The following is a 144,179-nucleotide window of genomic DNA, read 5'->3' as shown; positions in this document are numbered from 1 at the left end:
ATGTTCATCAGGGATATTGGTTTAAAATTCTCTTTTTTTGTTGTGTCTCTGCCAGGCTTTGGTATCAGGATGATGTTGGCCTCATAAAATGAGTTAGGGAGGATTCCCTCTTTTTCTATTGATTGGAATAGTTTCAGAAGGAATGGTACCAGCTCCTCCTTGTACCTCTGGTAGAATTCAGCTGTGAATCCATCTGGTCCTGGACTTTTTTGGTGGGTAGGCTATTAATTATTGCCTCAATTTCAGAGCCAGCTATTGGTCTATTTAGGGATTCAACTTCTTCCTGGTTTAGTCTTGGAAGAGTGTAAGTGTCCAGGAAATTATCCATTTCTTCTAGATTTTCTAGTTGATTTGCGTAGAGGTGTTTATAGTATTCTCTGATGGTAGTTTGTATTTCTGTGGGGTCGGTGGTGATATCCCCTTTATCATTTTTTATTGCGTCTATTTGATTCTTCTCTCTTTTCTATTAGTCTTGCTAGTGGTCTGTCAATTTTGTTGATCTTTTCAAAAAACCAACTTCTGGATTCATTGATTTTTTGGAGGGTTTTTTGTGTCTCTATCTCCTTCAGTTCTGCTCTGATCTTAGTTATTTCTTGCCTTCTGCTAGCTTTTGAATGTGTTTGCTCTTGCCTCTCTAGTTCTTTTAATTGTAATGTTAGAGTGTCAATTTTAGATCTTTCCAGCTTTCTCTTGTGGGCATTTAGTGCTATAAATTTCCCTCTACACACTGCTTTAAATGTGTCCCAGAGATTCTGGTATGTTGTATCTTTGTTCTCATTGGTTTCAAAGAACATCTTTATTTCTGCCTTCATTTCGTTATGTACCCAGTAGTCATTCAGGAGCAGGTTGTTCAGTTTCCATGTAGTTGAGTGGTTTTCTTAGTCCTGAGTTCTAGTTTGATTGCACTGTGGTCTGAGAGAGAGTTTGTTATAATTTCTGTTCTTTTACATTTGCTGAGGAGTGCTTTACTTCCAATTATGTGGTCAATTTTGGAATAAGTGCAATGTGGTGCTGAAAAGAATGTATATTCTGTTGATTTGGGGTGGAGAGTTCTATAGATGTCTATTAGGTCCACTTGGTGCAGAGATGAGTTCAATTCCTGGATATCCTTGTTAACTTTCTGTCTCGTTGATCTGTCTAATGTTGACAGTGGAGTGTTGAATTCTCCCATTATTATTGTATGGGAGTCTAAGTCTCTTTGTAAGTCTCTAAGGACTTGCTTTATGAATCTGGGTGCTCCTGTATTGGGTGCATATATATTTAGGATAGTTAGCTCTTCCTGTTGAATTGATCCCTTTACCATTATGTAATGGCCTTCTTTGTCTCTTTTGATCTTTGATGGTTTAAAGTCTGTTTTATCAGAGACTAGGATTGCAACCCCTGCTTTTTTTTTTGTTCTCCATTTGCTTGGTAGATCTTCCTCCATCCCTTTATTTTGAGCCTATGTATGTCTCTGCATGTGAGATGGGTCTCCTGAATACAGCAGACTGATGGGTCTTGACTCTTTATCCAGTTTGCCAGTCTGTGTCTTTTAATTGGAGCATTTAGTCCATTAACATTTAAGGTTAATATTGTTATGTGTGAACTTGATCCTGTCATTATGATATTAACTGGTTATTTTGCTCGTTAGTTGATGCAGTTTCTTCCTACCCTCGATGGTCTTTACATTTTGGCATGTTTTTGCAATGGCTGGTACCGGTTGTTCCTTTCCATGTTTAGGGCTTCCTTCAGGGTCTCTTGTAAGGGAGGCCTGGTGGTGACAAAATCTCTAAGCATTTGCTTATCTGTAAAGGATTTTATTTCTCCTTCACTTATGAAACTTAATTTGGCTGGATATGAAATTCTGGGTTTAAAATTCTTTTCTTTAAGAACGTTGAATATTGGCCCCCACTCTCTTCTGGCTTGTAGAGTTTCTGCTGAGAGATCTGCTGTTAGTCTGATGGGCTTCCCTTTGTGGGTAACCCGACCTTTCTCTCTGGCTGCCCTTAAGATTTTTTCCTTCATTTCAACTTTGGTGAATCTGGCAATTATGTGTCTTGGAGTTGCTCTTCTGGAGGAGTATCTTTGTGGCGTTCTCTGTATTTCCTGAATTTGAATGTTGGCCTGCCCTACTAGGTTGGGGAAGTTCTCCTGGATGATATCCTGAAGAGTGTTTTCCAACTTGGTTCCATTTTCCCCCTCACTTTCAGGCACCCCAATCAGACGTAGATTTGGTCTTTTTACATAATCCCATACTTCTTGCAGGCTTTGTTCATTTCTTTTTCTTCTTTTTTCTTTTTTTTTTTTTTTTTTTGAGACCGAGTCTCACTCTGTCGCCCAGGCTGGAGTGCAGTGGCCGGATCTCAGCTCACTGCAAGCTCCGCCTCCTGGGTTTACGCGATTCTCCTGCCTCAGCCTCCCGAGTAGCTGGGACTACAGGCGCCCGCCACCACGCCCGGCTAGTTTTTTTTTTGTATTTTTTTAGTAGAGACGGGGTTTCACTGTGTTAGCCAGGATGGTCTCGATCTCCTGACCTCGTGATCCACCCGTCTCGGCCTCCCAAAGTGCTGGGATTACAGGCTTGAGCCACCATGCCCGGCCTTTTTCTTCTTTTTTCTTTTGGTTTCTCTTCTCCCTTCATTTCATTCATTTGATCCTCAATCGCTGATACTCTTTCTTCCAGTTGATCGAGTCGGTTACTGAAGCTTGTGCATTTGTCACGTATTTCTCGTGTCATGGTTTTCATCTCTGTCATTTCGTTTATGACCTTCTCTGCATTAATTAGTCTAGCTGTCAATTCTTCCACTCTTTTTTCAAGATTTTTAGTTTCTTTGCGCTGGGTACGTAATTCCTCCTTTAGCTCTGAGAAGTTTGATGGACTGAAGCCTTCTTCTCTCATCTCGTCAAAGTCATTCTCTGACCAGCTTTGATCCGTTGCTGGTGATGGGCTGCGCTCCTTTGCAGGGGGAGACGCACTCTTATTTTTTGAATTTCCAGCTTTTCTGCCCTGCTTTTTCCCCATCTTTGTGGTTTTATCTGTCTCTGGTCTTTGATGATGGTGACGTACTGATGGGGTTTTGGTATAGGTGTCCTTCCTGTTTGATAGTTTTCCTTCTGACAGTCAGGACCCTCAGCTGTAGGTCTGTTGGAGATTGCTTGAGGTCCCCTCCAGACCCTGTTTGCCTGGGTATCAGCAGCAGAGGTTGCAGAAGATAGAATATTGCTGAACAGCGAGTGTACCTGTCTGATTCTTACTTTGGAAGCTTCCTCTCAGGGGTGTACCCCACCGTGTGAGGTGTGGGGTGTCAGACTGCCCCTAGTGGGGGATGTCTCCCAGTCAGGCTACTCAGGGGTCAGGGACCCACTTGAGCAGGCAGTCTGTCCGTTCTCAGATCTCAGCCTCTGTGTTGGGAGATCCACTGCTCTCTTCAAAGCTGTCAGACAGAGTCGTTTGCGTCTGCAGAGGTTCTGCTGCCTTTTTGTTGTTGTTGTTTTTTAAGCGGTGCCCTGTCCCCAGAGGTGGAGTCTACAGAGACAGGCAGGTTTCCTTGAGCTGCTGTGAGCTCCACCCAGTTCGAGCTTCCCAGTGGCTTTGTTTACCTACTTAAGCCTCAGCAATGGTGGGCGCCCCTCCCCCCCGCCTCGCTGCTGCCTTGTGGTTAGATCTCTGCAGACTGCTGTGTTAGCAATGAGGGAGGCTCCGTGGCCGTGGGACCCTCCCGGCCAGGTGTGGGATATATTCTCCTGGTGTGCCCATTTGCTTAAAGCGCAATATTGGGGTGGGAGTTACCCGATTTTCCAGGTGTTGTGTGTCTCAGTTCCCCTGGCTAGGAAAAGGGATTCCCTTCCCCCTTGCGCTTTCCAGGTGAGGCGATGCCTCGCCCTGCTTCAGCTCTCGCTGGTCGGGCTGCACCAGCTGACCAGCACCGATTGTCCGGCACTCCCTAGTGAGATGACCCCAGTACCTCAGTTGAAAATGCAGAAATCACCAGTCTTCTGTGTCGCTCGTGCTGGGAGTTGGAGACTGGAGCTGTTCCTATTCGGCCATCTTGCTCCGCTCCCCCCCGCCATTACTTTTCATTTGCAGTTACTTTTAATGGCAAAAATCGTGATTAGTTTTTCACCACCCTAATAACTTATCTGGGAGAGATCTACTGATTTCCTTGGGAACTCTCTTAGGGCCTTGTCTTGCTTTGCTAATAAGCCTGAAAGGAGCTGAGTTTTACTAAACATCCTTGTGCTTAGGTCACTCGTCAAAGTTCACCTTCAGTAAGTCAAACAAATAATCAGAATTATGTAACTCTTACTTAGCATGGAGAGAGGTGAAACAAAAGGTGTTGATTATTTCAAAGTGGATCTGTTTGATGAGATAAAGGAATTCTGGGTAAATGTCGACAACATACTTAATGCTTGGGCCACTTTGACTTCAACCCCAGATGTTTACATCCCCACGGCACTCTTGATTTCCATGGACGGCCTCTCTATCATTTACTTTTTTCCTAGTTTGCTCCTGTAAAAACTTCTAATATTTATCCAATGTGATTATCTACTGATATGTGTTATTAATTTATCATTTGGCTTAAGGATCTGAGGTTCCTTTCAGCAAACATTTGATAACCTCTTACATCATAGGCATTTAGCGTGGTACAGTGAAGGACACAATAGTGAACGAGAAAGACGTATCCCCTCCTTTGATGAATTCACAGTCAGGCAGAGAGACAAACATTAAATACACACAGTTAAGAAATAATGCTGCAAAAATTAATTGCTATTCTCATAAGTGCCCCAAACGAAAGTACAGAGTGTCAAGAGAGTGGCTAACAAATGGCCAGAAAGTACTGGTTCTCAGAGATCACATTTCAAGTCTGGAGTTTTATTTGAAATGCAGGAGGTCAGGAGTTCGAGACCAGCCTGGTCAACATGGCGAAACCCCGTCTCTACTAAAAATACAAAATTAGCCGGATGTGGTGGCGGGCACCTGTGATCCCAGCTACTCAGAAAGCTGAGGCAGGAGAATCACTTGAACCCGGGAGGTCGAGGTCACAGTAAGCCAAGATCTCGCCATTGTACTCAAGCCTGGGCAACAAGAGTGAAACCCCATCTCAAAAAAAAAAAAAAAAAAAATGAAGTTCTGATACATGCTACAACATAAATGAAACTTGAAAACATTATGCTGAATGAAAAACTAGTTATATAAAAGACCATATATTGTATGATTCTATTTATATGAATGTCCAGAAAAGGCAAAGTATAGAGACAGAAAGTAGATAAGTGGTTTCCTAAGACTGGGAGGACTGGTTAGTCACTGATGATGGGTGTGAGGTTTCTTTTGAGGTGATAAAAATGCTTTATCATTGATTATGGGGTGATAGTTTGCACATATTTGTGAATACACTAAAAACCATTAAACTATACACTTCAGTTCAGTGAGATGCCAGAAATTTGTGTCCAAAGGCTAAGAGAGATAAGAATTTAAAAGGAGATTTACTATGTACAATATTAAATTGCCTCTAGAAACATCATTAGGATTGGATCCCATTATGCCCCAAGGAGACAAGTACAAAATCTGTTCCAACTCACCTGGCCTCTTTCTTTCCTGAAAGGCCCAAAGAACACTACCTTAACTAGACATTAACATATGAATTAGTAAAGGGAATTTGTTGGGATTGACAGTGAAAGATTAGCCATTGAAATTATCTCAGTCACTATAATGCGATTCCAGATGAGCCAAAATTAGATAGCAGTACCTAATCATCAAAGACAAGTTGTAGAAATTACCATAGCTGGCTACAGAATCAGAGTGACAATAGAAGTGTTTTGATCCACAGTGATTTATGACATCATCTAACAAAACATGAGGTAACTGGGAGTGAAATAGATGGTCAGCTGATTAAAATACTGCTTGAACTATGTAACTGGAAAAAATTCTAAGTCTAGTGTGTTATTTTTCTACTGCCACATAACTACCCCAAGACTTAGTGGCTTAAAACAATCATTTTCTCACAAATCTATGTGTAGAAACTTAGGCTAGATTTAGCTAGGCACTTCTACTGGTCTTGGCCAGTGTTATTCACATGACTTTAGTCATCTGGTAGCTCACCTAAAGCTAAAGGCACTTCATTCAATGTCAGGCAGTTGGCAGCCTACAGCTAGCATGTTTCAGTTCTCCTCTATATGACCTTTCTAGAAGGTCACAGCTATAACAACTAGAACATGAGCTCAGGTTTATACACATTGTGGGTCATAGAATTCAAAACACAAAACCCAATGCAGAAGGAATTTTTAAATTTCCACCTATTTCATATTTGTTAACTACCTCTCGACCCAAGACAGTCACATGACCAGGCCTTAATTTAAATCTAAATGTAGAAAGATGTTCTATATAAAAATGTAAATTTTAGAAACATTAGCACATGAATGTCATTTCAAGCCTTGGAATTTAAATGAGATCAACATAGGAGAATGAAGAGTTTTAGAAACTGAACCCTAGGAGATTGCAACATTTGGAAGTCAAATATATTAGGAGAAAGTAGCAAGAAAAGACAAAAAAGGAAGAGTCAGAAAGGTAGAAAAACTCCAGAAAAGGATGGTGTTCCAGCCAAATGAAGTAAGAAAAAGAGAGTAATCAACTATCAGTTCAAGTAAAATGAGAATTTAGAATCACTGTTGGAAGCAGCAAAGTAGAAGTGACTTGTTAAAAACCAGTTTTAGAAAAATCTGTAATAGATACGCAAACATTAAGAGAAAGGAATTGAAGCATACAACTACAAAGTCATCAAATGACAAAGAAAGCAATAGAAGAAAAAAGGAAAAAAAGAACTATCAAAACAGTCAGAAAACAATTAACAAAATGGCAATGGTAAGTCCTTACTTATCAAAATTACTTGAAACTTAAATGGATTAAATTCTCCAATCAAAAGACAGAGTGGCTGCATGAATAAAAGACAAAATTCTTGGCCAGGCATAGTGCCTCACGCTTGTAATCCCTACACTTTGGGAGGCTGAGGTGACCAGATCACTTGAGGTCAGGAGTCTAAGATCAGCCTGGACAACAGGGTGAAACCCCATCTCTATTAAAAATACAAAAATTAGCCAGGCATGGTGGTGCTCACCTGTAGTCCCAGCTATTCCAGAGACTGAGGCAGAAGAACCCAGGAGGCAGAAGAACCCAGGAGGCAGAAGCTGCAGTGAGCCAAGACCACACCATTGCACTCCAGCCTGGGCCACAAAGCAAGACTCGGTCTCACAAACAAACAAACAACAAACAAAAAAACAAGATTCTACCTGCAAGAGACTCATAGTAGCATAGTAGCTATAAGGACACACAAAGACTACAAATGAATGAATGAGAAAAGATACTCCACACAAATGGTAACCAAAGGAGAGTGAGGGTGGCTACACTTATATCAGACAAAAGAGACATTTCCAAAAATTGTTACAAAAGACAAAGAAAATCATTATATAATGATAAAGGAGCCAATTCATCAAAAAGATATAAAAATTATCAATATTTATGTACCCAACATTATGTACCCAACATAATATTTGCATAAAGCAAATATTAACAGAACTAATGTGAAAAATAAACAGCAGAACAGTAACAGTCGGTGACTTTAATACCCCACACTCAACAATGGATAGATAATCCAGACAGAAAACCAATAAGGAACTACCATATTTGAACAATACTTAGACCAAAGGGACCTAATAGACATATACAGAACATTCCATCCAACAGCAGGGGAGTACACATTCTTCTCAAGCACATATAAAACATTCTCCAGGATAGATCACATTAAGTCACAAAATAAGTGTTAACAAATTTAAGAATATTGAAATTATATCAAGTATCTTTTCTGACCCAATGGTATGAAACTGGAAATCAATAATGCAAGAAAAATTGGAAAATTTACAAATACATGGAAATTAAATAATATACTCCTGAACGATCAATGAGCCAAAGAGGAAATTAATGAGGAAGTAAAAAAGTATCTTGAGACAAATGAAAAGGTAAACTCAGTATCTGAAAACATATAGGATGCAGCAAAAGCAGTACTGAGAGCATTTCATTGTAGCTTTGATTTCCATTTCTCTGATGACCAGTGATGTTAAGCACCTTTTCAAACACCTTTTCATATGCTTGCTTCCCATTTAGATGCCTTCTTTTACTTCCATTTTTATATGTTGTATGTGTTTGCATGATAAAATCTACTTTATCAGGAAACATAAAACATAAAGTGAAATGAAAAAAAAAAGGAAACATTACAGGAAACAGTCATTCACCTAATATATGTTCACTGGGCGGAAGGCAAATAATAGATGTGAACCCCGAAGGTTTAGGACAGGAAACGAAGGAAAGTTATTTCCTCATTCTCCCTAACCACATCCTTCAAGTCTTCTTCCTTATCTATTACATCATATGGACAAATACACTTGACCACACCTCCTGACATTGCTCAATATTTGCTTGAGTGAAAAGAGGCTGAGGCAACCTGAAGGAGGAGCTCTCATTACCTTCTGTCCATCACTTAATAAATAGCCAGTCAATTCCTCAACATTCTGGTACACTGTTGGAGAGATGAAACAGTCACACCAGCTACCCCTAATGGGGCTCTTACTGTTTTCTCTTATTCCAAGTCAACTATGTGAGATCTGTGGTGAGTACAGTTTGAGCTAAAATTACTCTGGAGTGATAGCCTACTGAATACTGTTGGCAAGAGACTCTATGTAGAGTTACCTGAGAAAAGATCCCATTCCAGTTTCATATGTGGTTGGACTCCATGAATGATGAAAAGGGTGGCAGGAGATGGTGAGGAAAGTCTCACAATGCATGTTGTTGTAAGAGGAATTATAGATTGTGTGTTCATTTGCCTAACTGCTCTTTCTATGCTCAGATCCTCTGTAGCACAGCATCCTACCAAGTAACTCGCTATTCATGTGAATTTCCAATGACAAAAAATTTATGCTCCCAGAAACTTTTCTAGATCATGGAAAGTTATCTTTTGGTTTTGATATGCAATTTTTTTTCCCTGAAATTCGACGCATGATTTTTGAGTTAACCCCCTTGTAACTACACAGAAAAAAAAAAAAAAAATCTCTTTCAAATAGTGATGACTGCTATCTTGTCATGAGTTAGTTTAGATATTCCAAGTTGCATGTCCACCTCCCTTCAACTCTTTCCGAGGACACATGGGATAAAGTTCCATCATCTCTTGCATGGGTGTTAGCCCCAGAGATTGTGTGGTTCTGTAAAAGAACATTAAAGTAAGAGAAAGGAAAACTAAATTCAGGTTCAGTTTGATTCCTTAGTCATTGAATGACCCAACGTTTCTGAATTTCTTTAGCTTCATTCATAAAAAAAGGATAATGAGGGGAGACGCTTGAAGGAAATTATCTCCTGAGGTCTGGTGCAGTTCTCAGGTGCATGACTTCTCTTTTCTGAGACTTTACTCTGAAATTAAGCTTCAAGCCAGTCTAAAGATGACTAGGTGGTACTATCTGTGCTCTCTAACCAGTAAGAAGAGAACACCACAGAAGACAGGCTTGTATACATACAGGCTAAAGCATAGACTCTTCCGACTCTAATTTTTCTTCTTGGCCTGACATTTCCCCTGTTGGATCCTAAGAATAGGGGATGGCTATGTAGGTTTTGGCTTTCTATTCATTTTAAACAATAATAATAATTAAATTGATCTTTGAGAGTCAAGGAAACTCATTTGAGTTGTTGACCAGGAACTGAAAAGTCTGTTTCAGGGCGAGAAAATCTGCTGAGCTGGATGCTTCCACAAAATCTCAGAGAATTGACTCACAATTGTTCCATTGTGTCTGCAACAAACCATGGCCTTTCTACAATCACTCTATTCAGATCTTCTTGACTCTTTCTTTTAAAGCAAAGAAAACTGGGCAAGGGAAATTACATTTCCTTGATTCTCAAGTATAATGATAAAAGCTCCAGTTATGCTGGAAAAAATAGTATGTGCAGCATTTTACAGTTTATTCGGTGGTTTCTTGTCTAATATCTATAAAGTAAGTGTTAATAGCCACAATTTTTAAATGAGAAAACTAAGGGTAACACGAGTTCCATAACTTATTATCCACAGTCATAAGTTAAGGAGCACAGAATGTGGCCAAAATCTGAATCTAAAACTCAAAGTTTTTTTTTCACTCTCCCACTAATCTATTAGATAATCCGGAGGTGTGTAGGATTTGGGGCTACTCCTCAAGAAGTATGGAAAAATATATTGAGAAAGTGTCCTGTGTTTTAAATAGTAACTCTTTTTATTCTCCTCTATTTCCTTGGGAGCTCTGGATTCTCCCACTTCCACAGTATAATGTGACTTCCCTGCATCTCTGGAATTGGGGCATGTTCTAGGCTAAAACTGGAAAATTTTTCACAGGCTGCATAATGCTGAATAATGACCTCAATGCCCAGCCAGCTGGGCAATCAGACAATAAAGTTTTGGGGTCAATCATCAGTATAACGTACAATTTTTACCTGTATTTTCTCAGCATTAACCCAACTGATTTAGAAGATAGAGAAGGAAAGAACTGAATCCAGGAAGTAGAAAGTCCTGCTTACTGGGAGTCAGAAGACATGTAGTCTAGTTTCAGCTCAGCCTCCAATTATGGAAGTTTCTTTAAGGAGACTCTCTCTAAGTTTCATATACAAAATTAGGGAATGATGCTAAATTTCCCAGGCAGGAGTCTGCGAGTACACAATGATAACTCTGCACCAGTTGTTAAAATATGAAAACATTTTCATGCTGGTTGTTAAAGGAGTAATGTCTGGCATGGGGGTAGGTTCAAGACCCACCTTTGTTTTATTCCACCAACACAGTCAGCAGCCACTGGATTGGTCTAGGTCTGTGCCATACCTGTTACTAAATATTTTTATATAACCCCTGCTCCAAGTCTTACTATATTCTGAGTGTGTGTTTCTTATTTCCTTCCTTCTCTGCCACAGAGGTAAGTGAAGAAAACTACATCCGCCTAAAACCTTTGTTGAATACAATGAACCAGTCAAAGTATACCAGGGGAACCAGCTCCTCTGTCAATGTCCTGTTGTCCCTCCAACTTGTTGGAATCCAGAACCAAAACCTGAAGCAAAAGCTGATCCAACAAATCGAATACATTGTGAAAAGAAGACGTAAGTTTCTGTATTCTCTGGAAGATTTAGAAAAAATCTACCTATTTAAAGATTATCTGCAACTAATCCTAAAAATTATGCATCCGAAATATCCCTGCTATATCCATTCTAATGGGACCAAACTTGAGGTAACAGAAACATAAACATGCCCAAAATACAATCCCACACCATTCACCCTAGAGCTAGGTCTTGCTTCTTTTGGTCTTAAACATCATTTTTCTCCATGAAGCCACAAACAAAAGCTATGGATTCTTATCCATTAATGCTGTTATATAAGCTAGTTTAGTTCACAACCACATGAGATACAGATCATAACTAAGAAAGCTGGTGTTGGAGAGGCAACCATGGAACAATCCAGATTTGGACTAGATGTGGGTTGGCCTTGAACCAGTCATGTTAATACTGAGCCTCAGTTTTCTAATTAGCGTAAGGAGAAATGAAGCCACTCTTACCTACCTCATAATATCATTATAAGAATTATGAGAAGCCTGAGAGTTTCGATACTCTATAAGGCAGAACATAAAAAATCAAGTATTACTATCCTAGCAAGCTGGTACCACAAAGAGAAAAAAAAAAAAAAAAAAAAAAAAAAACAAGATCTTGTTGTTTATCTATTTTTCCTCTTTTTTCACTTTCATAAGGATTGCATAATTCCAAAACAATTCTGTGATTTTATGGAAAAGACCAAGATTTAGTTTGCATTTATATAACACTGCTCTAAAAGGCTCTGCTTTGAGGATAAAGAAGAGAGGAATCAAATATTCATACAGGAATGTATCACATAATGGTGAACATAAATGATGGTGATCCCACAAGATTTTAATACTCTATTTTTATTGTACCTTTTCCGTGCTTAGATATGTTTAGATACACAAATACTATTGGGCTACAGTTGCCTATAGTATTCAGGACAGTAACACGCTGTACTGGTTTTTAGCCTGAGAGCAACAAGCTGTACCCTATAGCCTAGGTGTGTAGTCAACTATACCATCGAGGTTTGTGTAGGTACACTCTATATGATGCTTGCACAATGACAAAATCGCTTAACAATCAGTTTCTCAGAATTTATCCCTATCATTAAGTAACACAAGACCGTATAGAGCGCAACAGAAGAAAGAAGTGATAGGCAATATAAGTCTCAAGGAAATCAGGAGGCCCAAAAAATCACAAGCACGTACCTTGTTAAGCTTGAATACTTTTCTTTTCAGTGTCACAGGTAAGCTCAGGAGAGCTTGCCTTGATTATACTGGCTTTGGGAGCATGTCGTAACCCTGACAAAAACTTAATATATGATTACCACCTGATTGACAAGCTAGAAAATAAATTCCAAGCAGAAATTGAAAATATGGGTAAGAATCAAATATTTAGAGACCCTAGACAACGTTGTCTTCTCCTCTGCTGATTCAGAACTATATGAAGTTTCCCTCCACTCTTTCCTTCTCCTCTTCATTCTGTTCATCTCACGATGTCTTTGCAGGACACTTCCCTTTTTCCCTTTCAGTATGCATATTGAATTTTCTCTTTAAATATGTTCAGCTGAGCATTGACCCTATGTCAAGTACTACTTTACATATGATGGCAGATACACACACACACACACACACACACAGACACCATTCGCTAATCCTCCAGGAGCTTGGCTTTAAGTCAAATGATGAATTACACCAGAAATAGCTGAACAACACAGGACATAGTGTCATAAATACCAAAATACACAATGCTAGTATATGAGCTAAAGGCGGCCAGAGTACATTCTCACTGGGAAAAATCAACTGGTCATGGTGGCCACTAGTGAGGTGCACTGTTTTTATTTCAATTCCTACCCAACATTTATTTTAGTTTTCATTAAGTCCATCTTCCTTTGAGATGGCCTCCAACCTAGGTTTCTACTTACACTTTCAACACCTTACTATGGAAAACGCAAGAGGCTTGGAGGTAGAAAACCTGTATTCTGGCCCTAGCTCTGTAACCACCTGAATATCTAGATAGCATCTTAATCTCTTTAAGGCTATGTCCCCTCAGTAATAAAATGAAAGAAATTGAGTGGAATTGAGTGGCCCTTAAAAGCCTTTACATTTCTCAGGTTTTCTGATTCTATGAGTGACCTCCCCCTTCTATTACCCACCTTTCCTTAAATGTAAAGAAATTGAAATAGAGTAAGTAGGAATAGATGGAAAATGCATACTCCATTACCACTTCCATGATTAAGGGAGGTATTTCTTCTCTTTTCTAGAAGCACACAATGGCAATCCCCTGACTAACTACTACCAGCTCAGCCTGGACGTTTTGGCCTTGTGTCTGTTCAATGGGAACTACTCAACCACCAAAGTCGTCAACTACTTCACTCCTGAAAATAAAAACTATTATTTTGGTAGCCAGTTCTCGGTAGGTGAGTTTACTAAGCCCAGTTCCCTTGGTACAGAGGACATGGTCACCAGTAGGTCTTGCCCTTTGAGTTCTTCTACCTGTAAGTACTTGAATTTTATTTTCTACCCTCTTTGCTCCAGTCCTCTCAAAAGGGAATTTTCTTTTTGAGAAGAATGGATGATGGATGGCATTTAAGCCTCTTTCTAGATGTGTGGTGTACTAGAAATACCCGGTTCCTGCTCCAGCTCTTCTTTGAGTTATATAAACAACAAATGTTAACTCTTGATCTTAATTTTTCCATCTGGAAAATGAGGATAAAGCATGAGTATATTCACAAGAAATATTTCAGAAAGGGTAAGCTTTAGAAAAGGGAAATGCAATGGAATTTGTTTATCTTAACACTGTCTCTTTCTCTAGTTTATTGGGACAATTTGGATACCTCAATAGTCTTGAGCAATACCACCTCTCCAGTGACAAAGTCCAATATTACAATCAATAGATTATATATTCACCTTGGGAAATGAACCAGAAATTTCCCACTGTGTCAGCCTTAACATCCAAAAAGAAGTCTTTAGACAGTTAGTATAGGTGCTTAGCCTCTATGGATCCAGATATACAAGTTCATCTTTCTCCAAATTCAAAGTTCAACTTTAAGTTCAAAGCAAATCACCATTTTAGTATTTCTGGATAGTAAGGAGAATGTGAGATTTCTCAGACTTCTTTTCCCATGAGAGAGGAAAGGTCCCATGCTAAAGAACACAGGAGAGACCAAGTATCAAGCCAGAAAACGAGTCCTTATCTTTCCTTCTTCCAATCTCTGGCCTCATCCTCTTTTATAAAGAGGTTTGCTGGGCAACAACTCTGTTAAGTACTATTTTCTAATCAGTATAATGAAACCCTTGAGAGGCTTACAAAGATGTCGTTTATTTGATGCATTGTCCTAGGTTTTCTCAATCCCTCAGCCAACATGGCTAAAAGATCAGAGAAAGATAGAAAAGATGGGAGCAACCAAGATATAAAAGTGAAATACTGTTCATGTGTATGCAGCTACAAATCCATAGGTGTTTTATGACCAAGATATGTGTAATGAGAAAAACCCAGAATTGTATTTAAAAAAAAAAAAAAAAGGCAGGGCATGGTGGCTCACACCTTTTATCCCAGCAGTTTGGGAGGCCGAGGCAGGCGGATCACCTGAGGTCAGGAGTTCAAGACAAGCCTCACCAACATGGTGAAACACCATCTCTACTAAAACTACAAAATTAGCTGGGTGTGGTGGCTCACTCCTGTAATCCCAGCTACTCAGGAGGCTGAGGCAGGAGAATCACTTGAGCCCAGGAGGCAGAGTTAGCAGTGAGATCGGACCACCGCACTCCAGCCTGGGTGGCAAAAACGAGACTCCATCCCAAAAAAAAGAAAAAAAAAAAAAAAACACTCCGGACAGCAGCAAGAGAGCTTTAGAGATCTGTGCTACATCCCATCCCTAAACTGTTTTTAAGCTAATTTCCTGGCTGTTTACCTGCTATGTGTATGTGATGGGTCTCTTTTCCTTGGCAAGTTCTTAGATACTTTCCAGCATGTTTGGATTCTTAGACATGCCTGTTCCTCAGCTGGGCTCCACGGCCTGGACTTCAAAGTTCAGGCAGCAGACATATCTTTTCTGGGCACTTCCCTGTTTCTCTTTCGGTATGCATCTTGAATTTTCTTTTTAAATATGTTCAGCTGAGCATTGACCCTATGTCAAGTACTACTTTACATATGATGGCAGACACACACACACACACACACACACACACACACACAAGACACCATTCTCTAATCCTCCAGGAGCTTGGCTTTAAGTCAAATGATGAATTACACCAGAAATAGCTGAACAACACAGGACATAGTGTCATAAGTACCAAAATATACAGTGCTAGTATATGAGCTAAAGGTGGCAGAGTACATTATCACTGGGAAAAATAAACTGGTCATCGTGGCCACTAGCGAGGTGCATCTCCCTTAAGTAACCTGGTGGGAGGCCCATCGCACTACAGTATGAGGCATGAACTACATGGTACATGGTGACTGAACTTTGGGAAGAAATCTTTAAATATTTGACTGGTTAGTGCTGGAGAGACGATTGCTGTATCTTGAAATCTTTCTTCACCAATTAGCATGACCAACCACACCAGTTTTTCTAGATCTGTTTTTCGTTTAGCACTGAAACTCTCACATCCCAGGAAACCTCTCAGTCCAGGACAAACTGAGATGGTTGGTCCCCTATTGACAATGTTTTGTTTCCTGACAGATACTGGTGCAATGGCTGTCCTGGCTCTGACCTGTGTGAAGAGGAGTCTAATAAATGGGCAGGTCAAAACAGATGAAAGCAATTTAAAGAACATCAGTATTTATATAAAGTCACTGGTAGAGAAGATTCTGTCTGAGAAAAAAGAAAATGGTCTCATTGGAAACACATTTAGCACAGGAGAAGCCATGCAGGTAAGTCAGAGGGTGAAACAGGAGGCAGAGAAGGGAGTCTTCTCTGGAAGAAAGCAGTATCTTTTTTTTTTTTTTTTTTTTTTTTGAGATGGAGTTTTGCCCTTGTTGCCCAGGCTGGAGTGCAATGGTGCAATCTCGGCTCACTGCAACCTCTGCCTCCCAAATTCAAGCGATTCTCCTGCCTCAGCCTCCTGAATAGCTGGGATTACAGGCACCCTCCACCACGCCCAGCTAATTTTTTTCTATTTTTAGTAGAGACAGGGTTTCACCATGTTGGCCAGGCTGGTCTCAAACTCCTGACCTCAGGTGATCCACCCGTCTTGGCCTCCCAAAGTGCTGGGATTACAGGTGTGAGCCACCGCGCCCAGCCAGTATATTTTTCCTTTCTTATTGGCCTCCTAAGACCTTATTATCCATTCTGCGGTTCCTATACTAACTTTGATTTTGCTCATATGATTCCCGTCCCCTGCCTGACATGTACTCTTCTCATCTTCAGCTTTACTTCCCCATAACCAATGCTTCTAGGAAGCTTTTCCTAACTGCAATCTGTCTAAGAAACTCTAGAGTCTACTACAGTCTACTTTGCTGTTCTATCACACATGGTTGTACACTTTCACACACACAGTAGTCCCCCGCCTTACCCACAGTTTCACTTTCCACAGTTTCAGTTACCCAGGGTCAACCGAGGCCTGAAAATATTAAATGGAAAATTTCAGAAATAAACAATGCACAAGTTTTAAATTGTGCATAATTCTGAGTAGTGTGATAAAATCTTGCACCTTCCTGCTCTGTTCTACCCAGAAAGTGACTCATCCCTTTGTCTATGCACGTTAATCACTTAGTAGCCAGTTATCAGTCAACTGTCCCAACATTGAAGTGCGTGTGTTCAAGTAACCCTTATTTACTTAATAATGGCCCCAAAGCACAAGAGCAATGGTGCTGTAGTATATTATTATAATTGTTCTATTTGATTATTGTTGTTGTAAATCTCTTACGATGCCTAATTTATAAATTGAAATTTATTATTAGTGTGGCTGTATAGGAAAAAAACGTAGTATATTTAAGGCTCAGTGCTATCCATGGTTTCAGGAATCCACTGCAGGTCTTGGAAAGTAACCCCGCTGATAAGTGGGAACTACTGCATTACCTCCATTTCCTAAACTAGGAGCATGAGTCACAGTAACTGTGTCAGTAAACTACCTAATCTCACAAAACCAGAAAGTGGTACAGATTGGGATGGGACCCGGGCCGTTGTTCTCAAAACTCACACTCAGCACCTACACTGTCATGCATATGCTCCTTGAGATCTGAGACTTTATTCCTGCATTCATTGAGCCATTGATTTACAGACTCTAAGGGGAAGATATAAGAAGTGATCAAGGAAGGTTTACAGAAAAAAAAAAAAAAAAAACTTTACTGCATCATCAGTATGAATAGATATTTTCCAGGCTGACTCCGGGCTAGAGGACTTTCAAGGGAGAGACAAAGACAGTGAGGAAAAAGACCCAAAAGCACAAAAGAATATTAGGCATTTTAAGGTCAAGGTGTTCAGCATGACCAGCACAGAGTCCGAAAGAAACGTAACAGGAGGCTGGAGGTGTAAGCACGGGTCCAATCATAAGGTTATCTGTATTGTTGTTACTATTTACGTTGTTGATTGCCTTACTAAGTTTGAACTGAATATAAACTGCTTTCCCATTTTGGCTGCACATTCGAATCAGCTGAAGGAGCTCTTAGGCAACACTAATACCCATGCCCACACCAGCCGGGTAGTACAGAAATTCAGAGGTGGAGCCTGGGCCTTGTTCTGGTTTAAAAGCCCTACAGGTGATACAAATTCATGGTAGGATCAAGAGCTACTTGCCTACAAGATATTGCTGGGTATTTTTAAATATTAATAACATCTAATTTGTTGCTATGTATGTTAATAACATTTATTGATGTGTCTTAAGAGGAAATGTACTATGACTGGTTTTTGTTTTTTCTTAATATCCCACAAATTCTTGTGGACCACTTGGTTAGCTTAAGAACCTCCAAGAAAAGATGAAAACAGGAACAGTCCATCCCTGGGAAACTACAGAGCAGCATGTTCAAGTCCGATCCACTTTAATTCCTGTCTTGCTCACCCCAATGTCCTCCTAACTTTTACTACCTCACAATTCTGCCCCTTCACAATTCTGCCCCTTCAATCGAGCTTACGTTCTGTTGCCAGGAGAGTTTCTGTTTAATGAACTATTAGACTCCCCATTGTTAATCAAATAATGTCAGATACCTCCTCATTGTTGTCAATCAAATGAGGTCAGACATCTCACCATAAAATTCAAGCGTCTACTAGTCTAGCCCAACTTCCTTCTCCAGCCTGTTCTTCCACAGTTGCTTCCAATGTTCCCCATACACCAGTTCTCCTAAACCAGGAGGAATCCCCTGAGGAACTTTGCTAAAATGCAGATACTCTCATCACTGCTAGGTCATGTCCCGGCTATTCCTACCTAACACCTTTGTTCATATTGTTCTCTTGAGTGCAGAGCTCCTCACCTCATCTCAGAAGCCAAAATTCTATCCTATTCTCCAAGGCCTAACTCAAATACCACCTTCTCCAGGAAGCTTTTTTTTAGCTTCATTAAATGTTCCTGAGCTCCTCTCCTCTTTAGAAAGACGCATCCTACTAGATGCATCCCTTAGGGCATTCCTCTGGCATCTCCTTTTACAATAGTTTGTTAATATTTATTGAGTGTCTCCTATGTGACAGGTATTTCCCAGCATTGGGATATAGAAATGAATGTGGCAAAGTCTGCTTTCATTGGAACTATTATAGCTTGGGTTATTAAGCAGTTCCAACCTCCCTGCCCAAACAGGTTTGTAAGCTTCTGGATAACAAGAAAGATATCTGAGTTATCTGAGGTGTTCCTAGGTAGTCAATGTTCAATTAATACTGAATTAGTTATATATAGGCTTCCCCTTACTTGAAGGGTCTCATATTCTCTGTCTCTCTTTATCTCTCGTCCCCCCCTGCCCACCCCTGCCCCCCTGCCTCATTAGGCCCTCTTTGTATCATCAGACTATTATCATGAAAATGACTGGAATTGTCAACAAACTCTGAATACAGTGCTCACGGAAATTTCTCAAGGAGCATTCAGTACTCCAAATGTTGCAGCCCAGGTCTTACCTGCCCTGATGGGAAAGACCTTCTTGGATGTTAACAAAGACTCTTCTTGTGTCTCTGCTGCAGGTAAAAGCATTAAAGAGCGGACTGTTTTGCTTTTCACCATAGCACCCAAAGCATGTGAGATTCAGGTGTCCTTTGAAACCAAAAGTGACCAGATAAACCTCCAAAACAGAACAGCTGCCAGAGAGAATTCAGTTTTCATCATGTTATCAGGGATTACAGCCACCTGAGGATTTGTTCTTAACTGAGTGCTAGATGTCCTTCTTAGTTCAAACATAACAAGGCAGACTTAATTCAATAATGTTTATCTTCAAAGGCATATTTTCTGACTGTTGGATATAGAAGGATCTAAGCACCATTCTCATCCTAAATAAAGTACAGAGGATTGGTACCGTGCTCTGACTTTGCACAGTGAGAGATGCCTCAGGGAAATGAGACATCTGTGTGGAAGGGATATGCCAGTATTCGAAAATTATAGCATATGTTACTTATTCAAACAAATGACTTTGCAACCAGGTAGAAGGAAAGGAGACATTTCCTTACATCTCTGTCCATTCCTGGTTCAGCCACGTACAGGTTTAGGAAACTTGGACAAAATGTTTAACCTCTAAGCTTCAGTTTTCTAATGTAAAAGTTGGAAACAAGGACAGTATCTAACATAGGTTTTTGTAAAGATTGAATGAGACAATCCATATAAAATGATTAGTACAGTGCCTGGCACTTCATGTGTTTTCAATAAATGTTAAGCAATAAAAAGGAGAAAAGACAAGCATGATTGTATGCTGTACCAAGGCAAAAAAAAAGAAAAAAATCAGGATCCTCTGTGAGAAATAGAAGTTAGAGCCACTGAATTGCTTACACAGCTGGGAGTTGAGCCAAGTACCAACACTCACAAGCTGGTGAGTTTTGGTCTTAGTTTCTGCTTTAGTTATATGAGAAATTTGCCCCTTGACTGACGATAGTTGCTCCTTATAGTAAATCCATGTCTGCCTAAAGGCAAGGGGTCCTTGGATGGGGTTGAGGAGGTCTGCAAACTCTAATATCATTTTTAGTTTTCCGAATATTGCTCTGGGCTTTTCTGTCTCTGCCAGGTAACTTCAGCATCTCCACTCAGGAGCCTATAACTGTGACAACTCCTGGCTCACAATCATCTATCTCTGTCAATTACTCTGTGAGAATCAATGAAACATATTTCGCCAATGTCACTGTGCCAAATGGTTCTGTCTTCCTCGATGTGATGAAGAAAGCTCAGGAAATGAATGATACCATATTTGGGTAGGTCTGTACCTAACCTCAGGTTAAGGTGTTTGCTGTCATTTCTAAAGATGCAGTAAGAATACATTTGCACCTAAATACAAAGTATATTTAAGATGCTTCTGGGTCAGTAGCTTTGCTTTGCTGTCCATCTGCATCCCACAGCAGGATTTTAAAATAGGAGGTGAGATATTTCATCTTCTTTCACATCATAGGTAGTAAATTCATGTTTACTTCATAGATTAATGAATCTCACGGCTCTCTCTTATTTCAGTAAAATTCTTTCAGTAAATGCAACTTCTAAAGTCAAACATTTGAGATCTAGAACCGTGGTTCTTACTCTTTTTGAATCACTGACCCCTTTGAAAATCAGGTGAAAGTAATGAATGTTCATCCCAGAAAAAAATGAACATACACACAAAAATTGGCATTTGTTTACTTATTTATTTCACAGACGGCATTTTACTATGTTGCCCAGGCTGGTCTTGAATTCCTGGGCTCAAGAGATCTGCCCACCTCAGCCTCCCAAAGTGCTGGGATTACAGGCATGAGCCACTGCCAAATTTAGCATTTAAACTGGGGGTTTCACAGGTGTCCTGAAGTTTCCCCCTGCCCTCGCTTTTAGAAAATTCATAGATCCCTAAACAAAGTTACTGGTCAAGGAGGTCAAGTAAGGCTTTGCCTCTGAAAAGTATGATTTATTTGGCTCCTTAACACTAGTTGACAGTTATTTATCATATTTAACAACATAGCGTAGGATGCTATAAACAAAATCAGAATAATAATATAATATATATTATAAAGGCTACCCTCGTGGGCTTTAAGGGAGGTAGAAAAATGACTACAGAATATAAAACAGATATTGACCATGTCACTTTTTAACAAACACAATATGAAATATCAAATTATCCTTTCCTGTTCCTCTTTTCTAAGGGAAAACCCACTCACTTATGGTGCCTCTAGCACATGAGGATAACATGTTCTTCTACTGAATCAGCAGTCACTATCTTGGGGTGGAAGGTTGAAGCTGTTATCTGAAAAGTATCTACCATGGCAGGTTGGGGGGAGCAGAAACCAAGAGCATCATTTCTCTAATTTAGCATGGAGTGTCTGCATTAGAATCAGCTGGAGTGTTTATAAAGCATGCAGATGCCTGACCCCCAGCTCATATCTAAAAATAAAAGTATCTCTGGATAGGGCCAGGAAATCTGCATTTTTTGTAATGTCATCAAGTGATTCTCAAGTACATTAAAGTTTGAGAAATGCCTGTTGTGGGTTTCCTTTGACAATTCTAAGTTCCAGTAACCTATTGGATGTCATCCACAGTTTCACAATGGAGGAGAGCTCATGGGGGCCCTACATCACCTCTGTTCAGGGCCTATGGGCCAGTAATAATGACAGAACCTACTGGGAACTTCTGAGTGGAGGCAAACCACTGAGCCAAGGTAAGGGAGAGACATGCCAAAAAGACCCATGCTAAAAATGCCCAAACGGAGAGGGGTGTGAGCCTTTGTGGGGATTGGGCCAAGGGGTTGGTAGAGATGACATCCATTATTTGGTGATTTAGTGGTCGAATCATTTGACCCAGTTCTCGGCCTTCCTCCTTTTCAGGAGTTGGTAGTTACGTTGTCCATGATGGAGAAAACTTGGAGGTTCGTTGGAGCAAATACTAATAAGCCCAAACTTTCTTCAGCTGCATAAAATCCATTTGCAGTGGAGTTCCATGCCGACTGTCCTTATGCCTTCTTCATTTATCCCAGGACGAATAGGAGAGTGAACCTCCCCTTCTTTCTCTACACATTCAATAAAAATTGTTAAAAGATTAACAACCATACAAAAAGAGCGTGTTCTAATTAGTTCATTCTGAAAGGACTTTAAAATTTGTTAGAGGAAAGTCCACCTAAAGAAGAACTGAAGTGAAAAGAAATGAGACCACATGTCTAATAAGTCGGGTTCTACTCAAGGTTCTCCTACTAACTATCGAAGTGGCATTGGGCAACTGGGTAAAATGGGGATAAGGTTCTAGGTCTAATGTTGCAGCACAACCAATGAGATCAAGCATAAAGTCTGTGAGAGACTGAGCTCTCTGAGGCCCAGATGCAAGAGAAGAACCCACTGGTCACACTGACTTCATACAGGTAGTGGGTAGAAAAACCATGTTGCTCAGAAGAAAGGGGGAAACGTGAGGCATATACATAAAAGGCCCGCTCATAGTTTGAGAAACAGTCTCATCCCCTGCCTCCAGCTCTCTCCCTTGGATTCCACTTGTTCTTCTTTTACGTTTGTTTTCCCTCTATTTCCCCATAAAATCACCCCAATATTCATATCATCAAAACACACATGCAAAAAAGTCACTTCCAATGTTCATTTCCACAGAATTCACTTTTTTCCTTTTTTTATTTTTCTAATCAATTTTTGTCATGCTAAGAAGTCACATCTTAAAGGAAAAAAATTGAATCATATCAAGGCAGCACGAGCTTGTACTTATACTGAGTACTGGGGCTACATGTAGTACAGTCGGAAACCGGAAGGACATTTCAGATACCAAACAGCAAAAGGTACTTTATGTAAAGTGTAAAGTAACCCATTTAAAGTAATTTCCTGCAAATAAAACCCACAATGAGACACCATGCCACACCAGCCACAATGGCTACTATTAAAAAGTCAGAAAATGCAGACTGGATTAAGAAAATGTGGCACATATACACCATGGAATACTATGCAGCCATAAAAAAGGATGAGTTCGTGTCCTTTGTAGGGACATGGATGCAGCTGGAAACCATCATTCTCAGCAAACTATTGCAAGAACAGAAAACCAAATACTGCATGTTCTCACTCATAGGTGGGAATTGAACAATGAGAACACTTGGACACAGGAAGGGGTGCATCACACACTGGGTCCTATTGTGGGGAGGGGATGGAGGGAGGGATAGCATTAGGAGATATACCTAATGTAAATGACGAGTTAATGGGTGCAGCACACCAACATGGTTCATGTATACATACGTAACAAACCTACACATTGTGCACATGTACCCTAGAACTTCAAGTATAATAAAAAATTTTAAAAAAAAAATTTTTTTAAAGAAATTAGAAGAAAAAAAACAGTCAGAAAATGCTGGAGAGGTTTTGGAGAAAAAGAAACACATACACTGTTGGTAGGAGTGTAAATTAGTTCAACCACTGGGGAAAGCAGTGTGGAGACTGCTCAAAGAGCTAAAAACAGAACTACCATTCAACCCAGCAATCTCATTAATGGGTATATACCCAAAGGAATAGAAATCATTCTACATCTAAATCTAATATAAACCATGTGTGTGTGCATTACAGCACTATTCACAATAGCAAAAATACGGAATCAACCTAAATGTTCATCGATGATTGACTTTTAAAGAAAATACAGTATACACTATGGAATACTATGCAGCCATGAAAAATGAGATCATATCCTTTGCAGGAACATGGATGGAGCCAGAGGACATTATCCTTAGCAAACTAACACGGGAACAGCAAGTCAAATATTGCATATTCTCTCTTATAAGTGGGAAATAAATGATGAGAACACATGGATACATAGAGGGGAACAACACACACTGGGGTCTATGAGAGGGTGGAGGGTGGGGAGAGGGAGAGGATCGGGAAAAATAACTAATGGGTACTAGGCTTAATGCCTGGGTGACGAAATCATTTGTAAAGCAAACCCCCATGTCATGGGCTTATCTACATAACAAACCTGCACATGTACACCTGAACTGAAAGTAAAAGTGTAAAATAAAGTACTTTTTAAAAGAAGAATGCCTTCAGGTAGAATTAGTAGAATTATTACTGGTTTTTGTTTGTTTGTTTGTTTGTTTTTTGAGACAGAGTTTCGCTCTTGTTGCCCAGGCTGGAGTGCAATGGTGTGATCTCAGCTCACCACAACCTCCGCCTCCCAGGTTCAAGTGATTCTCCTGCCTCAGTCTCCTGAGTAGCTGGGAGGGTTTCTCCATGTTGGCCAGGCTGGTCTCGAACTCTTAACCTCAGGTGATCCACCCGCCTTGGCCTCCCAAAGTGCTGGGATTACAGGTGTGAACCACCACGCCCGGCCAGTTGAATTACTTTAACAATGTCTTCCTTATTACTCCTGTGTTTTCTTCATGATCATCCTAGCTTCCTCTCCTCCACCAGTGACACTGTTTCACAGTCAGAGATTGAACCCTCTTCCAACAAACTGCTTTCTGCTATTGATACTCAGTGCTCAGGTTCAACTCTGCCCTGGCCTTTATTACCTGGGTATAACACATGACCCTCATGAATGAACAGAAATGGATTCTATTCCTTGGGTCTGTGTCTCATCTTTAAAGCTAAGTTAGAAAATATATACACTTACTGTGTACCCACAGAAATTAAAAACATAATAATAATAATAATAATAATAATAATAATAATAAAGCTAAGTTAGAGAAGCTGGGAGGCATGTTACCCTTCCAGGATCCCTGGTGCTGTTAGTGGTCAGATCTGTTTGTAGCCTATACAAGCTATGTGAAATTGAAGGATACTGGTTTAAGGTGAGAAATATGCAAAATATCAGAATTGGTATTACTGTCCATAAATAGCACGACTAGCCTTTATTTCTAACAGAGACTGCTGAGTTTCTCCCAGCCAGAAGTCTTAAAGTATAATGTAGTAATATTGCTGTCTGATATAAATGCCTTTAATCTCAGAAGCAGACATGAAATAACACTCCCTTAGGGTTCCACTAACATTAGCCCGTGAAACCTAGTTCTGAGGACAGGCAGGTGGCTCATGCCTGTAATCCCAGCACTTTGGGAGGCCAAGGCGAGCAGATCACCTGAGGTTAAAAGTTTGAGACCAGCTTGGCTAATATGGTGAAACCCCGTCTCTACTAAAAATACAAAAATTAGCTGGGCATGGTGGCAGGCAATTGTAGTCCCAGCTACTCAGGAGGCTGAGGCAGGAGAATCACTTGAACCCGGGAGGCAGAGGTTGCAGTGAGCTGAGATCACACCATTGTACCCCAGCCTAGGCGACAGAGCCAGACTCCATCTCAGAAAAAAATAAAAATAAAAATAAGAAATCTAACTGGCCACATTTGCCTTACAAGAAGCTCCTACAGCTTGAGAGTATTACAAAACCTGAACTGAGTCTGAAGACAGAAACTTCCTTTTGCTGCCACAGCAAAGAATAATCACCACATATAAACCTTACTCGTGTCCAAGGAGAGTCTAGGTGCTTTGATACCAAAATATTAGGCACAGGAGAAACAAGGAAATAAATGAACACATCCCAGTCAATAGGTAACCAAGGACTGTCAAAATGTCCCTGTTAAGAAATGTATGGCCTGTGTGGTTCCTGTTCTGGGAATTATTTACTAACTGCAACAATTGTGTCATGATCAGTCTTGCAGCAGCCCTGGTTGTAAATGGTAATTTATAATACAACGAAGTGAGTGGTTAAAGGGCTGGCAGGCCAAGGGTGTGTGGATCATCTCAGGAGGATCAGGAGCAGGCTCTGGAACCCAAAGTCAGCACCGTCCTGGACTCATAATCCTGCATTAGATTCTTATTGTTGCTGCAACAGATTACCACAAATTTTGTTACTTAAGACAAATGTATCATCTCACAGTCATGGAGACCAGAGTCTCACCGGGCTGAAATCAAGGTGTCGAAAGAGCTGTGTTCCTTCTAGAGGTGGCACCAGTAAAGCAAGTTCTTTCCCTACTTCGTATGGGTCACAAAGAAGGAACATGCACTTGGACAAACGCAATCGGGTTGTATTCACCAGTCAGGGAATGGAGAAGGGGAGCTCTCGCTCTAAAGGCACCTTCTCCTTAAGCAATGGGAAGCAGGGGAATTTTCAAGAGTTAGACACGGGGCAGGGAGGTATGTAAGCAGGCCGAGGGTGGAGTTCCAAACACACAGGCGCAGTCCCCAGACATACTTCTTCATACCTCGCATGTACACAAAATGGCAGCAATTCTCTTTTAAGGGAGAGGAATCTAGTATTATAATGATATGTTAATGATCTAAAAGTAACTAGGGGTTGCCGGTTCTGGTTTGCACCGGTCTCGTGCAGGTCTTATCTTCCTCTGGTATTTGGCAAGGGATCATGGAACTCCTGCAGCATCCTGGGCGATCTGGAACTCTTTAAGCAGTGGCCCCTATAGATAAAAAGGCTAAGGGGAAACAACCATTTAAGAAAATAAGGAGCCTTCCCAGCTATTTCCTTAGGGCTACTCTAGTAACAGAGCTTGTAAAGAAACATCCGTTTCCTTGCCTTTTCCAGCTTCTGGAGGCTGCCCACATTGCATGGCTCATGGCCCCTGTCCACCTTCACAGCCAGCAATTACATCATTCTGACTTCTGCCTCCAATATCACATTTGCTTTTCTGACTCTAATGCTCTTGCCCTCCTCTGCCACTAACAAGGACCTCTGTGATGACACTGGGCCCAACCAGATGATCCAAGCTAATCTTCCTCTCTTAAAGTCAGCTCATTAGCCACCTTAATTCCATGTGCATCTTTAATTATTCCTGGTCATATAACCCACGTAACATGTTCACAGGTTGCAGGGATTAGGGCATGGGCATTTGGTGGTGTCCGGGCAGTGGCATTATTCTGCCTCCTACTCCTTTACACAGCATGCGAGGCTCTCCACCAAGTAGATGCAAACTGTCTTTTCAGCCTTGTCTTCCACCATGTACCATGTATTGGATATATATTGCTACATAACAAGTTACTCTAAAACTTACGGGCCTAAGACAACATTTATTATCCCACAGTTTCTGTGGTTCAAGAATCCAGGGAGGGTTTACCTGGGTCCTCTGGCTTAGGAGGGTCTCTCCCAGGGCTGCAAACAAGATGTCAGCTGGGGCTGCTTTCATCGCAAAGCTCACTGGGTAAGGATTCCTTCCTCCCTGTACATAGGCGGGAGGCTACTCTCAGGGGCCGTACGTGGGCTTCTCCATAAGGCAGCTCACACTTGGCAGCTACCTTCATGAGAACAGGAAGGGCCAGAGAGAGAAGGCAAGCAAGAGGGAAATCGGTCGTCCACAAACACATCCCATCACCTTTGCCGCATTCTATTCATTATAATAGAATGTGGCCCCAGGCCAGCCCACACTCTAGGGAAGAGGACTACACAAGGCATGAATACCGGGAGGTGAAAACACGGGGACGTGTTAGAAGTTGTCCAGCACACCCCAATACGAACCCCGTGCTCTCATCTCACAAAACTCACCCGTGTTTCCCAAGGGGGAAAAAAACTGCTTTATTACCCATGTCTTACATTTGCTCATTAATTCACTCATTCAAAAAATATTTTATTTCTGCTGTGAGCTAGTTTGTGTTGTAAGGGCTAAGGATAGAGCAGTGAGCCAAAGAGACAAAGCCCCTCCCTCGTGGAGCAGACATTCTAGTAGGGAGATAAACAAACGATAAACAACCACACACATAGCACACATAGTGCGACAGAGGGCGATGAGTTATAGCAGGCGAGGGGCATGATGGGTGTCAGTGGAGGTGAGGATGCAGGATCTTATGTAGGATGTCCTGAGAAGGTCTGTCTAAAAGCTCAGCTCTGAGCAGAGACATGAAGGATGTGAGGAAGCCAGCACAAGGGTATTTAAAAGAAGAGGGGTCCTGGGCTGAGGGGACGCCACGTGCAAAGGTAGCTGATGTGTTCAAGGGACACAAGAAGTTCTGTGTGACGGGAGCAGTGTGAGCAAAGGAGAAAACGCCTGGAGCTGAGGTCAGAAAGGAAACCAGGAGCCAGATCTTCTACAGCCTTGTAGGTCATGAAAAGGGCTTTGACTTCTATGCTAAGATGGGCGCCACTGCAGAATTTCCCCCTTAAAATGAGCTATTTTACATCCAGGGGAAAAAAAAAAAAAAGCTCCTTTCTTTATAATTTCAAGATACCATTTTCAGTTCCCTCTTACAAAGAAGTATAATTTGCATTATAATATAGCTACACATCTGAAATATGTATACTTAATGGATCTCACATTTTCTAATTACTTACTTTAAAAGATAATATCTGAAAGCTTTGGGTGTTTGAGACGGCTTTTATCTCCAGATAAGGAAAGAGAAATCAAACAAAACCATTTCTGGGAAACCGAGGTCCATTTCTTGCCTAAAGTCACACAACTTCAAAGAGTCTAGGCTAGAATCCAGGTCCAGGTAGACACCATTAATTTCATAAAGCCAGATGTCACCTGTCAGATCCCTGCCTGAGAGCCTTAAAGGGCGTGTTGTAAAGCAGGTGCCTACGATCATAAAATGAGCTGATGTCTATGAATGGCCTAAATCCCAGTGAAGAAGTTACTAAAAAGCAGCCTGGTGACTGCCTGGATACCATAAGGGCTAGAAGAAGTCTTGTTGATACTAGCACATTATCCAAACTTCCTGAAGTCTGACCCAGGACTTCGGTAAAGGACATTTTCTCAACACTGCCTTCACTGCATACCCAGCCGCAGGTTTCTCATATGACTGTGTAACCTAGAAGTCACCTTCAGACACCTTGGAGGGTCTGTAGTCAGTAAACTTAGATAAGCAGATGAAAATCAACTTACTTGTATCAGGAAAGGAGAGGTCAGCACAGGGGCAGTTAGGAGAGGCTGGGTTGGGGAACAGATTATTTAACAAAGGGAAGCACATATAAGAGAAGGTAAAGAAATATTCCACTCGCAAATCGCAGTACCTGTGGATGAGAGACGTGGACAGGAGGGTGAGATGGCCTGGTTTGCCCTCTACCTCCTGAGCCTTCTCTGGGCTACGGCTGGGACTAGTACCCAGTCCCAGAGTTCATGCTGTGAGTATGCTTTTCCAAGGAGGTGAGGGAAGCAGTTGCCCTGGGGAGGGGCTGTGACCTCTGACACTGAGCTCTGCTGATGAGAAAGTGGTTGAAAATAGCAATCACTATAGGAATTCCAAAATGGGTAAGTCCGAATGTGATTGTGTGCTGTTCATCTTTCCTGACTTAATAGCATAAATTCTTTGAGAGGCAAGTCTATACGTTTTTGATTAAGAGAGATGGGGCCAGGTGCAGTGGCTCACACCTGTAATCCCAGCACTTTGGGAGACTGAGGCAGGAGGATTGCTTGAGCCCAAGAGTTCAAGACCAGCCTGGGCAACATGGTGAGACTCAATCTCTACAAAAAAAAAAAATCTTAAAAAAAATTAGCTGGGCATAGTGGCATGCACCTGTGGTCCCAGCTACTCAGAAAGCTGAGGTAGGAGAATCGCTTAAGCCAAGGAGGTTGAGGCTGCAGTGAGCTATGATCACACCACTGCACTCCAGCCTAGATGACACAGCAACACCTTGTCTCAAAAAATAAATAAATAAAAATAACAGAGATGAAAGTACTACTGCAGGAATAACGGTTGATGGTACAAAGACAGACATTCAGTGGCTATCGTGACCAGACACCACTACATACTAGTAAGAGATTTTGGTACTCACTAAGGATAAATTATATCCCAAATCTTTAATATTCTTCATGAAAGAGTGAGGAAAAAAATGAATGCAAGGAAATCAGTGATTTCCAGGAAAGTGATAGAAACTATGAGAAATGTCATGAGCCATATTGCTTGAAGTTACTAAATTTAAAAATCACTTTCTTAAGGATATGGATTATCTGAGAAGATGTAGAAACTAATTGTCCTCAAAAGTAAAATCTCACCATTTTCTCCATTTCTCTTTAGTCACTTAGGATACCAGTGCTAACCAAGTGTTCTCCTAAAAGGCATCAAAGATGGCCAGGCAAGGTGGCTCACGCCTGTAATCCCAGCACTTTGGGAGGCCAAGAAGGGTGGATTACTTGAGGTCAGACGTTCGAGACCATCCTGGTCAACATGGTGAAACCCTGTCTCTACTAAAAATACTAAAATTAGTCAGGCATGATGGTGCGCACCTGTAATCCCAGCTACTCGGGAAGCTGAGGCAGGAGAAACACTTGAATCTGGGAGGTGGAGGTTGCAGTGAGCCGAGATCATGCCATTGCACTCTAGCCTGGGTGACAAGAGAGAAACTGTCTAAAAAAAAAAAAAAAAAAAGCATCAAAGACACAGGAATAATGTTTTCGGGAAGGAATGAGGGTTAGAAGGTAAGTAAATGGCTTTCCTCTTCTCAGCGGTTCCCTCAGCCCAGGAGCCCTTGGTCAATGGCATACAAGTACTTATGGAGAACTCGGTGTCTTCATCAGCCTACCCAAACCCCAGCATCTTAATTGCCATGAATCTGGCTGGAGCCTACAATTTGATGGCCCAGAAACTCCTGACTTACCAGCTCATGTCCAGCGACACCAACGGTGAGACATCTGAGCCGCTCGCACTCTCCCTGAATCTCACACATCACACACCACCTCCAGATCCCAACTCAGTGTCCTTCCCACCCCACTGCAGCCTCTGATTGTACATAAACCACCCAAACACCTTTCCCTACATACCTGGAAGGTACCTGGAAAGAAACACATGTGAAGTCAGAGCATTCATGGAGGAGGTCAGTAAAGCAGAGAGAGCTCTGGACTAGACGTCAAAAGAGCAGCCTTCCAGTTCCAGCTCTGCCACTTCATAACTCTGGGATCTGAGACAAGTCACTGGATATTGCTCAGCCTCACCTTCCAGATGATTCTAATAGCAATAACCCTACTACTGCTAATAGCAATGATAATAATGATAAAATCTCTGTTCTGCCTATCTCCCAGGAGCTGTGTAGAGGCTCAAGGTAGATAAAGTTTAAATTATTTTGTAACTGCAAATTTCTGTATATAAATCTAGATGAGTATTTTGCTGCTTTTCTAATCAAACACCAGGGATTCTTTAATAGCAAATACTAGAGTCATCAAGTTACACAGAGGCCACTATATTAAATATTCCCTTATGTATTCTTCCATATTTTTTTTTTTTTTGGAAAGACAGATCAAAAAACTGCTCGTATTATTAAAAAGTCAAAATGCTCTGGATAAAAAAGCAGAGACCTCATCCCTGGCTCTTGGAGAGCTGTCCCCTGAGGATGCCTTGGTATAACTGTTGTGTTCTCTTCTCTGCAGATCTAACCATTGGGCAGCTTGGCCTCACCATCATGGCCCTCACCTCCTCCTGCCGAGACCCTGGGGATAAAGTATCCATTCTACAAAGACAAATGGCGAATTGGGCACCTTCCAGTAAGACCTCACTGGAAGGGAGAAGAGAGTCAGGCATATGGTTTTTCCCAAGAATTTTAAACCCAGAAAGGAAAAGGGTGGGGGTGAAGAGAAAGGAAAGTTAGGGAAGAGACACAATGTATCCTTCACTCTGGTCCTTCTGATAATCACACAATGGAAAGATTCATTTCCAATCCAAAATGAACTAGAAAAGGTCATGATCCCAAGGACACAAGCTTGTCGAGTCATCACCTGTCTGAAGACAGAGTCATCCCTTTTATTCTTTGCAGATGCCTGATGACATTCTTTTGATAAACACTGTAGTTGCTCTTTGCCTATGCTGTGTCTCTCTTTAGGGGCAGGTTTTCTAGCAATTTGCGTTTCAAAGGCTTGGCTTTTCCTTCTTTGCAAATGTCCTCATTGTGTTGAGTGTGAGTCTGATGAAGGTTCTCTGTCCCCTTCGGAGGCCCCAATGCTGAAGCATCAGCCTTCTATGGGCCCAGTCTAGCGATCTTGGCACTGTGCCAGAAGAACTCTGAGGCGACCTTGCCGATAGCCGTCCGCTTTGCCAAGACCCTGCTGGCCAACTCCTCTCCCTTCAGTGTAGGTGAGTAGGTCACCAGTACCCTGAGCTGGGAACATCAGAGGCATTGTGCACTGAATGGTGGAGCTGGCACAGGGAAGTGGGAAAGGAGAGCATTCCATGGAGGAGGAGCTAAGGACGTGAATGTGCCTGTGGATGGGAGATACTTACCAGAAGTTTGTTGGGCAGGTGAATTGAGGAGTACATGAAGGAAGGCGAGGGAGCATTATGTAGAAACAAGGACACTAGATAATACTTGATATGTCTGGCAGCTACAGAATCTCCGCTAGAAACAATAATCATGTCATTCAAGTCAGAAGTTCTTCCCAAATTAAATACTAATGTCTTGCTTCACTTCTCCTCTGCATCCTCTCTTGAATCACTACTGATGCTCTCACACTCTATTCTTTTCGATGCTTCTCCTCATTACATCCAAATAGCCTCTCTCCATTAAACAGCTACTCTCGGAACCCTAACTCATGATGTTTCCCTTCATGGAAACTCGGGGACCACCTTGTGTCTTTCTTCTGCAAGCATATGGCTGCTTGTGAGTGGACTCTTTTCCCTCTACGACATCATGTCCTCTTTCTGTCCCCTTCTATGGATAATGATCCTTTTCTGTGGGGCCCACTGTCACAGCCCGCATTCATGGTACCTCTTCTCCTCTGCCAACTCTCTAAGCAATAGTATTGTCTCAGGTTTTCACTCCCTTACAAGCACCCCATCAGCAGCCTCTCTTGTTTCAGTTCCTGTCAGACAAACAGGTGAACCATTGCTCTAGGATCCTCCCTGGGGGTCAAGAACAGACTGGTCTCCCTTTCACATCTGGGACCTCACACATTTCTGGGGCATCTCTGCCTCCAAAAGTATGGACTTATTTCCTTCTGGTTGTCAATAACACGATCACCCTTAATGAGGTTACGCAACTTCCAAATGGAGATTAAGATGAGGAGGGGAAGATCAATGAAATAAAATGATATCTGGCAAGTCTTTTATTTCTTCCAGTCTTGCCATCCCAGAACTTGCTCATTTGTTCCACATGTTTATTGCATGCAAACAAGAAAAAGTCCCTTTGTGGGGTGCTTTGGTGGATGCAAAATTCCCACCATCTAAGAGTTCACAGAGCACAGTAACAAAAAATAAAAATAAAAGACAGCATCAAGATTGTAAAACAGATACATAAACAACAAATGCTAAAGGAATTTAAAACAGAGACTGCATCTGTCTTTTCTGGCACAAGAGCTGTATGATTGAATGTACTGCCTGTCTATATTAATTATAAGCAAGAGCTGTTGAGTTGTATGGATCTGGGTTAAGATCTTGGCCCTGTACTTACTGACTGTGTGGCCTTGGGCAATTAATTTTTCTGAGCCTCTATTTTTTGTCTCTTAAAGGGAGATGATTACAGGTACTATTTCACAGGTTGTTCTGAGGAGCAAATAAAATCATGGAGCCAGAACACAATAAGCACACAATAAATGCTAGCTGTTCATATTGCTGTAATGGTGACTATGGTGATCTTATCCCCTCTGTCATTCACAGACACAGGAGCAATGGCAACGTTGGCTCTGACCTGCATGTACAACAAGATCCCTGTAGGTTCAGAGGAAGGTTACAGAGCCCTGTTTGGTCAGGTACTAAAGGCTATTGTGGAGAATATCAGCATGAAGATCAAAGATAATGGCATCATTGGAGACATCTACAGTACTGGCCTCGCCATGCAGGTAAACACATGCTGGATGTTCTTGGTTGGGTTCCTGCCAATAAGCCTGGATTGCAGAATCAAGAAGCCAGGCTTCTACCAACATCTCTGTGAAAATCCAGCTAGTATGACCTGAGATATATTCTTTGTGGTGTCTGGGCCTCAGTTTCTCTACCGGTAAAATGCAGGTAAGCGTTAATGTCTCCCTACCTCTTATGTAAAGTGTGAAAACAAATCTATATGAACTCATTTCTCTTCCTTGGGAAAAAAATGAAACAAATAAATCAAGAAATATATTAATTTATTATTAGTAATGATCAGTTTTTTTGTAATAATTATAGACTATTGCAATTTTGATGTATAAATACTAAGAATATTAAAGCACACCCTCTAAAAATATAGAATTTTCTGATGCAGTCTTACCAGCCAAGTGTTCTTTTTCAGTGTTTATTTATTTTATTTTTATTTTTTATTTTTTATTTTTTTTTTGAGAAGGAGTCTCGCACTGTCACCCAGGCTGGAGTACAGTGGCGCGATCTCGGCTCATTGCAAGCTCCGCCTCCTGGGTTCACACCATTCTCCTGCCTCAGCCTCCTGAGTAGCTGGGACTACAGGTGCGCGCCACCACGCCTGGCTAATTTTTTGTATTTTTAGTAGAGACAGGGTTTCACCGTGTTAACCAGGATGGTCTCGATCTCCTGACCGCGTGATCCACCCACCTCGGCCTCCCAAAGTGCTGGGATTACAGGCGTGAGCCACCACACCTGGCCCAGTGTTTTACCTTGTACTAAAAATAGCAAGTTTATACTCAAAATGATTAAGGAAAATAACCTAACATTGACCCAGCCTCACAAAAACCCATAGTAAATGGTAAAGCAGATCTATCTGGCAGCCAAGTCCATACTCAATTCTATGCTTTAATAGCATACATTCCCAGGCTTGGATTCTGTAAGATGTTCTTGGTGTTAATAGTTCCAAATCCAACAACCCACCCTACCCTAGTTGATTAGGGCAGCAGCCTCTACAGAAGACAGATGCACCAATAGTAGTGGGCAGAAGTAACCAACTAGAATCAAAAACTAGCAGCCATCTGTGGCTGAATCCTCTAATTCCAACCAAGAACTCTGAGCTCCAATGTCTCAAAATGTCCTGTGGGAATTAATAGGACCAGGGACTCTTCAACTCAGAAAGCCCAGGAAAGGGAGAATCATGGCATGATGATGCCAGCCCTAAACCTAACATAGTTGTGGACTATTGGAAAGAAATTGTCTCCTAGGGAAAACAACAGAGACTAGTATTGAGATTTCATACATTAAAAATTAGAAAAGGATATAAGCAGCCTAAGAATTGGTTCATGTTAAACGTAAGAGCAAAAACAAAATTTGCACTTCAGTGGACCACGTATAGAAGTGACTAATAAAAATAAAGCTCACTTATATGTCACGGTCAAGGAGACTTTGTCATAGAACAAAACTCTGTTTTTTCCATAGCTGAATTTTACAAGAGCATTTCCAGTGCTCTGGTCTAGAAGCTTTTTGGAAAGAAAAAGGCAGTCTGGAAGAGATATAAAAGATGGTTTGGGGATTTGTGTGTGTGTGTGTGTGTGTGTGTGACTCAGTAAAAATAACCTTGCTTCAATTTAGCACCAGACGGGAAACTGTTTACTTTTGCTAACTTGGTTTGTGAATTCTGTTTGGATTTCATCACCTGCTAAGTACACTCTGATAAGCTGGACCTGGGAATTAAAGCTTTTCTTATCAAAAGGCAGGACTGTGTATATATCCAAATACCACAAGCCATGTGGATTTCTTGTCAGAATATATAATCTCTCCCTACCCTTTTTACTGTCTCTATCAGGAGTTTACTTAGGCATCCAGAAATCTGGAATCAATAGGTGTCTAATATACAACATTTTCCTAATCTAAAATATTCTTTTTTCTTTTTTTTTTTTTTGAGACGGAGTCTCGGTCTGTCGCCCGGGCTGGGGTGCAGTGGCCGGATCTCAGCTCACTGCAAGCTCCGCCTCCCGGGTTCACGCCATTCTCCTGCCTCAGCCTCCCAAGTAGCTGGGACTACAGGCGCCTGCCACCTCGCCCGGCTAGTTCTTTGTATTTTTTAGTGGAGACGGGGTTTCACCGCATTAGCCGGGATGGTCTCGATCTCCTGACCTCGTGATCCGCCCACCTCAGCCTCCCAAAGTGCTGGGATTACAGGCTTGAGCCACCGCGCCCGGCCTAAAATATTCTGATATAGAAAATCAAAGGCCTCTGGAGCTATCACAGTTTAGGTTTGACTCCCAGACCTGCCACCATCTCAGAAAAATATTGAATTTCCCCAAACTTTATTTTCCCCATAATAACAAGGTTGCAATTAGGTTAAACAAAATGTGGTATGAAAAAAATGCATGCATAATATCATGCTTAACAATTGTTCTAGATCTGTCTCAGCAGAGCAGTGATGCTAGTAAACTTCCTTTCAGCCTTTGTTCACCTTCTTCCTAGATGTCAGTACACTTCCAGTGGCCCAGGCCACGCTCATCCCTACCCAAAGACGCTCATGAGGCATTTCTTCCGTCCACAGTTTCTCCTCTTTCTTCCATGAATATCCTATTGTTTTCAAGCTTCCTCTGATAGGCACTTATCTTGAAAAGGGATCTGATAGGCCAGGTGTGATGGCTCACGCCTGTAATTCCAGCAATTTGGGAGGCCAAGGCAGGTGGATCACTTGGGGTTAGGAGTTCAAGACCAGCCTGGCCAATATGGTGAAACCCCATCTCTACTAAAAATACAAAAATTAGCCAGGTGTGGTGGTGGTCATCTATAATCCCAGCTGCTCAGGGGGCTGAGGCAGGAGAATCACTTGAACCCAGGAGACGGAGGTTGCAGTCAGCCAAGATTGCATCAATGCACTCCAGCCTGGGCGTCACAGCGAGACTCCATCTCAAAAAAAAAAAAGAAGAAGAAGAAGAAGAAAGAAAAGAGAACTGATAAACTTCTCAATGGAAAGTTATTAATGACGTCTAACCACTTAATGTGTTATCCTCTCTAGAGTATTGGCATTGGTGATGCGTAATCCCAATGAATATATCTTGCTTAGTGAAATTTGGGAGGTGCATATGACAAGTGGACAAGATATTGTTGCACCCACCTGATGGTCCTTAAACCAACTGCCTTGTAAAGTGGCCTCTGTCCAGAGCCATAGTTCATGGATGCTGAGGTACACAGTGATGGTCGTCCCTATCACAACTGCCCAGTTGTGCATGCTGACCCTAGCTGAGACAGCCACTCCTCTCTCTCTTCTCCCATTTCCTATTCCAAGCTTCAGGTGAACCAGTCATCAACAATCTCAGCCTATTAACATGCTCTGGTGGCCATAATCAGTACTGTAAAGGAAGGGAGGTGGGAATTACAGCTTCCACATCACACATCATGAAATGCTTTTATACATTAGCCCTTTGGAACCTCAAATGACTCCCCCAACAATAGACAGAAGTTATTATTTCTATTTTATTCATGCGATAGATAATGCAGCAAAATAGGCAAATGGCTGAATGGCTTGGTGTATTACTCAAGACTCATTTTGCAAGTAGCAGAAACCCAAATCCTTTCAGCTCAAGAAAAAAAAAATGAGGATTTACTATTCACATATACTGGGAAGTCTAGGGTTGAATTAGGTGGTTTCAGGAATAACCAGAATAAAGGGCTGAAATCATGATATTAGGGGCCACTCTTTTTTCATCGTCCAGCCCTGATTTTCCTCATTCTTTCCTGCTTCAGGGCTTCTTCAGAGTGGCTGAGAAAGATGGTCACTAGCAGCTTACTGGTTACTTGCATGGTTCCAGCTGAATAATCTTAGCAGAGGGAAAAAAAAAATCATTCGGTCTCCCAATGTCTGTAGGTCAGGGAATGACTCTGATTAGTATGTGTGTCCACCAATCACTGTCATCAAGGGGATGGCGCACCACCATCAGCCCAGCCCTGGTCATGAGTCTGTCCTGGGCCAGGGTTGTGGAGCCTCTGACAGTCCTGACACAAGCACAAAGTGAGGGAAAAGTCCACCAAAGAGGGTGCATGACAACATAAAACAAGGGGTCTACTCCATTTATGTGGCTAGATTGTCCTAGACTAAAGCTCCCTCTGGAGCCCAGCTCTCACCCTCACTCTACGTTCAAGAATCGTTCGTAAATATGACTGTCTAACAGTGTTCCCTGGATCTGATCATTGAACAGTTCTGTGTCTGCTGTCTGACAGACACTGTGCTAAGTGGTGGGGACATAGCATTGAAGACAAATGTGTTCCAAACCTTACATAGCACTGCCTTTGCATTCTGGGTGACTACGTGATCACAATCATTAGTGATCAAGTTTATCTATTAAGACATGTAAGAGCCAACTCTCAGCTATGCCTAATTCCTCTCTCTCTTTCTCTCTTTCTCTCTTCCTTCCCAGGCTCTCTCTGTAACACCTCAGCCACCTAAAAAGGAATGGGACTGCAAGAAGACTATGGATATGATACTCGATGAGATTAAGCAGGGGAAATTCCACAACCCCATGTCCATTGCTCAAATCCTCCCTTCCCTGAAAGGAAAGACATACCTAGATGTGCCCCAGGTCACTTGTAGCCCTGGTAAGACACCCACCCCTTCTTATGTCATAAAGCAGCAACTTATGCCGGAAATGACATGTGGATCAATGTTAAGTGGCATATAGGCTTGTAACATCCATTATTCCCATGTGGACAGAGCACATCTGACTCCCAGTCCTTAAGAGTGTGTGCTAGCACACAGACATACCTTCTTGCACTCAGAACTCTGCCCCATATCTACTTCATTCGGCATATATTTATGCAGCTCCTACTATGTGCAAAGCATTTTGTGGGATACTAGACGTAGGGGAAGCTCCATGGTCCCAAATATCAAATAACATATAGCTTCATTTATTCCTTTGACACATGTACCATCAAATGCTATGCATATCTTATCATATCTGCCTTTCGCAAAGTCAGAAGACAGATGTGTAAACAAAAACTACAATATTTGGGATAACCAAGTAAGTACGAAATAGAAGTTAAAGCCCCATGCAGTGCAAATGCAAACAAGAAAAATCATGACCAGTTATTGATTTTGTTTGGGCGGCTTCGGAGAAGAACAGAATTCATATTTACATCGAGCCTTAAAGATCTAAATATGAAAGCTCAATGCAAGCAACACACCAATGAGATGGAGTGGAAACCTAGCATGCCACCTTTTAATTAAAAATATCTTTATTTTATCCAATTATGCATACAATTGAAAGACACTTAAAATTCAAACATTACAGAAATATACATTTAGAAAGTAGAGGTCTTGCATAAAAACTTACCACTCCAGAGATTACTAGTGTTTGGTGTGGATTCCTTGAACTCTTTTTTTTTTTTTTTAATAAAATGCTAACATAAAGCATCATTCTTCTTGCATTACATGAACTTCCTAAGACAAGAAGAGATTAATAAATTTCTTGTCTATCTCAATGCAGAACGTGGAGACAAAATCAAGCAAACTGATTCCAATCCTACCAAACACTACCACACTCACTCAACCCCTTAGGCTGCTTCCCAGTGATGTCCCAGCCTTAGCAAGGTGGCCATGGAGTTTTTGCCGGAACTCTATGCTAGTGGTCCAACTACTTTGTTAAATGGTGTGAAACTCACCACTTTCTTGAAATGTCTTCTGGGATGAGTTGCCAATAACAGAGATTTTAAATCTATAATACAAACCCCATAACCTTTGACAAATGTGGCCTCTTTGCCCTTCACAGATTATGAGGTACAACCAACTCTACTCAGCCAACCTGGCCCTGGCCCCACCTCCGCATCTAACATCACTGTCATATACACCATAAATAACCAGCTGAGGGGGGTTGAGCTGCTCTTCAACAAGACCATCAACGTGAGTGTGAAAAGTGGGTCAGTGTTGCTTGTTGTCCTAGAAGAAGCACAGCGCAAAAATCCTATGTTCAAGTGAGTGTTACAAGTGTCATTCATCATTCTCTCCAGGCCTGATCTGAATTCCCATTTATTCTCCGTCCTCTGTTTTCTTAATTTTTTTTCCTTTTGATAACAGATTTTTATTTAATAGCCCCTTGAGCAGCTTACAATCTAATAAATAGGTAAGGCTCTCATGAAAACTTAAATCATACAAGTCAATGTATGATGAAATTTTAAAAACAAAAATTCAGAGGAGATTTGAAAGTCCATTGCAGAGTAGAACAGGCGAAAGAGACTTTGTAGCTTTGAACCACAAAGGATAGGTACTATTTAGGAAGATGTGGGAAGAGGTAAGTCTAGGAAAAGAAATGGCCAGAACAGGCCGGGCTCAGTGGCTCATGCCTGTAATCCCAGCACTTTGGGAGGCCAAGTTGTGAGAATCACCTTAGGTCGGGAGTTCAAGACCAGCCTGACCAACATGGTGAAACCCCATCTCCACTAAAAACACAAAATTAGCTGGGAGTGGTGGCGCATGCCTGTAATCCCAGCTACTCAGGAGGCTGAGGCAGGAGAATAACTTGAACCCAGGAGGCAGAGGTTGCGGTGAGCCAAGATCATGCCATTGCACCCCAGCCTGGGCAACAAGAGCGAAACTCTGTCTCAAAAGAAAAAAAGAAAGGAAAGCAAGAGAAGGGGAGGGGAGGGGAGGGGAGGGGAGGGGAGGGGAGGCCAAACAAAGCATTTGCGATAAGACTGAGTATGGAATTTGGGGCCAATGAATAGGCCAGGTGGACACACCAGGTTGGGTGACAGTGTAAAAGTCTTGAAATACCAGGTTCAGGAGATTGGACTTTGTTTAGCAAGTTTTTGAGTAAGAAAATCCACTTTGTAAAATGTTGCTTAGGTTGTGAGAATAGGAGACAAGGCTGAAACGTAGGACATGACTCCAATAAGGGAGCTGTGAAGTGATGATGACTTCCTCTAGGATACATAGACCCACACCAAGGCTCTGTGAGTGATGGGACATAGAGGTCAAGAGAAAGAAGCTTCAAAACTATTGATTAAAGGGTCAAGAAGAAAGAATATCTTTCAAAGAAAGGGATTACATTTTTTAGATATGTTTAATGATGGGCATTTGAAATAGGAACATTAGAAGGCTTTTCGAGGTATAGTCCAGGCACAGTGGCTCACGCCTGTAATTACAGCACTTTGAGAGGCTGAGGCAGGTGGATCACTTGAGGTTAGGAGTTCAAGACCAGCCTGGCCAACATGGTGAAGCCCTGTCTCTACTAAAAATACAAAAATTAGCCAGGCATGGTGGTGTGTGCCTGTGGTCCCAGCTACCCAGGAGGCTGAGATGGAAAAATTGCTTGAGACTGGTAGGTGGAGATTGCAGTGAGCCGAGATCGTGCCACTGCACTCCAGCCTGGGAGATAGAGTGAGACTCTGTCTCAAAAAAAAAAAACAAAGATAGAAAGGAAGGAAAGAAGGAAAGAAGGAAGGAAGGAAGGAAGGAAGGAAGGAAGGAAGGAAGGAAGGAAGGAAGGAAGGGAGGGAGGGAGGGAAGAAAAAAGGAAGGAAGGAAGGAAGGAAGGAAGGAAGGAAGGAAGGAAGGAAGGAAGGAAGGAAGGAAGGGAGGGAAGAAAAAAGGAAGGAAGGAAGGAAGGAAAGAAGGAGAAAGAAAGGCTTTTGGAGGTATAGAGGAAGTACTAGGAAAAAACGTCAGGACAGGGAAAAATAATTGGACAGGCATCTCTTAGAGGTGATGACCAAAGTCAAGAATCCATGTAGTGGGTAGCAGATACATGCACCCAGCAAAACCGTAAGACATATTTAGTTATTCTCATTTTACAGATAGAACCCTTAGGCCCAAAGAAGTTAGCAATATTCCTAAGATCACATAACACGTAACTAATAGAGTTGACAGCAGAACCCAGGTTGGACTGAATCTGATGCTCATGTTCTTTCCACGCCCCTGTCAGGGTAGGGGAAAATACAGAAATAAATCACAGAGGAGAAAATTAACTTTTAGGAAATATTTATAGTTTTCAAAAAGAGGAAGCAGTAAAGAAACATGGAAAAGTCTAAGCTATAGGAGAGGAGGAAAAATGCCAAGTCATGGAAAGGAAAAAAGCAGATATTTTCAAAGAAAAGATGATCCAAATTCTTCCGGAAGATATCAAGAAGGAATACTGACAAAGGCTAAGGAATTAACAACTGAGTGATACCACGTGGGGGTCTATTCCACCTGGCTCTGTTGAGTACATTGTGTCTGCTGCTTACTGCATGATTCCACAACTTCCCTAACTTCCAGTAGACAGGTCAAGATAAAAATTGCACTACAAAACTATTTTTTTTTTTTTTTTTGAGATGGAGTTTTGCTCTTGTCACCCAGGCTGGAGTGCAATGGCGCAATCTCGGCTCACTGCAACCTTCGCCTCCTGGGTTCAAGTGATTCTCCTGCCTCAGCCTCCTGAGTAGCTGAGTAGCCACCACGCTCTGCTAATTTTTGTATTTTTAGTAGAGCTGGGGTTTCAGCATGTTGGCCAGGCTGGTCTTGAACTCCTGACCTCAGGTGATCCACCCACCTCAGCCTCCCAAAGTGCTGGGATTACTGGCATGGGCCACTGTGTCTGGCCCAAAAATATTTAATTTTAAAACCCTCTGAATATACTGTACTTTACTTCTCTGAGCTTAGCTTTAATTTTGCCTAATTTTTCTTTTTCTGATTATAAATGTAATAAATACATATAGCAGAAATTTTGAGAGAAAAAGCATAAAAAAGAAAAATCATCTACAGTCCACACACAATATCACAGCTGTTAATATTTTTTATAACTTTTATAGGTGTTTTTTTCCATGCATATTACAAATAGATGTGATCCATCATATACATGGGACAGAGAGATATTTCATGTAAAATTTGTATCTCATATTTTCACTTAACATTATTGCATAAGTAGTTTCCTGTGTTACTGAAAATTATTGACAAATATTTTCATGGCTTCCAAATATTTAATCTTGGATATTCATTCCATGACTAATATAATTATTTACTCATTTGGGGGAATTTACATTTTTTAAATTTGATCATTAATAGGTGTTTTCAAAATCCATTCATTTTCATTTCATTTTATTCTAAGTGAAGTAATTTCACATTCATTAGTCATTTGCATGTTTGCTTTTTTAAAATTTATTTATTTATTTTGAGATCAGGTTATGACACTGGCTAATTTTTGTATTTTTGTTGGAGATGGGGTTTCACCATATTGCCAAGGCTAGTCTCGAACTTCTGGGCTCAAGCAATCTGCCCTCCTCAGTCTCTCAAAGTGCTGGGATTACAGGCATGAGCCACCGCACCTGGCCCATTTTCTTTTGTTTTTACTTAACTTTTATTTTAAGTTTTGGGTACATTTGCAGGTTCGCTACATAGGTAAACTGTGTCATGGGGGTTTGTTGTACAGATTATTTTACCACGCAGGTATTAATTCTACTACCCGTTAGTTATTTCTCCTGATCCTCTCCCTCCTCCCAACCTATACCCTCTGATAGGCCCCAGTATGTGTTGTTCACCTCTGTGTATTCATGTGTTCTCATCATTTTGTTCCCACTTATAAGTAAGAACATGCAGTATTTGGTTTTCTGTTCCTGTGTTAGTTTGCTAAGGATAAATGGCCTCCATCCATGTTCATTGCAGCACGATTCACAATAGCAAAGAAATGGAATCAACCTAAATGCCCATCAACAGTAAACTGGTTAAAGCATTTTCTCATTTGATATAATCTGATCACTTTATCAGATAAAATCATGCTCAAAAGAGAATATCATTTAATGTCATTTAATGTCTGAAGCATTTGTCTGAAGCATTTATCTGAAGCATTTAAAGTGTCTCTATCCTGACGGGAGGATTGCTTGAGCCCAGGATTTCGAGGCTGCCATGAGCTAGGATCTCACCACTAGCCTGGGTAACAAAGTGACACCTTGTCTCTAAAACCTTAATTAACTAATTAATTAACTGAATATCTCCATCCCTTCATCTTACCCCTTATTCCCTGACCTAAAGTGAGATGTTAATCATAGACAATTTTTTTTTTAGATTTGAAACCACTATGACGTCTTGGGGACTTGTCGTCTCTTCTATCAATAATATCACTGAAAATGTTAATCACAAGACATACTGGCAGTTCCTTAGTGGCATAACACCTTTGAATGAAGGTGAGGGAAGAAAAGGCATAGATGTTATCTTCCATAGTTTGAAGGCTACATTCCTTAATTATTTTTCATTTAATTTATTCATTCATTCATTTTATCAATTGATAATGATGAGATCATATGTGTATATACAATAATTCTATAGACAGTGATTGCTTATATGTATACAAATATCTATTTTACATATATATATAATCCTTAGAGAAAGAGATTAATTCTGTAAGCAGTGGTAATACCTTTTACAGAGAAGGAAAGTAAGCCTTAAGAGACATTAAAGGGTCTTGTACAAGGCATGCATCTAGAACGCAAAAGTGGATAATCAAACCCAGGTTTCCAGACTGTTTGTAACTCTATTGTACAAATGTGCTTTGCACAATAGTTTCACTCAAAATTCATGCTTCACCTTTTTACAAAAATCTCCAAAGAGAGGAATGCCTGCGTGTGGATGTTGGTGCATGTTTCCCCTGAAAAAATTAGGAGAAAGTGGGAAGAATAAAACTCAGACTTCAGCCAAACCTTAACATTGGTTAAAGCTTTTGCACACATATTGAAATATTCTCCAATTTAAAGAGCACTGGTGTATGGTTTTTGTCTAAGTATGATGTTACCTAGTTAACCTGATGTTAACTGTCACTATGCAGAGTCATATAAAGCCAAACAAAGTTACAGTAGAGCCAAGGTCATAGGTTGGTAAAGATGCTTCATTATCCAATATTACAGTGGGGGAGGTGTTTTTCTTAGAGTCTGTCGTGTATTTAACAAATCTTGCCAGTCAGAATTTGTGGAATTGCAGCAAAGCACATAATAAAGATCTCGGAGTCACAGAGGACTTGGTTAGAAGCTCCTTCTCTTATTTAATAGCTGCATTACATTAGTAGTAAATCTGTGAGTCAGTTTGCACAGCTTTAAAATGGAAATTGCACTAATCATTTATTGGGTTATGGTGAGGATTGGAAATAATATACTTAGAATGATTAAGTACAGTGTTTTACATGGCATGTATTCAAATATATTAATCATCATTATTATTAGTTTTCCCATCACCTTCATCTCAAGAAATGTCTGGATCAAAATATCCCATATACCCCATAAATGTACACACCTATTATGTACCCACAAAAATTAAAAAATTTGTAAATACCCAAAATTTTTTTTTTAAAAAGAAAGTAATCGCCCTAGGAACTTAAATCAGGCATATTATCATGTCTACCAATTACTTTTCTTCCCTGGGAGAAAGAATGGTAAAGTCCTCTGAGAAACCAAAAGATGTGGGCCTGAAACTGTCATTCTTTCTGTTGCCCAGCTACCTGAAAGGTAACAGATATTGCCATCGTCTATCTTTCCTGTCCTGAAAGACAAAAATTCTCAACCCACTGCTCTTTCTTATGTCTTACAAAAACTTTAAAAATGAACCTGGGGTTCTCCCTTGAATGCCCTAATTTTGGCCTAAATAAGCCATTTTAGCAATAACCACCATTTATTGCACAATTACTCTGTGTCAGGTACTGTCTTAGGCACCCAGCAGTCATTATTTCTAATTCTGAAAATAACTCTTCAGAGTAAATATTATTAACAAAATCTTGTACGTGAGGAAAAAGAGGCTCGTGCATCTTAAAGGGTATACCCAAAGACTTACTCCATGAAATGGTGACCAGAGACTGGAAACAAGAACACCCTAAATCTCAATTTCATGTTCTCTCCATAATCAAACTGCCTATTTCTCTCTAGGATGATTTTACTCCTTTAAAAAATTTACTGGGTTCACTGCATCTAGCTCACTGCATCCCTTGGGGGATGGAGATGGTTACATGCACCACAGTCACCTCATATTATTCTATGCTTATTTCCAGGGGTTGCTGACTACATACCCTTCAACCATGAGCACATCACAGCCAATTTCACGCAGTACTAAGGAAGAGGTGGGTTCAGCTTCTATCAAACATCTTCAAAGGATGGGTGAAATTTTTTCCAGTTCATTTTAAATCTATGCAAAAAAAGTGAATGCCTGTGATGCTATCATATTCCTGGAAAACCACAATGTAGAATAAAAATGCAAAGTTCACTGGAGTCTCAACATCTATGACTCATGAAAATAAAATTTTCAGCTTCTCAACACAATGCCTGCCAATCATCGTTTAAACCTAAGGTGATGGGAAAAGGGAGAGTTGCTGATATTTTTGGATATCATTCTGATTTCTAGATTAATTAAATAGCACACTCCCTATTTCTACAAATGGTATATTTCTTAATGTCATATTTTCATATTATACCAAGTACTCCTTTTCAAATTGCCTAACATAAACATGCCCACGTATGTACATACATGTGTACATGAAATGGCCAAACATTTCAACATATAAAACTCCATCAACATATAAAACTCCATCAACATATAAAACTCCCAGATGGCTCAAAAACTTGGTAAATGATTTTATGTCTTAACTCTTTCCTTCCATTTCCAATATTTTTGGTTAAATTCATATTTAAAATATATACTTAGATCATTTACATATGTAATGTATAAATTAACTTATATTCAATAGATTATACATAATTTAATATATTATATTTTATATGATTATATATAACTGAATATATTTTATGCTTATATATAATTTATCATATTATATATTTTATATGATAAATAGATATAGATCTTTGAAAAAATTTAAGCGTTCAAAGATAAACATAACTCCAATCTCTGCCGGTAGGAGTCAACACTGGTATAAACTTTCTAGAGAATAATATAAAAATTTGTATCGGCCGGGCACGGTGGCTCAAGCCTGTAATCCCAGCACTTTGGGAGGCCGAGACGGGCGGATCACGAGGTCAGGAGACCGAGACCATCCTGGCTAACACGGTGAAACCCCGTCTCTACTAAAAATACAAAAAACTAGCCGGGCGAGGTGGCGGGCGCCTGTAGTCCCAGCTACTCCGGAGGCTGAGGCAGGAGAATGGCGTAAACCCGGGAGGCGGAGCTTGCAGTGAGCTGAGATCCGGCCACTGCACTCCAGCCCTGGGCGACAGAGCAAGACTCCGTCTCAAGACATTTCTCAAAAGAAGACATTCATACAGCCAACAGACACATGAAAAAATGCTCATCATCACTGGCCATCAGAGAGATGCAAATCAAAACCACAATGAGATACCATCTCACACCAGTTAGAATGGCAATCATTAAAAAGTCAGGAAACAACAGGTGCTGGAGAGGATGTGGAGAAATAGGGACACTTTTACACTGTTGGTGGGATTGTAAACTAGTTCAACCATTATGGAAAACAGTATGGCAATTCCTCAAGGATCTAGAACTAGATGTACCATATGACCCAGCCATCCCACTACTGGGTATATACCCAAAGGATTATAAATCATGCTGCTATAAAGACACATGCACACGCATGTTTATTGCGGCACTATTCACAATAGCAAAGACTTAGAATCAACCCAAATGTCCATCTGTGACAGACTGGATTAAGAAAATGTGGCACATATACACCATGAAATATTATGCAGCCATAAAAAAGGATGAGTTTGTCCTTTGTAGGGACATGGATGCAGCTGGAAACCATCATTCTTAGCAAACTATCACAAGAACAGAAAACCAAACACCGCATGTTCACTCTCATAGGTGGGAACTGAACAATGACATCACTTGGACTCGGAAAGGGGAACATCACACATCGGGGCCTATCATGGGGAGGGGGGAGGGGGGAGGGATTGCATTGGGAGTTATACCTGATATAAATGACGAATTGATGGGTGCTGACGAGTTGATGGGTGCAGCACACCAACATGGCACAAGTATACATATGTAACAAACCTGCACGTTATGCACATGTACCCTAGAACTTAAAGTATAATAAAAAAAAAAGTAAAAAAAAAAAAATTTGTATCAAAAGACCTAAAATGACTGGGCATAGTGGCTCATGTCTGTAATCCCAGCACTTTGGGAGGCCAAGGAAGGTGGATCACCTGAGGTCAGGAGTTCGAGACCAGCCTGGCCATGGCAAAACCCGTCTCTACTAAGAATACAAAAATTAACTCAGTGTGGTGGCACGTGCCTGTAATTCCACTTACTTGGGAGGCTGAGGGAGAAGAACCATTTGAACCCAGGAGGCAGAGGTTAAATGAACCGAGATCACACCATTGCACTCCAGCCTGGGGAACAAGAACAAAACTCCATCTCCAAAAAATAAAAAATAAAAACAGGCCTAAAATATACTCACCTTCAGCCAAAAAAAAGCCCAATTCTGAAATTTATACACATATATATGTATATATATAGTATATATATATGTGTGTGTGTATGTATGTATATGTGTATATATATATTGATTCTTGTATATTTATGTGTCCTCATATATGAGGACACATAAATATATAAGAATCAAAAGGTCAGCTGTAACTATTATAAACCAGAGCTTAGGTGTACAGCCACAATACACTTCCTAAAACTGAATCCCAGAATCAGATAGACTGAACTGCGCAGGCACAAGCCTCCTATCTGGGCATCTCAGAGCAAGTACCTGCTCTCTGGTAACAGTCTGGCTCCTAGGAGAAGAAGGTGTGGGCCACATAGGCCCAGGTCCTAATTTCAAACTTATCTATTAGGTAAATCTCTCTATCCCAGAAAAAGGCCAAGACTGTCACTGTAATAGAAGGAAATCTCAGGGGTGGTGAGTAAAGTGCTCTCTCATAACATAACATAATGTTTATAATATGGAAAAAATAGAACAATCTAGATGTCCAACAATAGGACAATAGACAAACTCTGGTGCATCCATATGATGGGATACTTAAAAGTTACTAAAATTCATGTTGAAGATAAATTCTTGCCGACATGAAAAGACGTTCATGATGAACATAAATGAAGTGAGTGAATGAAGTGAAGGAAAGCAACTCCAAGTGAATGAAGGCAAGTACACGACCACATTATAATATTATCCATGCTGGAGTGTTTCCGTGGTGATCTCTGTGTGGTAGAATTATTGGTGATTGGGTTTTTTTGTTTGCCTCTCTGTTTTCTAAGTTTTAGCCATTCAACAAACAATAATTGAGCAACTGGAAAATGGAAAAAAAAAACATTATTATTTTTATTTATTTTTTTTTTTTGAGGCGGAGTCTCGCTCTGTCGCCCAGGCTGGAGTGCAGTGGCCGGATCTCAGCTCACTGCAAGCTCCGCCCCCCGGGTTTACGCCATTCTCCTGCCTCAGCCTCCCGAGTAGCTGGGACTACAGGCGCCTGCCACCGAGCCCGGCTAATTTTTTGTATTTTTAGTAGAGACGGGGTTTCACCATGGTCTCGATCTCCTGACCTTGTGATCCACCCGCCTCGGCCTCCCAAAGTGCTGGGATTACAGGCGTGAGCCACCGCGCCCGGCCTAAAACATTATTTTATACAAAGATTATTTTTGCTTGTTTAACAATAAATTGGACAACCAAAGAGATTTCTCTCTCTCTGTGTGTGTGTGTGTGTGTGTGTGTGTGTGTATGTGTGTGTGTGTGTGTGTGTGTGTAGAGTTTGCTCTCATAATAGAAATTGAAGAAACAAGGCTAGGGAGGAAACAGAGAGAAATCACAGATTTGTTTCATATAATGAACACCTCGTTTTAGCTACCTATCTAGGACTTAATTGTGTGTGTGTTCATCTGTATTGGCAGGGCTAGAGACAGGGAAATGGGTTCGAAAGTTGTAATTCTGTTTTGAACTAGTGCTTTATTTATTTGTTTGTTTGTTTGTTTGTTTGTTTTTGAGATAGAGTCTTGTTTCATCGCCTAAGCTGGAGTACAATGATGCGATCTTGGTTCACTGCAACCTCTGTCTTCCGGGTTCAAACAATTCTGCCTCAGCCTCTCAAGCAGCTGGGATTACAGGCGCCCACCACCACGCCAGGCTGATTTTTGTATTTTTAGTAGAGACGGGGTTTCACCATGTCAGCTAGGCTGGTCTTGAACTCCTGATCTCAGGTGATCCACCCACCTTGGCCTCCCAAAGTGCTGGGATTACAAGCATGAGCCACCACACCCAGCCAAGGAAATGTTTTAAAATGTACTTATATTGGCACACACTATAAAAATGAAGGTAGTTGTCATAAGTAATTTTCTTAAAGTGAGAATATACAGCAAAAGAATATCATCTTAAGTACTTTGGGGCAGGAAGTTAAGTACCTTGGGGCAGGAATTCACATAACTTCTGTTTATAAAATACACCTCCAACCTGGGCAACATAGGGAAACCCTATCTCTACAAAAAATAAAAATAAAAATAAATTAGCCGGTCATGCTGGAACATGCCCATGGCACATGCCGGCTACTTGAGATGCTGAGGTGAGAGAATTGCTTGATACTTGAGCCCAGGAGGTCAAGGTTGCAGTGAGCCATGATCACGCCACTGCACTTCAGCCTGGGCTGCAGAGCCAGCTCCTGTCTAAAAATATGTATCTTTTAAAATATATAGTGTAAATGTATATGTATAAAATATACCATTATATACACTTATAATATATATATAACATATAGTAATAGGTATATATACCTATTATTTAAAAATATATGATAGGTATTATATATAGGTTTATGTATAATAAATACACCTATTATATATAAATCTATATAAATATATAATATCTATATAATACACAATATTATAGTTATGTATTATATACTAATATGATATTTATGTGAGATATATGATATATAAATGTATCATACATACAATATATATTATGTATTTATATATCATATATGATATATATGCTTGTATATCATATATGTATCTTATACATATATGATAAGCTTATATATTCCATTTCTTAGTATGTTTTCAATACATTTTCCAGCTTGTTTCCATTTGTCATTATCTCACAGATTAAGGATTTCTACTCTTTCCTTGTTCATTTGGGGATGACTACACAGTTTAAGGATTTTTTTCCAAGCATTGCTTCTCTTGTTTCTCTTGCCCATAATTCCCATGTTATAGTCATTTAGCACCAGTAAATTATCTAAGAAGAAACAGTCAATTGGGTGACTTATTAAGATACAGTACCTGATTTCTTTTAAAAAGGTGGTAACAATGAAACAGAATACCCCTGAAACAAAGCCACAGCCTACAACCAACTGACCTTTGACAAAGTCAACAGAATAAACAATGGGGAAGGATATACTACTCAATAAATATTACTGCCATATGCAGAAGAATAAAACGGGATCCCTACCTCTCACCATATACAAAAATTAACTCAAAATGGATTAAAGACTTAAATGTAAGACTTCAAACTATAAGAATCCTAAAAGAAACTCAAGGAAATACCCTTCTAGACGTTGGCCTAGGCAAATAATTTATGACTAAGCCCTCAAAAGCAAATGCAACAAAAACAAAAACTGACAATTGAGACCTAATTAGACTAAAACTCTTCTGTTCAGCAAAACAAATTACCGTCTGGCCATAGTGGCTCATGCCAGTAATCCCAGCACTTTGGGAGGGTGAGGTGGGCAGATCACTTCAGGTCAGGAGTTCGAGACCAGCCTGGGCAACACGGTGAAACGCCATATCTACTAAAAATACAAATATTAGCCGGGCATGGTGGTGGGCACCTATAATCCCAGCTATTTGGGAGGCTGACGCAGGAGAATCGCTTGAACCTGGGAAGCAGAGGTTGCAGTGAGCCGAGTTCATGCCACTGCACTCCAGCCTGCACAACAAAAGGAGACTCTGTCTCAAAAACAATAAATAAAAATAAAAATAAAAACAACCAAGAAAAAAAAAAAGAAGTTACCAACAGAGTAAACAGACAACCTGCAGAATGGGAGAAAATATTTGCAAACTGTGAATCCAGCAAAGAACTAACATCCAGAATCTATAAGGAACTTAAATAAACAAGAAAAAAAAATCCCATTAAAAAGTAGGCAAAGTACATGAACAGAGACTTCTCAAAAGAAAACATACAAGCAGCCAACGAACATATGAAAAAATATTCTACATCATTAATCATCAGAGAGATGCACATCAAAATCACAATGAGAGGCCATATCACGCAAGTCAGAATGGGTATTATTAAATGATCAATAAATAACAGATGTTGGCAAGGTTGAGGAGAAAAGGAAATGCTTATACGCTGCTGGTGGAAATGCAAATTAGTTCAGCTCCTGTGAAAAGCAGTTTGGAGATTTCTCGAAGAACTAAAAATAGAATTACCGTTCAACCCAGAAATCTCATTACTGCATATATACCCAAAGGAAAACAAATTCTCTGCCAAAAAGACACCTGCACTCATATGTTGATCACAACACTATTCACAATAGCAAAGACATGGAATCAACCCAGGTGCCCATGACGGTGGATTGGACAAAAAAATGTTACATATAGGTCATGGAATACTACATAGCCATAAAAAAAAAAAAACGTAGCAGCATGGATGCAGCTGGAGGCTGCAATCCTAAATGAATTAATGCAGAAACAGAAAACCAAATATTGAATGTTCTCGCTTATAAGTGGGAGCTAAGGCTGAGGGGAGTGGCTCACACCTGTAAGCCCAGCATGTTGGGAGGCCAAGTTGGGAAGATTGCTTGAGCCCAAGAGTTTGTAGACCAGCTGGGGTAACATAACGAAATGCTGTCTCTATGAAAGATTTAAACATTAGCCGGGCATAGTAGCACATATGTATAATGACAGCTACTTGGGAGGGTAAGGTGGGAGGATCACTTGGGCCAGAGAGGTTGAAGCTGCAGTGAGCAATGATCACACCACTGAACTCCAGTCTGGGTGACAGAGCAAGACCCCATCTCAAAAAAACATAAAGTAAGTGGAAGCTAAACGTTGAGTACACATGGACACAGAGATGGAAACAATAAACACTGGAGATGAGACGGGAAGGAGCGGGGGCAAGGGTTGAAAAACGACCTATCAGGTACTATGTTCACTACTTGAGTGATAGGATCATTAGAAGCCCAAACCACAGCATCACACAATATACCTATGTAACAAACCTGCACGTGTAACCCCTGAATGTAAAATAAAAAATAAAATAAAATAATAAATTTAAAAAAAAAAAAAAACCACGATGGATGCGGCCGGGCGCGGTGGCTCACGCCTGTAATCCCAGCACTTTGGGAGGCCAAGGCGGGAAGATCACGAGGTCAGGAGATCAAGACCATCCTGGCTAACACGGTGAAACCCCGTCTCTACTAAAAATACAAAAAAATCAGCCGGGCGCGGGGACGGGCGCCTGTAGTCCCAGCTACTCGGGAGGCTGAGGCAGGAGAACGGCGTGAACCCGGGAGGCGGAGCTTGCGGTGAGCAGAGATTGCGCCGCTGCACTCCAGCCTGGGCGGCAGAGCGAGACTCCGTCTCAAAAAAAAAAAAAAGGATGGATGCACATAGATTTGGAAGACGAAGTAAATACATTTATTAAACACTGTAGTGTTTAATTTCACTTGGAAATGTAATGTTTACTTCAATTTTTATGAGGGGAGCTTTATGGAAAGATGCATTTGTGTTTATTATGCACTCTGTTTTATGTTGGGTAGTAGTAAACTCTCACAGGACTTAATGAGAAGAAATTTGTAATATGATAACTATTTTTCTTCATATTAGTTCATATGATTATAATTAGAGGGAATTGTTACACTTTAATTCATTCTTCTCTATTACACTCAATACATTAAGATAGAGAGCTTATTATAAGCAGTATGCATATCTCAGAGAATACAATTTATATTTTGAAGTTAGAATGCAAATTCTAACTTCAAAAAGTCAATTAAATTTTTAAAACAGAACGACACAAAATTATTGAAGATACCAAACAAGGTCAGTACTGAATATGCATAGAAAGTACCTATCAGGAAGAAACCTAACATTACCTCTGAGGTTCTTCTGATCATTATTTTACTGCTTCTACTCACATTTTTCTCATAGTCTCACAAGCAAGGTTCACTTTTGCTTAACAATATATCTTCACCACCTAGCACAGCACCTGGCATAAAAATTTATATTGAATTAATTAATTATTTTAGTTCAGAAAAGATAAGTTACCATTGGAAAACACAGTCTACAGATACAGTGTGAGAAGAAATCTGATCTTGGAATCAAAAGATTTTGAGTTATCACTCCTGTATTCGCTTGTAAACAAGCTGAGTGACCCGGACAAGTCTCTAATGAACTCAAAGATCAGTTTCTTTACCTATACAATCAGAGATTTGGCATAGAATCATCTCTAAAATTCTCTTAATTTTTGGAAAAGTCTTAAGAATTGTATTCTCTGAGATATGTAACAAGCTCTCTATCCTAATGTATTGACTGTACTAGAGAAGAATGAATTAAAGTGTAACAATTCCCTCTAATTATAATCATTTATGTGTGCTCATTATTGCATAATGCGATTGCCAAAGCACGCATTTGGTTGGGGTTTCAGTGGCTATAATAAGCACTTTGTGACCTCTACTGGACACACAGGGTAAAGTCTTGTATGAGTCCAGGAGTTCCCAGACCAGCTGGGGCAACATAATGAAACACTGTCTCTATGAAAAATGTAAATATTAGCCCGGCCTAGGTCTATAATGACAGCTACTTGGGAGGGTAAAGTGGGGAAGGGTCGATTAAGCATGACTATTTTGTGAAGATGCAAAAAAGAAAGAAGGGAAGATTGCTAGCAAATACGTTCCCTCCATTTAGGGATTGTATACAATTGTACTTGCCTTTAATTAGATGTGTGAATAACCTATAACAAGTATGTGGTTGAAGTACACTGTTGAGGAACTGGAGCTAAATATCTGACACCTCCAGTCCCTTCAAACTGAGATCCTACAACTCTTTGAAATAGCAAAAGCCTCAACTTGGTCAGAAGTGCAAACGGTTCTGAGATTAAAATGAAAAAAAGAAAAGAGAGGAATGAGAATTCTAGCCAAGAAAATAAAAATAGAGAGTGTGGAACTTAACAAAATAGTTCTAAATTTTATCTTGAAGAACAAACATGTTAAACATAGCCAGTATGTTTTTTATAGATTGCAAAAACAAAGAACTTGATGGAACAGATATAAAAATGTGTAATAAAGTGACAATGACTAAAACAATGTAGGACCAGTCTCAGAACATGGGAATGGAAGAAAATGTCAAAAGGAACTCCCAAAAGCTGTGAGAATTTAGTACATTATAAAGTCACATATTAAGGCTGGATCCGGTGGCTCATGCCTGTAATCCTAGCACTTTGGGAGGTTCAGGCAGGTGAACTATTTGAGGTCAGAAGTTTAAGACCAGCCTGGCCAAGGTGGTGAAACCCCATCTCTACTAAAACTACAAAAATTAGCCAGGCGTGGTGGCACGCACCTATAATCCCAGCCACTTGGTAGGCTGAGGCAGGAGAATCGCTTGAACCCGGGAGGCAGAGGCTGCAGTGAGCAGAGATCACTGCACTCCAGTCTAGGGAAAAGAGCAAGATTCTGTCTCAAAAAAATAAAAAATAAAAATAAATAGGCCAAGAGCAGTGGCTCACGCCTGTAATCCCAGGACTTTGGGAGGCCAAGGCGGGCAGATCATGATGTCAGGAGATTGAGACCATCCTGGCTAACACGGTGAAACCCCATCTCTACTAAAAATACAAACAATTACTGGGCATGGTGGCGGGCACCTGTAGTCTGTTACTCGGGAGGCTGAGGCAGGAGAATGGCGTGAACCTGGAAGATGGAGCTTGCAGTGAGCCGAGATCGCTCCACTGCACTCCAGCCTGGGTGACAGAGCGAGACTCCGCCTCAATAAATAAATAAATAAATAAATAAATAAATAAATAAATAAAGTCACATATTAAATGAGAATTTTCAGCTTTGAGAAAGAATTATGTTATATCCCTATCTCTGGCCTTTATAAGCAGTATTAATATATTTTGACTTATCAAAGTAAGTCAAATATATTCATATTTGACTTATTTCTTTTCTTTTTTTTTTTTTTTTTTTTGAGACGGGTCTTACTATGTTGGCCAAGCTGGAGTGCAGTGGCACAATCACAGCTCACTGCAGCCTCAGCCTCTCAAGTAACAGGAGGACAGGCGTGAGCCACCACGTCTGGCCAATATTTTATTTGTGTAGAGATGGGTTCTTGCTGTTTTGCCCAAGCGAGTCTTGGACTCCTGGGCTAGGCAATACTCTCATCTCAGCCTCCCAAAGTGTTGGGATTACAGGCATGAGCCACTGCACCTGGCTGAAAGTCAAAATGCTTAAGACAATTACTGACAGGTTTTTAGTGCATAAAAATTATAAATAGCCCTACTTCAAAAACAATCAAGATATACTGAAAACTGAAAAAAAAATTAAAACATACAACCAGGCCGGGCGCGGTGGCTCCAGCCTGAAATCCCAGCACTTTGGGAGGCTGAGACGGGCGGATCACGAGGTCAGGAGATCGAGACCATCCTGGCTAACACGGTGAAACCCCGTCTCTACTTAAAAAAAAAAAAAAAAAAAAAAAAACGAAAAACTAGCCGGGCGAGGTGGCGGGCGCCTGTAGTCCCAGCTACTCGGGAGGCTGAGGCAGGAGAATGGCGTAAACCCAGGAGGCGGAGCTTGCAGTGAGCCGAGATCCAGCCACAGAACTCTAGCCTGGGCAACAGAGTGAGACTCCGTCTCAAAAAAAAAAAAAAAAAAAACATACAACCAGCTGGGCACAGTGGCTCATGCCTGTAATCCCAACACTTTGGGAGGCCAAGGCCAGCGGATCACCTGAGGTCAGGGGTTCAAGACCAGCATGGCCTACATGGTGAAGACCCATCTCCACTAAAAATACAAAAATTGGCCGAGCATGGTGATGCACACCTGTAATCCCAGCTACTCAGGAGGCTAAGGCAGAAGAATAGCTTGAACCAGGGAGACAGAGTTCGCAGTGAGCTGAGATCACCCCACTGCACTCCAGCCTGGATGACAAGAGTGAAACTCTGTCTCAAAAAATAAATAAATAAAAATAAAACATATACAACCTAATAGGAGGTACTATACTTAATACACAAGCAATTTTGAATTGATAAGAAAAAAAGCAAAAGAATTTTAAAAATAGACAAAGTATACAAGCAAATCACACACACAGAAAACAGATAGACAAAAATATGTGAAATCAAGGACATGAGAAAAAGTGTGACATCACTTATCATTAAGGAAATGCAAACTAACCTATAACCAGTATGTAGGTTATATTAAGTAAAACTCGGAGAACGCCATCAGAAATCAACTTTAGTTTACGACTGGTTATCCAAATCAACTCTGTGAGGCTGGGTTGGGTTTGATTTTGTGTGTGTGTTTTTTGTTTGTCTGGTTTTTGTATTTTCTCATTACTCTCTAATTTAAAACATAAAAATTAAAAAGTTGTGTTGTCACTTCTAATCACAGAAAACATTCTCACTTCAGTACCTAAAATGTCTAATACTATGTAACAATCACAACTCTGAATTCCATTTAAAAGAAAAGTGACTCTCCTCCCCCAGCTCAGCCCTGCTTCAGATAGAGAGATAATAGCAAAAACAAAATGGGGAGCATGGGGTGAACCTGTTTCCTCATCTTGCACTTTTACTAATCAATAAGATCTTTCCTGTCCCCAATCTGTCACTATTTATGATGTCTCTGAGATGGTGGCACCTGGGTGAGCTGAATAGGATCCCTCAAAAAGTATATCATCTTGAAGACCTAACCCCGAGCATTTCAGAATGTAACCTTATTTGGAGACAGTATCTTTACAGAGGTAATCAAGTTAACATGAGGTCATTAGGATGGACTCTAATCCAATTTGCTGAAATTTGCATTCACACAGACATATACAGAAGAAAGATGATGTGAGGAGATGTAGGATGAAGACAGTCATCTCCACGCTAAAGAGAGGCCTGGAAAAGATCCTTCCTCACAGCCCTTAGAAGCAACAAGCAACCCTGCAGACACCTTGATTTCAGACTTCCAGCCTCTAGAACAGTAAAGCAATAAGCTTCTGTTGTTTAAGCCACCCAGTGTGTGGCACTTTGTTTTGTGTTTGTTTGTGTGTTTGTTTGTTAGAGACAGGGTCTCACTATTTGCCCAGGCTGTTATTAAAGTCCTAGGCTCAAGCAATTCTCCCACCTCAGCCTTCCAAAGTGCTGGCTTACAGGTGTGAGCCACTATGTCCAGCCTGTGGTACTTTGTCATGGCAGCTCTAGGAAACTAGTACAGCACTCAACAGTACTTTCCTTCTTAAAGAAGAATTCATAAAGCACTCATGAGAGAAAGAGGGTGCTTTAATAGTGATATCCAGTCTCTAAACAAAGTGCCACACACTGGGTGGCTTAAACAACAGAAGCTTATTGCCTAACTGTTCTGGAGGCTAGAAGTCTGAAGTCAAGGTGTCTGCAGGATTGCTTGTTGTTTCTTCTTTTTTGTTTGTTTGTTTTTTGTTTGTTTGTTTTTTTGAGACGGAGTCTCGCTGTGTCGCCCAGGCTGGAGTTCAGTGGCGCGATCTCGGCTCACTGCAAGCTCCGCCTCCCGGGTTCACGCCATTCTCCCGCCTCAGCCTCTGAATAGCTGGGACTACAGGCGCCCGCCACCACGCCCGGCTAATTTTTTTTGTATTTTTAGTAGAGACGGGGTTTCACCATGTTAGCCAGGATGGTCTCGATCTCCTGACCTCGTGATCCACCCGCCTCGGCCTCCCAAAGTGCTGGGATTACAGGCTTGAGCCACCACGCCCGGCCTGCTTGTTGTTTCTAAGGGCTGTGAGGAAGGATCTTTTTCAGGACCTCTCTTTGACATTTTGAAGTGCTAGGGGTCAGGACTTCAAGATATCAAATGTTTCACATGCACAAACACACACACATGCACATGCGCGCACGCACACACACACACACACACACACACACACCCCTGCTGAGGATCTCTCATCTGCCATTCCCTTGATGCAGGCAAATTCATCTCTGCTAAGTTGTTGGCTGGTTGCACATGATTCTTCCCTCAGGCCCAGGACATCCATCATCACACCTACTCCACCTTCTTTCTCCCTGTCTTTGATGCAGTTCTGTTGGACAGGATGTAAGAAACCTTACCTTGGCACTCTACACTGGAGTCCACACCTAGTCAACAGGACATGCACACCTTTGCCCCACCATCAATGGAAATGTGGCTACTTCCCAACTGCAACTCTCTACTTTTGATGCCACAGGCAGCTTCTACCAGCCTCCACACATACCATTTTCTCAAGCCAGTGTCAAACCCCAATGCCCAGTGCCCCTCAAACTTCAGAAGAATTATATTAAACTCTCTGAATGATCTCGAAATGTTTTTCACTGGGCTTGACAGAGCACCCCTCAACCCTTGCCATTGAATAGAGGAAGGCATGAAAGTCACAGTACACCAACAACTCTATTGACGAAATCTTTATTATAATCTCCAGTCTCCACTTCCTGTCTTGGCTTTTCTAGTGTTTTTTACAGGCTGGCAGAGAATGGGCAGCTAAAAGTAGCAAATCCAGTTCCTACCACCTGCTGCATAAACTCTGCCTAAGAGGCCCAGCACCTCACTTTGAAATGTGGAGATTACCTTGTGGTCCCAAGCAAAACTGAGGCAGAAACAATCGCATTTTAACATCCTGTTATGAATGTAACATTGAGTGGTGTTTTTCACCTTTCATATTGACAAAGCTCTAGAAAAATTATAATATCCTTCTTTAGCAAGGGTGTTGATCAAGAAAGCACTCTGATAAGCTGTTCATGGAGGCCAATTTTGCACAACTATATAAAGTCAAAAGATTTAAAATGAACATTCCCTTTGATCCATAAATTTCTCTTTTTGAAAGTACCCAAAAGAAATACAAAATAACAAAAATGTACAAGGCTGTTTACTGCAGCATGGCCTATAACAACAGATTTGTAAATAATTAAACTGAGCAACAATAATTATTCATTATGATGAACACATTCATAGAAATACTTAATATAACCAGTGAATACTGAGACAGAAAACAAGAAGACTAATTGGCATTGTTCTTTCTTCTTGGTCAAACAATTAAGGAGTTGATGCATTCTTTGCACCTGTTGATTTAATAGATGAGAACAGCTGAAATAGCTTTCTTGTAAAACTTCAGTAACTCTTCCAGTTGAGACTGAATTTATTTTACCTTGAAACCTCTGGAATAAGTGTAGACACATTAATTTTGCTCATGGCACTATGGTAGATGCTCAAGAGATGTTTGTTGAATGAATAGTCACCTAGAAGCCTAGAAGCCTACTTTGACTTGTCCCACCTTTCTGAACCAAACCAATGTATTTCTTAAATGCATTTGATTGATGTCTCATGCCCCTTTAAAATGTATAAAGCCAAGCTACACCTCTACCACCTTGGGCACATGTTCTCAGGTCATGGTTGCTCATATTTGGCTCAGAATAAATCTCTTCCAATATCTTACAGCGTTTCACTCTTTTCATCGACAATATTGTTCATTCACTGAGATCTCTGGAATCCCAGACTGTGCTCAAAGTCTGATGGTACTGTTTTCCTGTTGTATGACCCAGAACAAGTTAAATTATTTCACCTTCAGGATGGAATCTACAAAATAAGTATAATGACTTATCTCATAGATTCGTTGGCATGACTAACGAATGAGGTACTCAATGACACACTGCAATTGCCCTATAAATGTTAAACCAGTGCCAAATCTGGTATTCTCCTAATGTCTTTGAGGGGTCCCCTAGAAAAAGGTCTCAAAGGCTGTGAATCGTAAGGGACCACCTTGCTAAGCAACCGGCAGGCATTGACAGTTGTATTCCGCAGAAAAAATAAATAAATAAAACAAAAGACTCCCCGCTCCGCCGCCCTCTTCTGGGGAAAAACTGGGGATTGGAAGGAGAACCCTAGAGGGCCAACACGGCCCCTGGGCGTGGCTGGGCGGACAGCGCCTTTGACCGGCGGAACTCAACCTCCGACGGAACTCAACCTCAGTCGCTCGAGTTTCTTCCGCTTCCGTCGGGACTCTGCGGAGTGGACCGGAGTGAACACAACTTCCGGCCACACTGAGCGGTGTCCTGAGCTGATTCCAGCTAGGCACTAGAGTGCCGCTGCCTACCAGGGTGGAGGAGAGCGCTGTAGTCGCTGTGGGGACCTCCGCGCCGCCGGACGTCCGTGACTATGTGGAGGCTACTGGCTCGCGCTAGTGCGCCGTTCCTGCGGGTTCCCTTGTCAGGTCAGAAGTCCCTTTTGGTTCCTAAAGACTTTACCCCTCTTCCTCCCCCACCCTCCAGTGCTTTTTCTCCCTAACCCAAAAGGCGGCTCTGCATATGCTTGGTGAAGCACTGGTTAGGGACTACGCTATCTCACCGCCGACCTCCACCGTAGGGGTTCGTGCAAGAGGGTCACAACTGCGTCTGGGAGTCGGCGCCCAGAGACCCCGGCTGGCCTGCGGAGCCTGAGCCTCTGAGTACGTTTAGTGGAACCCGCATCCCAACCTCTAGACTCTGCCGGCGCAAGTACTTTTGGGCCGGCTTGGTGGCTCACGCCTTTAATGCCAGCACTTTGGGAGGCTGAGGCGGGCGGATCACTTGCGGTCAGGAGTTTGAAACCAGCCAGGCCAACATGGTGAAACCCCGTCTCTACTAAAAATACAAAAAAATTAGCTGGGCGTGGTGGCGGGCGCCTGTAATCCCAGCTACTCCGGAGTCTGAGGCAGGAGAATCTCTTGAACCCGGGAGGCGGAGGTTGCAGTGAGCCGAGATCGCGCCACTGCACTGGGACCTGGGCGACAGAGCAACACTCCGTCTCAAAAAAATAAAATAAATAAGAATAAGTAGTAGTACCTTTGGCCCAGGTTGTATCGGGGTCCTGGCCTTGTTACCTTCGTCGTTTAACTTGGTTTGTCTTTGTAGATTCTTGGGCACCCCTCCCCGCCAGTGCTGGCCTAAAGACACTGCTCCCAGTACCAAGTTTTGAAGGTGAGAGCTTGTCTTTCTGCTGTTTGTAAATCTTTTCTCTGATGGAAACCAGGAGAGGGTGGGAGATGACATAGGAGTGTTCTTGTGTTTCCTGTCCCCGTTCACTCTTTCAATAAATATGTTTTTAGAGCGTACTGTCTTGCCAACCAATATTCTGAGCACTAGAAATAAAGAACAAAGGAAACCAAAAAAGTTCCCTGCTCTTAGGGAGCAGCGTCTAATGAGATAGCTCCCCTAACCCCTGTCACTGGTGTGTGGCCCATGGTCCACTCAGCCAGTAGTCAGTTGGCCTGAAATCTGGATTTTTGCATGGCATGGTGGTTCATGCCTGTAATCCCAGCACTTTAGGAGGCAGAGGCGGGTGGATCACTCCAGGCCAGGAGTTGGAGACCAGCCTGCCAACCTGGCGAAACCCTGTCTCTACTAAAAATACCAAAAATTAGCTGGTAGTGCACACCTGTAATCCCAGCTTCTCAGGAGGCCAGTCCACTCCAGTCTGGGCAACAGAGTGAGACTTGGTCTCAAAAGAAAAAAAAAAATTCTGGACTTTTGATGTTCTCTCCAAATAAGGTTACATATATGCAGTCATCTAACGATATGTGAAAAAGCTCTGTTAAATGTAAGATAAGCCACAATATTGTAAAACTAGTTTACTTTTTTAAAAAGAAATACACTGGAACCCTCAAAAAAATGAATAGAGTCTGTACATCTGAGGGTCTTCTGTACAGAGCTGTTCAACCACTATATGTTTAGAAAGTACATTTGACTTGTAGGTGAAAGAAAGCATTACTAAGTTTCTCTGTAGCTGCATATAGAAGCTGAGGGGCAGCTTCTGAAACTCTGATAGTAATAATTTGATATTTCCTCAAACTCTTCTGTTTTGTATTTGTCTCCATTATAAAGCCATACTTAGTTCACTGCATACATTTTTTAAAATAATTTGTTAACTTTTTTCCCCAAATTGGTAAGTAAGGATGATAAAGATGTCACATGTCTGGCCTGAAGTTTTGTCCACCCACCCAAACCTGGCACACTAACCTGTGCAGGTCTCAGCATGAAAAGTCCCTGCATATATGAGAGAAAGAGCGTTGATCAAAGGATTCCTGGGTTGTAAGTTTCTCGACAAGAATATGGCACAGCTAGAGAACGTAGATATTTTTATGTACAATATAGTATTCTTCCACTACTCCCATTAACATCCAGAGAGGCAGGGAAGTATGTGTATATATTTTTGTGACATGCTGTGTAGCTTTGCTGTTGAACTGGATGGCATAGACCAAATTATAAAATGTTTCTAGCCCTTGGGTTCCTCTTCTATAAAATGGAGATTAAAAATACTACATGCCTAACGTCCTGTTTGTTTATCTGGGTAATAGTGATGTGTGTTCATGTATTCACCTTCTGGTAATTCACTGAGCTGTATGTATATTTTCAGTTTGGCCCTTTGATATATCTGTGTTAAACTTTGACAAGTTAAAAAGTTTTTAAAAAGGGAGCCCTAAAAAAATATCAAGGCTATACAGTTGTCTTAAAGATTAAGTGAACTAGTGATTTCCAAAAAAATCCCTGTTACAGTGTTAAGCACAGAGTTGGTGATTAATAAATGCATTTGGATTCAGAGGACAAAACTTTGCTATCTTTAAAGTTTTAGAAACATTTGCATTAGCCACTGTCATAGCCAGAAGATTCCATTGTCACTAAAAGCATCTGCAAAAAATGCAATATACCTTTAGAATTACTGTTCAGTGGTAACTTTTAAGACTTTCAGGCTGGATACGGTGGCTCACACTTGTAATCCCAACACTTTGGGAGGTAAAGGCAGGAAAATCACTTGAGGCCAGGAGTTTGAAACCAACCTAGGCAACATAGTGAGACCCTGTCTCTACCAAAAAATGAAGAAGAAAGAAATTAAGACTTTCTCCTGTTACAAATCTTTCTAGGAAGAAAATAGATCTTTTGAGATGTGTAGTTTTACTTTATCCTGGTTGTCTGTGCTCCTTTTAGATGTTTCCATTCCTGAAAAACCCAAGCTTAGATTTATTGAAAGGGCACCACTTGTGCCAAAAGTAAGAAGAGAGCCTAAAAATTTGAGTGACATACGGGGACCTTCCACTGAAGCTACGGAGTTCACAGAAGGCAAATTTGCCATCTTGGTGAGTGAATTCAGCATCAAGCAGCAATGGGATGGAAGCTAGGGAATAACAAAATCTCATACTCCTTGGGATAATTTAGTCTCTTCCTTTACAGTTTGTATTAGAACTGCCACCAGTACCTCTTTAAACTGATACGTACAGAGGCTACTGACTACCCAGTAAACATTTGGGTTATACATTTTTTTTTTAAATGGAGAATGAAAATAATGTAAAAGCAGAAGGAAGAAGCTAGCTAATTTGCCCCATAATCAGATCATGAGATCTTTTCAAGCCCTGGTAAAATAAAACCATCCACAATTTAGGATGTGGAAAACAGCTGTTTCCTTACTTGTTGAGTAGCTTCCATGAAGACTGATGTCAGCAGCTACACAGATGGGTGTGCACTAGGATTTCTTTTCCACCAGGCAGCCAGAGTGATATTCTAAAGTCCCCTTCCTGCAGCCTAATCCCCACTGACCTCTCAGAACCTCATGCCCACTCTCCCCATTCCTCACCGTACTCCATCCACACTGGCTTCTGTTCAACTTGCCAAGCCCTCTGCTGTGCCAGGGCCTTCATATAAGCCTTTCTTATGCCTGGCACACTCCTCTCTTTTCCCTTGGCTAGTTGTTCTTTTTATGCTGGCCTTAGCTTTAGATGTCACATCTTCAAAGAAGCCTTCCCTGCCTCTCCAATGAAATGGGTCCCCCTTCACTGTCTTTATTACTGTGTACCCTAGGCTTTTCCTCCATGGGACTTATTAAAACTAAAGTTTTATTTTCAATTGTATCATTGAAGCCACAGTTACTAGAAGAGACAAAATAATAGAGCCCATAGAAGATATCAAAGTCCGCATGTGTTTCTAATTCTCCCATTCACTTTTAGGCATTGGGTGGTGGCTACCTGCATTGGGGCCACTTTGAAATGATGCGCCTGACAATCAACCGCGCTATGGACCCCAAGAACATGTTTGCCATATGGCGAGTACCAGCCCCTTTCAAGCCCATCACTCGCAAGGGTGTTGGGCACCGCATGGGGGGAGGCAAAGGTGCCATTGACCACTACGTGACACCTGTGAAGGCTGGCCGCCTTGTAGTAGAGATGGGTGGGCGTTGTGAATTCAAAGAAGTGCAAGGTTTCCTTGACCAGGTTGCCCACAAGTTGCCCTTCGCAGCAAAGGCTGTGAGCCGCGAGACTCTAGAGAAGATGCGAAAAGATCAAGAGGAAAGAGAACGTAACAACCAAAACCCCTGGACATTTGAGCGAATAGCCACTGCCAACATGCTGGGCATACGGAAAGTACTGAGCCCATATGACTTGACCCACAAGGGGAAATACTGGGGCAAGTTCTACATGCCCAAACGTGTGTAGTGACTGTAGGAGGTAACTGTATATAGGCTATTGAAAGAAGGATTCTGCATTTCTATTCCCCTCAGCCGACCCACTAAAGTCTTTGGGTAGCTCTTAAACCGTAACTAAGGAGCAGCATGAGTAGATGATTTCTGAAAAACAATGTTATTTGTTGATTTAAAAAGAAAACTGTATTATATTTTTATTAAATAACATTTGAACATCACTTCAGGATATAAATTCTCATTGGTCATTCTTAATCCCTGAAAAGATTAAGAAATAGGCCTGAATGACTGTGAAGAGTTCTTGGTTCTCCTGGGGTGTAAGATGAACATGAAGGCTGAAACAAATGTTTGCATTCCCCCATCTACGATGCAAGTCTCACTTAAATGTTTATACTGCCTTTTATATGTACACACTTCAGGAGCCAGTTTCTGTGATATTTTACTAGGTGTAAAACACATTTTTAGAGTAAGAAAAAAAACAACACTTCGTAGATCAATTGATTCAGCGTTTATTGATGCCCAGTTACCCAGCTTCTCACAATCTTGGAAGGGGGATGTTGGACAATATGCAAGGAATATACCCTTTGCCTTTTAGCAAAAGGAACCAATAACAAAAGTTAGAACTGTGTGGCCTTTTCTAGGTCTGAAATTCTCCAAAGAGGGAGGGTGTTTGGCTCTATGTTTGTGCCCCTGCAGAGTCTAGTATAGTGCTATGTGCCATGCAACACGTAAATTCTTACAGCTAGTGAATGAGGGCCCCCTGGGACTCAGATCCTCACAGCTCCAGCTCCCTGTTTGCCCAGATTAACGTTTTCCAGACCTAACCAGCTGCAGTGTTCTATCCCCTATTCACATTAAAGGAAGCACAAATTAATAGAAATATTAAACCATTGGCTTTTGAAGGTGGGTAGAAAACAGCACTGACCAAAATATTTTTTAATCCCACTTTCTTAAAAAATAAGGTATCAAATAATTTACTTTCAAAAGTACAAACTTAGCAGTTGTGTGCTCCTCACCGTTATATACTGTGATTTTTTTAATGAATTGTTGTTACATAATCACTAAGTTATCTGCACTAGAACTCATATTCACATAGCTGGTTTTAAAGCTGAACACAACTGAACCTTGAATGGAATTGGGGACAGTATTTAGAATAGTTTTTCTTTATTTTTTTTTTTTTGAGACGGAATTTCGCTCTTGTTGCCCAGGCTGGAGTGCAGTGGCGCTCGGCTCAGTGCAACCTCCGCCTCCTGCATTCATGTAGTTCTCATGCCTCAGCCTCCCAAGTAGCTGGGATTACAGGTGCAAGCCACCATGCCTGGCTAATTTTGTATTTTTAGTAGATATGTTGGTAAGGCTGGTCTCGAACTCCTGACCTCAGGTGATCTACCTGCCTCGGCCTCCCAAAGTGCTGGGATTACAGGCATGAGCCACCATGCCCGGCGTATAACAGTTTCTTACACATAAATTACTGGCCAGCAGTTTCAGCTAGCAACACAAATCAGGTGAGAGGTGAAGTGAGCGATAACCTCATTTCACCTTTCTCACCTACACCTTTATCTGTTCTTTGTTATGGTTCACAAAGTGTTATACTGATGTGTGAGTTCAGTCATACTATAAACCTGTTTCTTTTATTTTGTGGGCCTGTATTTCGTTACTGAACCACAGTCCTGGGGCCAGCCATCTTCTCCACGGATTAAGAGGCTGTTGCTAGAACCCCACCATGACCACCCACAGAAAAAGCACTTTAAAGTTTATGTTGTGGTAATGGGAAGAAAGGTTGGTCGCATTTTTGCATGAGTCGATCAGCCTATTCCCAAGCAGCTTTACACAGCCTCTGATAGTAACAAACCGTGTTCTCATTGGTACCTTAAAGAGTTTAGGAGTCAAACCCAAAGATTTGTCCCCGACTGAAATAAGAGCTTAATTATAAGTAATTAAGTCAGCAGATATTTGAGTACCTGTAAGCAGCAGGCACTGTCCTAAAAAGTGGGAACACAGCAGTGAGCAAGATAGGCATGTGCTTATCCTTAAACTTCACTTTTAAGACTACTACTAGAGCCTGAAAGAGGAAACAGATGTAAAGTGGTCAAAGGTGAGACCTAGAGGAGCTTGAAGAACAGAAGGGCCCAGACTTGACGAACTCACAGCAGTTCAAGTAAGATCCTGTTGAGTCAGGTGTGCTACGATAGCTGCCCCTTCACAGCCATACTGCACATGCAGACTCTAAGTTTCACTTCCTAAAGAGGCACCCACTCCGCTTTCTTCTCTACCCTGCAGTCCTCCTTTAAGCCATCTGCCTAATCAGCTATGTATCTGTACTCCCTGTCCCTGTCCTCCACCCAATTCTGTATAAGTTTGTTCTTCTTTGCATAATTCTTAATAAGTAGTTGATTGGTGCCCTGTTTCATAAGAAGTTTCATAATGGAAAGAGGAGAAGCTGATGAGGAGTCTGCGTGGAGAAGTGATGGTACCACAGAAGTGGAAGGAGGATTAGAAATGCCAGTCGATCAATCTGAGGGCTGTGGGAGATAATAGAAAAATGGAGAAAAAAAATCATAGATTATATAGCATGGTGTTCGTGGCTGGGATCACCAAATCCCTCTTACCCGGGGTAAGGGACTATATACACAAGGCTGTGTTAACTTTCATTAACCTTGAAAGGGAAGAAATTTAATTTGAATTACTGTGTCTTCCAAAAAGTTGAAGATACACCTAATTAAGAATGAATTCTTGTTCCTTTTGTCACTTCCAGATACCAAGGCTCAAACTATTTAGCAGGAATCAATATCCTTGACCTATACAAAGTATTCTGCCACACCAGGTTATAGGACAGATTGCTGCCTTCTGTCCCCCCATCTCCTCCCACAGACTACCTGCTAACAGCTCATTCTTCACTCACTTTTCTGTCTCTGAAACATCCCTTTCCTTAGTTTTCTCTAACCTTTATTAGCACCGAATCCCACCCAGATTACGGCACCCAGAGTGCCCCCAAGGCGCAAAGGTTTCAAGTAAGTGAAAGAAGGCCTGACTGTCCCCACAGATGGCTCACCTTTTTCAGGCAAATATGCTCCCAATGGTGGAAGCTAAGATGATCGCAAGGATAATACAGCAGATCATGATCATGATCTTCTTCTGCTCATCCAGACAAGGAAAGAAAACACACATGAGAAACATCACCGCAAAAAGTATTCTGCAGGGAGACAAGTGCATGTGGACACGGAAGAGGGTACGAAGGAAGAGAGCAACAGAAGGAAGAAGGAGATGGATCTGGCTTCTAGGACCCAGAATGCCAACAGAAATGTTATTTTTGGGAAGACATTCAAAAGTTAGATCAAAAGGATTCCCAGAGGATGTCTGGTGTGGTCATTCCGCCTTCTAGATAACATCATGACAGATCTCCCCCATTTTCTCCTACAGCCAGACACTCCCAAGGACCGAACCAAATTCTTTTGGGGGAACACCTCAAATCTGAAACACATAGTTCCACTGCATTCTGTGAGAGTTAAACCATATTCCAAAATGGCGGTTTTGAATCATCTGATCCAGCACATGGCTTAAAAAGATGTGAACTGCATTCTAAAACCTGAATAAAAATCACCACATGGTGGCACCAGATCAGTGTTCCTGCATGGAGACAGAGCCAGAACTGTTTCACAATCAATACAAAGTCATTTTTATTTTTAAATTAGCAATAAAATAATCAAGTTTACATTTAAAAAATACAAATAACAACAAAAACCTTCACATGTCGTATTCCAAACTGTAAGCCCCAGGCCTCAATGTAAGAGGAGAGCAAAGGCCTTTAGTGATTTTGTCTCTTGTTGCTGGAGCCCATCCACTGTCTGACATCATAGCCATGGGCAAGAGGACATCCCCTTGGCTCTGTCTGAGTGCTGGCTTGTGACCAGCAGTAAGTAGCCTTTGCAAAGGAAGCTAACGGACAGTGCCTGGATTAAGGGTGCTCACCCTATCCTAGAAAGCATTAAAGTCAAAGCTGAAAATATACATGGTACCCAAAATCAAGAAGACTGCCAGAGAACAGGAGGGGATCTAAGGGATTTACCACTGGGTTAGCACAGACACTACACTAGAAGATTTCCTGGCGACTGCTGCTGTTGCTTCCATGATAAGAATTGAGTGAGATAAAGAACCTGCCAGACTCATTAACCCAGTAGCAGGAAGAGCTACTGTGTAGCCTGTGGTGTTCCCCAACTGACTCAGCCCTCCAGATGAGACATCCTGTAGGCCACATGAATATCAAATTACTGAGGGATGCTCTCAGGACAAGCCTAGCATAGGTAGCAGGTGGGGAAGGGTGTCAAAAAATTATACTTTCTGTCTGCTAAGCAGAAGAACTTAATTGGGATCAATTTAGCTCACTCCAGAGTTCTCATTTTATTCTCCCAGTATTCATCCAGAAAACAAGTTTCTTGATGATAGGGGAAGATCACATTTCCATAGTGATTCATTTGCAGGTAAGCAAATGTCCTTTACCCAATTTTTATCCTGGCTCAAAGTTGGCTTTTTTTTTTTTGAGGTCATAATAGCTTCCATTTTTATTTCCTACTTCCTGACAGACACACATATATGTGTACATACATCTCATACACACTTAGAATACATCTGGAACACATGAGTGAATACACCAGTGTCATGAAATATTTCCAGAGCTTAGGATTCTAGCACCTTGTCCCTTGCCCAATTTAAAATCCCTGATTATATGTGGCCCCAAGGCAATAGTTTCACAAAGCATCGCTTTCTAACAATGAACAGCCAGTTTCTAAGACTCAGACATGGAAACATATTCCATATCCTCAGCCTTTTGCAAAGCGTAACTTCAGATGACTGTATCATCCTGGTCCCTCCTTGAGTAAATATGAGAGATTACAACACAGAGAAAAATCAAAGTTGCCCCCCAAGCTGAACAACTAAGAGCTTAATTTAAGGCTGAATTTCAAGCAAGTCAGCTCTTCAGACTAAAATGACATCTGCCAGTCCCCCATGTTTTCAGGACATAGGGACAACAAACAGGATTGGCATCCTGCCAGGTAGAAGACTCAGATCCAAGCCTTATTGTTGCCAAACTTAGAAGAATCCTTCTGCTTTGTTAAAGATACTCCCCTAAAAAAAAAATTGCAGTTTCTAGGAGAATACTCCATGAGGTAGAAAAATACAGCACCTTGGGAGGGTCTCACAAGAGCTTTCCCAGGTGCAAGGCATAATCTGACACACCACAGGGAGGAAGGAAGCTGGGTAGTTCACACAGTCCAGGAGAAAAGGTACTTGAGAGCTGGTGGGGCAGGAGGAGGCTCTGAGGAGAACTCAGGGTCGCATCAGGTAGATCATATTCCCCCAGGGCTAGATTGTTAGCTGAGTCAGGTCCAAGGGTGGTCGCAAGGAAACAAAGGAACGGGTTGCACTCGCTCTCAGGAAGGCCATTCAGACTCCATTCTCATCTGAAGACAAGGGTGGCCACACCAGGCTGGAGTGAAATCAGTTTCTAGGAGGCAGGGAAAGGAGGAGCTGATCAATACACACAAAGAAGGCAAAGGGCAACAGAAGGAGTCAGCCACAAACCTAGAAGTTGGGGAGGAAAGACCAGCAATCACTATGAAATACACAAACCCAGGACAGAACCTGGAGTTAAATATCCTACCGTACAAAGGACAAAAAGCCCTACTATGAGAGGGGGAAAAAATAGAAAAGCCTCTAGGCCTTTTATAAGCCTTCTCACAGGCTGTCCACACCCATGAAGATGTGGTGGGAAGGGACAATCCCTGGTGAAAACACCTGCTCTGCAGGTCCCACAGCAGCACCACCACAAAAACAGGCTGCAGGAGCTGCTTTCGGGTTCTCGATCTTCATGAACTCCCTGCTGCCTTTCTTTTAGAAAGCAGAAGGGCACAATGAAAAGCACATGGATAAAGTTCAGGGGTCGTATTATGGTGGCTCCACCTTATGAGCTATGTAGCCTTGGGCAAGTTCTTTAACTTCACTGCTCTTTCCCCGTCTGTAAAATGAGGATACTATGAACTTAGAGCAAGCAGCTGGCGCATTACTAGGAAATATAAACACACCGTCTACCCTCCTGTTCAGAGACCTCTCTCCCTTGGGTGACATGGAGGAAAAGGGGAGTCCAGACCTAGGCAACACATCAGTTTTGACTTTATTAGGGAACATGGAATAAACTACAAAAAAAAAAGCGGCTTCACAACTGCTCAGCAATTTAGCAGGTTAAAGATACGTTAGTCAACCAAAAACAACATATTAATTAGTCTGCTCCTCTTTGAGGAGTTACGTCCTGAAAAATGATTCATACACCTTCTGAAGTCCTGGAATTAGGAATAGAAAGGGGCACCACGAATTTGCATATCACCTTTCATCCAAGGATATGGAAAAATCACAACTATTCTATCTTTTTAAAATTTCAACATCTATTTCAACCAGATTGTTCAGAGCCAAAACAAAATTTAAACTTCACATGCAAAAAAGTCAAGGGCTAGACTCCAGGTGCCAGAAAAAAGAGGGGGAAAAAAAAAATCAACAAACCACCTGTCTATGAGAGGTTGTTCATCTCACTGTTGCTTATCTTTCGAGATGAAGTTGAATGCTCAATGCTATAAGCTGACTTTTAGATCCTCTGGTCACACGGAAGGAAGGAGGAAGAAGAAGAGACACACTGAAACAAATATAAAAGGAAGGCACAGCTCTGGGTACTGGCAGGGTATTATGTGCCAAGTCTTCCAAATGTTTATACCTCTTATCTCAGTAATCCAACTTATATGAGTTGATAATAAAGAGAACATTTAAACGAGAAAAATATTAAATAAGGTCACACTGTTAGCTATAGCAAAATAACATAAACCTCCAACATTGTGAAAATGTTCAATATTTGAGAGTATGACCACAATCTCATATTGGAAATTAGATTTACAAAGAGATTTTAATGCTGTGGAGTGATGCTTATAATTTTGTAACTGGGTAAAAAACTATGGATAATATAGTCTGAACTATGTAAAACTATGTCTGAGTGTGTGAACATGCTACAAGGTTATCAGCAATAATATTAAAAGTTCATTAGTGGGCCGGGCGCGGTGGCTGAAGCCTGTAATCCTAGCACTTGGGGAGGCCAAGACGGGCGGATCACGAGGTCAGGAGATCGAGACCATCCTGGCTAACACAGTGAAACCCCGTCTCTACTAAAAAAATACAAAAAACTAGCCGGGCGTGGTGCTGAGTCCCAGCTACTTGGGAGGCTGAGGCAGGAGAATGGCGTGAACCCGGGAGGTGGAGCTTGCAGTGAGCTGAGATCCGGCCACTGCACTCCAGCCTGGGGGACAGAGCGAGACTCCGTCTCAAAAAAAAAAAAAAAAAAGTTCATTAGTTTTATATTTTCTGTATTGTATAGTTTTTTTTTTTTTTTTTTTTTTTACAATACATGCTATATTATATTCAGAAAAATATTTTAAAAGTCACTGGCTGGGCGCAGTGGCTCATGCCTGTAATCCCAGCACTTTGGGAGGCCAAGGCAGGTGGATCACTTGAGTCCAGGAGTTCAAGACCAGCCTGGGTGACATGACAAAACCCTGTCTCTACAAAAAATATAAAAGTTATCCTGACGTGTTGGTGTATACCTATAGTCCCAGCTACACAGAAGGCTGAGGCAGAAGGAACACTTGAGCCTGGGAGGCAGAGGTTACAGTGAGCTGAGATCACGTCACTGTGCTCCAGCCTGGGCAACAGAGCAAGACAGCATCTCAAAAAAAATTTTTTTCTGTTTTAAAGTCACAAAAGTCTTAATAGTCCTAATAACCAGATTGATATGCTCACTATTATTAAACGTGATGCAGGCCAGGCGTGGTGGCTCACGCCTGTAATCCCAGCACTTTGGGAGGCTGAGGCAGGTGAATCACCTGGGGTCAGGAGTTTGAGACCAGCATGGCCAACATGGTGAAACCTTGTCTCTACTAAAAATACAAAAATTAGCCGGGCATGGTGGCAGGTGCCTGTAATCCCAGCTACTTGGGAGGCTGAAGCAGGAGAATCGCTTGAACCCAGGAGGCGGAGTTTGCAGAGCTGAGATCGCACCATTGCACTCCAGCCTGGGGCATAAGAACGAGACTTCGTCTGAAAAAAACAAACAAACAAAAAACAACAACCACCAAAAAAAGATGATTCAGGCTGGACGCAGTGGCTCACGCCTGTAGTCCCAGCACTTCCCAAGGCTGAGGCGGGCGAATCACCTGAGGTCAGGAGTTCAAGGCCATTCTGGCCAACATGGCAAAACCCCACCTCTACTAATAATACAAAAATTAGCCGGGCACAGTGGCATGTGCCTGTAGTCCCAGCTACTCAGGAGGCTGAGGCAGGAGAATCGCTTGAATCCAGGAGGCGGAGGCTGCAGTGAGCTGAGATCATGCCTGCACTCCAGCCTGAGACAGAATGAGACTCTGTCTCAAAAAAACAGTGATTCAGTGGTAAGTCTATCATTTTTAACAAATTTTCAAGAAGATTAATAGTCTAAATTTTACCATCACTATCCTCTAAGGTTCTCTAGGCTTTACAGATAAGTGGCTACCTTATTTTACAAAGAGAAGCAAGGTCCACTATTAGCTGTGTGAACTTGGCCCTGTTATTCAACATTCTCTTTGACTGAGTTTCTTTGTCTGTAAAATGTGCATAATACTGTATCTGTCTCAAAAGATGCTGTAAGAATTCAATGATATATGTGTAAGGTGTTTAGTACATTGTCTGGGACAATGCAACACTCAAAAGTGTGTTAACTGTCATCATTTAAGACCCAGTCAGCAACAGAGAAAACTCTGCAGATCCAAATCCCAATTCAGAGCTTCCTTTACATTGAAAAGGATACAGAAAGTAAAGCCCAACATCCATGAAAATCAGTAAGAATTCAGAAGACAGACTCCAGATCCAAGACAGAGATGTACCCAACTTAGAAGCATGCTTCTTGAGTAAGGGGAGTCACATGGGGTGCTCAGGTATGCTAGGCGAAGTGGTGAGAAATATGACAAGACAGAGACTGGGGACAGAATCTACAGGATAAGAACAAACAGAGACCTCACCCATGTACTGCAGCCAGAAACCAACAGAACTGTAAGGAGATAATCCACAGGCTACTGAAAGTTTTAGAAAGCTCAGTGTCCAAGGACAATCAGGGGGAAAGAAGAGGAATTTGAAATTCCAAGCTAATTTCCTCTTGAGCAGCCAAATCCAGAGTCCCCAAGAACCATTCGTTTACTTACATTTCAGTGCAGCAGCCTCTTAGGCCACTCTTACTTCACAGCCCAACGGTAAGTCCAATAATCAATGCTAAAATGCCCAGCAACACAACTACTAGCACAATGATAATTATCAATTTCTAGAGAGAGGAATAAGACAAAAACAAATCATTACTACAAACAACCAAAAAAATAACCACTCATCCAAAACCCAACCCCTGTCACCTCTACATAGAAAATATCTTACCAATCTGAATAAGAGGCCTCCATCTCTACATACAGACATCCTTCTAGGATTCTTTATTTATTTTTAAGACAGAGTTTTTCTCTATCACTCAGGCTAGAGTGCAGGGGCATGATCATGGCTCACCGCAGCCCCGACCTCCTGGGCTCAAGTGATCCTCCTGCCTCAGCCTCCTGAGTACCTAGGACTATAGGCATGCACCACCATGCTCAGCTCATTTTTTTTATTTTTGTAGAGACAGGGTCTTCCCATGTTCCCCAGTCTGGTCTCAAATTCCTGGGCTCAAGCAATCCCCTCACCTCGGCCTCCCAAAGTTCTGGAATTATAGGCATGAATTGCCACACCCAGCCTAGGACACTGTAAATTTCTTAAATTACTTCTAGGCTAGGAATGCCAGCAGAGGGAAATATGGGGCCTCTCTCAGCTCTCAGCTCACACTGCAGTTCTGTGTATGTGGAGAGATAGAATCAGAGCCACTATCATGGGGTCTCTAAGGAGCAGTTGGCCAAGATAAAAAGTGACTGACTGATTTTTTCCATTTTAAGAGGGAATGTAAAGGCATTTTTGATAGAGTTCTAATCTCCTACTTTTGTCCATTTGTCCCCTAAAGTACACTCCTACCTGTCAGGCCTAGTACACTGCCTGGATATCAGAAAATACCACCCAGCCTGGATTCACCATGTAAAATAACTATCCAGTCCCCTAAATCCCTGCATAAGCAATAGGTAAAGTTGGAAGAAAAACAAAGAACTAAAGAACAACAATATCAGAGCCCAAGAGAACCCGTCAAAAGAGAAAAGTCTAAAAAGCAGAAGCCACCAGAACTGAATACCCACAGTCATGAGCACAGAAGCCTACAAGTCCTTAAGCAGCAGGGGCACGAGAGGGTGGGCAATTACTGTGGGGTGGAAGAAAGAGAATGATTGGGATCTGAACTTGAATCCCAGTGTCCCTACTTACTAGGTGGCCTGAAGCCAGTTACTGAGTTGCTGACCCTCAACTGTCTCATTTATAAAGTAGAAATAACAGGTGCTCCATCAGATATGAGATAATGTATACATAGCAGTTAGCATGTGCTAGGTACAAGGTAGAGAAAAAGAGAAGGGAGGTGGGGCTTGGGCGCCTGGAGTGGAAGACAATGAAGAGAAGGTTTCTGAACAGGGGAGTCAAGTGGAACATCTGAAAGGCTCATGAGCTAAGTCCAGGAGAAGATTAGCAGCAACACCTGGGCCGTGCTTCCATCCTACAGAACTGCCTTTCAAGTGTGGGTTCTTGGGGAGATAGCTTGTGAGCCAGATCCATGCAAGGCACACCTGGGAAGGAAGGGCAAGCAGCCGGTCTCTAGGAAAGGCTGAGGGAGGGGTTGATGAGGCCACGACAGGGAGGGAGGCGTGGGCTCAAGGACACAGGTGGGCATGGCCAGGGAGAGGAGATGCTCGTAAGACAGCTGAGGCTAAGGACAGCTGAGACGAAGGTGCTCACCCTCCGGGCTTCACTCTGATACTTGACAGCCTTTTTGGTATCTGCCACGGCCCGCTCCACGAAGCCCACTGACTGGTCCATGTTGTTCTCAATACGGTCAATCATGGATCCCTTTCCCCAGATGCAAGAGGTGGTGGCAGCAGAAACAGAGACAGGGAGAGGGAAGAGAAAGAGCAAGACACAGCAAACAAAATGGACTCTCTTCTCTGAAGGCCACAGGAGAGTCTCACCTTCCGGGCCTGACTCTGGTATTTCACAGCTTTTTTCGTTTCATCTCGTGCCTTCTCCACGTGGTCCACTGTGTGCATGACATTCAACTCTATGTTATCTAACATCTCACCCTGCAAAGAACAGACTCTGGTCACACCCAGCAAACGTCTCAGGTCAGTCCTAGCCAATGTGGGGAAGGGATTCTCTTTCTTATAATCTTCGGTGGCAAGAGGAGCATCCAGAAACCTTGATGCATGGCCTTCCACAGGACACTCATTCACAGTCCTTGGTGGTGGGGTGGCGGTCACTTGTTCAAGAAGCATTCACTGAATTTTACTACTTCTCTGTGACCAGCACTCCACCGGGCATCCAGAACATACTGTCTAGATGCCTGGTAACTAGCCATAAATATACTCTGAGGTATCCCCAGACAATCTTTGTTATTTTTTTTACACTTAAGCACATGGAGAGGAACCAAAATAAGGATAAGTCATTGTTCTTAGGACATCACTAGGATGTTGGCCTCTTCCTGGTCATTCAGACCTGAATCAACATCATTCAGCCTGAATTGAGTACATTCACTAACTGCGGAAGAGTGCCTGGCACACAGTAGGTGCTCAATAACTATCTGGGGTGGGGAACATTTGCTTTCTCTAAGTTATTTCCAGGCCCTTTAACTGACAGACATTAGGTTTACCCAAGCTATTTGGTTATATTTTCCCTTCCAGACAGTGGTCTCTTGATAAGCTTCCCAACCATTTCCTAGCAATCACTTCCTGATAGCGAAGTTTGATCATTCCAATTAATCTTAGTCATCTTAGGAATTCTCAACTACCCAACCCAACTCTATCACTTTATGGCAGTCTGTAAACAGAACAAGGCACTTACCACCATTTGAATCTCAAGCCAGTTCCTCGGCAAGGCAGTATGGGGGAAAAGAAGAGGTGGAATGGAGGGACTTGAGAAATGGTCTCAGAGGCCAGCCGGGAATGGGGGGAAAGCACCCAGGCCCTCAGCAGGAAACCAATGTCAAAAACTAGTCAAGCTGTGCTCGGGCTTCAACTAGGTTTTGCAGTCTGCCTACTACGGAAGCAATTTTCTCTCCTATCCAGGTGTCAGAGCAGCTGGAAGTTCATGGCGCACAGCACCATGACCCTGTGGCACACTTAACTGTCCCATAAGAACTAGGAACCATCTGACTATGTGAAACTCGCACCCTATGCAGTCAATCCAGAATTCTATCCCGAGCAAGCATGCCTGGGACAAAGTGAGCTGTCAAACTAAGCACCAAAAGTGTTTCCAGTCTTTCTGTCAATGCTATTTTACTACTCCTTCATTCATGTTGTCTGCTTTGTGCCTTAGCAAAAGGTGCCAAAATTAAAAAATAAAAAATAAAAAAATAAAAACAGGAAAAAAAATAAAATAAATAAAAATAAAAAAAAATAAAAATAATAAAAATTTCTGTGAAACCTAAGTTTTCCCTGTGAACTAGAGAAAAGATCACATTTTCAATGTCATCACATTGAAGCACATATCTCATCCATATCAGGAGGCTATTTTAACACATCACCATTAGGAGCCCCCATTTCTGATTTTTAAAAAAGAAGAGAAAGAAAAAAAGACAAATCCTGGAAGGTCAGGCTGCAGTGAGCTGTGATCACACCACTGCACTCCAGCTTGTGCAACAGAGCAATACCCCATCTTAAAAAAAAAAAAAAAAAATCAAAACTCCAGGGGAACTAGGTAAGTCACAGAACACAAAACCCCGTATCAACTAGCAACGACTGCAAGGCCAAGGGGATGGGCAAGAATGACAAGGCTAAGATCACCCAAAGTGTCAACATTCAATTTGAATGCACACTTTCCCATGGGATTCTGTTTCTCCCTTATGCAAATTCCCAATGGTTCTCCCACCCTACCTCACTGGCTTCCAGTATTCCCTTCCTCCCTGTTCTCAGGCAAAAGGGAAAACCCTGAGTTTTCCTCTCCCCGCTGCCCACGCTGGGACTCAGTGCCACTTACCTGATTCTCCACCAGCATGGCAATGTCCATAAACATGTCATGAAGCTCCTTGATGCTGCTCTCCAGCCTCACAATGTCCTTGTGCCGTCCCTCAATCTCACTGAGGGCTTGCTTGGAAATCTGTGAGTCAATGATCTATAACAGGCCACACACACACAGACTGTCAGCTACCCCTGCAAGAAAGCCTGCCCCTGCCACAGCCCTCATGCACACTCCTGGGGAGCTCCTTGCCTCCCTGAACTCCCTGCACCTGTGGCTCCCCCTCCACCTGCTGGACTGCATGAGCTCCACAGTGGCCTCCCTGCTCATGAGAGGGATGTGCTATCCAAGCACACAGGGCACTCACCCCAGAAGTGAAGATGGCCGGGTTGCCACTCTCCAACATCTCCTCCAGCTCCTCATCTGTTGTCTTTTTGCCAGCTTTGTAGCAAAAGAAGTAGAGCGTCAAATATAAGATCATAGTGAAACACCATTTGATAAGGTCCCTGAAAATCAGGAACGTGACTTCCCTATAAAGACCATGGCCTTTACAACACTCCCCCAATTGCCTCCTGACTCATCTTATTTCTCCCCTAACCCAAGCAGTTAATGATAATCCTTAACATTATCAGCAGTTACCTTCCTAAAGCACATATCTCATTACAGTGCTTCGCAGCTCAGAACGTTTCCTTGCACCATTCACTACACTATGGCGTCCAAGACCCTCATAACATGCTAGTCCATGGGCAAGCCCTCCCTCAATCCATGCTAACCTTACACTACTCCAGACACACCCTTTTTCCAGACCCTGGACAACCTGCCACTGCTAAACACACTTGCTCTTTCTTGATTACGTTCATACCATTCCTCTCACCCAAAGCACCTTCCACTCCACAGGGCCCTGCCTTCCACATTACTAAATTCCTAAAGGGTATGGCTTGATTTATTTCTCTAATCCTCCCAGCAACTTACACCACACTTTTTATTTCATAAATGTGCTTTGCTGTCAAACAGACAGCAAAATGATACAATAAGTCCACAGGAGAGCAACTGTTTGGCAAGCATTTCCCCTCTATATAGGAGACAATGCTGGACTGCATACAATAAAATTACTTAGGCCTGATAAACACAGTGTCACCTTTCAGCCTCCAGCACGGCATTCAGGATGTGCCAGTGCTCTAGGAGCTGCCCTAGACTTAGGCACAAAATGTGCTTGCTGCTTGCTCTACCAGGGCCTCGAAACTTGGGATGGACAACCACGTGGCAGGAAAGATGGAAGGCACACGCCAAACCTCAAGTACATACTAATTTCGAGCTGCCGCTGGATTCGCCCTTTGCTTCGTTCTCGAAAGTCCACCTGAGCTTCATTGTACTTGGTCATCACCTCCACAAACTTCCGAGAAAGGACCGAGTGCTGTGGGACGATGTAAAATGCAGTCAGCCCCCAGTGGTTCTGTAACTGTTATAGAACCCCTCCCCAACCCCACATAGCCATCTACAGTAGCACTGGACTTGGAAGTTTACTGAAACTGGTTTACTGCTGACCTCACGTGGTAACTGTGAGGCCAGAGGTCATGTCTAAATCTCTGAGCCCTACATCCACATGGACTAGTAGCATTTTTCTGGCACAACACCTGGCCTGCGTTCTAAAACTGTGAGATTCCCTTCCCACATGTCATACTTACCAAAGATCCTTCAGTTCTTACCCTAAACTCATCTCCCCAACTTTTCTTGCTTATAAGTAGATGCATTATCTCAACAGCCCTGGATGCCTAAGCTAAAATCTTCCTAATAATTTTTATTCCTTGCTCACCTCTCAGCATCAAGCCCTACTTACTGGCTTCTCCTTTGGAAAATCGCCAATACGTATACTTTTTCCAAACCCGCTACCACCATGCAAATTGAGACCAAAACCCTGGCAAAAACCGAACTAGGGACCTTCCAGTCTCCAGCTTCTTTCCCACTTGTAAACAGCGTTCAAATGACTACCATAATAATCCTCCTAACGGCCGGGCGCGGTGGCTCAAGCCTGTAATCCCAGCACTTTGGGAGGCCGAGATGGGCGGATCACGAGGTCAGGAGATCGAGACCATCCTGGCTAACATGGTGAAACCCCGTCTCTACTAAAAATACAAAAAACTAGCCGGGCGAGGTGGCGGGCGCCTGTAGTCCCAGCTACTTGGGAGGCTGAGGCAGGAGAATGGCGTGAACCCGGGAGGCGGAGCTTGCAGTGAGCCAAGATTGCACCACTGCACTCCAGTCTGGGTGACAGAGCGAGACTCCGCCTCAAAAAAAAATAAAAAATAAAAAATAATCCTCCTAATACACTGCTGCCTGAAGAAAATGCCTGTAAGTTATAACATCAGATCCAAATTCCCTAGCATGGTCCTCAAAGACCTCTAGAATGTGATACTACGTTATTATGTGTCCACTATCCCACAGCAAACTTTTTTCTCCAGAAAGCCTATTGTCTTCACATCTGCCCCTTACGTCTACCCCTTACCACTACCAACCACTGCTGCCAATGCACACACACGTGCACACCCCACTCCTGCCCCTGTGTCTCTAAGAGAGGGGAAACTGCTTCCTGAGCCTGTTCACGTTGGCACTCCGGCCCAGCCTCCTCTGGCTACCCCCAATTCTTCCTGAGATCTTTTGATGCTGAGAGCACCATGCATGTGTCTTCTTATCCCGTCCTCCTGCTGGGTCTTAGGTAATAGCTTTCCATGCCACTTCAATGGCATGCCAATTCTTTAAGGACAAGGATCACATCTTTGATGACCGCTAAAGTGCCTGGCTCCAAACTGGACAACCAATGACTACCAATTGTTTAGAAGACATTAATTTCCTCTCCTGCAAAACAAGGAGGCGCACTAAATCCTAAGCTGTGCTCTAGGAAGCCTGAAGCAGCTCTTCAGGGGCCTCCTTAGAGAAGGAGAGTACAAGAGAGAGGCCAAAAGGGCTGGACTCTGGCCCTGACCCCTATTTCAACCTGGAGAGTTCTCCTTTATGCTCTTCAAATTCAGTTTCAGATAAGGATTGTATTTAAAAAAAAAAATCCCTCCACAGCTAAGGAAAGATAATAAGAAATTGGTCTAGATAATCATGAGACCAGGAAAAGTCTTACCTGGGATTTCCGAATCCGAAGGTCTGCCGATGACCTGACCTCATCTTCTTCAATATGCTTCTCCATGCCTAAAGAGAAGAGGAAGGTTATACTTGCAACCTATCTCCTCCTCCAAGAAACATGCTGTTCAGTGAAACTTCCTCACTCATTCCCACACACCCAGCCCATGGAGATGTAACAACAGGTAGGTGGCACCTCAAAAGGTCAGCTCCCAGGTGAGCCACAGGACATGCATTCCACAGCCTTTACAGTGACCAGGTTTTGGCCTAACAGTTAACAGCATGGGTTTTGGTCACCATGAGACTTAGGCTTGAATCTTTGCCCTGGCACTTACTGGATGTGACTTTGAAAAAGCCACTTAACCTCTCTTAAATGTACCTGTTCTCTCATCTGTAAAACAGAATAACTAACAGTCCATCCCTCACAATACTAATATGAAGATTAAATGAGAAGAGACATAAAGTGCCTAGCACAATGGCAGGTGCACGATCACTGTTATTACTGGAATTTGCTACTAATGACCCCTCCAGTTAAAATAGTTATTGCAATATACTTGGGGGGAAGAAATGGTAAATTAGGCTGAGCAATAATGCTTTCTCTTCTGATCAATAGCATGCATGCACCAAATACACTGGGCAAGAATGCAGGCTCTAGCAACAGAACTAAGTAAACCTTCTAGGCTCTGGAAGAATTCAATCTATGGCAGTAGCTTCAATGAACTATACTCTCCCAAATGGGGGGAGTAGGGGTATAGGAAGGTGGTATGCCTAGCCCACCAAGAAATATCTGTAGACTGAATGGTATCTCTTGCATCTATATATCTCTAAAACCACTATTCAAATGCATTGTGGCTCACACTTGGAATCCCAGCAATTTGGGAGGCCGAGGCAGGAGGATCACTTGAGGCCAGAAGTCCGAGACCAGCCTGGGCAACATGGCAAAATGTCGTCTCTACTAAAAATACAAAAATTAGCTGGGTGAGGTGGTGCATGCCTGTAATCCCAGTCACTTGGGAGGCTGAGGGATGAGAATCACTTGAACCCAATAGGCAGAGATTGCAGTGAGCCGAAACTGAGCCACTGCCTTCTGGCCTGGGCAACAGAGGAAGACTCCATCTTTAAAAAAAAAAAAAAAAAAAAAAAAAAAAGTATGTAGTTGCCAGGGAAATAAGACTAATAAGAGAAAAGTTGATGGGCCAAGTGCGTCCCAATTACTCAGGAGGCTGAGGCAGGAGAATCCCTTGAACCCAGGAGGTGGAGGTTGCAATGAGCCAAGATCATGCCACTGCACTCCAGCCTGGGGGACAGAGTGAGACTGTCTCACAAAAAAAAAAAAAAAAGAGAAAAGTTGAAAGACTAAGTTAAAGGACCAAGTCACACAACTACTCAGCAGCTGAAAGCACATTTTAACTCTCATCTCCTAGCTTCCATTCTGGACTCTTTTCAGTACAGTCAGGATTTAAGAAACGGTAAATTTCTGGGGCTACAATGGATCATGGCAGGGACAGAGCCCGAACCACAAACAAAGATGGACCAAGCGGTGTCACTTCCACCGAGAAGAGTTTCAGTGCGGAAAGCTGGACCCTAGGGGAGCTGAGACAGATGCGGGTGGGGACTGGCTTGTTTCCTTCGTTCCCTTCTTACTCTTCAGTTTGTTCCGGACGTTGTTGGCCCTTTTCTTAATCTCAGTCGTGAGTTGCTCTAGGTCATCCTTGGTTTCTGGGTAAACAAAGGCAGGCCGAATCCGTTAGAAAGGAGAGGACTGGTTCCTCTGTGAGCTACAGCAATCATCATCAGAGGACGGGAGCTTTCTCAGGCACCCGCTGCCCAGAATGGTATTTATCCCAGCGCACTCCCCAGAATCTGTCATTAGAATCACAGAGTGCTTATTTTTTTAAAGGCATTTTCCAGGCACCCCATCCCAGTCTACAGAATAAAAACACCCAGGGTTGGAACCGCAAAATCAGCCCTTTCAACCCTCCCAAGTCATCCTGCAGCACATAAAATTATGAGAACTCTGCTTTTAGAGGAAAGAGCCTACCATGGGGGCTTCGGTTGAGAAGGTTCTAGAGAGCTGATGAGGAAAAGAGATTTCAACCAAGGCTAATCAACTTAAAACGAGGCAAATATTTATGACATACCTACTACACACATCCTAGGTTGTATGCAGCAAACTAAGTATTAGCAATAACCATTCATTCAAAAGCCATCCTTCAGCCCCCTACTACAACTTTGGAACAGAGCTAGAAACCATGGAATCAGAAAGAAGATCTAGGTTTCTCCTGCAAGGTGTTTAAAGTCTAGTGGAAGACAAGAGAGACATAAATCAGCAGCTCTAATATGCAGCGTGGAGTACGGTATGAGGTCTGGTCAAGGTGTGCACAGTCGGGAGGGATCTGGAAAAGCTTCTAAAGACGGAGATGAGCAGGACTGAGTCTCAAGGACTGGGAGTTGGCCAGGTAGAGAAAGAGACTAAGAGCAGGAATCCCACGAGAAGAAACAGTAAGTAAAGGGTATGAGTGAACAGGAAATATCTGGGGAACCACCAGAATTGGTCTGGCTGAAGCGTGGGGAGCAGGAGGAGGATGGCAGGAGGCAGGCTGGCTGGGAAGGCAGGAATGTGATCAAGACAATGTCCATATGCTCTGCTAAAGTGTTCCCACTTCAGTCTTTAGGTAATAGGGCCCATGGGAAAAATCAAAGAGTGGAATGACAGTGTCAAGCTTGCTCCCTGTTCTTAAGGAACTGAAAATACAGCCCTAAACCACCCGTGTCCAAACCGTGGAACGCACGGATTTCTTTGCTTCTCTGTGGTGGCAGATATCAGGAAAATTATGTGCAAACCTTTCTTTTAATTCATCAGCTATCATTAGTGTTAGTGTATTTTATGTATGGCCCCAAGACAATTCTTCTTCCAATGTGGCCCAGGGAAGCCAAAAGGTTGGACACCCGTGCAAACAATTAGGGGAGAAAAAAAGTTTGCCTAGGTGATGGTAACAAACAAGAGTTTAGGGATAGAAGGAATTTCTGTGAACTTGAACCATTTTGGAACACCTCGGAAAGAGGGCTAGGAAAAGCATTTTGGGCTGGGGAAATAGTACAAGCAGAGGCTCAGAGGAGGGACCAGGCCCAGGGTATGTAAGCAGCAGTGGGAATCGTTGCTAATCAGGAAGAGGGACTAGCTGGGAAACAGGAAAGCCTGGCTAAATGGTTGGAGTGGGACCATGAAGAGAAAACTTTGACTGTGGCCAGGCAGTAGGAGTACAGGTAAGGTAAAGGAGAGGGAAATGAGATAATATGTACACTAGTGCCCTGTAACTTGTACACTTCCCTGCTGCTCACGAAGGGCAAGAAAACAAGACTGGCTCAGCCTCAAGGAAAGGGTGATTGTTGGGTGACTCAGTTCTAAGTAAACACTCACTTGGCTCTGGAATCGGTGCAGAGAGAATGATACTGTAGAGTTTCTTAGCCTCCTCCACATGTTCTGAGATCTTGTCAATGTTAAGCCGAGTTTCCTCAATCTATAATCAGAAAAACAATAACCTCCATCATCAAAGAGGAAGTACAGGTCCATGGCTGAGATAAACGCTTGGCAGAGCTGCTGGTGAAAGCTGCCCATCTTCTGGGTTTGTGGAAGAAGATAATGACTTAAAGTCCTCAGCTGCCCAGTGAGTACCCTTTCCATGGTTAGATAAAGTCATCTCAACAGAACAGTTGTTAAAAATCCATACTTGTTGCTCCCTGAGAGTAACACATTCATCCACTTTGGATGGAAGGATTCAGGTCAAAGTCAAGAAGAGCTGGGAAAAACCATGAAGAATGATCAGAGGGGGAGAATCAGCAGACCTTAGCAGGCAGAGCCTTAAAGCCTGAAAAGTGAGAACAGAAAAGAGTGAGGATGAAGGAGAAGGGGAAAAGGAAGGAAGGAAAGAAAGAAGTGAAACGAAAAGAACAAACCTAGACAGTGAAAAACACAGAATGAGAGGAAGAGAAAGACAGAAACAGGCCGGGCGCGGTGGCTCAAGCCTGTAATCCCAGCACTTTGGGAGGCCGAGGTGGCGGATCACGAGGTCAGGAGATCGAGACCATCCTGGCTCACACAGTGAAACCCCGTCTCTACTAAAAATACAAAAAATTAGCCGGGCATGGTGGCGGGCACCTGTAGTTCCAGCTATTCAGGAGGCTGAGGCAGGAGAATGGCGTGAACTCAGGAGGTGGAGCTTGCAGTGAGCCAAGTTCGTGCCACTGCACTTCAGCCTGGGCGACACAGCAAGACTCCGTCTCAAAAAAAAAAAAAAGAAAAGGAAAAAGAAAGAAACAGACAAAGAAGACAAGGAGAGAAAAAAAGAGAGAGGTAATAGGCAATGAAGGTCTCGTGAGACAGCTCGAGCTTCTCTAGGATACATGTTCTTGTACTAACTGATTTCCTCAGACAATCAGGACCCAGTAGCTCAAGCCACAGCCCATTTCTGCATATTTCTAAGGCTCCTGATTGTACAAGGCTGTGAGTATCATAAAATATTTCCAGCAGCACTTCATTCCCAGGTAGAATGCCACTGCCAGACATTCCTGCGTGAGCTTTGACTGCAGTCTCAGTTCCCCCTTCATAGGTGCCCATGCCGCTGGTACCATAGCCCTGCTGCAGTGGAAGCCTATGTACAGGGAGCAGGACAGGAAGGAGAAACCTCAACACCTGCAGGGTCTATCCGCTTCACTCTCAAAGTGAAGAGCACATCAACATTGCAACAATTAACAAAAAATCTTGTAAAATGTCATACAGTAGGATCCTAACATCTGAGATGCAACAAAAATAAAACTCAATGCATATGCAGCTTCCAGCATCCCTCTTTTCCCATGGATATTTCACCTTTTTCAAAGCCTGATTATAGCTCTTTATATTCAATAGAAAATAGGAGAGGCCAGGCACAACGGCTCACACCTGTAATCCCAGCACTTTGAGAGGCCAAGGCAGGCAAATTACTTGAACCCAGGAGTTCGAGATCAGACTGGGTAACATGGCAAAACCCTGTTGCTACAAAAAATACAAAAATCAGTCACGCATTGTGGCATGCCCCTGTAGTCCCACCTACTCAGGGGGCTAAAATGGAGGATCCCTTGAGCCTGGGAGGTTGAGGCCACAGTGAGCCATGATCATGCCACTGCATTTCCCGCCTGAGCAACAGAGTGAGACTCTGTCTCAAAAGAATAAAAAATAAATAAAGAAGAGAAAAGAAAAAAGAGAGAAAGAAAATAGGAGAAAAAAACACTTGAGCTCTCCAGCCCTCAAATCAGTACTTTTGCCACTGGAGTACAGGCTTTTCCCCTCCATAAATGTATTGGCTTAGATGTGCCACAGTTTGAGAGCAGAGTTGCTTGCTGAAAGATGTAGAATAAAATTACAATGTAATAATATCATGGGAGTGTAAATATACACACAGGTAACTACCCAAATACTTGTGAAGCATTTTAACAGTTTGCAAAACAACCTGTAAGACTGGATCAGTACCATTATTCAAATGAGGAAACAAGTTTAAAGAAATCATAGGTCACATAGCTTGTGGTAGGGACAGCATGCAAATAGTGCCTGCCACACTCCAACTGGGATGCTTTTTTCCATTAAATCAAAGAGTTAATTTTTTTTCAACTATCTGTACTGTTTAGAAGCATTCCAGCACTACCCAGCTATAAAAAGGGCCACTGTTACAACCTCTGAATACTCATTGATACGGTTTGGCTCTGTTTCCCAACCCAAATCTCATCTTGTAGCTCCCATAACTCCCATGTCTTATGGGAGGGACCCACTGGGAGACAACTGAATCATGGGAGTGGGTCTTCCCCGTGCTGTTCTCGTGATGTGAATAAGTCTCAGAAGATCTGATGGTTTTAAAAACAGGAGTTCCCCTGCACAAGCTCTCTTTTTGCCCGCTGCCATCCATGTAAGATGTGACTTGCTCCTCCTTGACCTCCGCCGTGACTGTGAGGCTCTCCCAGCCATGTGGGACTCAAAGTTCATTAAATCTCTTTCTTTTGTAAATTGCCCAGTCTCAGGTATGTGTTTATCAGCAGCGTGAAAACGGACTAATACACTCACAGACTCTAGGGGTGTGACCACCTCAGAATCTACCGGCACCTCTTAGAACTCATGTCATTGCATCACACTATGTTTCCAGTTCCACCACATGACTGACTGCCTTGCCAAAGCAATTACACTGTTTTACAGGACTGAGGGGGGAAAAGGCTTTCTAGAAGAAAACACACTAAACATTTTTAAATGAGTTGATCAAATTTTAACAAGCCATGAAGGACTTAGATTTTGCATGTTCAACAGATTTGTTGTCATAGAAATTCTCTCATCTGGAAAATTATTTTATAAACTGAAGGGTATCCTGACCCAAAGTTTAGTCAACAGTAGAAACACAGGAAGAGATAGGAAGTTTCTAGGATGAGACTGGTAGGCCTCAGGCTCAGTGTCACTACAGGTATTTGGAGACTGGATGGCTGATGCTCACCCTGCCCTACGCACAGAAGAAATGGTCCTGGCGGCTCTATCTGCAACCTGCCTATGAGACTTCCCAGGCCCAGGGAGCACTCCATTCCACCCTGCCCATCCTCCACCCACTGTAGCTGGTCTCTTTCCTGGGACCGCATCAACCTCTCTATTTGGAGGCATTTCAAGGAATCTGATTTCACAGCAATATAGTCAGTTCACCAAATAATCACAGGACCTTTTTGGGACTTCAGGACGGGCAACTGGCCAACCATAGAGCATTCTTTATTTGAACTTTGTGGCTTTGCTTTTTCTTAGAAGTATTAGTTTTCCTCAAAGGTGACTTTCCGAGTATTTAATGGTGTGAAATGGCAGCTACATGTGGTTTCCTTTTGTGCATTTGCCAGATAATCAAAAAATCATGAGGCAATTGCAGGGAAAGGGTTTAAGAAACTGACAAGTGCCCAGTCTAAAAGTTTAAGGGCTATTGCATGTGCTTGTCTGGGGTTAAGTATACTGACATCTAAAATTACTCTGCATATTCATATATTTAAAAACTAAAATTGCCTAAATATATTCTTGAATCAGAAATGATGCTACGCCCTTCACAATACTTCTATGAGGCTATCATCATTACCTCCTTTTTATACATATGAGAATACCAAGTCTCAAAGAAGTAGAGAAATTACTCCAGGTTATACTGCAGAAGGAGGCAAAACCGAGGTTTGAACTCAGGACTACTAAATCCTATCTCCAGAACCAGGTAAACACCTAAGGAAGGCTCCTATACCTTCTCTCCCTAGTTCATGCATATTCAGCCCACATCAGGTTAATGTGCATGTTTAATCCACTGTTTTGGGAAAATGGATCAGTTGCCTTTCACAGAGAGCATGTTTCTTATTTCTCTGTCTTCTCACCACAGCTCCCTATAGAAAGCTTTTTACACAATGAGCCCTCAAGAAGTATTGTTGACCAACGAAACCAATCTAAAAGTGTTTTTTCTAAATCACCATATAAAATTTACAGCTAATATATTCCCAGTGTCTTCTCACTGTACATTGTTTATTAAAAATTTATTTTTGTTTGTTTTGTTTTGTTTTTTTGAGAGAAAGCCTTGCTCTGTTGCCCAGGCTGGAGTGCAGTGGCATGATCTTGGCTCACTGCAACCTCCACCTCCCGAGTTCAAGCGATTCTCCTGCCTCAGCCTCCCAAATAGCTGGGATTACAGGCACCCGCCACTACACCAAGCTTTTTTCTTTCTTTTCTTTTTCTTTTTTTTCTTCGTATTTTTAGTAGAGACAAGGTTTCACCATGTGGGCCAGGCTAGTCTCAAACTCCTGATCTCAAATGATCCACCCACCTCGGCCTCCCAAAGTGCTAGGATGACAGGTATGAGCCACCATGCGCAGCCTAAAATGTACTTTTCAATGCTTTGTTAGTAATATGGGAATCCAGATAATATAGGATTTAAGGAATTAAGATCCAACAGATCATGGGTTCAAGTTTCTGCTCCATCTCTCTTAGCAGTTGTATGACCTTGAACACACACCATAAGCATCCCTAAGCACCAGTTCTCTCATCTGTGAAATGAGAATTATCACAATTCCCACTTTAGAGTTTCTGTGAAGATTAAATTAGACAATACATGCCAAATGTTAACATAAAGGACATACTCAGTCAATGTTAGGTGATGACAATGATAAACACAAAAATGCCAGCAATTACTGCACATTTATCATATGCCAGGTACTATGCTGTGCCTTTACAGGCATGTCTCATTTAATCCTTATAGCAATCCTGTAAAAAAGTCTTAACAAAACAGTCTGACCTCATCAGTAGCCACCCAAGAAAATCTAAGGTCAACACCCAAGTTAACCACTCTTCATGCTGGGTGTGGCCAAATATAATTACCATATTATACTAACAACCATAATCTAACTAAAAGGAAGGGGTTATTTTCGAGATATGGATGGCCTCTTCCCTCTGGACCTAATTAGCCCGTGGAATCTAATTAAACAAGGAAAAGCAGAGAAAGTACTACTTTGTGGAATTGGCAGTTTACATGGGGTAAAATGGAAGGCTAAGCAAATAAGCTTTGTTTATTCTCCCTAAGAATTAAGTCTCTGCCTCTCCTAAACTCCCAGGTACCTTGTACCTCTAGTTGAGCATTAATTGCTGCATGTTAGAAAGTGTTACTGTGAAAAATTAAATGCTAGGATAGCCAAATTAAGCTGGTTTATTACAGGACTTCTTAGAGCTTTCCGTAAGTTAATGTGCATTTTAAGTTTCCAAGAGAAGAAAGGAGTAGGAAGCATTTCTCAAACGTGTTTATGTTTGATCACAGAAGGCTTTTTGCATCTGACATTGCTATCCATGACAATGCATTTTGACTGACCCAACAAACACCCATTCCCTAGCCCCTTCCCTTTCTTTTCTTTTTAACAGAAGTCTGACTTTGTTTCGGTAGTGGCATTGCCAGCCCCATTGCCAGACACCTCATGATGTGTTTGATGGTGATCCTGGCAATCCTGTCCCTTTGCTGAGTACTCACTTTCCTGGTGTCCCTTCCAGCTAAGGAGGCCCACACCATGTGAGCCAGTGCTATCTAGGAGGCCACTAGGGAAGTTAGATTGGAGGATCCGGGCAGTTTTCCTCCCGATGAAAGGATCTTTGGACTTTTCTAGCTGCACCCTTTCTTAATGCTTGCAATGCTGTCACAGGGTGATGCCAAATAGAGTTGTGAGTCTGGTGGTTTCAAAACACAGGCAGGTGGGACCTATGTACTGCTCTCTTAATCTGGCAGGCTTGTGACTGCTTCAATAATAGAGCCAAGCAGAAGTGAGGAGCTATGTAACTTCTAGTAGCTGGAACACTTGCCTTGCAACCCTGAGCTTCTATTTAACAAGTTCAATAAGCCCTAAATGGGCCAGCTATGAGAAACCCAAGCCACAGAAAGAAGGCAAGTGTAGGTGCTCTGATTGACAGTCTCTGCTGAGCTTTTCCCTTAAGCCACCCTAGTAAAGGCACCAGACAGTAAAATTTAAAAAGCCTCTACAAGATTCTAGCCTGCAGTTGTTCAAGTCTTCCCAATAAAGGCCCCAGAAACTGTAGAGCAGAGATAATCCAGACCCACTTTGTCCTGTTTGAATTCCTAATCCACAGAATCTGTCAGCAAAACAAAACAGTTGTTTTATACCACTAAATATTGGGGCTATGTTGTGATATAACAATAGATAATCAGAACAGACTCTCTCTCTCTCACAATCCTAAGAGAAAAGCCAAGAGGATCACAGCGATGCTGACCTAGAACCCCAAGCCGACCTCTAAACGGCACCATCCCTAACTCCAAACTTCTTCATCTGCAAAATAATTACGTATCTTTATTGCTTAAGCCACCGTTAGTCAAAAGCATCCCAAATGATAGGCTACACTGCTGCTCAGGATCACAGATTCAGGTCAAAGCTCTCATCCTTTTTCCCCTCGCTCCATCAGCCGACTTGCCTGTCTTTCCACTTCAGGTCTTTCTCACCCTCCACAAACTGCCATCAGAGTGAATTTTCTAAAACACACTCTGAACCCATCACTTCCTTGTTCAGATCCTCAGAGGTTCCCCATCACTTTGCAATGGGGCATAGCTGCAGTAGGCGACAGAATTATCTGGAAGAACTTCCTAAAAATCCGAAAGTCTGAGCCATTCCAGTCCCTAAGAATCAGGTATGTGTATGTGCAAAAAACTCCCCAGGTGATTCTGATGACAAGTCTAGTTAAGAACCAGGGAAATCTTCCCTCCCCTTCCTCTCTCCAGGCAGAAATTAACGCTTCCTCTTCTGTGCTCCCATGGTAACTTACTGACACTTTTTTTTACCATATAACAATGTTTTAAAAATTTCTATCACCCTTACCAGATAAGGAAACACCAGAGGGTGAGAATCCTGTCACACAGAACATTGGATCCCCAGCACCTAACATGCTGTCTTGAAGACCGTAAGCGCTCAAATATTTTGATGAATAAACGAATATACAACAATAAACCCCTAATGTTTCTGCCTCCAAAGGCAGGTCTGTTTCCTGTGAACATTACTCTCTGCCAACCGAGCAAACAGACCGAGAAAAATATAGACAACTGCAAATTAGACAAAAATGTGGGATTTATCATTTACCAGGCTCTGGCTTGATCAGTCAAAGTGGCCTGAAAACCCAAGAGTCAATCTTTTTCTCCAACGATCAAGAAGCTAGAGAAGATACAATGGAATCTGACCGAGAAAACCACATTCTGAAAACCCTGGTCCTGTGACTTCATGTGCACCTTGCAATGACCAAGCTGTGATTCATGCTCTCAGCAAGGGTGACCTGCTGGAACCAGTCCAAAAAGCAAGTTTTATCAAGAGTGCTCTCCCAAGAAAGCAACTTAACTATATAACCTGCAGGGTGTAGTGGGCACGCTCACCAGTCACATAGAGGCAGACAATCTCTCATTTCCCCAAATCTCTATTCTCTGAAACATAATTTATCCCAATTTCAAGAGTATGTCTACACCACATTCTATAAAATAAACTTCGTGGTCTGCTTATTCACAAGTACGTTGGGGGACAGAAGGATGATGAGAACTAAAATTTACTGAACATATCTACTAGATGTCAGGCACTGTGCTAGGTGCACCCATACCCTTTCTCATCCTATATCCATAAAAACCAACAGGTAATATTCTCTTTTTAGAGAAAACTGGGCTTTAGAGTAATTAACTTTTCCAAAATTATACCACTGGTAATGGGCAGAGCTGAGATTCAGACCACGTTAGGTGGGGCCAGAGCCTACTTAATCCACTCCCTCTTACTTCTCCCCCAGGGGCTTATCCTCTCTGTACTCTATCAGATCCAAGAAAAGAGGAAAGTAATGCTGCTGAACCCCATGCTAAGTACTTTGTGAGCATTAGCTCCTTTAATCTCCACCAAATCTATGACATGAGTACTTTTCTCCCCATTTTACAGATAAACCCACTGATACTTGGAACAGTTAAGGAATGTGACCAAGATCACACAGTTAGTGGCACATATGGAATTTAATTCAAAGATCATGTTCTTTCCACCTCCCCATGCTGTCCCTCTTCTCCACCCTAAATAAGTTTCATGGGGTTTTCCCCTAAATGACAGACACACATATAACAAAGAGAAAGCAATAAGCAATGAAGCAGCCCTGAAGGTCTTGTTAAATCTTCAAAGGCCTCTTCAGAAGTAGCTATCACCCATCCAGTGCTTTTCTGTCTGACGATCCTTCCTAGACATGCAATCTCATATGATCCTCATGGCATCCTGGAAAGGTAAGTACCAACACTCCCAATTTTCAAAGCAGGACATTAAAGTTCAGAGCAGTTAAGCCACCTGTCATGGCATCCTGGAAAGGTAAGTACCAACACTCCCAATTTCCAGAGCAGGACATTAAAGCTCAGAGAGGTTAAGCAACCTGACCGAGGTTACACTGCTATGAAATGCTTGAAAATTGGACTCAAACCATATTTAAAGGCCAAAGCCCACCATCTTCCCACCTAACAAAGAAGATCCTCTCAGGGACCCTCTGGCTCTGAAGAAAAAGGAGAACACAGTTATTGGAAAAGATTCCTTATCTTACGAAAGAAGTTCTTTAATGTATCTGGTTCTCCAAGGTAGACTGAGACAAGTTAGAAAGACTTCAAACATCTCCTTAAGTCCACCCCAACCACGGAGTGAAAGGATATTGTTCTTCCATGATCCACAACTGGAACACATTGAAACACACTGAAACAACACAAAGCCTAAGTGTTGTTTGATCTCACTATGACTCTGATGAACCCGCCTGTGAGGAGGGTGGGGATCTGTGGAGAGTTTACAGCCAACTTCCCAATCAGGCCAGCACACACTCAAGTTTGTTCTTAATTCCTGTTTATTACTCTGACACATAAAAGGGCACGAACCGTCAAGCCCCACTCCATTCCTTTCAGAAAAAAACTGGAGGGTTACTTTTCCACATCCACAGTCTAGAGGATGGGAAGCATCACATTGTCTCTGCAAAAAGAGCATGATACCTCTTGTTTTCTTTCCAGGGAAATTAAACACCTAAGAAACCATAGTGTGGTGACAGAAACTTCAACAATAGTGAGCTTTTCGTTTTTGTTTTTTGAAGTATCATTCATTAAGTACATATATGCCAGATGCCATGCTGTGTTACAAGCATTATTCCTCTTGGTTTTGTTGTTGTTGTTGTTTGTTTGCTTTTGAGACAGTCTCGCTCTGTCACCCAGGCTGGAGTGCAGCGGTGCAATTGCGGCTCACTACAACCTCCGCCTCCTAGGTTCAAGCGATTCTCCTGACTCAGCCTCCTGAGCAGGTGGGGTTACAGGCGCCCGCCACCACACCTAGCTGATATTTGTATTTTTAGAAGAGACGGGGTTTTCACTGTGTTGGCCAGGCTGGTCTCAAACTCTTGATCTCGTGATCTGCCCGCCTCAGCCTCCCAAAGTGCTGGGATTACAAGTGTGAGCCGCCACACCTGGCCTGTCCCTCTTAATCCTTATAAAACTCTATGGAGATTTTTGTTGTTTATTGTTTTTTTCTTTTCTTACCTAAACACGAATTTTTTTTTTTGAGACGGAGTCTCGCTCTGTCGCCCAGGCTGGAGGGCAGTGGCCGGATCTCAGCTCACTGCAAGCTCCGCCTCCTGGGTTTACGCCATTCTCCTGCCTCAGCCTCCCGAGTAGTTGGGACTACAGGTGCCTGCCACCTCGCCCGGCTAGTTTTTTGTATTTTTTAGTAGAGACGGGGTTTCACCGCGTTAGCCAGGATGGTCTCGATCTCGTGACCTCGTGATCCACCCGTCTCGGCCTCCCAAAGTGCAGGGATTACAGGCTTGAGCCACCGCGCCCGGCCTTTTTTTTTTTTTTTTAAGGGGACAAGGTCTCACTCTGTCACCCAGGCTAGAGTGCAGTGGCATGATCAGAGCTCATTGCAGCCCCGAACTCCTGGGCTCAGGTGATCCTACCTAGAGGAAATCACATTATCAATGCTAATTACAGGTAAGGAAGCCCAGACACAGATTGTTCTGGGAATGTTCATGAAATCAACAGCTTCTCAGAAGCAGGGCTGAGATCTGGGCCCAAGTTCACCCAGCTCCAAAGCCAGTGTTTTCATCCACTTGCCTCTACAAGCTTTCCTCCACCACCTACCTATCATAGCACCGTCCCATCAAGGACCTTTAAGATCAGAATACGTGGATCTGCAGACATGAACCCATTTTTGCCCCTGTTGAACTTTTACAAAACTGGTAGTTTTGGTTTCTCAGTTACCACTAGAATTAAGTCAGAGGGACCACAATTTTTTGTTTTTAGACGGAGTCTCACTCTGTCGCCCAGGCTGGAGTGCAGTGATGCGATCTTGGCTCATTGCAAACTGCCTCCTGGGTTCAAGTGATTCTCTTGCCTCAGCCTCCCAAGTAGCTGGGATTACAGGTGCACCTGGCTAATTTTTGTATTTTTAGAAGAAGCAGGGTTTCGCCATGTTGGCCAGGTTGGTCTCAAACTCCTGACCTCAAGTGATCCACCTGCCTTGGCCTCCCAAAGTGCTGGGTGTAGGCGTGAGTCACCATGCCCGGCCCCAGAATTTTCAAAACTACACATTTGATGTATCTGAATCACAAGCCTAAAGATGCAATGTTTTATACTCATGGTTGTGATCCTATGGTTGATTCTGTAATTGTTATGTACTTAAAGCAAGAAAGGATATCATTAAAATATTGTCATACGGCGTAAGACTTTAAAAGCATCTCTTCAATTACATATAATTGACCCTCTGCTGACTTTCTTAACAAGATTTTTTAAAACCCAGATTCAAGTAAATATTGAAAAGAATGTCATTTTAATTTCTTTGTCTGGCCATCCCACCCTAAAAAAAGACTGTGACCTTCCTCTACTACCCTGAAAAATCTAAGGTTTTTTATTCTTACTAAGGAAGTAGTGTTTCCTTATGTTAGAAAAAAATCCAGGAAGATTACCTACCTCAGAAAAGAACTCGTCCATAAAAGCCGTGTTGTCGATAGCAATCTCGACCTCATAAGTATCATCATCCTGTGTCAACTGCTTCTGCAAAAGGCAAAACAGAGCAGAGTGAGACTAAAAACACAATAAATGGCTAACATTATTGAATGCTCATGAAGCACCAGGAGCTATATTAACCATCTTACACGTAATTTCCTTTAAAACTCATAACAGCTCTATGATGTATCAAACTCTGGTGTCTCAACATCTGAAATTAAATCCTAGCTCTACCAATTGCTGTTTTGTTTTTGTTTTTGTTTTTTCAGGGGGTGAGGGGGAGAAAGGGAGGAACTGGCAAGTTACCTATCTTGCTTGTGCCTACGTTTCCTTATCCGTTAAATGCTGATAACAACACTACCTGCTTCATAGGATTGTGTAAGGAATAAAACAGATAATGAATATAGGACGCTTTTGCATGGTGCCTGGTACACTGTAAGTTCAACACATGTTAGGTCTTGTTGCTGTTGGTGGTGGTGGTAGTTACTGTAACTCACTACGGTTGAGGAACCTAAAACTTAGGAAGGTTAGGTAACTTGGCAAAAACCACACAGCTAAAACATGGCAACAGGTAGGATCGAACTCATCTTTTGGATCTGAACCCCAGGGTTGCTAAACTCTTCTCCACACTGTTCGAACAGGTTCCAGACACAATTCCTACAAAGCACAAGCTTTCAATCTTCACGTTAGGAGTAAAGATTTTCCTGTTTTCAGAAACCACCTATCACAAAGGAAACAATGCTATGTCACTCCCTGTCAGAAACTCCTGTTTATAAGAAAGAGGAAGCTCTCCCCCGGCCCCCAGCCACCTCTGGGGACCTAAGCTTTCTCAATCTCATTCAACTTCCTTTGTAAAAATTCACAACACGGCCATCTAAAGGAAGTGATTCCATTCCCACCCAGCATAAGGGCCTGAGCTGTTTCTACATTCCTCTCCAGTGTTCTTCCCAGACAGCTGCTGCACAGCACATCGCTGATTTCTAAGCACAGAGAACGGACTGCTGTGAAAGGTGGAGGTGAGGCAGGAGATAAATCCCCCATACCTGCTTCTTCACAACCTTCAGCAGCCTCTGACCCTCTAAGTCCAAGATATATCACTCTCAAGCGATCAGAACTCCATGGGCAATGAATGCTACCTAAAGCCTCTTTCCTTCACCCATCACCATCCCCCTGAATCCACAGCAGAAGTTGTTACTGGAAAATCCTATGGTTATTTGGGATTCTCCAGCCATGTGGAGAGTCTCTTGATCGGCTCCCCCAGCATCTCATTCTCTGGCTGGTCTGCAACAATCAGCATTCCCAGCTTAATAGCCACATTCAAGGGAGTTGAATTTGAAGGCACTGCTACCACCTCCCCGATCATCTTCCTGAAATTCAGAACTGACCATGTGCCTCTGCTACGTAACATCATCCAATGACAGCTCAACTCCTAGAATTTGAAGTCCCAGTGCCTAACAGAGCACATGGGGCCCTTTAAGATCCAGCTCCACTCATACTTCTCCTTCTATGATTAACACTCTAGACCAGGAAAGAACTTGGACACACCATTTCCTGGACACACCATTCTTTTAGATCACTCTATCACACGAGGTGTCCTCCTGAAAGGCATTGGTCCAACTGACCAAAATTTCCCTAGCCCTTAAAATTCAGCTCAGACAACCTCTCTATGCCTGACCTGCACATGGCTCCCACGTGCAAAAATTAAAACCTCCCTCCCTAAGCTACCACGGCAGTTTGCACAAACTTTCGACACCAACCATCACAGCCCTTTACTCACCTGTCTTTCCACACCGACTACAAACTCCTGGAGATTCTGTTACAGTAGATACTTTGGGGTGTTCCGTGTGGGCGGGGGAGGGGCAAGTTTACGGAGGAGGACTCACTCTGTTGCCCAGGCTGGAATGCAGTGGCGCAATTACAGCTCACCCCACCTTCAACCTCCTGGGCCCAAGTGATCCTCCTGCCTCAGCCTCCCAAATAGCTAGGACTGCAGGCATGCACCACCAGGCCCGACTAAATTTTTTTATTTTTTTGTAGGGACGGGGGTCTCACTAAGTTCCCCAAGCTGGTCTCAAAATCCTGGTCTCAAGTAATCCACCCGCCTCAGCTTCCCAAAGTGCTGGGATTCTAGCTGTGAGCCACTGCACCCAGCCAGAGTGGATACTTATGTGTGCCTGTGTCTGCTCAAAACACCTTCCTCTGTGGAGCAGCCCCTCACGCCCTCCACATGATTTGGGGGAGGCGATCAACCACGACCCAAGCTCCCTGAGGAATCTGAATTGTGACAGGAGTCTGAAGTGAATGGGCCCGAGTCGGTCAATGGCTGCCCCCAGAGATGTCAGTGAAATTCCCAGAGCTGCCCTTGTTCCCATGCTTCCCACAACATCCCTTGGCTTTGGGCAGGTTCTACAGATCTTCCCTAGTCTTCTTTCAATGAGTTCAACAGTATCCTCCTAATGTCTTTTTAAGTTCATTTAGCCACACTTGGGTTTTGTCACTTGCAATTAAATCTGAGCACTGTACTTGTCATTAATTCATTTATTTCACATTTCCTGAGTGCTCACCCTGTACCAGGCATATAATAGAAATTTAACCAATTTTAGCTGAATAAATAACTAGCTTCCACAGAGACTGGCAGCCAGGATTCACCATCAGCTTCTAAAGTTTGAGACAAAATGTTCCCTTCAAGTATCACCAACTCTCAGGCCCCTCAGCAACCTCTAGAGAGTTCCAGCTCCCAAGAAGTTCAATGTAACCCAGTCTCCTCTAGAAGAGTGAGTTAATAAGCTTTTTGGGGAGTATCCTTTCTTCAGAGTCATCTAGAGAATGACTGAGGGGACAGACCTCAAGTATACCCACCCACCCACACTCCACATACACACACACCCTATACATACACACACTCCATGCATACACCCGCCCACCCACACTCCACATACACACACCCTACACATAAACACACACCCTACACACATACACTCCACACATATACTCACCCACATACACTCCACATACACACACCCTATACACGTACATTCCACACATACACCCATACCCCTTCATATACCCTTCATACACACACAGTACACACACACCCCTTACACACATACCCTATACACACACGCTACACACATACACACACTCCACACATACACCCACACTCATTCCATACACACACACCCTACACACACTCCACACATACACCCACACCCATTCCACATACACACCCTACACACACACACTCATTCCACATACACACACACCCTACACACACACACTCCACACACACACCCACACCCATTCCACATACACACACTCCACACATACACCCACACCCATTCCACATATACACCCTACACACACTCCACATACACGCACACCCTACACACACACACTCCACACACACCCACACCCATTCCACATACACACACTCCACACATATACCCACACCCACACCCACACACACTCATAACCCTCCCACACACATCTACAAGCTCCCACACACACACCCACACCCACAACCCACACCCCACTACACACATACACCCACACTCCAACACAACCCCTCCACATGTACACCCATACACCCTCCCCCCCCCACACACACACACACATACACATGTATACCCTACAAGACATCAATTCAGTCTTCAAACATGTGTTAAGGAAATGGGAAGAGGCTACCATCATGGGATGCATTAAAGGAAGTTTCCAGAAGCTGGGAACAACTGTGACCTGGAGCACGAGAGGTAGACACCAATCACTCCATCATGACGTAAGTTCTCGAGACCCCCTAGTATCCGTACAGGGATTCCCCACATCCACAATGGCTACTTCTTGGCTTTGAGCAGATCTAGCCAGGCAGCCTGGTGGCCTTCAGTGAGAATCTGTGAAATGGGCAAAGGGAAACCTAGGTCCAAAACCTGCTGTTACCAATTACTGGCTGGGATGCCTCAGTCAAGTCCCAAACCTCTCGGAGTTTCTAACCTGTAAGTAGTAATACCCCCACAGACCTTATGACCTTTATGAGGACCGAAAGAGATCACACATGGAAAGCACAATACCATGCATATATCAGCGCCTAACCCCACTGCCCTGCTGAAAAGATGTGGGTGTACATAAGCAGAATCCCCTGTGAGTCATCACTGTCCGCATCCATCCTCATCCTCATCCTCCTCTTCCTCCTCCTCCACAGGAAGTTCTCCAACTAAAGGCTAAGTCATTAAGACCGGCTCCATGGCAACATAATGGCCAGGGCTCTATACCACGGTCCATCGCATGCTACTTACTGAACATTAAACAGATGGTTTAACCCCTCTGAGCCTCAAAAATATGGAATCAACCTAAATATCCGTCAATGGATGATTGGATAAAGAAATGTGATTGATTGATTGATTGATAGATAGATAGATAGATAGATAGATAGATAGATAGATAGATAGATAGAGGTAGAGAGACAGACATGGCAGGGGAATAGATGACAAGAAATTACTTAATGGATACAATGTATAATATTTGGATGATGGATACACTAAAAGCTCAGACCTCACTACTATGCAATATAGCCATGTAACAAAACCACACTGCTACCTCCCCTTAAAGTTACATACATGTAACATACCTCTGAGCCTCAATCTCCTCATCTATATAATAGAAATAATAGAGTATTTTTGGACCTTGCTTGAGTAGCAGACCCTATACCACTGCAACAGCCTCCTGCCCATCCCCACCACCGTTATCTCTCTGGTACAATCCCATTACATCCCTGTTTCCCAATACATGATGGTTCCCTATTAATTACTGTGTAAAAGTCCTCAGCCTGTCTGTCACAACCCTCTGGAAGCGGACCGTATTTATGCATTTAGCTATATTCCCACCCTTCTCCCCCAGGCACCTTCTGTTCATCAATTTGATCTCCTCACTGTCTTCTGCACACATCCCATTGCTTCCTGCTCCTGGGCTTTCTTAATACCATGCCCTCTCATTCTTAATCACCACCAATAGTCATATTAGCACTATGTCCCCTTATTCCCAACCACAACCAATATTCATATACTCCTCTGCTATCCAAATCCAACTCTCAAGGCACAGCTCAGGTTCCATTTCTCCCAGCAAACTTGCCCCACTTCATGTTTAACAAACAGTTTTGTGAGTTGCCATCTCAACTTCAAGCTCAGTTTTAACCAACTTGAGGTCAGGGATATTATCTCATAAGTGTTACTAGTAGCTCCTGCACACCTCACACAGGGCTGGGCACATAGAAAGCTGAAGTTGATATCAACTGACTGAATCTGCCTGTCACATGCAATGTGACTGCATGCCTACCAGCACTGCCAAAACGTACTCTTCGGTTTTACTGCAACAGAGAGAATCCCTGCAAAATCCACCCCTCTTCCCTGCCTCCTTCTTCTATTAAAAAATATATGCTACCTACCAGGCATGCTGTGAGAATTCAATATAATATTTTAAAGTTCCCTATGGAATGTAGAGCACACAGTAAGAACTCAACAAAGCAACCATATATAAGATGTAGTCAAGTCAACTTCTGTATAGCTTTGACCTGGATATGAGTATCTTTAGGTACAGGACTTTCAGAGCTGAATGCAATGTTAAAGATTTTACCATCAAATCCATTCACTGAGAAAAGGGGAAATGCTGAGGTTGCATTCTGGGCCCCTAAACTCTTTTTACTTTCTGTTCAGAGAGGAGGTCTGGACAGAAACCAGGGGGAAACCAAGGCCCAAGACGAAATAATGAGTTACTGACACAGAAAGGAATAGAACCCAGGTTTCTGGATTTCCATTTTCCCATGCAGAGTTTTTCCCACTGTAGCACGCCACTTCCAAAAATACAAAATAACAACAACAAAGTTTGGTCCAGATCAGAAAATTCAAGGAAGAGGCCATCGTCGCATGTTATCTGGAGTCACAGTGAAACTGCAGCTGCCAACAGACTTCCCTACAGAGCAAGCTCAACCAATCCCAGGACAAGGGCTCCTGTCCCCTCTGACACACATGTGCTCTCTTGCAGATCTAGAGGCATCAGAATCCAAGGGCAAGGAAAGCACACAATGCCCTTATCTTCAGCCCACATGACTGAGCTTAGCCAAGAAGAGAAGTTCAGCACCTTTATCAAAGAATCAATGTATGTGGTCATAGGAACATTATAGGAGCTGCAATATCAGCCACAATAAAAAACCTACAAGTAAACCACAAGCCCAGCCATCCACTTCCTCCCCTCCCCAACCTCCAGATGCCTCTCGCCCCAGGAGATGAGAGATATCACCAATGACTTGGGCAACACAACTCCAACCTGGGATCTATTTCCCCCGACCCCTACCCCTCAAGTGTGCCCACAAATCCAGAAAGGACAGCCAGGGCTATGACCTCCTCTCTGGACAGAAAGTAGAAAGAGTTCAGGGGCCCAGAATGCAACCTCAAGCAACTGAACTGCAATTTCTGTCTCTCAAGGCTGTGTCTTTGTCTCAACTGCCTCCTCTATCATTGTTAGTCTATCTGACCACAGGTTCCTCTCTTCGTTAGCTCATATAATTTAAAAAAATATCTGCAACCCATAGAGCCCCTAGTAGGTGCTAGGTGGCCACAAGACACTAGCTGCTTTGTGTACACCATGTCAATGGATCCCATCTGCAGTATGTAGTTGAGAACGTGCAGGTCAGAGAAGGTATAAGTTATTCAAGGTCTCCCAGCTACTGATTTGCCGAAACAGGGCTCAAGCTTAAGTCATCTGACCTAAGCCCTTCTTATCGCACTGCACGCTGCTCAGGGCAGCCTGTCACCGAGAGCAGCTGGGGCCCAGAAGCTAAGCAGCCCAACCCTGCAGAAAGCATCCTGGGCTGAGAGAGAGGAGCTGTGGCCCTTTGGGGACAACTACTGTTTCCATTAGGCCTTTCTCATCAGTTAAGGAGGGGCTTGGCTTTCCAGTGCAGATTTGTGGAAACCCAGGATACTTCACACGTGCCTCAGAAACCCCACTCAGGGTACTCGGAGTGGGGAGCCCATGGGGGGACGTAGCCGTCCTGAGCCTCACCGCCTCTTCAGTCTGCAGAGCTTTACTTTTATCTGCTCTATACACTGGGATTGAATAAAGATTTCATTTTAAGAAAGAGTCCTCCTGGCCGGGCGCGGTGGCTCAAGCCTGTAATCCCAGCACTTTGGGAGGCCGAGGCGGGTGGATCACGAGGTCAGGAGATCGAGACCCTCCTGGCTAACAAGGTGAAACCCCGTCTCTACTAAAAATACAAAAAACTAGCCGGGCGTGGTGGCGGGCGCCTGTAGTCCCAGCTACTCCAGGAGGCTGAGGCAGGAGAATGGCAGGGAACCCAGGAGGCGGAGTTTGCAGTGAGCCGAGATCGCCACTGCACTCCAGCCTGGGCGACACAGCGAAACTCCGTCTCAAAAAAAAAAAAAAAAAAAAAAAAAAAAAGAGTCCTCCTGTCACAAAAGAAAGAAAAAAGGTTGGAAAAATCACAGAAATAGATGAACAAGTGCTTTCTAAAAAGAAAGAGTCTGTCCCTCCTTTCCAAGTTAAAACACATCTGCAACGTAAGTTTAAATCATCAGTATCTCCTTCAGAATTTTTACAAATCAAGAGTCGCAAGGCAGAATGAGACAAAGAAAAAGGAAGTCATCCCAGATGAAGAGCACACTGTTCACCAGCTCTGATTCTCTTCCTGCCACAAGTGCCAGACCCCAGGGAGACAAAAGGGTCCCAGGACAAGGCAGAAAGCCCAAGAGCCCCCAGGAAAGTTTCTGGGTCAAAGAAATAACAGAGGGGAAAGTGTATATATGGTCCTTAACTTCCCACAGTGGGGCATTAAAGGTTTGTGGGCCGGTGGGGCAGCACCCCGCCTGGCACAACCAAGTGAGTACAAATTCTTGCACCTTCTCTTCCCCAAATTTAAACAATTATTTGCCCTGGAGACACAGATGCTTCTTTATAAATCCAGATTATCTCCCAATAAATTTAACTCAAAGAGACAATGACACACCTGGATTTTGTTGTTGTTGTTGTTTTGTTTGTTTGTTTGTTTGAGACAGAGCCTTGCTCTATATCTCAGGCTGGAGTACAGTGGTGCAATCTCGGTTCACTGCAGCCTCTGCCTCCTGTGTTCAAGTGATTCTCCTGCCTCAGCCTCCCAAATAGGTGGGACTACAGGCGCCCACCACCACGCCCAGCTAATTTTTCTATTTTTAGTAGAGACAGGGTTTCACCATGTTGCTCAGGTTGGTCTTGGACTCCTAACCTCAGGTGATCCATCCGCCTCGGTCTCCCAAAGTGCTGGGATTACAGGCATGCGCCACCACACCCAGCCTGACACCTGGTTTATCTTGTCCTTGCTACCCACTTCTCCCAACTGCCTCCTTTCAGATAAGGGTCTGGGGACTCCTAAAGACAAACACCACCACTTACAAAGGTTACACAGACACACACACACACACACACACACACGCACGCACACACTGCCCAACATCTGGTTTTTCCAGTCCCTCTTCTTTCAAGAGCCAGAAATTCTGAGTGTAGGTTCTCAACAGGCACCCCATGCTCTCTGTTTCCTATGCAAAGAGTCAAATGACTCTTCTCCAATGCCCAGTTCTCTCACTAAGCTGTGCTTTCTCTTCCAGTGAAACCCTCTCAGAGGGCACACTTCCCCTTTTCACTTAATTCCATCTTCCCCAACACACTCATCAGATGAAATCAAGAGGAAATCGACAGATAATGATATCCTAAGTGAGCCTCACACTTTTACTTGGAAGAAAGCTCTGGCTGAACAACTTGAGGAAAGAATTAGCCCTATCTGAAAGATGAAGACATTGCAGAATAAATCCTATCAGTGAGCCCAAGGCCAGGGAGCCAGCTCTTGACAAGAGCCAAGGTCCCTGAGGACCCCACTCCACTCAGTGTGCCCTAACAATAATAATAATAACAATAGATAATGTGTGTGTTGTTGCAGGCACTTTCGTGGTTTCAAACATATTAATTCTCCCATTAACCCTATGAGAGACAAATATTACTTTCCCCATTTTTAGATGAGAAAACTGCTTAACTAAATAATTCATCCAAAATGATTCAGCTAATAAATGACCTCATTAGGACTCACAGGCAAGTCTGTGGGAGCCCAGGGCTCCTGCTGTTCCCCACTGCATGCACTTGAAGGCGCCCTCCCCACTCAGGCTCAGTGAACACACTCTCGCTCATTTCAGGCGATGCCACAATATCCATAAAACTAGGTTGGATTAACCTACATGCATGAGTGAAAAAGATACCAGTGTACAGAATCCAACTCAGGCAGTCAGATGTATCTCTGTACCTCTACAGAGATATAAAGCTGAAAACCTGGCTCTACCATTTAAGAGCTATATGGTCTTAAACGGGTTACTTAACCTCTCTGTGCCTCAGTTTCTTCATTTGTGACATGACAAGAATAATCTGCTCATAGAATTGTTGCAAGGATTACATCAGTACTACACGTGACATGTTTAGAGCAATGCTAGGCACGTATTAAACGCCCAAGATCGTGCCATCTAAAACAGAAAACTGGGCCTTGTTTTTGCAAAGAGTTTCTGTCAAAGATGCAATTCTAATGCCAATTCTTAGACAGTGACACTAGATGTCTCAGGAGGAGAGAATTTCATGTATTCACTGGCATTTACCTCATGTGCTTTAAATCTGTCATTTTTCTACTATATGCTTTTAAAGAAACAGAACTCCCTCTCAATTCTTCTTCCACTACTTCTCCCAAATTTTGATACTTACCACTCTTGTGATCATTCATTTCTTTTTCTTTTTCTTTTTTTCTTTTTTTGAGACGGAGTTTCACTCTTGTTGCCCAGGCTAGAGTGCAATGGCTCAATCTTGGCTCACCACAACCTCCACCTCCCAGGTTCAAGTGATTCTCCTGCCTCAGCCTCCAGAGTAGCTGGGATTACAGGCATGTGCCACCATGCCCAGCTAATTTTGTATTTTTAGTAGAGACAGGGTTTCCGCCATGTTGGCCAAGATGGTCTCGAACTCCCAACCTCAGGTGATCCGCCTCGGCCTCCCAAAGTGCTGGGATTACAGGCATGAGCCACCGCACTGGCCGATCATTTATTTCTAAATAGTTTGTCATTTCTACTTTGATTTATCTTTAGCCCAAGAGTTATTTAGTAAGGCATTCTTACATTTCCAAAATGGATTCGCCTGGGGAGAACAATTATTGTATTAATTTCTAATTATATGACTGTTAGGAAACGGCCTATATGACTTTTAGTCTGTGAGATTTGGCATTTTCTTTGTGTCTTAATACATGGTATTTCTTAACCTCCTACGTGTGTTTCAAAAGAACTTGCATTCTGTTTGTCGGATACAAAAATCATTGAAATCCAGTCCTCACATGCCATCCTACCTACTTTTGCTTCTCCAGACCTGAGGTGGGTCTAGAGAAGAAGGATAAAAAGTCCCAAGAAAGGAAGAAGAGGGGGAAAAGGCCCTCTAGGTAGACGTTATGTATACTAACAAGGAATCTGTGGCTAGGAAGGTTAATTCATCCAGAATCACATAGTTAATAAGGAACACAGCCAAGATTAGAAACCTGCGTGGTCTAATCCAATGTTCATTCCTTCATTAACTCAGAGAGGCATCTCAGGGTCTCATCACCCATCAGCACAACCACAATGTTCCATGCAAAGTAACAGATTCATTTGTTCATTCATTCAGCCAGCAGTATTTACTGTACACCTAACATCTGCCAAGCAACAGTCCATGAGAGACAACACCACATGACACGTGAGGACAGTGCTTAGCCCAAAGAATTATACACCCAAGAGAAGACGTAGTGCCCAACCTTGCCTGAATCCAAGGTCGAGCCTGGGGAAGATGGAAGCTTATTAGAGAATGTTGGCAGAAGTGACTCCTTGGATAAATTTTGAGGAATGAGTGGATTTACCCCAAGGAAACCTACAAGAAGGCCACTCAGGGTGAGAAGATCAGACCTTCTTCCTGCTTTCTCTCTCATCCCAGGAGCCATTCAAGGAGATTCAAAGAAAGCCTTCTTCTTCCTCCTGGAGATCTCAGGTGTCCTTTAGATACTTCCTCCTCTACCCCACACTTCTTCCCTCTCTGACTTCCTCTCCCTTCCCGTCTCCTGTCCTGGCCTCTGGACACCACCATGTTCTCAAGGACACAAGAGGAAGAAAGGAACTAATACTGTCTTACTCCACCCTCAGCCTTCTCCCCAACCCCTCCTTTCAGCCTCTGTCCCACAAGCCTCCTCCCCCTCATGGTCGTTCTAGAATACTTAAATAACAGTGACAATGCAAAACTTTCACTGAACATTCAACATGAGCTGAGTGAGGATCCTTCTAAGATGTGTACTTTCTATTGCCCATGATAGTTAACCCCTAGGCCAGTCTTCTGGGGATATTCCCCCATCTTACAGCTGAGAAAACTAACACGTAAAGACACCAAGTGACCTGCCCAAGATCCTGTGGACAGTGGGCACCTGAGCTAGGAGGGGCGCCTGGGCAGCTGGCTGCCAGGCCTTTGTCCTCAGCCATCTGGAGTGTTGCCTCTTAACGGCTGCTCCACTACCACCCCAGCTGTAGCAAGTAGCACCGGCCACAGGAAATGTGCTTCCAGAGTACTAGAAAACAGATGCTGGAGCCCTGCCGACAAGGTCTCAAAAAAACAAGGAGAGACTAAGCAATTGTCAGACGGGCCAGAGGAAGCTAAGGAGACGTGACAACCGAACGCAATGTGGTGTCCTGGATCGCATCCTAGAACAGAAAGAGGACATTAGTGGAACAACTAGTGAAATCCAAATGAAGTCTGGAGTTGGGTGAATAGTAATGTACCAATATAAGTCTCTTAGTTTTGCTAAATGTACACTGTAGTATAAAATGTGACCAAGTGAGGGAACCAGGAGAGGACTAGACAGGAACTCTCTGTACTATGTTTGCAACTTTTCTGTAAATCTAAAAGTGGGCTAAAATTTAAAAATTTATTTAAAAAAAAAAAATCCTGATGCCATACTGAGCTGTCCTAACCCAGACAGCTGAACACACCCAGACAGTATTTGCTCCACTAATCTCTTTAGGTGAGGGCTGAATTTCACAGTTTCCAGGTGGAGACTGGGGAGAGTTGCCATGGAAATGGTCCAATGCCAAAAAGCAGGCTGCCCTGAGAGAGGAGATGGGGTGGGGGTAGTTGCAGAGGGGCCTAACATAAAGGTGGCTGGAGGTAAGGCCCCTCAAGGACTACAGAATCTGCGGGCAAATACATTTACAGAATATCCCCATTCATCGGCGGGACAGTTTGGTTTACAGCTTTACAGGCTTTGGGCTGGGAAGGTACAAGAGAGAATGAGACACACGTGATCTGTGCTCTCCCAGAGCACAAGAACTAACAGAGTCAATGGTATCTGCAATTGCAATACCATCTGGCTATTTGTATATAGCACCAAAAATAAAGTTTGTGGGGTCCAAGTAAAGGTGTGGTCAATGCTGTCAGCCTGGGAAGCTGGATGACACTGGAACTGAGACTTTGGAGATAGGTAGGATTTTGCCAGGAGAAGAATGGAGTAGCTAAGTTTTCACCATGGTAGCCACATCTTTGCCTTCATTGTCTTTCTACGTAGGGGCAACCTTCCATCTCATCTTGGGCTAGGTGTTTTAGGAGCCTTGGAACTCCGTCCTTAAGGATGGACCTGTAAGGTCTGGCTTCATTAGCAAACATATGGGTTCCCTCAGTAAATGTTCCACTTCAGGTAAGTAAAAGTTCACCAGCCCACAGGGAATGGAGCAAGAAAAATAAGTCATAATAATGAGTAAAGGATGTTTAAGGGTCAAGCTGTTGTTGATCAACTAAGAGACAAATGTTTAATACATGCCTACCATGCAGAGTGCTAGGCACTGGGGCTGCAGAGGACTATGATAACTGAACTACTGTTGCATCAGGGGCATATAGTGCAGTTAGGGAGACGATCAAATACAGCGTAAGGTGATATGAAGAAGCAAGACACACATGTTCAACTCTTGAGCCCACCACTTCCCAGATGGGGATCTCAGTGAAATCTGAGCCTCAATTCCTTCACTTGTAAAGTGAGAATAATATCCCAATGCCCTTGCTTGTAAAATGAGAAAAATACAAAAACCCACTTTGCCTTGCAGGGTTGAGAGAATTAGAGACAAGGTATGTAAGGTACGTAGCACAAGTCTGTCCAATAGTAGCTGCTCAATAAATGATCATTGTCATTGTAATTGATAGGGTGAGAAGAAGTACTAGAAACACTGACCTTAAAGACAAAAGAACCTAGCAGATAAAGGGTCCAACTTATAAAAAGCAGTGGACAGTGGTTTCAAACCCACTCCACGGTAACAAAAAAAAAACAGAGACAAAACAAAAGAAAAAACACAACCCGCTTCAAAGCAACATGTACCCCATGAGAGCTGCAAAAATGGAGAAGAGTATTCTAGGTTGCAGTTAGAGAACACTACTACCTATAAAGAATGAGTTTTGGAAGATGGGTAGAAATTTTGACAAAAGGCAGGGAGGAAGCTTTGGAGGAGACAGAGGACAGCATGAACAAGTGTCCCTCCCTTAGCTCCCGCAAATTCCCCCTACTTCCCCCACACTCACAGGAATAAAAATAAAATTAATCTCCTTCTCTCATCCACGCATTTTCTGGCCTCTGCCTGATGGGGCTGTAATCCCCACTCAATCCCCATCACTCTCCGCTCTGCTTCCCGTCTGCTCACAGAAAAACAGCTCTTCCAGAGAACGCATCCTGCCAAGTACAGAGAAGAGGGGAGGCAGGAATCCTGACTTCTATGAAATTTTATGACTAGAGAAGGACAGAATCTCAGTGAAGTGCAGATTGGCATGTTCAGGTTCAGTTATGATCCAAAGCACCTGGCACATAAATATTTAACAAATTAAGCTTTACAGGGGAAGTACACAGCTCCATGTTTCTGATGGGGTTATAATGTTATCCTAAGGAACTACGATTCCACAAAGATCCTGGAGCTTCCAGTGGGGAAGGAGGCCAACAACAGCCATTTAGGAAGCAGAAAGACAGAGAGTAAACAGTCAGTCTGGCCTTTAGAGCCCCAGGTGGTTGATTTCATTAGTGTGTCCTATTAGTGCTGGTCTTTGAAGGGCCATTCCATCCACGTCATTTCTAGTCTTCTATAGATCAGTCTCTAAGGGGGCCCAAAGGCTTCAGCCTCTATTCCATACATCACTGGCTTCTCCATGACCATCATCTCCCTTTGATTACTGTTGGTTGTCTTGTCACGTACTAAATGTCTTTGTTTTCCCTATGTGATCATTTACCCTTTGACACTAGGACTTTGTCAATCCTGCCTAAACCTGATGCCCAGCAGGATGCTAGGCACACAGAGGTCACAAAGCTCTGATCATGGTGGTCAGCAGGTACTATACACATGCAACTCTGCGGATGCTCCCTTGAGTTTTTTATGTGCTTGATGGTTTATACGCCAATGGGAGAGTGATTAAGACAATCGAAGATCCTTGCCTTTCTTGTTAAACCTCAATTTACTCACTTGTAGAATGAAACTAATAGAAAAACCCACTCTGCATTGCAGGGTTGAGAGGATTAGATACAAGGTACCTTTACGTATCTGGTACGTAAAGTACCTCACATATCTCCAACCACCTTTACGTATCTGAAAAGGTCAGATTGGGCTGGAAGAAGCAGCTGAGCTCAACCATTACTTCGTCTTGGGAACCCACCCAAAGCCTCATGCCCATCCTCTCATCTTCCAGATTGGCCAACAGGGTCTGCCTGTGGTTGCTTCTATCACAAGGATGATATCCTCATGTCTATTTCTTCTGCTTCTTCCTACTTGACCACGAACTTTCTAAGGGCCAGGAACATGAGTTTATCACCACTACACTCCAGCATCTAGTGCAAGGACTGGCACACAGTAGGTACTCAGTACTCAGCAAATGTTGACTGAATGAAAACAGGGCCATGCAAAAGATCACTAGAGCAGGGACTGTCTGGACTCAGCAGATTCAAAGTTCAGCTGCTGAGAAGTCAGAAAAAACCATGTCCTGGGATAAGCTAGGTAGAGGCACTGCACATTCCTGGCAAGCCTGTCCTCTGTCACTGAAGAAGCAGGCTGTTGAGGGAACCCGCCAGGAAGAGCAGTGCAAGAGATGAGACAAGATGAGACCAGGTGAGTCAGGTCTTGTGACCATGGCCTCAGGAAGGGATGCCCTTCTGTGTGGACACTGCTACCAGCAGGCCAAGACAGAAGAACTCACAATAACAGTGGTGGGTGATTGCCATGGATTATCTCATTTTACCCTCACAATGATCCTATGGGAAAAGGGTGATGATCCACTTTACAGGGGCAACTCTGAGGCCTCAGTCCCTGTAGACTTCAAAGCCTTAGGACAGGCTCACAGACAATTAAGCATTTTATAAAACCACACATTCTTAAGGTTGGTGAAGGCCTTATATCTCCTAGTTCACCTCCCCTCCAAGAGATGCTCAAATGCCTACAACATTCAACCTCCCAACAAGCTTCTTGCCTCCTTCCCATGCTGGAGGGTACACCATCTACTCCATCCTTGGGCAGCTCTGTCGACTAAAAATGCTTTCTTACAGATTCCTCATTTCTACCCATCAATCCCATATGTTCTCCTTGTATCTACCCAGAGCAAAGCCAATCTCAGGCACGAAAGCCCTCCAGCTATCGGGAGGCAGTTACCACCTCCCCTCCCCAGGACTTAGAAAGAACATCACAGAAAGAGATTGCATAGGCTGCTCAATGTGCAATTTGTTTCATGAAGGTTGACAAATGCTTCTAATTGATAACGGAAATCAGAGGGAGAAGATGCATATCTTGTTTCAGTGAGGGTGATCCCTGGGAGTCTGGCTGGCGAGAGGGGATAAGAGGAGGTGAAATGACATCAAAATCCACATCAACCTTAACAGTCTTCACAGAAAAACCTATAATAACACCAGAAGGGACTTCTGAGATCAACTAAATTCCTTGCTGTACAAAGGAGAAACTGAGAAGCAGAGAAGTTAAGCGACCCAAAGAAACACAGTGATCAGAGTCTTGGAAGCTGCCACCTGTGTCCCTTTGTCCCGCGCTGCCATCATCTGCTCCAAAACGCTACAGAAGCCACCCTGTGATTTCAGAACAATCCTCCCATAATAACACCATCATCTCCAGTCTCACTTTCACCACATCCCCAAGAGGGAAGGGCAGGAAACCTATCATTAATTCCACTTTACAGAGGGTAACCATGAGGCACCGAGAAGCAAAGAGACTTGCTCAGGGTTCCCAAGCAAATTAAATGTATTCTTGGAACTGAAAGCTCAGTTAAGACTCTTTGCTCATCGTTGACAATGAGCTACTGAAAGGGGCCACGGAGTATCTTCCTCTGGAAATGGATTTCCTAACAAATAGAAGAGTCTGCTGTTCAGTTTGGTACTTTTTTATGGTTGCTGAATGTGCCGACACAGAGAGATCTTCAAAATTGTACTCTTCTTTTCTTTCTGCCTCCCCAGCCAGCGAGCTTCAAGGGAAGGAGCACCGTGGAGAGTGTCAGGAGCCTGGGTTCCTCTCCTGGTGGTGCCTTGCCTGGTTCTGTGTCCTGGGGCATCCCTCCTACCCCGTGAGTACCAGTTTCCCCATCTATAAAACAGGGGCAATAAACTCTGGCCCATCCGTAACCTGGACGCTGTGAGCCTCAGATGACTAAGCACAAGACTGAGGCAGGGAGGCCACTCCCACAATAGGCACCTGTCCCTTTGCTTCTCTCACTTCCCCAGCTCCCTGCCTCCTCTGCAGCCCTGCTACCCAGGACAGGTGAAACAGACATGAAGGTCTCATCCAAGCAAGGGAGGAAAAGGATAAACTCTTGTAACATCATCCCAACAGTCCCTGACATCTGCATTTTCCATAGAGCACTCACAGTTATTAGCATATTTCACCATGTATTAAGTCCCCCGTGCCATGCACCATAAAAGTGTTCTTATGCATGTTCTGCTGCTTTTCTACCTCACAACTACCCATTTTACAAATGACAAAACTTAGGCTGGGAGTTTAAGGGACTGCCAGTAAGCAGTGGAGCCAGGAGGCAACCCCAGTTCTAATCCAGTCCAGTGCTTCCCAAACTGTAATGTGCCCGTGAATCACCTGGGGAAATGGATGAATAATTAGATTCTGATTCTGCGGGGCTAGACTGAGGCCTAAGCTGCTATACTTGTAACACGCTCCAAAGTAGATGGACTAAATAAACTGCTGAGTATCAAGCGCGAGATTTTAATTCTATTAAGGTAGAACCTGTGCCATTGAATCTTCAAGGCTTAGCACTGGACCTCCTCCATAGAATACACTCGATAATTATGTACTGAATGAGTCAATGAGTATCTGGCTTAAAAACCCATACGTTAACCCTTCTCTGTACCAAGTTGCATTGTATCATCAGATCCTCCCAACAAATTCCTTGGGTATGATCACTCCCATTTGACAGATAAGGAAACAGAGACTCAGAGTAAGTAGCCTAAGGCTTTACAGCTTTTGCGCAGCCAAGGCTGCAGGCAGTCTATCTTCAGATCCTTGGACCTAACCACAGCTGTTCCAAAAGATACGGCGGCGGAGAGGGAACAATGACACGTGGGGATAACAATTACAGACCACCGGTTGGAGAGGAGCTGACGCATCCCAGCACATGACCGGCTCACAGCTCCAGAGGTCACCAGGGAGCTCTGAGCTGCTCCCTGGAGGAAGGGGCAGCCAGGCCTGGAGCCCCTCAGGAGGGAAACAGGAAAGGGAGAAGGAGGCTGGTCCTGGGCACAGTGCCAGGCACCAGTGGGCAGGTGGTGAGGGGACCCCTGACCTCACGGTGAGCCCTCCCAGGCCCCAAGTACCCTCTTCGGGAACCAGCTCTGGACAGACACTGTCCAGCTTGCGGGGTGGGGGGGTTAGAGGCGTTAAGGAAAATCATTGCCTAGCGATGAATCACCCGGCACATGACCCCGCAGGGGAGGGGAGGGGAGGGTGCGGAACCGGCGCGGGAAGCGGTGGGGGATTGGGGAGGGCAAACCTCGGGCTCTGGCCCCCTCCAGCCTCGACTTGGGGAGCAAAGAGAAGCCCCTCTCCCGCGCAGCACCCCTCCTGGCAGCCCCCCGCCTGCAGCGAAACTCACGGCCTTCAGCTGCTCCAACCGGTCCTTCATCCTGGAGCCCAGGCGCCCGGAGGCAGGTAGCGCGTCCCAGATGAGCGCGTCCCAGGTGAGCTGCCGGAAGCGGCGGCCGGACCCGCCGGGGCGAAGGAGCTGGAGGCGCACGAGACGGCGGGCGGTGGCCGCTATCTAGGAGGAGCGTCGGAGGCCACGGGAGGCTCCGCCGCGCCGCCCACTCCGCCCCCACCGGCGCCGCGCGCTCCAAATCCGGCTCCCGGGCCCGCGCCGGCGCAGCGCTAATCCGCCCGGGACCCGCCCCTACCTGGCCGCGCCCAGCGCTCCTTCTTAAAGGGCCCGTGTCCCGCCACCGCCCGGCCGCCCGGAGCGTCTCCAAACACCCCTTCCCTAACCCGAGAGCCCTCCAGACACGCGTGGAGTCCGGGGAGAGGCCCCTGAACCGGCAGATCCTGCCGCAGGGCCGAAGAAGAGCAAGAACGACTGTCCCGCTGCGGTCATTCGCTGTCTGTGCCGGGCTCCTCGCTAGGATCCAGTGCTTAGCCGACTCGTTGCTAGGCGGGGACAAGCTCCCGAAAACAAATAAGACAATGTGATGTGGGCTACATTGGGTGGCAGTCGAGTGTTCTAAAAATATCCTGCCAGGGGGAAGGCATTCCAAGTAGCGGGATCCCGCGCAGCCTCAGGGCTGCTGGCACTGAAAGTGGGGGTATGGGGCAGGTGTCCAGAGGAAAGACCTGGAGATCTGGAGATACAGGACGGTCAGGGTGGTCCGAGAATTTGGATCTTTTGCTTGTTGGAAATCGGGACCGCTCCGAGAAACCTAAGCAGCTCGATGTTGTTAGTGCCAGTGAAGACACTTGGCACTCACAATTTGCATACGTTTGGGAAAGCATCATTTCTCAAGAGGACCCCGTTCCCATGTCTGTAAATCAGAGATGATACCCACTTCGTAGTTTGCTGTGAAGCCTGTGAGCGAGGAGGGGCATTAAAATACAGAGCTTTGCATTGGAGCGCTCCCCCTCCTCGCTGCCTGCGCGGTGTGCAGGTAGTTCCCAGGCGGCTTCTGCTGCCGAAAAGTAGATCGTCCCTTTAGCTCGTCTTCTCCCCGCCTCTCCCTCTTCTCCCTACCCAATTTGTTTTCTTGGGAACAAATGACACATTTATCAGAGTGGAGCTCCACAAACGGGACTGGCGAGCCCAAGATTTAATTCTGAAGAATAGAATCTGCTCTGTGCTTTCAGGTTAAAAGACTGTAAATAGCTTTGTAATTCTAGCAGTACTTTGCCCTCTTATGCCATCTGAATGCGTGCTCCCTGCTGACCTCATCGGCTGCCATAAAGATACGGTGCGTATGGCAGAGGTCGGGCTTTGAGCCGGCCCCGCGGGTCTGGGCCCTAGTCCTTTCTCGCGTCCCACACACTTCCTTCTGCGGGCTGTGATCGCTGGGCAGAGTGGCCCCGCCTTAGTACCGGGAGGGCTTCCGCGCCCCCTGGTGGTCATACTAGGAAAGGCGAGTAGATCAGAAATACTGTCCAACCTCCTTTCCCTAACACTTTTTGGGGAATTTAGAGGGAGTTGTTGTTTTTTAGACAGAGTCTCGTTCTGTTGCCCAAGTTGAGTGCAGTGGCGCGATTACGGCTCTCTGCAGTCTCGATCCCCTGGCCCCAAGCCATCCTCCCATCTCAGCCTCCCAAGTAGCTGGGATTACAGGCGTGCACCACTACACCTGGCTAATTTTTGTGTTTTTTTGTAGAGATGGGGTTTCGCCATGTTGCCCAGGCTGGTCTGGAACTCCTGTACTCAGGCGATCCGCCCGCCTCGGCCTCTCGAAGTGCTGGGATTACAGGCGTGCGCCACTACACCTGGCTAATTTTTGTGTTTTTTTGTAGAGATGGGGTTTCGCCATGTTGCCCAGGCTGGTCTGGAACTCCTGTATTCAAGCGATCCGCCCGCCTCGGCCTCTCGAAGTGCTGGGATTACAGGCGTGCGCCACTGCACCCTGCCCCTTAACACATTTTTGTTAGTGGGGATAGGTAGGTCCCCGCGCTTCAGGAAAATAGAGTCTTCTGAGAGAGGCTGAGATATGAATAACCCTTCACGTTAGGAATCTGAAAAGGACCATTGGGGTCTGCAGTAAGAAATTTTTCTTTCTACAGCAGGAATCAAGGGTGGCCTGTCAGCCTCTGCTCAGAGGTTTCCTGTTACAGGATACTTGTTTTGAAAAGAGTAAAATCATGACTCCCCTACAAATACAAAATGTACACACATCAAAGACTTTAATGAATTAAAGGAGGAGACCAGTAAAGGGCTAGCCCTGTCCAGAGGAAAACACAAACAGTACACACATGTATAGGCAATCAGGAATGCTGAAACGAACATGTTAATAAATGCACAACTGGCCGGGTGCGGTGGCTCACGCCTGTAATCCCAGCACTGTGGGAGGCTGAGGCAGGCCGATGACTTGAAGTTAGGAGTTCGAGACCAGTCTGGCCAACATCGCAAAATCTCATCTCTACTAAAAATACAAAAAATTAGCCGGGTGTGATAGCTCGTGCCTATAAATCCCAGCTACTCGGGAGGCTGATGCAGAAGAATCTCTGGAACCTGGGAAGTGAAGGTTGCAGTGAACTGAGATCGCGCCACTGTGCTCCAGCCTGGACAACAGAGCAAAATTCTGTCTTGAAAAAAAATTTTTAATAAAAATAAATAAATAAATAATGCAGAACTGGCCTCCGAGTTTTGGGAGAGCAATTGCACTTCTACCAGGCAAAATTCATTTGCATCTCTATGGACAAGCATCATTCCTATGAATTTTCTGCAACTTACCAAATTGGAAAATAGCTGCAAGATTTTATAAGGCACAAATCATTTAAAAATCAGGTATTCCAGAAAGGTGCTTTAGATCAGGCCTAGTATGCCATAGGACACCCAATAATTTTTGGAGTTTTTGCCATTTTAACTTTTTTAGTTTTTCCAGACATTCCCAAGGTGGCACCTTCCATAGTGATACAGTTTCAACTGTGTTAAAAGTTGTCAGCTTGAGCAACATAGTGAGACCCCATTTCTACATAACATACACAAATTGAGCCGAGCACAGTGACTCATGCCTGTAGTCCTAGCACTTTGGAAGGCCGAGGCGGGTGGATCACCCGAGGTCAGGAGTTCAAGACCAGCCTGGCCAACATGGCAAAACCCAGAGGAATTTTTGTAAATTTTGTAATTTTTGTAAAAATACAAAAATTAGCCAGGCCTGGTGGCGGGTGCCTGTAATTCTAGCTACTCGGGAGGCTGAGGCAGGAGAATTGCTTCAATCCAGTGGAGGGTAGGGGACCACCACTTCACTCCAGCCTGGGTGAAAGGGCAAGACTCTATCTCAAACAAACAAACAAAAATTGGCTGGGTCCAGTGGCTCACACCTGCACTTTGGGAGGCCAAGAAGGGTGGATCACTTGAGCCCAGGAGTCAAGACCAGCCTGGTCAAAATAGTGAGACCCCCATCTCTACAAAAGAAAAATTTTTTAATTAGCCAGGTAGGCCGGGCACCGCAGCTCACACCTGTAATCCCAGCACTTTCGGAGGCCGAGGCAGGTGGATCATGAGGTCAGGAGATCGAGACCATCCTGGCCAACATGGTGAAACCCTGTCTCTACTAAAAATACAAAAATTAGCTGGGTGTGGTGATGTGTGCTTGTGGTGGTGTGTGCTTGTAATCCCAGCTACTTGGGAGGCTGAGGCAGGAGAATTGCTTGAACCCGGGAGGCAGAGGTTGCAATGAGGTGACATCGCGCCCCTGCACTCCAGCCTGGCGACAGAGCAAGACTCCGTCTCAAAAAAATAATAAATAAATAATAAATAAATAAAATAAAATAATATAATTAGCCAGGTATAGTGGTGCGCACATGTAGTCCCCAGCTACTCCGCAGGCTGAGGTGCAGGATTGCTTGAGCCCAGAATTTTGATGCAGGCAGCGAGCTATGATCACGCCACTGCACTCCAGGCTGGGTGACAGAGGGAGACCTGTCTCAAAAAAAAAAAAATTAAAAGTATATATATTCCTTCAAAAAGAGTAACAGGGTATTCATAATGAAGCACAGGTAAAGGGCAATTGGATAATTGTGGCTTTAAACTCCTGTAATTAAACAATAAGCCATCTAATGTGAGTATTCCCTCGTTTGAATGTTTGAATAGCCATAGTGAATTTTACTGCACTTTCATAACTTTGTTTTGTTCTTATATCTCATGATCACTCAGGGAGGGAGTCAGGGTAGATATTACTATCCCCATTTTATTATAAATTAAATTAAGTGCAGAGAAATAAGATGATTTCCCCAAGCTCATATAGCATGCTGATAGACGCGCTGCAAAAGGCAATGGTTGCCTGCCCAGGCTGTGGAGCCAAACTGCCCAGGTCAATTCTCAGTTCTATCACTAATGGTTGTGTGACCTTCGGCAATTGATTTAATGCCCCTGTGCCTCAATGTCCTTATCCGTAAGCAAAGATAATAATAATGCCGGGCGTGGTGGCTCACACCTGTAATCCCAGCACTTCGGGAGGCCGAGGCAGGTGGATCACTTGAGGCCAGGAGCTCAAGACCACCTGTCCAGGTGAAACCCTGTCTCTACTAAAAATACAAAAATTAGCCAAGCATGGTGGTTCATGCCTGTAATCCCAGCTACTCGGGCAGCCGAGGCATGAGAATTGCTTGAATCTGGGAAGAGGAGGTTGCAGTGAGCCAAGATTGCACCACTACACTATAGCCTGGGTGACAGAGCGATACTCTCTCTCAAAAAACTAATAATAATAAATAATAACTATAATAGTACCCATCTCATGGATTTTTGTGAAGATAAGTGAGTTATATATATGAGAATTGTTAATTCCCTAATTCAATCACTTTAAAAAGTCTGCTAACCAATTCTAACTGCACTGCTTTCTCAGAGAGCATGGGGAACTGAGAAATGCCTGGAATATTTTTTATTCACAGATAAAATAATAACCATTGGTATTCAGAGTCAGCATTTTCCAACATAAGTTCAGCATTCTCCAACTTTAATGCAGCATTTATCAACATAAGTTCAACAACACAACCCATTTCAAGACATCCTCCAAGGAAAAAAGAGTTCGGAAAACATGGCAAACTACATCCCTCAGCTTAGAGAATCATGACTGCACATTTGCATCTTACAGGCTCTAAGTAAACCTATGGTAAAATACTAACTTTACTTTGATCAGCACAGTATTCATCACACTTATTTGGCCATATAACGTTTATTTCATGGAAACCTCTGTTATCTAAGGAGCTAGAGTCCTACAGATAATACTGGCCCAGTAGAATATTGCCATAGAAGATAGGAAGGATAGCAAATATCTACGAATAAACCAAAAAAGATTCTTCTGGTTATTTTCTTTTAAAGAGGGCAAAATTCCAATTCTATAGAATATGGATTATGTTTTTTTGTCTTTTGGGCTTGTGACACTCTTTCGGAAAAACAAAACTTATAGCACACTTTTCATACTTTTCCAGATAAGGAAACAGAGACCAAGGGAGATGATTTCCTGTTCTTGCATCTTCCAGTTTCCTCCTTCAGAAATGCCCTTCCTGCTCCTCTTTGCACAGCTCGAGAGCTGGAAACCCGTCAGGGTGCAGCTCAAATACCACCTTCCCCCATCAGACTCACCTTGATTCCCTTCACTGTCCTTTCTCTGAAATTTCATAGTCTTATATCACGTGGAGCTTGGTGTGACTGTGGTGTGAGTTCTTGAATCTTACTAAACCTTTAACTTCCTTCAAGGCAGGTGCTGCTTCTTACTTTTCTGCTTCCTGATCCAATCACAAGTGGAAACATAGTACATATGTACTACATATTAACATAGAGTTAAATAAAGAGTTGTTTACTGTCTTTTGAGTTTTGTTGAATAAATAAATCACTAAATAGTCAATGGGTAAAAGAATAAATGAGCTTCCCAAACTCTACAAAAAACATGATAAGCCACTGGATACACTGATAACCATTTGCTGGCAACAACTGACAGTCACAAAAATGACCATCATTCTACTCAGACTGCTCAGTCATGGTAATGAGTCCTTTCCACTCCCACTATCCAGTCAGTGTTTATCTTCACTTAATTAGCTTTGCTCTACTTTAATCCAGATTTGAACCATCACACGCCATCTCATACCCAAAGAGGCTCAAACAATCAAGCAGTTTTTACATATTATGCATACGTAGCCTGGTATAGACAGAAAAGGAGAGCATGAGATATGTGTAAGAGAGACAAAGAGGAGGAAAGAGAAATGAGAAGGAGAAGGAGGAGAAGTGGAGAGGAGGAGGAAGAGGAGGGGGAGAAAGGAAGAGAGAAAGGGGAGGGGAATAAAAAGTCATAGGGAGAACATTTCAGAGACAGACTGATACAGAGTCAGAGATTTATATGGAGACCAATAAGCTCTGGCATAAAGGTAAGAAAAGAGGTCAGGTGCAGTGGCTCACACCTGTAATCCCAGCACTTTGGGAGGTCAAGGTGGGCAGATCAACTGAGGTCAGGAGTTCGAGATCAGCCTGGCCAACATGGTGAAACCCCATCTCTACTAAAAATACAAAAATTAGCCAGGTGTGGTGGTATGGCACCTGTAGTCCCAGCTACTTGGGAGGCTGAGGTGGGAGAATGCTTGAACCTGGGGGACGGAGGTTGCAGTGAGCCAAGATTGCACCACTGCACTCCAGCCTGGGCAACACAGTAAGACTCTTATCTCAAAAAAAAAAAAAAGAGAGAAGCTACCCAAACCCCCAAACTCCAGTATTTTCCCCATCACCTTTCCCTGGAATAGAAATTAGGATGAAAGATTATTAATTTAAAAAAAAAAAGGCACAAACTCAGTGGTCTCAGTTTCATTTGAATCCTATTCCTGGCTTAGCCCCTGCCCACATGTGCACTGTTTGGACCTGCTGAGAACCTGAGAACAACATCTGGAGATAAATCCAAGGTAGGGCAGATTTTATATGATGGTAAAGATGGCAATAACCACATTTTCTGCCACATCTCCCTTTTTATTTATTTATTCTTTTTAGATGGAGTCTCGCTCTTGTTGTCCAGGCTGGAGTGCAGTGGCGCAATCTTGGCTCACTGCAACCTCTGCCTCCCCTGGGTTCAAGTGATTCTCCTGCCTTATCCTCCCAAGTAGCTGAGATTACAGGCACCCGCCACCACGCCAGGCTAATTTTTGTATTTTTAGTAGAAATGGGGTTTCACCAGGTTGGCCAGGCTGGTTTTGAACTCCTGACCTCAGGTGATCCACCCACCTCGGCCTCCTAAAGTGCTGGGATTACAGGCGTGAGCCACTGCGCCCCACCCATATCTCCCTTTAACAGTCACAAGGTATTTTCACTGAATATATATCTATTTATCCTCAGAAGTAACCCCAGAATTTAGATCCCACAGCTATTTTAATCTCTATTTTGGAGGTGAAGAACCTGAGGCTGGGAAATGGAAAATGATTTTTTAAAAATATAACTAAGAAGTAACAGTATAAAACACAATCAACTGTTGTCCCTTATCTGTCTGGCAGTATGCCATGTGTCTCTGCCCAGCGGTATTGAAGAGTGGCATGTGTTTAGAGCAGCAGGACCCTCGTCATTGCTCTCTTCAAAGCATCCTTAAGTTCTCTGTTCCTCATGCTGTAGATCAAGGGCTTAAGCACAGGGGTAATGAAGGTGTAAACCATAGATACTACCTGGCCCCTCTCAGGATAGTAGCTAGAGCTGGGACACAAGAAGATGAGGCCTGTGCATCCATCCTGGAGGAGAACCACAGTCAGGCAGGAGGAAAGGTGGAGAAGGCCTTGTGCCTCCCCTCTGCAGAGTGGATCTTCAGCATGGCAGCCATGATGAAGACATAGCAGAGAGTGATGAGCAGGAAGGGGACGGTGAGAACAGTCATGCTGACCACACACAGAGTGGCTTATGGACCCAGGTGTCTGCACAGGCCAGTCTCATGACAGGGAGGACATCACAGTAGAATTTTCTTTGCTGCTGCATAAAGGGAGTTGGAAGATAAGCATGGTCAGCTGCATGGCTAAGAAGAACCCCAGCAGCAGAGACCCCAGGGCCAGCCGGACACACAATCTCCAGCTCATGATGAGGCCGTAAGGGAGAGGATGACAGATGGCCACAAACCAGTCAAAGGCCATGACAGCCAGTAGGATACAGTCAGCACTTCCCAGAAAGATGAAGAAGAACATCTGGGCTCCACAGCCGGGCAGGGAGATGAAGTTTCTCCCCATGGACAGGACGTTGGCCAGAGTCAAAGGGGCAATGGTGAAAAAGTAGATCTCCAGAGCTGCAAAGTTTGCCAGGAAGAAGTACCTGGAGGCTGGGCATGGTAGCTCATGCCTGTAATCCCAGCATTTTGGGAGGCAGAGGCGGGTGGATCACCTGAGGTCAGGAGTTCAAGATCAGCCCGGTCAACATGGTGAAACCCCATCTCTACTAAAAATACAAAAATTAGCCGGGTGTGGTGGGATGCCCCTGTAATCCCAGCTTCTAGGAAGGCTGAGGCAGGAGAATTGCTTGAACCCAGCAGATGGAGTTGCAGTGAGTCGAGATCAAGCCACTGCACTCCAGCCTGGGTGACAAAGTGAGACCCTGCCTTTAAAAAAACAAAACAAAACAAACAAACAAAAAAACACTGCATTATTTTAATGGCTGAATAATATTCCATTGTATGTATATGCTACCTTTTGTTTACCCATTCTTCTGCTCACGGACACTGAACTATTTCCACTTTTTGGCTACTTTGAATAATGCTGCTAGGAACGAACATGGGTGCACAAATACCTCTTTGAGTCAGCACTGAAATTTCAAAAACACTATACCATTCCCAGACCACAAAGCCCTCTACTTGGATCTCTTGCCTGGTTGTCAAGAGTACAGCCTCTAGTCTAGGTTCTAATTCCTGATCTGATTGACCAAGGGTATGACCTTGGACACCTTGTTGAAGCTTTCTGCTGCAACTTCTTTATCTATAAATATAACGGTAGAACACAGCTCAGAAAAAATTGTTGTGAGAATAAGTGTATCTGGCTCCCAGTAAGTTCTTCATAAATGTTAGCAATAATCATTAATACTATGAAGTGAACTTCCTAGGAAATGTCTCAGGATGTGCTAGGGAGGCTGAATATTGCCTCCCTGGTTCCCTTTTCCCACCTCATGGGAAACAGGGGATGTAGGGAGAAACTCCACAGCTAGACCACCTGGGTCCCATATTTTGGGGTTTTTACCAAAGCGTTTTTGTCTGTGGATAATTGGTAGCTGACCTTTCTGTGGGGGGAGTGAGGCCTGAGACCCCCTAGTTCACCATTTATTGATGTCACTCATAATGTCTATTTTGAAGACTTACTTGTTGTTAGTATCATTGGCATATAATGCCACTTCATTAGCTCCAGGAGGTTAAGCTACTGTGAATGTTTCAATTCATTTGTAACTCCACACCAGGAAGTCCCTCACAGGGTTAGGAAATCCCAAAGTCCATAGGGTTCACTGGTCCATTCCCCAGGGTTTAGACCACATAGCAGCCTAATCAGCCCGATCTTCCCTTTACCCTTCCTTGTCTTCTGCCCAGAGAGGCTGATGATCACATCCTTACCTGGAGCTGAGTAGAGCCTGAGGTAGAATCCTCTTCTTACTATCTTGGAAACTGTGGAGTCAAATCTTGGATAAACCACCTTTCACCAAGGGAAGCACATATTTAGATTCTGTTAGTCCTTTCCTGTTGCTGCTTCAAAAGAGAAGGCGGTGGGGCTTTCATTGTAGGTTCACTCTCAATTCTGTCTCCTTCTCATACCATTTCTGGAGAATTCCCTGCCTACTTTGGTTCAGTAAAGCCCCAAGAGGATAACTTAGCTTTCAACTTGACCATCCCCAGTAGGGTTAATGTTTGAACACAAATAGGAATTGTTTAAAGACAAGATAGTCTAAACTGGTTTAATTGCTACTAGACATATATACATATTTGAGACAGAGTCTTGCTCTGTTGCCCAGGCTGGAGTGCAGTGGTGCAATCTCAGCTCACTGCAATTTCCACCTACCGGGTTCAAGCAATTCTCCTGTCTCAGCCTCCCAAGTAGCTGGGACTACAGGTGCACACCATCATGCCCAGCTAACTTTTGTATTTTTAATAGAGATGGGGTTTCACCATATTGGTCAGGCTGGTCTCAAACTCCTCACCTCAGGTGATCCACCCACCTCAGCCTCCCAAAGTGCTGGGATTAAAGGCGTGAGCCACTGTGCCCAGGCTAGACTTACCTAGCTATATTTTAATCATTGCTTAAGTTTTTATTCTCCACATTTAATATAGTTTGGCAAGATAGCCAGTTTTAACTCATCAAAGCAGAGGCCAATTTTGTGCACCTAGACAAATCTCAGAATCGTTAAATTTCAGCCAAGTGTCTCCTGTTAAATGAAGCTTAATTCTGATACGCACACTTTCCCCCACCCTCCTCCAAGAAGGAAAAATTATTCCATGCTTCATGCTCTGCACTGGCTTTGTGCCTGCCCCAATTACAGCAGTTATCACTCTGTGATATTATGGGACTTGTTGCTCCACCTCTACCAGGATAGGTCCTCAATGAGAGTAACTAATTCAACTAAGTCTTGCATTGCATTTTCTCGTGTGGTGCTAAGCATATAGCACACATTTAGCATTCACTGATTGCAGAACATTATATCACTGGACATTCCTTCATTCATTCATCTAATGTTGTTCAAGACCATACATACTTTCTTTTTTTTTTTTTTTTTTTTTTTTTGAGACGGAGTCTCGCTCTGTCGCCCAGGCTGGAGTGCAGTGGCCGGATCTCAGCTCACTGCAAGCTCCGCCTCCCGGGTTCACGCCATTCTCCTGCCTCAGCCTCCCGAGTAGCTGGGACTACAGGCGCCCACCACCTCGCCCGGCTAGATTTTTGTATTTTTTGGTAGAGACGGGGTTTCACCGTGTTAGCCAGGATGGTCTCGATCTCCTGACCTCATGATCCGCCCGTCTCGGCCTCCCAAAGTGCTGGGATTACAGGCTTGAGCCACCGCGCCCGGCCAAGACCATACATACTTTCTATAAATGAAGTGTTTTATGCAAACTGCTGATATTGATACCTGGTCAAGATTGTATAAAACATACAAAATAGGTCAGGGGTGGTGGCTCATACATGCAGTGTCAGCAGTCTCGGAGGCTGGGGCAGAAAGATCATTTCAGCCCAGGAGTTTGAGACCAGCCTGGGCAACATAGCAAGACCTTATCTCTACAAAAAAAAAAAAATTCTTTTAAATTAGCCCGATCTGGTGGTGCACACCTGTAGTCCCAGCTACATGGAAGACTGAGACGAGAGGATCCTCTGAGCCCAGGAGTTTGATGCTGCAGTGAGCTATGATGACATCACTGCACTCCAGCATGGGTGACAGAGTGAGACCCTATCTCTTAATAAATAAATAAATAAATAAAATTTCCAAACTTGCATTATTCATGAACAACCTTCATGATTTATGTTTTATCTCAGTTATTGATATTATTAACAACATTTTTCTTAAATTCAACTCACTTTTTGTTACATAACATTGTGTATTGTACTGTTTATATACATTTTATCCCTCACTTTTAAATAAATACAAAAGATGTTTAAATCCTTATTCATGTAGAACCTAAAACTTTCACTTCTAATACCAATAGCTCTGAAAACTCTGGAATCATTGTTGAAGAGAAGGACCTGTAAGTCCTTACACCTGTAAGGGTGTGTGTGTGTGTGTGTGTGTGTGTGTGTGTGTGAGAGAGAGAGAGAGAGAGAGAGAGAGAGAGAGAGAGAGAGAGAGAGAGAGAGAGAGAGAGAGAGAGGAAGAAGTTTGGCAGGAGTTTTTCAAAGCAGTCTTGAAAAAAAAATACAAAACCTTTCCTTTTCTTCTAGAATCAGACTCCAGGGAGTTTGGAAGAGAAAGTGATGGGATCCCAGGTGACTATGAGGCTATTACTATGATCAATGCATCATTTTCTCCCACATTCCCCATTGATTTGCTGAGAGCCTCTAGCTGACCCCATCACTTCAACCTGAGTCTCCCAAATGCAACCACGAACCCTAGTGGACACAGTTGGCAAGTATGGGCTGTGTCTCTATGGCTTGAAGGGGGGCCCAGCCAAGCTTGCTATTGATAAATGAGGCCTCAGCAAACACCTACATCTCCCCTCTCTAAGAAGAGTAAATATTTACACTCCAGTAAATGTTCTATGCCCCCAAAGATCTTTTTATTTATTTTTATTTCTATTTATTTATCCATGTATCTACTTATTTTAGAGATGGGGTCTCACTATGTTGCCCAGGCTGGTCTTGAATTCCTGGGCTCAAGCAATCTTCTTGCCTCTGAGTCCTGGACTGCTTCAAATTACAGGTATGAGCCACTGCTAAAAACTAAGAGTGAGGAGTGAATTTCACTTCAAAAAATTATTAAATCATTGGATTTTTACTGTTTTTTTCTTGAAATTTTTTGGTTTCTAGGTCAAACTTACCTGAGTAACAATCAAACCTTAAAATATATCTAAAGGAATTGTGTTCAGTGATGGAAAGATGGACACAAGTCTAACAATTTGCATTTTCAGTTTGCTCACGGGCCAGGTGCCCAACACTTTGGGAGGAGAGATGGGAGGATTGCTTGCATCCAGGAGACCAGCCTGGGTCACATAGTGAGACCCCATCTCTTAAAAAAAAAAAAAAAATTAGTCAAGTCTGGTGACATGCACCTGTAGTCCCAGCTACTCGGGGGGCTGAAATGGAAGGATCATTTGAGCTCAGGAGTTAAAGACTGTAGTGAGCTGTGATCATGCCACTGCACTCCAGTCTGAGTGACAGGGCAAGATCCTCAAAAAACCAACCAACCAAACAAACAAACAAAAAACAATTTACTTATGAGTTGACTTCTACAGCCTGGATTCTATTACAGTAGACTTATTTCATTCAGAGCTAAAGGACAATTCCACCTATTCCCATTTCCTTAAGTCTTTGCTGTTGGTTATTTACATAACCATTTCTCTGAAAGTATTCCCAGAAGATTGTCTTCATTGGGCTAAATTCATAGGTGGTTAAAGAAAGAGTTCTCATGATCAAATGTTTTAGGAAGCTTTAACCCTACAAAGATTGTTTCATTCTGGGACGTCCCAAATGAAGTGCATGTGAGTTTTCAAGAGGAAAACAGTGTTAGTATGCACTCTTCTTCCTCTTAGCCATGGAACTCTTTTTTACCAGTCACTTGAGGAAAGTAGGCACCTGAAAGTAAGCCAGCATTTTAAGAAATGCTGATTTATTCTGTTCTAGAAGAGAAGATGATACAAACTCTTACGGTAACTCCTTTTCAGCAGCATTTGAGAATTCTGATATCTCGTGGCTACTGGAACTTGACACACTTGCCTTCTTAGCTAATAGTCACCTAAATAATGTAAATGCATTTCAGAAAAAAAAGAGAAATGGATTTTGTTTGTAGGAAGCAACAGAATCAAGACCCAAGTCATCTGAGATCAGACTTAGCAATTTACATAGGACTATTAGGTCCACAGTCTCACTTGATGGTACTTTTTTTTTTCTTTTTTCTTTTTTTGGACAGGGTCTGGCTCTGTCGCCCAGGCTGAAGTGCAGTGGAGCGATCTCAGCTCACTGCAAGCTCTGCCTCCCAGGTTCAAGCTATTCTCCTGCCTCAGCCTCCTGAGTAGCTGGGACTACAGGCACCCTGCCACCAGGCCTGGCTAATTTTTTGTATTTTTAGTGGAGGCGGGGTTTCACCGTGTTAGCCAGGATGGTCTCCATCTCCTGACCTCATGATCTGCCCGCCTCTGCCTCTGCCTCCCAAAGTGCTGGGATTACAGGCGTGAGCCACCGCGCCCGGCCTTGATGGTACTTTCAATAGGCCTCACAAGCAGGCTGATTTTAGAGATGAAAAAAGACATTGTGTCTTCACAGCCAGAAAACGGATGCACAGCAACAAAAGGAGAGTTAATAGAATTTACAACAATTCCTGACACTTACATGTCTTTTTTCCCTTAACTTCTGTATGATTCTGTATGACTCATTCAATTTTCTTTTCCAGGTAGAAATAGCTTCTTGATCAATAATATCCAGAAAGAGTCAATATGTTCTGAGCAGCAAGAACTTTGCAATTTCTTCTTTTTTAAAAAAAGCATGCTTGAGTTCCTTCTTCCTCATGCTGCAGATCAAGGGGTTTAGCACAGGAGTGATGCATGTGTAAATCGTAGACACTACCTTGGCCCCTCTCACAAGAGAAGATGGAGCTGGGGGCACAAATAGGTGAGGCTTGTTCATTGTGCTGGAGGAGAATTAAACCAGGTGGGAGGAGCAGGTGGGGAAAACCTTGTACCTTCCCTCTGCAGAGCGGATATCAGGATGGCAGCCACAGTGAAGACGCAGGAGAGTGTGATGAGGAGTTAGGAACAATTAGGACATCGACACTGACCATGTGATTTGTGTTATAATCTAACATTTACAAAGTTTCATTTATATTTTATTTCAATCCTATAAAGATACTACTTTACTTAGTATCTTGGGCAATAGTTAACATTCAGCTTTGCAGATGGCAAAACCACAATGCACAGAGGTGAAATGATTTTTCCAAGTTTGCACAGTTCATCAGTGTCTGATCTGGGATTTTAACCAAGACTTTTGACTTTATATTTAATCTTCCTCCACTAATATGGGTAATCTGCAAAAAGAGACTGTGAGTGTCAGAGGGGGCCCTCCTAAAACCGAGTTATGGCCGGCCAGACATTTTTAGTTTAAAAAAAGAAAGTTGGCTGGGCACGGTGGCTCATGCCTGTAATCCCAGCACTTTGGGAGGCCAAGGTGGGAGGACTGCTTGAGACTAGGAGTTCAAGACCAACCTGGCCAACAAAGTGAGACCCCCCCATCTCTAAAAGAAAAAAAAAGGAAAGTTTTTTTTTGTTGTTTGTTTGTTTAATTACTACCTCTATAAACTAGTTAGCCATTCAGACTATTTCCTTCACATAGTTAATGCCACTAGGATTCATTCCAGTGGCTCAGACCAATGAGTAAATAAAGTTAAATTAGAAAATGGGGACTGGGTGCGGTGGCTTACACCTGTAATCCAACACTTTGGAAGGCCGAGGGGGGCAGATCGCCTGAGGTCAGGAGTAGGAGATCAGCCTGGCCAACATGGTGAAACCTCATCTCTACTAAAAATACAAAAATTAGTCAGGCATGATGGCGGGCACCTGTGGTCCCAGCTACTCAGGAGGCTGAGGCAGGAGAATTGCTTGAACCTGGGAGATGGAAGTTGCAGTGAGCTGAGATCATGCCACTGCACTCCAGCCTGGGCAACAGAGCAGAGTTGCCCAGGACTCCATCTCAAAAAAAAAAAAAAAAAAAAAAAAAAAAAAAAAAAGAATACTCCTGCTTGCTTTTGGTGTCCATTTCCATGGAATATCTTTTTCCATCCCTTTACCTTAAATTTATGTGTGTCCTTATGTGTTAGGTGAGTCTCTTCAAGACTGCAGAAATTTGGTTGGTGAATTCTCATCCATTCTGCCATTCTGTATCTTCAAAATGGAGCACTGAGGCCATTTACATTCAATGTTAGTATTGAGATATCAGGTACTACTCTATTCATCATGCTATTTCTTGCCTGAATACCTTGTGTTTTTTCATTGTGTTATTGTTATACAGGTCCTGTGAGATTCATGCTTTAAGGAGATTCCATTTTGGTGTATTCTGAGGATTTGTTCCAAGATTTACAGCTCCTTTTAGCAGTTCTTGTAGTGCTGGCTTGGTAGTGGTGAATTCTTTCAGCATTTGTTTGTCTGGAAAATACTTCCTCTTTCCTTCATTTATGAAGCTTACTTTCTCCAGATACAGACTTCTTGGCTGATAATTGTTTTTGTTTTTGTTTTTTTTTGAGACGGAGTCTCACTCTGTCGCCCAGGCTGGAGTGCAGTGGCCGGATCTCAGCTCACTGCAAGCTCTGCCTCCCAGGTTTATGCCATTCTCCTGCCTCAGCCTCCCGAGTAGCTGGGACTACAGGTGCCCGCCACCTCGCCCAGCTAGTTTTGTATTTTTTAGTAGAGATGGGGTTTCACGGTGTTAGCCAGGATGGTCTCGATCTCCTGACCTCGTGATCCGCCCGTCTCGGCCTCCCAAAGTGCTGGGATTACAGGCTTGAGCCACCGCGCCGGGCCGATAATTGTTTTTTTAAGGAGGCTAAAAGTAAGACCCCCAATCCCTTCTAGCTTCTAGAGTTTCTGCTGAGAAATCTGCTGTATCTGATAGGTTTTCCTTTTTAGGTTACCTGATGCTTTTGCCTCACAGCTTTTAAGATTCTTTCCTTCGTCTTGACTTTAGATAAACTGATGACCACGTGCCTAGGCTATGATCTTTTTGTGATGAATTTCCCAGGTGTTCTGTGAGCTTCTTGCATTTGGATGTGTAGACCTCTAGCAAGGCTGGGGAAGGTTTCCTTAATTATTCCCTCAAATATGTTTTCCAAACTTTTAGATTTCTTTTATTTCTCAGTAAAACCAATTATTCTTAGGTTTGGATGTTTAACATAGTCCCAAACTTCTCGGAGACCTTGTTCATTTTTCTTTTTTTTTTTTTTTTTTTTTTTTTTGAGACAGAGTCTCGCTCTGTCACCCAGGCTGGAGTGCAGTGGCCGGATCTCAGCTCACTGCAAGCTCCGCCTCCCGGGTTTACGCCATTCTCCTGCCTCAGCCTCCGGAGTAGCTGGGACTACAGGCGCCCGCCACCACGCCCGGCTAGTTTTTTGTATTTTTTAGTAGAGACGGGGTTTCACCGTGTTAGCCAGGATGGTCTCGATCTCCTGACCTCGTGATCCGCCCGTCTCGGCCTCCCAAAGTGCTGGGATTACAGGCTTGAGCCACCGTGCCCGGCCTCATTTTTCATTTTTTAAAATTCTTTTTTCTTTGTCTTTGATAGATTGGGTTAATTCAAAAGCCTTGTCTTCTAGCTCTAAAGTTCTCTATTTCTTTCTTTTTTTTTTTTTTTTTAGATGGAGTCTTGCTCTGTCAACCAGCCTGGAGTGCAGCGGTGTGATCTTGGCTCAGCTCACTGCAACCCCCCGCCTCCCGGGTTTAAGCGATTCTCCTGCCTCAGCCTCCCAAGTAGCTGGGATTACAGGCATGCGCCACCACACCCAGCTAATTTTCGTGTTTTTAGTAAAGACGGGGTTTCACCATGTTGGCCAGGCTGGTCTCGAACTCCTGACCTCAGGTGATCTGCCCATCTCAGCCTCCCAAAGTGCTGGGATTACAGGTGTGAGCCACTGCACCAGCCTAAAGTTATTTCCTCTGCTTGTTCTATTGCTGAAACTTTCCAGTACATTTTGCATTTATCTAAGTGTGTCCTTGATTTTCAGAAGTTGTGATTGTCTTTTATGTATGTTATCTATTTCACTGAAGAATTTTCCTTTCATATCCTGAACCATGTACCATGTTTTTGATTTATTTAAATTAGACTTCACTTTTCCCTGCTGCCTCCTAGATTACCTTAATACTTGACCTTCTGAATTCTTTTTCTGGCAATTCAGAGATTTCTTCTTGGTTTGGATCCATTGCTGTTGAGCTGGTATGATCTTTTGGGGGATGTTAAAGAACCTTGTTTTGTCATATTAGCAGAATTGTTTTTCTGGCTCCTTCTCATTTGGGTAGACTATGTCAGAGGGAAGATCTGGGATTCAGGGGCTGCTGTTCAGATTTTTTTGTTCCCCAAGGTCCTCCCTTGATATGATGCTTTCCCCTTCCCCTATAAATGGGGCTTTCTGAAAGCTGATCTATAGTAATTGTTTTTGCTCTTCTGGGACTAGCCACCCAGTGGAGCTACCAGGCTCTGGGCTGGTACTGGGGAGTGTCTGCAGAGTCCTGCGATGGGATCCGTCTTTAGGACTTGCAGCCATGGGTACCAGCACCTGCTCCAGTGGAGGTAGCAGGGGAGTGAAGTGGACTCTGTGAGGGTCCTTGGTTGTTTTTGTTTAGTGCGCTGGTTTTGTGTTGGTTGGCCTCCAGGCTACACCATGGAATACTACTCAGCCATAAAAAGGAATGAATTAATGGCATTCACAGCAACATGGATGGAATTGGAGACTATTATTCTAAGTGAAGTACCTCAGGAATGGAAAACCAAACATCATATATTCTCACTCGTATATGAGAGTTAAGCTATGAGGGCGCAAAAGCATGAGACTGATGCATTGGACTTTTGGGACTCGGGGGAAAGGGTGTGGGGTGGTGAGGGATAAAAGACTACACATTGGGTACGGTGTACACTGCTTAGGTGATGGGTGCACCAAAATCTCAGAAATCACCGCTAAGGAACTTATTCATGTAACCAAACACCACCTATTCCCCAAAAACTTATTGAAATAAAAACATTTTTTAAAGAAATGAAAACCAATCATGTCCAAATCTTGTACACTAAATGTGAAACTTCTTACTCATTATTATTGCAGAATATAGGTGTTCCCGCTCTTGGGGAGAAACTATAATCAGAAATTTTCTCTTTTCCAATTCCTATCAAGATCCCAATAAAAGACAGCTAGTGTTATTATCATTGTTAATGTGTTTTAATATATGGTATATTCTCCTTTGAAAACTGTAGGAAAAGACCCTTTTACATCGAAAGTTATGCCAAAAAACTTAGATTTCTTCATATACTTGTATGTTATTATATGACTTTAAAATTCTCAAACTTAATTGTGTTTTATTCTTTCTCTTGGCTACTAGGAAGCTCAGATGCTTATAGATGGCCACTCTCTAGACCACAGAGGAGTGCATGCTTTACCTTTCTGCATAGCAATCTTACTACTGTATTTTTTACAATCCTGACAGATTTTTTTCTTTACCTCAATCTTCTTGACCATGTGTTTTTAACTTTTGGATTAGATGTATCTTTAAGCTGCTTCAAATATTTTGTGGAAGGATATTGGGAATAGAATAGATTAAAAATAGAGAAGTAATTTATTAAGTTCAACAAATGCCATTGTTATAGATCAAATATTTATCAAATATTCTCCACATTAGCACCATTAAAAATAATTGTGCTAAGACTATGGTTGATCCTTGTAATCCCCAAAACTCAGGAAGCTGAGGTGGGAGAATCACTTGAGGCCAGGAGCTCAAGCTGTGTGAGCCATGATTATGCCACTGCCCTCCAGCCTGGGTGACAGAGTGAGACCCCGACTCTAAAAAAAAAAATAAATAAATAAAATGCTTGTATGGCCCTGCACTTCTTAATGTTGTTGCCCAGCCAAGGACGCCAAGAATTCTTGCCACTGGGTTTCCATATTGGTTTTCTTCATTTTTTCCCTTTTTTGTATATTGCAGAATCAGATACAGGATAGAGTGGCTTCTATCATCTATTGCATTGCATTTGCAACATCAAGAAGAGAATGAGGGGCCAGGCATGGTGGCTCACACCTGTAATCCCAGCACTTTGGGATGCCATGGTGGGCGGATCATTCGAGGTCAGTAGTTTGAGACCAGCCTGATCAACATGGTGAAACCCCATCTCTACTAAAAATACAAAAAAAAAAAATTAGCCATGTGTGGTGGCGCACGCCTGTAGTCCCCACTACTTGGGAGGCTGAGGCAGGAGAATCACTTGAATTCAGGAGGCAGAGGTTGTAATGAGTCAAGATTGCACCACTGCATTCCAGCCTGGGTGACAGAGGGAGACTCCATATTGAAAGAAAAAAAAAAAAAAAAGCAGAAGACGATGAGATTTTTTTTTTATCTTATTAAGGAAGGTATCTTGAAAATATCTTTCCCTACTCCTAATCTTCCATTTGAGCCTCTCCACCAATCTCCGTAACAACCCTGCTCATTGTCTATTGTGGTTTTGGCATTCCCCTGGAAGGATTCCAGGACGCAACAGACTGCCATAAGAAGCAGCTGACTCTACTACATATTTTGGGAAGGGCTGATATGACCTTCAGGAAGGTGGGACTTAAACAACTCAGTGAGAGCTATTCGGTTGCAAGTGAGTAAGGACCTTAAAGATACACACACACACACACACACACACACACACACAGAGCTTATTGTGTACTTTCCTGTTATATTTTTGCATACCCATTATCTCATTTGACTATCATCCCAATCCTTTGAGGTAGGAAAGCTGTCATTATTATTATCCTCTTTTTAAGCTGTCATTATTATTATCCTCTAATCTTTTAAAGGAAAGATTAGAGCTCAAATTTGTGCCCTGGACCCTAAGGCTAAGCACTTACTATGTGCCCAGCACTGTGCCAGAAAATACAGAGAAAAAGTAAGCCATGTCTTCTGATCCAAGGGGCCTTATAGGCGTATTATAGAGGCAATACCAAAACCTATGAAACTCAGTTTATAGAAAGAAGTATGAGTTAATGAAAAGAGAAAGATCACCAGCAGATAAAGTTGCCAGACAGATTTTCTTGAAGCAGTGGAACTTGAGCAGGCCTTAAAAGACAAAGGGTCAAAAAGACATATGGATATGTAAATCCATTGGGTCTGCAATGCTTTCAGGGATGTGGGCCCTCAAAACAGGAGACAGGAAGGCATCCACTCTACCACCTGCTCCCACCATGCATCCATTCATTCATTCTTTTTTTGTTTGTTTGTTTGAGACAGAGTCTCGCTCTATCGCCCAGGCTGGAGTGCAGTGGTGCAATCTCAGCTCACTGCAAGCTCTGCCTCCCAGGTTCAGGCCATTCGCCTGCCTCAGCCTCCCGAGTAGCTGGGACTACAGGCACCCGCCACCAGGCCTGGCTAATTTTTTTGTATTTTTAGTAGAGATGGGGTTTCACCATGTTAGCCAGGATGGTCTTGATCTCCTGACATCGTGATCCGCCTGCCTCAGCCTCCCACAGTACTGGGATTACAGGCGTGAGCCACCATGCCTGGCCACATTCATTCTTTTATTCGTTGACCTTCCTGTGCCAGTCCTTATTCTAAGCCCTATGGTGGAAGAGGAGTTTGGTGGAGGTGGTACTATCAGAGGTGTTTGAATCAGAGCAACACCATCTTGAATAGGGGCTGGGTAAAATAAGGCTGAGACCTACTGGGCTGCATTCCTAGAAGGTTAAGCATTCTAAGACACAGGCTGTGATAGGAGGTCAGCACAAGTTACAGGTCACAAAGACTTTGCTGATAAAACAGCATATGGTAAAGAAGTCAGCCAAATCCCACCAAAACTAAAATGGCAATGCAATGAAAGTGACTTCTGGTCATTCTCACTGCTCATTATACACTAGTTATAATGCATTAGCATGCTAGAGGACACTCCTACTGTTCCCACACCAAACTGAGGGTTGAGCTGCTATTTCTTGTGGCCCAATAATGAGATGCAGATAAACAGGGAGGAAGAGAGTTTTCATTTCTGTAACCGGAGAAGGGAGAAGGCCTGGAAATTATTACCAGATCAACTCAAAATTATAGTTTTCCAGAGCTTATATACCTTCTAAGCTGTATGTCTATATGTAAGTGTGCATTCCTGTAAAGACACAAGTGATTAACTTTTTTTTTTGAGACGGAGTTTCACTCTTGTTGCCCAGGCTGGAATGCAATGGCACAATCTCAACTCACGGCAACCTCCACCTCCCGGGTTCAAGCAATTCTCCTGCCTCAGCCTCCCAAGTAGCTGGGATTACAGGCACCCACCACCACACCCAGCTAATTTTGTACTTTTAGTAGAGACAGGGTTTCTCCATGTTGGTCAGGTTGGTCTTAAACTCCCGACCTCAGGTGACCTGCCCGCCTCAGCCTCCCAAAGTGCTGGGATTACAGGCATGAGCCACCACACCTGGCCAACTTCTTTTAATCTGTAACTAAGATCTGAGCCTGAAGACCTTTTTCTGGAGCCTCAGTCAGTTTATTTACTCTAAATGGGTCTAGGTGCTGGGGTGATTACCCTTATCATGTCTCCTGCTAAATTGTAAAGGTCTGGGGAGTTCCTTTAGACCCCAGTAAACTTGTTTGTGGAGGCCTGGGGAGTTTCTTCAGACCCCCAATAAAACTTGGTTAATCCTAAAAGGGTCCTGTTAAGAATTCCTTCATTACCCTGCCATGCTTCAAGGCCCAGGAAAAGCCAAGGCAAAACTCTTGGTGGGCTCTTTGTTACATTCCAGCCTTTGTACAAGGGCACTGGCTCGATTAGCTTTTAATGTTTAACCTAGCTACTCAGTCAGTGCTGGGACAGTTGTAATGGAGGCCTGCATTAGTGAGACCTGGCCTGCCATAATACCAGCGCCATGGCAGTTTACAAATGCCACGGCAATGTCAGGAAGTTACCCTATATGGTCTAATAAGGGGAGGAATCCTCAGTTCTGGGAATCGCCCACCCCTTTCCCAGAAAAGTTATGAATAATTCACTCCTTGTTTAGCATACAATCAAGAAATAACCATAAAAATAGCCAACGAGGCCGGGCGCGGTGGCTCAGCCTGTAATCCCAGCACTTTGGGAGGCTGAGACGGGCGGATCACAAGGTCAGGAGATCGAGACCATCCTGGCTAACACGGTAAAACCCCGTCTCTACCAAAAAATACAAAAAACTAGCCAGGCGAGGTGGCGGACGCCTGTAGTCCCAGCTACTTGGGAGGCTGAGGCAGGAGAATGGCATAAACCCGGGAGGTGGAGCTTGTAGTGAGCTGAGATCCGGCCACTGCACTCCAGCCCGGGCGACAGAGCAAGACTCCGTCTCAAAAAAAAAAAGTAGCCGACGAGCAGCCCATTCTGCTGCTCTGCCTATGGAGTTGCCATTCTTTCATTCCTTTACTTTCTTAACAAACTTGCTTTCAGTTTACTCTGTGGACTTGCCCTGAATTCTTTCTTGCACAGGATCCAAGAACCCTCTCTTGGGTTCTGGGTCAGGACCCCTTTCCATAACAGCGGGAGCCAATCCAGGGATTCATCATTGGAATCTAATAAAAAGTGGAGAAATTACTGCTGATCAGCATTTCATAGGCCGACAGCCATCAAGGGGTTTGGATCACAATCTCGAACACCATACAGAATCCCAAATGCTGAAATCCTGAAAGATCAAAATGTCTAAACCAAAAATCCCTTATATTTAAATTCCCCAAAATCATAATCATGTGACAGTTGCATCACATTAGGCAGAACTATTACCTTATTATTGAACCTATCTGGAAATTAACTGTGATTTAAAGAGATGAATATTGGTGCCAAATTGACAAGGGTGGACTTGTGGACTCAATTTTAGGTGTCAACTTGTCGGGATTAAGGGATGCCTAGAAACCTGTTAAAGCATTATTTTAGGTGTGTCTGTGAGGATGTTTCCAGAGGAGATTAGTGTGTGAGTCTGAGTGGATTAGGTGGGGGAGATCTGCCCTCAGTGTCAGCTGGTACCATTCAATGGGCTGGGGACCTAGAGAGCCCAGAGATACAGAAGGCAGGCTGAGTGTAGTGGCTCATGCCTGTAATCCTAGCACTCTGGGAGGCTGAGGTGGGCAAATTGCTTGAGCCCAGGAGTTCAAGACCAGCCTGGGCAACATGGCAAAAAAATCCTCTCTCTACCAAAAAAAAGAAGAGAAAAGAAAAAATTAGTCAGGCATGGTGGCTCATGCCTGTAGTCCCAGCTGTGCAGGAGGCTGAGATGGGAGGATTGCTTGTGTTATGCCCAGACCCTTTATTTCCCGAAGAAGTCCACCAGAATCCGGAGTCAAAGCCAAGCGGCAAGGATCTTTAATGCAAGTTCGAACTTGGTCCCTCTGTTTTACAACATACAAGAGGGCCCCGAATGATGCATGTGGCCGCTCTTTATAGCCCGATGCATACAGGATATGTAAGGTTACAGAGGTACAAAGGAATTCTTTTGGTTGCAGCATTACAACTGGTAATTGGTTAATACAATTAACAGTTTTTCATTTGTTCCCGCGCTTTTAGTAAAACTACAAACGGTTGTGATCTTATCAGGGGCTCTCTAGGTGGTGTTTCTGAGATGTGTGAGGGGGGGATGTGTTTGTGTTGGGCTCAGGAAGTTGGGACAAAATAGGGGATTGTGTTTGTACTGGGTCCAGGACTAAGATATGTGGCAGACACCGGTAATTAGAGCAGGACAGAGACTTTCACAACGTTTGTCCTTACAATGTCCGGAGTCTATAGATAACCTAATTAACCTAATCGGTTAGGTCCGGGGTCGATCTTTAACTAGGCTGAGGGCGCCGCCCGGGCTGTCAGGGCGCCGCCCGGGCTGCTTGCCTGTGGACTTCATTTCTGCCTTTTAGTTTTTTTCATTTGATCTCTTTCATTCCCCCCTTTCTCAGGTACATCTGGAGCCAATCTTGGGTCTTGTAAGTCTGATTCTGTTTCAGCGCTTACAGGTTGGTATTGGGCTCTGAGGACCATGAGCTGTATGGTGTCAAACCTTTCCCTGACAAACCGCAAAATTCTGTTAATAACACAAGGTCCTATGGTAAGCAGAAATAGTAGACTTAGAAGGGGTTTAAGGAAGGGGGCTAACAGGGGAAACATAGAGGAATTTTACCATTGTCATCATGACACTGAGATTACAAACTTTACAAAGTAATACAATATTACAAAGTAAGTGGAGGCAGGATGAGAGCACAGGATGGTGTTAACATTAAAATTGCTAATGAAATTTTGGGCACGCATAGTCATTGATAACATTTTATCAGGAAATAGGGTTTGAGAGCAGACAACCTGACTGACCAAAATTTATTAGGTGGGAATTTTCTCATCCTAATAAGCCTGAGAGCACTACAGGAGGCCGGGGCTTATTTCATCCCTTCGGCTTCAACTGTAAAAGGCGGCACGCCTCCAAGGGGGTCGTTTATAGGCCTACCCTTAGAGCGCATTCTCTTTCTCAGGGATATTCCTTGCTGAGAAAAAGAATTCAGCGATATTTCTCCTATTTGCATTCAAAAAGAGAAGAAATATGGCTCTGTTCCGTCCGGCTCACCGGCGGCCAGTTCAAGGTTACCTCCCTTGTTCCCAGAACATCACTGTTATCCTGTTCGTTTTTTCAAGATGCCCAGATTTCATATTGTTTAAACACACATGCTCTACAAACCATTTGTGCAGTTAACTCAGTCATCACAGGGTCCTGAGGTGACATATATCCTCCTCAGTTTACAAAGAAGATGGTGGGACTAAGAGATTAAAGACACAGGAAATTACAAAAGTATTAAAGTAAAGACAGACATAAGAAATTACAAAAGTATTAATTTCGGAGAACTAATAAAATGTCCATGAAATCTTCATATTTTATGTTTTTCTGCCGTGGCTTCAGCCAGTCCCTCCATTTAAGGTCTCTGACTTCCCGCAACATTTTTTCTCCCTTTTTTTCTATATAAATGTGCCATGGCGATGAAGGCTAGTTCGTTCTCTCGATTGTGGCATAGGATTTTTTTGACTGGTCCAGCACACTAAAAACAAACCGATTAAACAGAGACACATAATTCCAAAATTTACTGCAGTAGAGTTCTCAATAGACCTAATCCAAGTCGTGGGGTTTAATCCATAAAGAATTTTTTTTTTTTTTTTACTTGATCTAATGCCTCAGTTCCAGGCACAATATTTAACTGACTTTGAGAGGCTTCAAAATTTGTTGCTCTAATTTAGAAATGTCTAAAGTGAGATTATCTCCTCTTTCCTGTAGATGGCGTTTTGCCATGTCCCAGTGATGTTTAGACTCATTATAAACTTGGGGTGTAATACAAAAATCTGAAGTATTCCAGTCACACTGTAACTGGAAACAATACCTAATGGAAATATTTATCATCAATTTTTTTTTTTCCGGTTAGGCAGGGCAACAATTTCTGTAGGACCAGGTACCTACACACTATTATTAACATATATTTTAATAGGATTATCCATCCATGTAACTGCCCGAATTAAGGGCGGGAAAGGCACATAAGCCCGGTAGGTATAATTAGCTGCAGCTGCTCCTGCAGGCATGGGGAGACTTACCACCATTGATACAACCATTAAAGCTGCAAGCAGCATTTTTTTTTTTTTTTTTTTTTTTGAGGTTTGTGTCACCTTTGTGCTGGCTAGGCTTTTTCCAGCTAACAGCGTCAGCTTCTTTAACTGTGCCCAGGTTGGCAGCTTTGCCTTCCTGGTGCGTGGTGACTTTATCTGTGTTTCCAATATCACCACTTGATTTATCCTGACAGTCAATGGTGCTTGATTGCGGTGTTTCCGTCTCCGTGGAGGCGCTTTTCTTTGCATCTCCGATGGGTTTATTGTAGAACTTCAAATGTTTAGTGGGTATCCAAATAGGAAGCTGATTTTCTCCTAGTGAAACACAAGCAAAACTTTTTCCCCAGGTTATTACCTTCCTCTATTTCTCATGTCCTATTTTTGTTGTAACAAAGTGAACAGTTGGTTTAACTGATTATCTATGCTATATTTAATCAGAGCTGTCTTAACATCCTTTGTAGCCTGTACTACCTATACAGAATCTGATATAATATCAGCAGGTTGATTAAAATCTTTTAACATTGTAATGACTGCAACCAACTCTGCCCTTTGAGCTGATTGATACTGAGTTTTGACTACTCACTCCTTTGGCCCTGTGTAAGCTGCATTTTCATTGCTGGAACCATCAGTGAATATTGTCAGAGCATTTTCTAAAGGTTTATGTCTGGTAATTTTAGGTAAAATCCAAGTAGTCAATTTTAGAAACTGGAAGATTTTTGTTTTTGGGTAATGATTATCAATAATTCCCACAAAATCAGCAAGGCCAATCTGCCACGCACCGGAATTGATAAAGGCTCGTTTAACTTGTTCGTTCCCTGAGGTAATACTTTCCACTGAAACCTGGTGGCTGGTTCTTTATTATTTATGGCTGGTAAAGTAAAAGCAAATTTTTCACAATCTTGCTCTGCCAGAGGAATGGTAAAAAAAAGCAATCCTTAAGATCAATTATAATTAAAGGCCAGTCTTTTGGGATCATGGCTGGAGAGGGCAATCCAGGTTGGAGAGGCCCCATGGGTTGAATTACAGCGTTTACAGCTCTTAAGTCCATTAACATACGCCATTTGCCTGATTTTTTTGAATTACAAATACAGGAGAATTCCAGGGTGAGAATGAAGGCTCAATGTGTCCCTTTGCTAATTGTTCCTTTGCTAATAAGTGTAAAGTCTCCAGTTTTTGCTTTGGTAGCGGCCACTGATTTAAAGCAATGACAGAGATATCTGCTCCTGTGTCTACCAACCCTTCAAACTGTTTTCCTTGAATAATGGCCTTACACACAGGTCTGCTCTCAGAGACCAGACTTGCCCAATATGCAGCTTTTCCTGCCAGATCAGTGCTTCCGAACCCTCCTGTTCTTTTTATTTTACTGTTCCCAACTTTAATATAAGGTAGGAGTAATAATTGAGCAATCCTGTCTCCTGGACTGGCACTCCAAGGAATTGAGGAACTAATAACCAATTGAATGTCACCTTCATAGTCTGAATCAACCACACCAGTATGAATTTGAACGCCTTTTAGATTTAAACTTGATCTTCCTAAGATTAGTCCTACAGTCCCCTCAGGCAATGGGCCGTATACCCCTGTGGGGATTTTTTTTTGTGGAGGCTCCCCTGGAAGCAGAGAGACTACTTGTAAAGTACACAAATCTACTGCTGCACTGCCACTTGTGGCGGGGGATAATTGCTGTATTGTGATAACTGGCTTATTCCCTGAGACACTTGTGACAGTGGGGGTTGTTATTTCTGAAAACCCTGAGGAACAAAGGGCTGAATTGGGAATGCCCCAGTTTGTTGCGGGGCCTGAGGCTGGCCCCTCCTCTCATTTTCCGACAGCGGTTGCCCATTTTTATCATATTTAGAACGACATTGATTACTCCAATGTTGTCCCTTTTTACATCTTGGACATAGGCAATTTTTTTTTAGATGACCAATTTGACCACAATTATAACATTTTCCCCCAAATGTTTTCACTTGTCCTCCTAAAGCAACTCCTGTGATCGCCTGAGCCATAAGCATAGCTTTATGCATAGCTCCTCCAATTCCATCGCAGGCTTTAACGTACTCTGAGATTACATCTGATCCTGCGGAAACTCTTCCTTCTAATGGCTTAATGGCTGACTGACAATCCGGATTGGCGTTTTCATATGCCATCAACTCCACTATGACTTTATGGGCATTCTCATCGGTAATTGACTTTTGAGCAGCATCTATGTTAATTGGAGGATTGGCAGTCCTATTTTTTTCGGACCTGTACTTGTGCCCCATCAATCTACCAAGTCTTAAATTGTAAAAATTGAGAGGGTGAGAGTGATGATTTTGCCAGAATCTCCCAATCATAAGGAATGAGTCTATGTCCATGAGCAATGGAATCTAATAATGTTCTTATGTAAGGAGAGTTGGGTCCATACTGTTTTACTCCTTCTTTCATCTCTTTTAGCATTTTTATAGAAAAGGACTGATATCTGGCTTCAGCTACGGGAGGCTCTCCCTCTTGGGCCCCTTCTCCAGGTGGTCTTGCTTCTAATATTACTGGGAATTGCCACGCCTCAATATCTCCCTGTTTTCTTGCCTCATCGATAATTTTATGTATTGCACTACCTTGTGTACTAGGCGGTGCTGTAGGATTAAGTCTCATGGTGGGCGGCTGAGGATATGGCGCCCTGCCCTGTGGCACTGGAAGTGTTCCTGGCTGTCCATACAGATTTTCTGGGGGCTGCTGATACTGCAGTTCAGCTGGCGACCAGTATTGATAGGGTACTGGCGGCTGGATCTTACTTTCTACCTGCTGATATTGTGGACACTGTATTTGGATTGGCATTGCCGTGACAGAGACTCTATCTTTTTTTATTTGATCTTCTTTTGGAGTTTGTACTTGTTTAACCTGCATTTGAGGTTCTAAGGTTGCAGGCATCTGAGCTGTTGTAAGAGGAGTTGGCCATCGTGGTTTAGACTCTGATGGCTCTGCTAATTTTGGATCTTTTTCCTCTAATTTTAACGTTTCAGGATATATTACTTCCTGTAATTGATTATTGTCAACATTTTGCGTTGACCGAGCCATTACCGGCTCTGCTACACATTTACAGTGTGAACTTTTTTTTCTTTTCCGGGATTCTATCCCTGCCTCTTTTTCACAATCTACTGCACAGCTTTTAGGGACATCGGAAATTGGAATGTTATCTTCTTCTGTTTGCAACGGTTTTAAAGCTACTTTAACAATGACCCAATCATTCCATACTGTAAGCGGGATGATTTTACCTTCCCTACTTGCTTGTTTTAATTCTTTGCCAATTTTTTCCCAATCTTTTAGATCTAAAGTTCCCTGTTCCGGAAACCATGGACAAAACTGTTCTATTGTTTGAAAGAGCGTATTTAGATTTTTGGTAGACACTTTAACTCCCCCTCTTTTTAAGATAATTTTTATAAAGCTGCGATAAGAGGCATATTTACTTTTAGTTTGCCCCATTGTTACCCTAGGTTCTTCCGAGCGCACAAGCTTACCGCAAGGCTGACTGTAGACGTACTCGGGAGTCTCTCGTCGACTTGTTCTCAATGACCACGCTCCAGCGTACCTTCACCTTAGAGAAAAGCTTCCACGTTGGGCAACAGATGAAGGGGTGGCCTGCCCCTCCACACTTGTGGGTGTTTCTCGTTAGGTGGAAACGAAAGACTTGAGAAAAGGAATAAAACACAGAGACAAAGTGTAGAGAAAGAAAAGCGGGGCCCAGGGGACCGGCGCTCAGCTTACAGAGGA

At 43.1% G+C, this 144,179-nt stretch overlaps 5 protein-coding genes across 11 annotated transcripts; 3 read left to right on the top strand and 2 right to left on the bottom strand.

Moving 5' to 3' along the window:
• Positions 1–8,452: 8,452 nt before the first annotated feature.
• On the top strand, positions 8,453–22,230 carry TCN1 (transcobalamin 1). 2 transcript variants are annotated; one of them, XM_010384998.2, is made up of 9 exons: positions 8,453–8,636; positions 10,943–11,125; positions 12,334–12,474; positions 13,359–13,514; positions 15,780–15,970; positions 19,010–19,199; positions 20,228–20,411; positions 21,717–21,835; positions 22,002–22,230. In XM_010384998.2, exons 1-9 carry the CDS (start codon positions 8,558–8,560, stop codon positions 22,061–22,063), a joined length of 1,305 nt encoding a protein of 434 aa, XP_010383300.1. In that variant the 5' UTR covers positions 8,453–8,557; the 3' UTR covers positions 22,064–22,230. The 2 variants fall into 2 exon arrangements, with proteins under 2 accessions (XP_010383300.1, XP_030774780.1); XM_030918920.1 differs by lacking the exon at positions 12,334–12,474.
• A 6,831-nt stretch (positions 22,231–29,061) lies between these two features.
• On the top strand, positions 29,062–46,106 carry CBLIF (cobalamin binding intrinsic factor). 2 transcript variants are annotated; one of them, XM_010384999.2, is made up of 9 exons: positions 29,062–29,201; positions 30,523–30,699; positions 31,441–31,554; positions 32,000–32,140; positions 33,659–33,840; positions 38,266–38,443; positions 39,613–39,814; positions 43,878–43,996; positions 45,844–46,106. In XM_010384999.2, the coding sequence occupies exons 1-9, from the start codon at positions 29,123–29,125 to the stop codon at positions 45,903–45,905; spliced, it is 1,254 nt and encodes a 417-aa protein (XP_010383301.2). In that variant the 5' UTR covers positions 29,062–29,122; the 3' UTR covers positions 45,906–46,106. The 2 variants fall into 2 exon arrangements, with proteins under 2 accessions (XP_010383301.2, XP_010383302.2); XM_010385000.2 differs by having other exon boundaries at positions 29,077–29,328; positions 45,844–46,104.
• Positions 46,107–60,890: 14,784 nt separating this feature from the next.
• Positions 60,891–65,627, top strand: MRPL16 (mitochondrial ribosomal protein L16). The gene is made up of 4 exons (XM_010385002.1): positions 60,891–61,160; positions 61,840–61,905; positions 63,910–64,058; positions 64,923–65,627. Exons 1-4 carry the CDS (start codon positions 61,106–61,108, stop codon positions 65,406–65,408), a joined length of 756 nt encoding a protein of 251 aa, XP_010383304.1. The 5' UTR covers positions 60,891–61,105; the 3' UTR covers positions 65,409–65,627.
• A 254-nt stretch (positions 65,628–65,881) lies between these two features.
• Positions 65,882–115,045, bottom strand: STX3 (syntaxin 3). 5 transcript variants are annotated; one of them, XR_004053519.1, is made up of 12 exons: positions 114,436–115,045; positions 96,208–96,291; positions 85,119–85,218; positions 83,342–83,416; positions 81,699–81,766; positions 79,877–79,985; positions 78,939–79,012; positions 78,593–78,727; positions 76,591–76,701; positions 74,659–74,774; positions 68,445–68,527; positions 65,882–67,914 (listed from the first exon to the last, which is right to left on the bottom strand). XR_004053519.1 is itself a non-coding variant. In XM_030917430.1 (11 exons), exons 1-10 carry the CDS (start codon positions 114,463–114,465, stop codon positions 68,450–68,452), a joined length of 864 nt encoding a protein of 287 aa, XP_030773290.1. In that variant the 5' UTR covers positions 114,466–115,045; the 3' UTR covers positions 65,882–67,914; positions 68,445–68,449. The 5 variants fall into 5 exon arrangements, 4 of the variants coding, with proteins under 4 accessions (XP_030773290.1, XP_010383305.2, XP_010383306.1 ...); XM_030917430.1 differs by lacking the exon at positions 74,659–74,774; XM_010385004.2 differs by having other exon boundaries at positions 65,888–70,895.
• A 6,994-nt stretch (positions 115,046–122,039) lies between these two features.
• On the bottom strand, positions 122,040–124,342 carry LOC104679456 (olfactory receptor 10V1). The gene is given in 5 exon segments (XM_010385031.1): positions 122,040–122,254; positions 122,257–122,388; positions 122,391–122,447; positions 122,450–122,790; positions 124,293–124,342. Coding segments are annotated over 5 exon segments (795 nt in total).
• Positions 124,343–144,179: the final 19,837 nt, after the last annotated feature.

Source organism: Rhinopithecus roxellana, chromosome 15, assembly GCF_007565055.1.
Source record: "Rhinopithecus roxellana isolate Shanxi Qingling chromosome 15, ASM756505v1, whole genome shotgun sequence".
Classification (NCBI taxonomy): Eukaryota; Metazoa; Chordata; class Mammalia; order Primates; family Cercopithecidae; genus Rhinopithecus; species Rhinopithecus roxellana.
The sequence above is the reverse complement of the archived record's forward strand: the minus strand, read 5'-3'. Positions and strand labels throughout refer to the sequence as shown.

Excerpts from the sequence above, each read along its gene's own strand:
- CBLIF (XM_010384999.2), top strand. The coding sequence starts at position 29,123 with ATGGCCTGGTTTGCCCTCTACCTCCTGAGCCTTCTCTGGGCTACGGCT. Across the intron at positions 39,815-43,877 it reads CGCAAAAATCCTATGTTCAA|ATTTGAAACCACTATGACGT; the intron begins GTGAGTGTTACA and ends TTTTTTTTTTAG. Across the intron at positions 43,997-45,843 it reads CATAACACCTTTGAATGAAG|GGGTTGCTGACTACATACCC; the intron begins GTGAGGGAAGAA and ends GCTTATTTCCAG.
- MRPL16 (XM_010385002.1), top strand. The coding sequence starts at position 61,106 with ATGTGGAGGCTACTGGCTCGCGCTAGTGCGCCGTTCCTGCGGGTTCCC. Across the intron at positions 61,161-61,839 it reads CCTGCGGGTTCCCTTGTCAG|ATTCTTGGGCACCCCTCCCC; the intron begins GTCAGAAGTCCC and ends TTGTCTTTGTAG. Across the intron at positions 64,059-64,922 it reads AAGGCAAATTTGCCATCTTG|GCATTGGGTGGTGGCTACCT; the intron begins GTGAGTGAATTC and ends ATTCACTTTTAG.
- TCN1 (XM_010384998.2), top strand. The coding sequence starts at position 8,558 with ATGAAACAGTCACACCAGCTACCCCTAATGGGGCTCTTACTGTTTTCT. Across the intron at positions 15,971-19,009 it reads GCACAGGAGAAGCCATGCAG|GCCCTCTTTGTATCATCAGA; the intron begins GTAAGTCAGAGG and ends CTGCCTCATTAG. Across the intron at positions 19,200-20,227 it reads TTCTTGTGTCTCTGCTGCAG|GTAACTTCAGCATCTCCACT; the intron begins GTAAAAGCATTA and ends TGTCTCTGCCAG.
- STX3 (XM_010385004.2), bottom strand. The coding sequence starts at position 114,465 with ATGAAGGACCGGTTGGAGCAGCTGAAGGCC. Across the intron at positions 79,986-81,698 it reads TTCGGATTCGGAAATCCCAG|CACTCGGTCCTTTCTCGGAA; the intron begins GTAAGACTTTTC and ends ATCGTCCCACAG. Across the intron at positions 74,775-76,590 it reads ACCAGAGTCAGGCCCGGAAG|AAATTGATAATTATCATTGT; the intron begins GTGAGACTCTCC and ends TCCTCTCTCTAG.